Source organism: Hemiscyllium ocellatum, chromosome 26 (assembly GCF_020745735.1).
Source record: "Hemiscyllium ocellatum isolate sHemOce1 chromosome 26, sHemOce1.pat.X.cur, whole genome shotgun sequence".
In the NCBI taxonomy this organism is placed as follows: Eukaryota; Metazoa; Chordata; class Chondrichthyes; order Orectolobiformes; family Hemiscylliidae; genus Hemiscyllium; species Hemiscyllium ocellatum.
This window is the reverse complement of record NC_083426.1, coordinates 28,281,259-28,425,437: the sequence shown is the minus strand read 5'-3', so window position 1 is coordinate 28,425,437 and position 144,179 is coordinate 28,281,259.

The following is a 144,179-nucleotide window of genomic DNA, read 5'->3' as shown; positions in this document are numbered from 1 at the left end:
ATGCATCTATAATGGTCCTAACAAGTCCTGGACTCAACCCCAAGGCTTCTAGTCCAGAAGTAAAGTTGTTCTCATTGTGCCACAAAACCTTTGCATTTGTGACTAATCATAAATGATCAATTCATGTGTCTTTTAGTTGCTGCATAATCTATTATTCTGTTGTTTGAAAAGATGGAAAATCTAAGTTTGTAGGAATCCTGTGGAAAGTAGCAATCCTACTGCCACATAATTGCTGAAGGCATTGGTAACCATGTCCTAATCTTGAAACAGGAACTTACAGCTACACACCACTGTGGAGAGAGTGTAGGTTTACAGTAGTACCTGGTGGTAGTATATTACTGAATTTTTGAGCTGATAACCCTTTCTGAAAAAAACACTGTAAGGTCTGATTTTTAAACATGTTGCTCTCTTCATAGAAAAAGATTTACATGGAAATTATCCTTTAGAATTCCTGAAACTCCCATTTCTGCTAGGATTAAATTCTGACATAATGTAATACGTCTGCTGCTGATATTAATATGAAGTCTTTTGATCAGGAACTAATTTCAAGTGGATAATGTGATCTCACCAGTTGAACATCTTACAGTAATGTCTGCACAATAGTGTTATCTCACAGTTAGTATGCCAGTTTATCTTTAAGAGACACGATATCATTACTATGTCATAAGATGTGACCTGAACATATAACCATCTCAGGTTTCATCTTAGCTGTGACCACTGGAAGCATGATATGTTGATGGGTCTATGCTGCTATATATAACCAAATAGCTTAGCACTAGCCAGACTTTCAAATGACCATGACTACTATTTGTGTATATCAGGAGCTGTGATAAATGCCTGTTGAATCTTTCAATACCATGTTACCCATAACTAGTACTTATCTTGCAAGAGGGAAGCTTTGCTGCATCAAGGACAAATACACAGATGGAGGCAAAGCCCGAACTGCATTTGCAAATCAGGGATAGTTGCAAGATGCACCTAGCACCATTACACTGGTCCGAAATAAGAGCCAGAAATTCTGCATAACTGAGTCTCATTTCACACTTCCCCTCTACCTGTCTAAATTGTGTTGTTATTTTGAGTTTAGAATGGAGGAAGTTTGTAAATGAATGGTCTGCCATTTTTATGTCAGCACCAGACAAAACTATTGCTGTAGCTCTCACCAAATTGTGAATATCGAATGCATTTTAAAACAATGTTAATGCGCAGGCTTTCTTTCGCTTGTGTTTACAATCATGCATTTCATCCTGTTCATAGTGAAAAGGTGATCATCGTTTGGAAATATTTTTCTAACATTCTACTGTATTTTTGACTGCACATCTTACTCAATGTGGCATTAAAAACCTACAGAACAAGATTCTTAGCCACACCTTGATTCTGTTTTTTTAACCATTCTAATTGTCAGTCTGACATGCTTAGCCAATAGTCAGATGTACAACATGCCTCTTTTCCTGCTTAGAACAGAGCAGGATTCCTTACTTTTATTGATTATATTGTATGTCAACAATAAATAGTGGTTTGGAATAATACTGTGGCGCATAGAGTATTATTTAGAATGACTTATTTCTGTCTTAATTTTTCATTTTAAACTTTGGTTTTCTGGGTAAGAGCTTAATTTGCCTCTTTAATATTGATGGAAGCCATTTGTTAGCAAGTTAAGCACAAGAAACACACAGTCTCCTGAGTTTTATTTCAGTCACAGTTTAATGGCCAAAATGAGTGGGCACATTTGGATGGTATTTAATACAAGTAGAGGGTTTTCAATTCAGTGAAAGAAAGCCCTGTAACATTTCCCTCAGTTAAAGCTGTGGCTGTAACAACTGAAAATAAATATCTATTGTGATGATATTGTGCCTTTAAGGATGTGTTCTGTCCTGTTTCACTTGCACGGGGTGTTGTCACAGTGGTATCGAAATGTCTTCTGCAGACAGGCATTTGGTAACAGCTTTGACTTCTCCCTGGGCTTTTTCTTAAAGTAAGACAAAAGAATCATGAGTGGGTAGGTCAGACTCACATAGACCTAGAAAGGATTTTGGTTTTGCTTTCAGTTACTTGGTTGGACAGTGTGTGAGAAAATAGTTGTGTTGCTGAATTGCCTTTGCCAAGGTTATGTTTACAGGATGCTTCCTATATTGGAACAGTTGGTGATGCGTGGTTAAATAATACATTATCTTGTTAAGTATTTCAATAGAGTAAAGTTATGCTAAGTCTTCTTTTGTTATATTTTAACTGTGTTGTAGGATTAAAGTGTGTGTTTGATTAAAGCTTAGTGGTAGATAATTAAATCATATCTGGAACATAGTGCCTTACAGTTGCTTTTAATAACTATAATGCACATTGGGGGGTCTGGTGTGGTCCATAACATTATTGTCATCAGTTTTATAGTCTCAAACTTCTAGCACAAATACATGAACTGCAAAGCCATAAAGACATTTCTACGCAATTCTACACTGTTTAATAGCAAATTCCTGGAACTGAGGCTATTGTGTGTCATTTGTTTCATTTCACGTTCAAAGCTCCACTTCTGCCAAACTTGGTTTCCAAATGGGAATCCTTCAATATGTGAGAAATGTTGGGAAAAACGAGGAGGGAAAGTGAAGAGACTCAGGAGGATCAGAATTCATAAAAGATGTTCTGTACTTAGTTGTCTGAAACCATATGTCCACACTGCAGACAGCTGTCCCAACTCTGTTTTGGCTATTGAGTGAAATATATTGAGATTTCAGATGTCACATAGTTTGTGATATAAGATGGTTGATTGGTGTGACAATGGTACAGTCATACATGGCCACCTTTCTAATCATTACAATGGATGGCTCTTTAACTAATCTCAGTCACAGCCTATCATACTTTACACAGCACTGAAAGAAAATGAACTCAAATAATTTTCATTCAGTGAAGCCTCAGCAGTTGCATCTACCTGAATGCTGTCAACCATACTTTCTGATATCTTCATATCCACCTGTTGTGACGTGATGTACATGTGCCTTTTAAGGAATGTAACTTAAACAAACACCCACCACTATCCACTGCAAGATAGGATTGCTTTATGTTATGCTTTAAATCATTTATATCTGCACATTGAGAAATCCATCTGGTACATCTCTGGGCTGTGGGTGTCTGCACATACTCTATACGTGAGGCTGTTGCTCTGGATTTCTAAGTAAGGCTTTTCCACTCGTGTATTTTAACACTCCTTTATTTATGTCAATAAACTGTATGTTATTAAATACATGTCTAGTGTAGTGTCTTAAGACCTCTCCCTCTCCACATGCTCATTCTAGATTGGACTGTTCTCTGTTACTGATGCCAGAGTCATGTCATTAGTCCCATTATTGTAATTATTATTGTCATTAGTACATCTCATGAAGCCATAAGGAAATTATACTTCATCCAATGAGATTGCAGACTGAATGCAACAGACATCCTGCAGCTCAGACTTGTTCTCTTAGCTTCCCAGTTAGTTATCTATCTTTAAATGGAGAACCCTTATTACCATTGTATGATTGATGTTTTTACAAAATTGTTACACATAGTAATTTAAACCTGCTATACAAATTATAAGTCTGGCCCAACTGAGGCCTCAAACTCCAAAGATGGATCACTTTCCCGTTACTGTTGTCTATCCTTCTTAACCCCTTCTATTTGCAGAAGAAGGTTACTTCTGGATTGAGGTTGTTATTAAGTCTTTCTGAAAGCTTTTGGAATTCATGTTCCTCTGTTATGATACTCCTCTTTAATTGTCCTTGACTTATTAAAGCTAATTTACATACAACGTGATACTTTTACCACTTATGTATTCTTTACATCTGTGTCTATTTTTACCTAAATCTGTAGAAAGAAGATACAACTGAACGGTTTATGAAAATGCATAATATTAGCACTGGTCAGACAATATTAATATCTTTTTGATAATGACTTATTCCATTAAAGGAAAATAGATGTACACAGTTTTAACATTGCAATAAAGGTCACTTTAGAAAGGGGGAAGAAGGTGGGTTCATAAGCCAAGGCTCAATCTCTTTCTACTTTTGATGTTCATCTGCAGCAGAGGTTACGCAGTCAGTTTCCAGTCCTGCCTCAAGAACCTTCCTACATCAGGACATTTTTGTGCTCTCAGCTCAAAGAGCTGCCTCTTCAGTAGTTCCCAAAGGACACAAAAAATCATGGAAACGGGAAGACATCATCCTCATTTCAAGGAACTGGCACAATGATAATTCAAGATAATATTAGATATCTAAATGAGTACAGGTCATAACTTAATAGCAGAGATCCCACTGAATTCTCAATACATAGCAGATGATATTACCAAAATTTTATTACAGGTTTTTCACTATATCAGTCTTCTCTAATCTAACTGTCGATTCCATTATAGTCCTTGATAACATGACCAGTCAATTTGAAAATGCACTTACAAGTCATTCTGCTATAACACACATTTCATCAGTGTGAATTCACTGTAACACAATTGACAAATTGGGAATGCTATTTCTAAAGTGCAAACTTTTAAAACATATGTTGGCTGTAACACAATTACATCACGAACACTTAAAGTGCTGTTTCTAAAATGTGATTTTCTATAACATGAGGTTGCACAAGAATGCAACTAACACAATAAAGAAGAACTGACTGTATTAGTTCCTTTAGCAAAAAATAATCTAAATAAATGTGGACGCTGGAAATGAGAAACAAAATTAGAAATTGCTGGAAAAACTCAGCAAGTCTGACAGCATCAGTGGAAAGAAAGCAGAGTTTATGTTTTGGGTCCTGTGACCCTTCTTCAGTGCCCCTACTACAGTTCCCAAAGTTTATGTGAATAAAATTTAATTTTATATCTATTTTCCAGTTAACTACTTATTAATATTTATTTTCCACTTAACTACTTGTTCATTTTTATTGGACAGTTTGCTTTTTACAGATTAGTTAGTACTTAGTACAGTACGAATAAAACATGAGTAAAATCTTCTATGTAACATGCAGTATATAATTTCTAAATATTTAAAACAAAAGGCAATATATTACAGAGCAAATGCAAAATGCTTTGTTGTGGGACAGCTTTGACTGTATCACTGCTCTCACACACCTATGTAATCATTAATGTATGTCACCATCATGAGAGAAAACAGGTTTTTGATGTTTGTGTTTTTCAAAAGAAAAGTTTGCAGAACTTGCAGCTTTATTCTATTAATTCTGGAATATTGTGCTCAGTTATGGTCACCCAGTTATAGGAAGAATATTATTAAATGAGAGAAGGTTCAGGAGAGACACTTTAAAACGACACGAGGGGCAATTTTTTTTACACAGAAGTTGGTTCACATGTGTGAAATGAACTTCCTAAGGAAGTGTTGAATGTGGGTACAATTACAACATTTAAAAGACATTTGGATAAGTACATGAATAGGAAACGTTTGGAAGGGAATAGTTTAATTTGGGATTATGTTCAGCAAGGACTGGGTGAACTGAAAGGTCTCTTTCCATGCTGTATAACTCAGTAATTCTAAATAACTTCCTGATTTCACAATTCTGTTCCAGCTTGGAAAGCAATCTTGCAATAATATTAGATTTTAGATTTTTACATTATTGACATGGATCAACATAAATTGACTCATTATAAGCTGCTTGCTTCACAACATTCATGTTCAAGAAATGGATTCAGTAATATCATTTCCTGGAAGTTTACAGTCTGGTATGGTTCCCTTTCAGCAGCAACAGACCTCTGTAATGGAATATTAGCAATTAAACCATATGGAGGGAATGTATTAATGACTTCTTAGCAAAGCACTGAAATGTGAAGGACAGTCTGATATGCAAGAACCACCACAGTGCCTAATGGGGTGCAGAATTCAAATTATGCAAAAACAGCCAAATTTGAAATTAACATAAAAACAAAACAAACCTGATAGATGATAGCTTCTAAACCACATGATCCATGTAGGCTGATGCGATAGACAGGAAGGAAAAGAGTACCAATAAAAATTAGTTGACATTTGTACATGAAAAGCTTTTCCAGAAATTTCAACAAATTCCATTACATTATCCTTTAAACAAAATGACACCTTCTAAATTTCACTTAAAAGTTGGAATCTTCAGAATAACAGACATTGACAACATTCAGTGATCACATTTTGTTTTATCAATCATGAAATACAGTCCCTCGAATCAGCCAGTGTTAATTATTGACACCTCAGTGCTTAATAGGTTGCTGTATATTGTTAAGAACCACAGTATTATTCCACTTGATCATGTGAACATTAATTTAAAACAGTAAAGTAAGGTTTAATGACAGTTTTCAACATAAACCACTTCAGAGGTTGAGTAATCTGTAGGTCGTGGTATTTATGCAATTGAAACTCAAATTCCTAGAGTTGGATTCTTCTGTGGCCACAAGGACCCTAATATCAGGGCCAAGTGGAAGTGTCTGTCAGAAGCACAACTGCCTCAGAGCAATATTCCCAGATGAGGCCCGATTGTCCTTGGGCGAGATCCTGATGCTGCGGAATCAGCCAGGATGCTGGTACCTCTCGAGCCTCAGTAATCCTATCAGAAGAGGTGGACACTGGTGAAGCAAGCCCACTGCTGGGGCAAACATTTACAGGAATGTTTCAGATAGGCCGAGCAATAGACACCTCAGAGCAATGAAAATCCCGTCAGGTGATGCTTTTATGATGTGGGTGACGCCTTCTACATTATTGGGCGTGGATCCCTAATCTCATATGTAAGCCACTTCCATGGAGGTGGAAATCTCCTCTTGTGGTGGCATTATACTGCCCACAGAATTGCCCCTAACTTGGTTCTTAATTATGCAAAATGACTGCCCATTTCCTTTCAGTGAGAAACATTGACCCATGGTGAAAAATGTATTGGATCCTTATTTTTCTGGTCACTGCCTCCACACCTGCCACTCCAGCGCCATGGATATCCAGTCCCTATCTTGTACAAAAATTAGGATATTATGGTAAAGAGGTAAAGAAGAGCAGTGGGGGCAACTGTTCCCTTGACCCGCTCAGCTATTAATTATGATCATGGCTGATCTGCCTTAATTCACTGAGTGAGCAGAAATTTGTCTAACTCAGCCTGAGATATATTCAGGGATGGAGAATACACATCTGTCTAGGATAGAGTTTCCAAAGACTTGCAAGAAACTTGTGATGCTCTCAGGAGTTTGAAGTAAGGTGGCCAAGGAGACCTGAAGTCAACTTCCCGACAATGGGAAGATGCCACTGTGTTCATGCATGCTTGACGGTGGATTGAACTTGCTGACTGAGTATCAAGGAATCCTTTTTGAATGCATTTTCATGTCATGCATGTTCATTAAAAAATCAGTCTCACCGGAATTAAGAACTACAAATGCATGCCTTTAGATCTATGACTGCTTATAAGTAGCATGCAGCAGGTGAGCTTAATGGAGTTGGAGTGAATATGAGCTGTTTTATCCTCAGTGGAGAACATTGTTCACTGATATGAAGTAATCACTGAGATTGGTAGTAGCAATCCAATAGAAACAGTAGAAGGTTGATTGAGGGAATGAGGAATAGAGAGAGAGTGGACAGAGCTACATGGTCCTATAGGGTGGATTCAGTCCATCATACCCAGAAAGTGCTTTTCCTCACCAGAATAGAGACGCTATGGCCATGGCGCTTGGTTACATGGTGGGCTGTACCGAGCATATTGGGTAGCAGAGGTGATAGTAGATAATGCAATGGGGATACAGAGTTCAAAGTGAACATTGGGATGCTAATGGGTGTAAGCTTGGGAGAGAGATGGCACATTGTATTATGATTTTAGATTTCAGGGTAGCAGAAATGGTTCAATAGTAAAAGAGACTAGAGGAAAGGTTAAGATGGATGATGGCCTAGTCAAAGATATGGGTTAAAACCTATTGGTGATAGAGGGAAGCTAGAAGGTAGAAGAGTTGAACCTGATAAATTCCTCTTATATATTGTACACATTACTGTCACTGTGTGTTGATGTTGAATCCGGTGAATGTAAAAGTGAGAAAGACTCAGTTATGAAAATATGAAGATCTGATTCTTCCATAGTAATAGAAAGGGTGTAAAAATCATAAAGAAGGGGAAGTCACGTGAGAAACAGGGTTCCTTCATTTGTACAGGAAGTTAACATGTAGTTCTTCATTTTAAAGCATTTCACAATCTTTCAACATGTAAATTACGTTACAGCAAAATTAGAAAAGTAATTATGAAGCTAGAAGTTAAAATTCTTCATCCTAGAGCTTTATTAGCAATTCATCTTCATTATCCAGTAATTAAAGAAATAATGTAAAAAAACTTACTGAAAAAGATTCAACATTTAATAACATAGAGCAATTTGAAACACTGAACAGTAAGATCAATTACATGTGCAAAATGTTACAAAATTCCTGTACAATTTTAAAAGTAAATAATTTAAATAAATATGATAACAACATTTAAAATAACAGAGTAATTACTCTGAATACCAAAATGATTGATCGAAAGACCGCTGGCCCCCATATGTGCAGGGGGACAACTGATGTCAGCTGGTGATGAGAGATACCAGGAATCATCTGCGCTAGTGCTGCTGATGTCATATTATTCTGTGTGCATCAGCACCAGTACATGTGCACATTGCTCCTCCTTCATTTCATAGTAATTGATTTCTAAAGCAATAACCTATTCCCTGTGTTGCCTGAGTCACATACTCTGGCACAATGTGCTGACTCCTTCCACTCATTCAGTTTGGGTGGTTGAGGGGCAGTGGCAATGATAGAGGGAGGTGTGGGAGTGGACACATGGGCCTCAGACCTGATTGGTCCCTTTGCATCTTCTAGTTTGTTTTTCTGTGATGTTGGTTAATCCTTCTTGCTGAATATTTGAGTTAGTTCTTTATCTTCTTGCAGAACTCCAATAAATACCCTCAGCTCTAGTGTTTTTTTGCTAAGTGATTTATGATTGCTAAATTTCTCAATGTCTTCAGAACTTAATCGTCAAGATGATCCCTGAACAATGAGGCAAAAAAAATTCAATGGACCATAAAAATTGTCAGTTTCCCATTTCAGTTGAAAAGGCAAAAGTTTTGATCACTTCCAAATAGCATTGGTTTCCTCTTTGTACATGCATAATCTTTCAACCACTTAAAAGTGAAATCTGAACCATTCCTGAAAATTATGGCAATGGAGAAAGATATTACAAATCCCAACAGGTTTAATATCGTTAGTATTTCAGACAGAGAACTGAGTTGGACTATACAGGCAAAAAAAAAACAATTTGTGAAATCTAGAATTATTTTAGTATTACAGAAGGAATTAGGGAAGGACAAGATAATACATTTCTTTACTCTAAAGGTCCAGTTACAGATCATGTTTCAAATTAACAAAATGTAAGAGAAAGATAGATCCCTTTGAAAATACTAAGAGCATTTGCCAATTATTTTATATCCTGTACCAATTGTACGATGGAAAGAGCAAGCATTATCAGAATAATACAGCTTCATGGAGAAAATGTTGACAATTTTATTGATGATCTTTACACATTATATATTATCATTATCATAAAATTTTGACAATAAGAATTAACTTGAGGCAGAATTATTATTGGAATTTCTGAAATTTCCCTATTTGATATGTTACCATCAAAAAGAGGACCTTTCTTTGGACAGATTTATCCAATTTTCACAGTGGAAGACATCAGCAGCACACCAGAATTTTAAGACAGTTAGAGCTGAAGTGAGGTGCAGTGGCCGTCACTCAGGAGAAGATGTTGAGGAAGCTGAAAGATGGATAAAGCATTCAGACTAGATGGTCTAAACTCCACAGATCTGAAGGCGATAACTAAAGGGATTGTGAAGGCATTAGTGATCTTTCAGGAATCTCTGGAGGCAGGGAGAGTGCCAGGGGACTGGAAAATGGTGAATGAAACACCTCTGTTTAAGAAGGGAGAAAGACAGAAGACGGAAATTATAGGCCAGTTAGGCTGACCTTGGTCAGTGTAAGATTTTAGTGTCTATTATTAAGACTGAGATAGTGGAGTACCTGGAACTGCAAAACAAATTAGGGCTGAGACAGCACATTTCATCAAGTGGAAGACATGCCTGACAAGTCTGTTAAAATTCTTTAAGGAGGTAACAAACAAGTTAGACAAAGGAAAGAGGATGCCATTTTTGTGGATTTCCAGAAGGCCTTTGACAAGGTGCCATACCGGAGGTTGTTAAATCAGATCAGAGACTGTGGTGTTAGTGGCAAAGTACTAGCATGGATAGAGGGCTGGTTGACTGGTAGAAGGCAGAGAGTAGGGCTAAAGCTGTCTTTTTGAGGATGAGAGCCTGAAGTGGAATTCTGCAGGGGACCATGTACATGACACAAATATTCACGTTATACATTAATGACCTGGACAAACAAACTGAAGGTATTGTTGCTAAGTTTGCAGATGATGCAAAGTTAGGTGGAGGGATACATAGTATTGAGGATGCAGGAAGGCTACATAAGGACTTGGACAGGATAGAAGAGTGGACAAAGAAGTGGTAGATGGAATACAACATGATGTTATGCACTTTGGCAGGAAGAATAGACTAAACTGGGAATGACTTCAGAATTCAGAAGGACAAACAGTCTTGGAAGCTCTAGACCAGGATTTTCTTAAGGGTAACATGCAAGTTCATTTGGCAGTTAGGAAGGCAAATGTAATGTTAGCATTCATTTCAAGAAGGCTTCAATACAAGAGCAGAGATGTTATGCTGACTCTCATCAAACTGTATTTGGAATATTGGGAACAGTTTTAGGCCCTGCATTTAAGGAAGGATGTGTTAGCTTTGGAGGGGGTTCAGACGAGGCTCATATGAATGATCTCAGAGTTGAAGAGCTTGTCACATGAAGAGTTGTTGAGGATTCTGGGTCTGTGCTTGATGGAGTTTAGAGGGATGGGGGGATCTCATTGAAACTTACAGAATATTGAGAGGCCTTGATGGAGTGGGCAAGGAGAAGATGTTTCTACCAGTAAGAGAAACTAGGATCCAAGGGCTCAGCCTCAGGGTGTAGAGATGACCTTTAGAACTAAGATGAGGAGGAACTTCTTCAGATGGCAAGTGATTAATCATTTGCCATCTGAATTCATTGCCGCAGAGGGCTGTGGAGACCAAGTCATTGAATGTGTTTAGGATTGAGATAGATAGGTTCTTCATTGGTAAGTGGATCAAGGGTTATGGGGAGAAAGCAGACAAATGGAGTTAAGAAACATGTCAGCCATCATCAAATGGTGGAGTAGACGCTGAATGCCCAAATTCTGCTCCTATTCTGCTCCTATACCTTATGGTCTTATAGGCAGTGGTACAAGGTGAAATTCAAAAGCAGTGCAAAAATACCTAGCCTAAGAAGCACAATAGACTTTGTCAACTTTCTAAGATACAAAAATGCCAAAGTATTACATGAATGATTTGATATAAAACACCATCATTTCCTTTGAACTAAATTAAAAATACCCCAATATACAAAATGAGAGTAACACCTTTAAAACAAGCATTTTTGGAAGAAACACAGACTAATTAAATTTGTCTTCACTAGAACACATCACCATATGATGATATACCAACTTTGGAAAATACACATCTACCTTTTAATCTTCTGAACTGAATAGAACACAGATCTTACAGGGTAATGGTTATTCATTTAATTTCAAATTTGCAAAACTGGGGCAAGTGTTATGATGTTACTTGAAAAAAATTCCTTGATTGAGGAAAATGAAACTTAAACTATCTGCATGGTTCTGACAGAATGCCACTTAATATCAAAGGAATATTGGAAGTACTCTTAAAAGCACAGAGACTAATAATGTCCAGAACATCTAGACAACATCAGAAACCTAATGAGTAGAAATGCATGTTTTGCTCTTAAACTTATTTAACACGTTGAAGAACCTTACCCTACTCAAATACCAATGACCAGTGTAACCATACTCAACAAGAAGTTGACTTCATAAATCTCAGAAGTTTATTTGCTGGATCTAAGGGAACAAATCTACTCCTTGAGACAAATTATGTTTATGTTCGACCACTCATCATGACTGAGAGATTAGAAGATACCTTCAAAGCAGAGGAAGCAGTATCAAAACAGTACAGTCAGCTCCTGTTGTCTATGATTGAACCTGATTAATACGACAATGTTATTCAACAAGAATGCAAGGATCGAAGGACTTCTTGTAAGTGACCCTGTTTGCTGATGCTATTTGTGGAAACTGAAGATCCCTCAAGGGAAGCAAATGTTAAACAATGACATTGATACCTGAAGTTGTCTTCAGCAAAAAGCATCCAGGAAATTAAAGACACACCAATGTTCTCTCATGGCAATGAACTGTACTTGAATATTTCATCCTCGAACAACAGACTTTCAACCCAACAAGTTGTCAGTCTTTTATAAAGACAGAGAGATGGGATAGCGGGAAACCTAGTCTACTAAGATAATTGAAGCAACCTTATGAAGAATTCAATAAACATAAGAAAGCTTGGGGGAGTTGATGTATAAGACACTTCAGACTTGAAAGACTTCACTGAAATCATGAGATGGGCACTGGCCATCAGGATATAACAGATGTTCCTGGGAGGTGGTACAGTTTTGTACTTGTTATTAATGTTATGGGTGAATGTTTTAGTAGCTGTAATGTGAATTTACTCTTAAACTGAGCCTACAATCACAAAAGATTCACTCACATATCTTAGATGTAGTGGAACTAGCTACTGATATGTAATTAACCTAATTACTGTTTGTTAAGATAGACTCAATCTCCTGCTTAAGGCAATGTTCTAGGCATCCTCCCCCACATGGTATCAGTAACCAGAAAGCAGGGATTGGAAGCAGCTAATCTACCTAAGATTTCGCAGAAAACAATGTATTGAAGATCAATGCTCTCAAGCAACAGAGCTGAAAATACAACTTGGATGGATAGCAAAGTTATTAACTGAAATGTCAAATGTGGAGGAGGTGAATGCAATATAAGGGTTGTGGAAATGACAAGAACATTTGTTGTTGTCCCATGGCTGTGTGTATTAGATGAATAGAAACAAAAAAATTGTACTTTATTTGAGTATTTGTTCTCTCATTCTTGCAGTACCATCTGGCTTATAACTTTCCTATGCCCATAAAAGCTCAACATGTGTGTCCTGTAGGTTATTGGTAGAAAACAGTCCACTCTCTCAGTAGTTGTAATAATTAATGCACTGTAAAGCAGCCATGTCCTATACTTGTATATATTGCCATATATAGCCATCTATATGAAAAATATAGACTTTATACATGCCTACCTGTACAAAACACTATGTATATAAAATGTATATAAATCCAGAAATTGTTTTGAATGTAATGAATAATTCTGAAGTTGTTCACAAGGCCATTATTAAACATAAAAGATAAAGAGATTCTTAAAGGAGGAAAGTAAGATAGGGGCATGTAAAGGTGTAAGGAGCATATTCCAAATCTTAAAGGGCCCTTGGTGTCAGAGGCAAGGTGTTAGCAAGGATACAAGCTTGGCTGTCTGGCAGACAGCAGAGAGTGAGGATAAAAGGGTCCTTCTCAGATGGCAGCCGGAGACAAGTGGTGTTCCACAAGGCTCAGTGTTGGGACCACAACTTTTCACTTATACATTAACAATCTAGATGAAGAAACTGAGGGTGTTTTGGCCAAGTTTGCAGACAATAGAAAGATAGGTAGAGGGGCAGGTAGCATTGAGGAGGCGGTGAGGCCGCAGAAGCATTTGGACAGGTTACGAGAGTGGGCAAGAAGTGGCAGATGGAGTATGATGTGAGGAAGGTCAAGCACTTTGGTCAGAAGAGTAGAGGCATGAACTATTTTCAAAATGGGGAGAAAATGCAGAAATCTGAAGTGCAAAGAGACTTGGGGGTTCTAGTTCAGGATTCTCTCAAGGTAAACCTGCGGGTTGATTCAGTAGCTAGAAAGGCAAATGCAATGATGGCATCTATTTACTGAGGGCTGGAATATACAAGCAGAGATGTACTTCTGAGGTTTGATAAGGCTCCGGTCAGTCCATTGGAATATTGTGTGCAGTTTTGGGCACTATATCTCAGGAAGGATGTTCTGGTCCTGGAGCGTGTTCAGAGGGGATTCACAAGAATGGTCCCAGGAATGAAAAGTTTAACTTAAGGAACATTTGAGGGCGCTGGGTTTATATTTGATAAAGTTTAGAAGCATGAGGGGGGGTCTAATTGGATTATATAGAATACTGAATGGCCTGGACAGAGTAAATGTTGGGAAGATGTTTTCATTGGTAGTAGAAAGTGGGTACCCTTAGAGTAAAAGGAATACCTTTTAGAACAGAGATAAGGAGAAGCATCCTCAGCCAGAGAGTGGTGAATCTATGGAATTCATTGCCACAGAGGCTGTGGAGGCCAGGTCATTGAGTATATTTAAGATGGCGATGCCGGTGTTGAACTGGGGTGTACAAAGTTAAAAATCACACAACACCAGGTTATAGTCCAACAGGTTTAATTGGAAGCACACGAGCTTTCAGAGCGACGCTCCTTCATCAGGTGATTGTCATAATCACTTGATGAAGGAGTATATTTAAGATTGAGAGAGATAGGTTCTTGAGTATCAAGGGGATCAAAGGTTACGGGGAGAAATCGGGAGAATGGGGTTGAGAAATGATTCAGCCATGATTGAAAGACAGATGAGCTGAATGGCCCAATTTCTGCTCCTAAGTCTTATGGTCTCATAGTATTCCACCAATGGTCAAGCAACTAAATTTGAAGATGCATGAGAGTCAGCAGTAGACTTAAAGGGAGGGATTAACATATGGAGAGATTTTAGGAAAAACAAAGATGAACATTTTAAAATTAAGGTTGTGGTTAATTGGAAGCCAATGTATATCACTATGCAAATGTGAACTGAGAAAATTAGATTAAAACTTTGGGCCGTAGAGGTGCAATGCCAGATGTTTAAGGCGATATTTCATAACTCTCAGCAAGAATATGTGCTGGTGAAAAAGAAACAGTCTTTGAGAAGGATGCCTCATCCATGGCTGAATACGAAATTTAAGGACTATATTTAATATTGTACATGTAACTTGCCTTTAAGGTAGTTGACCTTTAAGGACTTCATGTGGTGAATGCACACAATGTTAAGACTCTGCCTTCCAATTAGTCTGCAACCATAGGAATCAGATTGTTTGTTGTTATACCTGCTTCATAACTATTTCCTACTTAGAAACTTGCTCACGCTCTTACTGTCTTTACATTAATGGTTAGATTTCTTTCATATGCTTCTTCCTCATGTTTAGTTATTTTATTATTATTATTTGCTGGTTCTTAAAGTCTGACCAATTCCCTGAGTTATTATTAATCTTTGCATAATCATACATTAATATTTTAAATTGTATCATGTTAATGGTATTAATCTGATAATCAAATCATGGATTCAATAACTCCCTGGGATAGTTTATTAAAACATAAAACAAGTTATGAAGCAGGTATAACAGCAAACAAACTGATTCCTATGGTTGCAGACTAATTGGAAGGCAGAGTCTTAACATTGTGTGCATACACCACATGAGGTTCTTAAAGATCAACTACCTTAAAGGCAAGTTACATGTACAATATTAAATATCGTCCTTAAATTTCTTATTCAGCCATGGATGAGGCATCCTTCTCAAAGAACGTTTCTTTTTCACTAGCACGTATTTTTGCTGAGAGTTATGAAATATCACCTTAAACATCTGGCACTGCATCTGTACAGCCCAATGTTTTAATCTGATTTTCTCAGTTCACATTTGTGTAGTGATATACATTGGCTTCCAATCAACCACAACCTCAATTTTAAAATGCTCATCTTTGTTTTTCCTAAAATCTCTCCATATGTTAATCCTTCCCTTTAAGTCTACTGCTGACGCTCATGCATCTTCAAATTCAACTTAAGGTCTGCAGAACAAAATAGTATCACAGGCTCCTAAAATAAGTTATTGTTGAGATAATAAATGCATTAATTATACTCTTCCAAAATTCCTTAGATTCTGAAAGTGTCCCAGTGGATCAGAAAATAGCTAATGCAATACACTTATTCAAGAAATGGGAAAGACAGAATACTGTAAACTATAGACTACTTAGCCTAATAGCTGTCATAGGGAAATTGCTAGAATCCATTACTAATGCTGCTCTGGCAGGTTATGTAGAAAATCACAATGCAATCAGATAGAGTCAATATGCCTTTGTGAAAGAGAAAGCATATTTTACAAATTTGTTAAGGCTTTTGGAAGTATTAACTGAAATGGATAAAGGGAATTTTGTGCATGTGGCCTATTTCAATTTCCAAAACACATTTGATAAGGTGCGACTTCAAAGATAACTACATAAATTAAGAACAATTGGTGCAGAGGGCAACATACGAGCGTGGATAAAGCATTGGTAAGCTACCTTAAAGCACAGAACAGGGATAAATGCATCCCTTTGAGTTAGGAAGTTGAAACTAGTGGAGTTCAACAAGGTTCAGAGCTGAGTCCTCAATATTTATAATCTACAGTATATCAATGAAGGGACTTCAATGACGGGACTATATTGCACGGTAGCTACATTTGGTGATTACATCAGGATAGATCATAAAGTAAGTTGTCATGAAGACAGAGAGAGTCTGGAAAATGATATAGACAGGTTAAATGAATAGGCAAGCAATTTGGCAGCTTAGAAAAACAGTAGACTATTTAAAAAGAGAAAGATTTGCAGAACTTGGTGGTACAGAGGGTTCCAGTCCATGAATCACAGCAAGATAATTTGTAGAGGCAGTAAGTGATCAAGACAAAAGTTAAATATTGGTGTTAATTGGAAGTGCAATGGACTATAATTGTACAGAATTCTTTTTGCACTAGTACAGAGCCTTAGTGAGACCCTATCTGGGCATAGTTTTTATTCTCTTTATTTGAAAAAAATATAATAGTGTGAGGAAGAAGGTTCACCTGATTCATTCCTGAGATATTGGGTAAATTCAATGTAGAAGGGTTGAAAACAGATTGGGCTCACACCCATTGAAGTTTAGAAGGACAGGTGATCTTACTGAAATGTATAGGGTCCTGAGGGGAATTGATAAGGTGAATATTGGGAGGATGGTTCCTTATGTTGGAGAGACAAGAACTATGGCTCATTGTTTAAGTTTGAGAAGTCTCCTTTCTCAAGTGGAGATGAGGATAGAAGGTTGGTAGTATATGGAATTTTCTTCTGCAGAAAATAGTGGAGGCTGAATCATTAATTTTATTTTGGTAGAGAGGGTTAGATTCTTGATAGACAATGGCAACAGGGGTATGGGAACAGTTGGGTAAGTTGAGACTTCAAACAGATCAGCTATGGTTTTATTGAATGGTGAAGCAAACTCAAAGGGTTAAATGGCCTAATTCTGCTTCTGTTCCTAGAAAAGGTGGCAGAGAACAAGAGTGAGTTGGGACACAAGCAGCAGATTTTCAATGTCAGTCAGTAAGATTTGAATATAAGCTACACAGTTTTCAATGGGAAATATGTGACCTAGTTCCTAAAGGAAAAGCAAAGTTATACAATAATGAACAAACTCATTAACATGGGAAAGCTTAAAATACACATTCTTAAATATCCCCAAACTATGACAATAACTTCAGTTTGTTTTTATAAGCCAGTCCAAATAATGAAATCACTGAAGCATATGATTAAAATGTATGAGAATGAGATGAAGTTAAGGAATTTACTTAATATGAAGAAGTAATAATTGCTCAGTTCAAAGATAATATCTCCTTGAAGGATTTATATTGACTGGTATATATGCCCCTCAGCCTAAATTAGCAGCTTCGCTTTTGAGAGAGAATGAGGTCCTTTTTCCCCATTACAATTGAAAGCATCCATTGCAGCACGTTATCAACACATGTTTATGTGCCTGGCCTATTTCGTTCAGTTTAGATTTAATATAATGAATTTTTCTGTAAACTTAATGCACATTTGAAAGTAAAACATGTTTATTAATACCTTCTGTATTCTACTCAAAATTTACATGCAAAAATAATGTTTATAGCTCAAGCAATATACAGAATTCATAAAGATTATTCAATTTTTCTAGCTTTCCATGTTGTGATGGGCATTTGCTTAATATAATAGCCATAAGAAATAGTAATAACCAGTTAAAGGAGCTGTACATGAACATTTCAGCAGCAAATACTCAAGAGAGCTAATGGAATGATGGCCTTTATATCTAGAAGACTAGAGTGCCATAAATACAGAAGCTAAGCTGCAGTTATACAAAATCTGGTTGCACCCTATTTGGAGTATTGTGAGCAGATTTGGGCACCACATCTTTGGAAGGATATGTTGCCCTTGGAAGGAGTACAATGTAGATTTATAAGGATGTTATGTGGACTTCAGGAGTTAATTAATGAGGAGAGAATATACAAATGATGCCTTTTTTCACTAGAATTTAGAAGGTTAAGTGGTGATCTGATTGAAGTCTTGATGATATTGACAGGAAAAGAGAAGGCAGTTAAAGATAAACTATTTCCACAGGTTGGAGATTCAAGAATAGGGGGCATGGTCTGAGAATTAGGATCAGACCGTTCAGGAGGGATGGTAGAGAGCACCTCTACACACAAAGATGGTGGATGTTTCGATGACTCTTCCAGAAATGGCAGTGGACAGTGGATCATTTGTTAATTTTAAACTGGAACAAAATAAATTTTTGATATGCATGGGTACTAAGGGACATGGACCAAAGGCAGGTATTTGGAGGGAGGCCATAGATAAGCTGTGATCTCATTGAATGCCAGAACAGGCTCAAAGGGGTAAAAATCTATTCTTATTCCTATGATGATTCTATTCTGGTGGCTGTCATGGCTACTTTCACTGGGAGCCACTGGGAACCTATGTGAGTCCTCACAATTTTCAAGCCATAAATGTATAAAGTGTGTTACCAATACAATTCGTATCAAGTCACACTGCTTCATCTCATTTCCTTATGACAGGGTCAGTACTATCCCCTGGGCAGTCAGCTTTGCCAACAGAACAAGCTTTCCCCAGGAGCAGGGAATTGTACACACATTGCATTGAGAGGTCACTATAATGATTGTAACAATGTCATCTAGGTGGACCTCAGAGAGTGTGAGTGTCTTGATTGGTGCTGATAATCTGCTCCAATCAGGAAGCCCTATCTGACAGATAAGTACAAGAGTGTCAGGCATCCTGTTCAAGGATATTCCATGTGTAAATAAAGGGTGACTTGTTGATAGGATACCTGCTTTTGTGACAGTTTAAGTCACCTTATAATAGGGCCAACTTCTTCAACAGTGACGAGTTCCATTCCATCAATGCACAGGTCATCTGTGAATATTAATGTCATATCCTAGTAGTTTACGCCTAGTATCCTAGAATCTGCTACGATACCTATATCCTTGAGAAAGCTCATGTTTCTTCTTCACATCAAAAGCCTGATGCCTTATAAGGTTGGACTAGCCTCTACTGTATGGCTGATGGCACTGTTATGAAAACTCCTGATTGAGACAAGTGTAGATACTTTGTAACCCATTCTGTAACCAGGTCCATCATGGGGCAGATGATACATTTACTGACGATGAGGTTCTGATGATTGAATTAGTGTGGGGGAGGTATTGCAGTATATTCTCGACAGAATGTGCCACATAATCCCATCAAGGCGTGCTTTGCACAAATGGAGCAGGCGACAAGGGGGTGTGATAAAATCTGAAGAGTTGGAAGTGTGACAGACATTTTCTGAGGAGGAAGGTGAGGACATTAAACAGGGTGGTGATTACCTTCTGCATGGTAGAGCTCTAAACACACCAATTGACAGGACTTAATTGACAGCCAGTTTCTGTGAGAGTGAGCTAAGTGCAGTGATCATTCATTGATTGTAAACTTATTGCTGTTCAAAAATTGCCTGTTTATTCCCAAAGTCAAAAGCAGCTGTTGTTTGGCTATTGTTTATTTCCATTGTTGCTGAATGAAAGTGAAGACTTTCCAATATGTGCCGATCCTGCATTGAGTAATGAGATGATGTTGGATTACACTGGGCATCAGGAAAATGGTAGCCCTCCCTTTGACAGTGTTCTGAGATGAGATAAGGCTAAGGGCTTAGTGTCATAGAGACATAGAGGTGTACACATGGAAACAGACCCTTCAGTCCAACTTGTCCATGCCAACCAGATATGCTAAATGGGATCAAGATTAGAGTGGTGCTGGAAAGGCACAGCAGGTCAGGCTGCATCAGAGGAACAGGAAAATCGACGTTTCAGGCAAAAACCCTTCACTTAGTGCCTATCAAATGTTGTAATTGTCTCAGTTTCCACCACTTTCTCTGGCAGCTCATTCCATTCATGTACCAGCCTTTGCATGAAAACGGTACCCCTAAGATCCCTTCTGCCTGAAATGTCAATTTTCCTGCTCTTTGGATGCTGCCTGACCTGCTGTGCTTTTCCAGCACCACACTACTCTTGACTCTAATCTCCAGCATCTGCAATATCTACCTCCGCCATCCTAAATGAGATATCTAGTCCCATATGCCAGCACTTGGCCCATATTCCTCCAAACCCTTCCCATTCATGTACCCATCCAGGTGCCTATTAAATGTTGTAATTGTCTCAGCTTCCACCACTTTCTCTGGTAGGTAATTCCACACATGCAGCAGCCTTTGCGTGAAAAAGGTACCTCTTCGGTCCCTTTTAAATCCTTTCCTTCTTGCCCTAAACCTATGTCTTCTAGTTCTGGACTCCCCTACCCCAGGGAAAAGACCTTGTCTATTTACCCAAACTAGGCCCCTCATGATTTTATAAGGTCACCCCTCAGCCTCCGATGCTCCAGGGAAAATAGTCCCTGCCTATTCAGCCTTTCCCTATGGCTCAACCTCTCCAACCCTTGCAACATCCTTCTAAATCTTTTCTGAATCCTTTCAAGTTTCACAACATCCTTCCTATAGTAGGGAGACCAGAGGAGCACACAGTATTCCAAAAGTGACCGAACAAATGTCCTGTAAAGCCACAACATGACCTCCCAACTCCTGTGGCTTATTTCTTAAACAGAATTAGATTTATGGAAGCACTCTAACAATTGCAATGAAATGTCAGGAATGCCACCTACCTGCCCTGAGAAACATTTCTGTTTAATACACCTTCCACTAACTACATCATGGTGGGCACTTACCAGCTACACAGCTGGTTTCACAAATGGCACCAGCACCAGGAATCCTGGAAGGTCCCAGCATTAGCCTGAGACAGAAGATACAGCGAGTGGGATAACCATAAGGGCATGGTGCACCTAATGAAGTGAGTTTCAGAAAACAGCATGAGAAAATCTCATTAGGGCTCACTGAGAAAGATTCTCCACAAAACTCAACAAAATTGACAGGAAACCAATTTGTAGTAAAATTGAACCCATGATGATGATGATGTAGAGTGTAGAGTTGACAGATGTACAACTGATCTAATGCCAGCGGTGCCATTTTGGAGTCCAATGCTCCTAGTCGCAGACTTTGTTAACTTTGCAGAGCTAAACGAATGATTAGCAGCTCACCAGGGCTCTTCAAAGAGATCATTAACAGTTTAAAGCGAGTGATAATTAATTTATTCTGTCTGCTGCTATGATTTCATAAATGTTTGATCATTTCTGTAATGGTTGTAGTAAAGCCAGCCAGATGCATCTCATAGAATATGAGTTCCCTGATTGGGGTTATTAATCTAGTCCAATCAGGGACCTCTGGCTGACAGATATAAACAGGAGTGTCAGAGGTTCTGGTCACTCTGAGAGCTGGCTCTGAGAAAGCTAGATCAGTGTCAATGACGCTCCACGTGTAACTAAATGTTGACTTGGTATCAGGACATTGGGCTCTGTGGAGTTATTTCTGTTTCCATAGTTGTTTCAAGTTGCAATATTCTGTAGGAAAGATGCTAATAGTGTTTTGCTAATGTCATGCTTCTGGACAAATGAGTTGTTCCAAGACATGGCTACACAAGAATGAATTCCCATTAAAAAAACAGTATGTCTTAGAGAATGGACAGGGATCATAAATGGTAGGACAAGCTGAAGAATGACAGAGGAGTCAGTCTTGGAGTAAAGTTCTCAGCCGGAGACCATATCTACGCAGGATATATATTCTCCCTGATCATCAGTAAGGAACAAGGGGTGTAATGTCTTTACTTTGGTAAGAAAGCACTGATTGAAATCTGCCACCAACTGCAGCCACAGCGGTAACCTCAGAGCAGGGTGTGCCATGCTTTGCCAGTGGCTGTGGATGTGATTGTGATGGTGAACCTTTTACATATCTGGCTCTGTTCAGGTTGGAGCTGTAACAGTTTATAGTTTACCTTTAACTGCGGCATAATGGCAGGCACTGAGACTCTTGATTCAGTGAGAGCTGACTGTGTTTCATTTACTCTTGCAGAAAGCAGTTGATGGAATGACCACATTGGCCTGACTGTAAGTATCCTGAAAAACGTACTTCAGGGCATCTTGGAGATCCTGATACATTGGCCTCATGATTGCCCGGGAAGTTTGAAATACCAATAGACAGTTAACAGACTCCTGGAACCCTCCACAAATGCCCCCTAGTTTGAGTCAGAGTCAGAAACCTTAGAGGGTCTGACTTGTCTTTATAGTTAGCTGGAAATGATTAGAGGATTGAGCCCTACCCTAACTCCTGAAAAACTATAAAGCTGGCATCCTAATCATTTACACTGACATCCAATCGCTCTCCTTAAACCCTCCCTATGAATACCCTATCTCCAACCCATCCTTCGGACATCTAGCCACTGCCACCATAGACACCTGACCCTGCCCCACTAGGGAAGCCCAGCTTACCCCTACCCCCAGTGCCTATCTGCCTATAGACACCTGACCTATTCTAGCACTCCAAACCCCCCCCCCCCCCCCCCCCCCCCCCCCCGCTGGCTGAACTCCCCAAATCACTATCCTGTTTGTCACTCTCTCTCCACTTATCTCGCACATGAGTTTTGTCTCAATAGCTGTCAACATGTTTGCTTTCATTTGAAATTTGCTAATTAGAATATGAGTTTGCTTATTAGAAATGATACTGTATCTGTAAAAATAAAGGCATGGCTTCTGCAAACATTCACTGCAATGCTGCTAATATGATTTGTGGAGTCCATCTGTAGTGATAGAGTCTGCATCAGAAGTCCGGCTAGAAAATATCTGAGAAGATAAATAGACAACTTTGTCTAATCTGTGTTGGAAATAGGAATTCTGAGCCGTGTTTGTGCCATAACTTCACTGGGATTGTTGCCTTCTCCATACTGCAGGATTCCATTGATAGCATGTGCAATGTATGTCAATTCTGCCATCTATTGGAACAGATGGAGATTCCATTCCGTTAACATGTAGCTAGTGTGTGCCCATAAGCAAATCAATGCTTGGTCCTACTATCAGCCACGTGCACTCAGTGTGTAGCAGTATCAGTAGTATAACAGCAAATCAAAGGCATTTTCTGAGGCTAGTAGTACTTGGTAGAAATTAACATTTATAAATTCATTCACTGAACTTGGCCACTCATGAGGTTATTAAACCTCTTACGGCCCAGCATCCTAGATTCTTGTGGGTGGCACGGTGGCATAGTGGTTAGCACTGCTGCCTCACAGCGCCAGAGACCTGCGTTCAATTCCTGCCTCAGGTGACTGACTGTGTGGAGTTTGCGCGTTCTCCCTGTGTCTGGATGGGTTTCCTCCCACAGTCCAAAGATGGTGCGGGTCAGGTGAATTGGCTATGCTAAATTGCCCGTAGTGTAAGATAAAGAGTAAATGTATAGGTGAGTTGCGGGTCGGTGTGGACTTGTTGGGCCGAAGGGCCTGTTTCCGCACTGTAAGTAATCTAATTCTTGAAGCTTAACTTTTATCATTGCCCTTGTCTATTATTTGGCTGTGGGTTTTGAGCATTGCTGGCTAGCCAACTGAGTGAATTGCTAGATCATTCAAAGGAGCAGATAAGAGTCAGCCATATTGTTGTGGGTTACATATAGGCCAGACCAGGTAGGGAGAGCAGATTTCTTTCGCTGAAGGACATTAATGAGCTAACTTCATACTGTCTGCTCACATGTAACTGTACAAGCCTGAGCAAGGGCCAAAAATCTAATGTTTACCATCACTTAAACCTAACCAGCACTGCTTAAAACCAGCCTGTAACTCTTAGCATGACTGTCCATTGTGGCTGCAGTAGGTGTCTTTTGGAAGTGTATCTGACCTGCGAAAATCATAAAGATTGGCAGTGTGGAAGTGATTGCTGTACTTCAGGCTTTCAGACTTTTCACTAGAAAGGTGTAGAGAATGTGTTTTTACAACATTTGAAAGTGGTTACATGGTTACCATTAAGCTACTTTTTAATTCAGATTTCATTGAAATCAAATTTCATCAACTGCCAATGCAGATTTGAATCTCTGTCCCTCAAACGTTCTCCTGTCGTTCTGGATTGCTAACCCAGTGATATGACCTACAACATCTCCTCCCAACCACCTCCATAGTTTGAATCCCACTGCCTTTTGAATATCTGCCTCGATGATTTCCTTAAATACAGGACATTTTTTTCCATATTTTCCAGCTTTCTAGTGAAAAGTCTGAAAGCCTGAAGTACAGCAATCACTTCCACACTGCTTTCTTCATGATTTTCGCAGGTCAGATACACTTCCAAAAGACACCTACTGCAGCCACAATGGACAGTCACTTTAAGAGTTGCAGGCTGGTTTTAAGCAGTGCTGGTTAGGTTTAAGCGATGGTGCACTTTATGAATTTTGGCCCCTGCTCAGGTTTGTACAGTTGCATGTGAGCAGACAGCATGAAGTTAGCTTACTGAAGCATTACATCAAACTGCAGAAGTCAATTGCACAATGTGATCCCAGTCCCATTTTTGAGGTCCATTTATCTTAATTCTGGTATGTTCTCCTAATCTATGGACTCCTTACAGCAAGTTTGAAGGTAAGAGTTTTATTTATGAAAAGTAATAGCATTCTATAAAAACTGGAACCTTTCCGAAAGTCATGTTAATTGACAAAACAAGATGCTTTACAAGGGATGTCTAGAGATTGAAGTAATAGTGAACCCATTGCCAGTATAGTAAAGTATCAGATATCAAATGTGCTGTTCCATATAAAATCATAATTGTTCATCGTTGATATCTCTTAAGTGCAACATAGTGTTTCTGATTTCTTTGTGTCTAATCCATCTGAAATATCCTCATTATCTGTATTTTATGATATACATAACAAACAGGTTACTGGATACATTCTGAATCAATATTATTCTTTAGGGAATCATCAGGCAAATGTAGCTGACAACAGCAATCTCCTTGCATCCTCATTTGACACAAAGTAATATAATTAGCAGCTATATCTATAACTAGAAATGTTGGATAATGTACAAACCACTTTCCACCCTTTGATTATCTGATTTAAATTGGATACCTTCCACAATTTTGTTATTGTAACTGAATTATCCATATAGTGGCATGGTGACATTTTTGTCAAGTTTCTTGGGAGATTTTCTCTGCAATGTTGACCACATTTTCTCACACAATTGTGTCTGCCTTATTAACTACCTACAATGTCCTGATGTTGCATGTCTTGTCTAATGCTAGCCTGATTCTCTAACCTGACATTGTCTTAAGTACTTGTCACTGCTTGGATATCCTGGGATCGCTGACACCAGTGCCATCTTTAAAAGGCTTTTGTGAACTGCTGTTGGTCCAGAGCTGCCCTGCACGATTCATGACTTTTGTCCCAGACATGTCAGATAAGAGTCAACTGTTGCCATACTTTGTGGACAAGGGCCTGGAGGACCTGCTGGGGAGAATGGTGCAGAAGAGGAATGTCCTCTCTCAATAGGACCAGCTGAAAAGGGCATGAAACTAGGCCTTGCCAGCCATGTTCAAGGTTGCCATCAGGACAGTGCAAACACAGCCTTCTGAAGGAGCACTTTGCAGTGTAGCAATAATTTCAATGACTTCTCATACTCACTTTATCTCTGTTACTGCGTATACCTCCCACCCAAGACTTATGCTCAACCACTTGCACCATTGCATGCAGCATTTTCCCTCATTCACTCTTAACCACCCCAGATGCCCACATTGTTAACCATGCAAGGAGACTATGTGCCTATTCAAGTACTAAGGGCATCTGATCACTTTCCCCTCTCCCACCTGTACTAGTACAAACATTGTGCCATCCACCTTAGTCTCACCAAACCCCTCCTTTTCTTTCATTCTAGAGTCATAGAGTTGTACAGCACAGAAATAGACCTTTCAGTCCAACTAAAATTAATCTAGTCCCATTTGCCAGCATTTGACCTATATCCATCTAAACACTTCTTATTCATATACCTGTCCAGATGACATTTAAATGTTGCAATTGTACCAGCCTCCACCACTTCTTCTGGGAACTCATTCCATACACGCATCACCCTCTGTGTGAAAAAGTTACCCCTTAGGTGCTTTCAAAATCTTTCCCGTCTCACCTTAAATCTATGCCCTTTAGTTTTGGACTCCCCTCACCCTCGGGAAAATACCTTGTCTATTTACCTAATCCATGCCCCTCATGATTTTATAAATCTTTGTAAGGTCACCTCTCAGCTTCTGATATTCCAGAGAAAATAGCCCTAGCAGCATCTTTGTAAATCTTTTCTAAACATTTTCAAGTTTCACAACATCCTTCTTATAGCAGGGAGACCAGGATTGCATTCAATATTCCAAAAATGGCCTGACCAATATCCTGTATATCGGCAACATGAACTCCCAACTCCTATACTCAATGCACTGACAAATAAAGGCATGAATATGTTCTTCACTTTCCTATCTACCTGGGATTCCACTTTCAAGGAACTATGAACCTGCACTCCAAGGTCTCTTTGTTCAGCAACACCCCCCAGGACCTTATCATTAAGTTCTAATGGATAATAACCCAAAACAGAGCAGAAATAATCATGATGAATGGTAGGGTGCCCAACATATGGCTCTTCATTTTCAAGTGAAGAGGAACCTGAAGCTAATGCTGACTACTCTAGGTGGCTGGATCACCATGCCCCGGGAACAATATCAAAAGCTCTACTTGGCTTACTGTGCCAAATGCCCCTGATTAAAGGTTGTCTCCCTTGACTTTACTGAGGACTTATCCCCTGAGACATGACCTTTTTGCTTGAAGTACATGCAGTGAGTTTGCCATGAATACTGCTGGTACATGGTGTATGTGTGAGATTGATCTGGCAATGTGCCATGCTGCAATGTGTCAAGCATCAACATGTGCAGTTTAGGTGAATTGGCCATGCTAAATTGCCTGTAGTGTTAGGTGTAGGGGAATGGGTTTGGATGGGTTGTTCTTCAGAGAGTCGGTGTGGACTTGTTGGGCCGAAGGGCCTGTTTCCACACTGTAAGTAATCTAAGTAATCTAATCTAATCTAAACAAGCTCCCAAAGAAGAACTATGTGCCTGTTAGCTCTTTTTGAAGGGGTAAGCTGGCTAAAGACAAGGTAAGACAAGGCATAGCAAGGGTGCTGTGAGCATTCAGGTAGGCACTGAGTGAGTGATTTCCAAGAAAACAAGTAATGAACCCTGAGACGAAATCTGGTCCAATTCATGAGCTGGATGCCGCTTGCCATACATAAAGTGTCCTTGAAGCAGCTTTCAACAGAAACTTGTTCTTGAAAGTGCAGCATGGCAGACTGGAAATACACCATGACATTCTGGGAAGTCTCTCACATATTGGATGCCATGATGTGTTGTGGGGCCAGATACGTTGGTGCCAGGTATTCAAGATGGAGGTCAGGAAGAGCAAGCATTGGGCTGGAGTCACCAGGTACCTCCTGAAATGTTCATGTCAAGAATTCTGGGTATCTAGTTTCTCTCTGGTGGTTGGTGCAGAGGAGTTTGAATATTAATGAGGTGAGATTAAATAATAATGAGACTGACATTAAAAAATAATCCCACCTATTGGCCTTTAGCTGTTCACTAGTGAAAATCTCTCAATATCTGGAATTCAGTTGGTAAATGTAACCTGTTTCTCCCAGCTCAACTTCTCACACGATTCTCCCAAATTTCCCAGCATGGAGAAATGCCCTCAGTGGAGAGGTCATGGGAACATTCTGTACTGTCTGTGACAGAGGGGAGGTATAACTTCAATCCTCTGGAAAGTTATGGTCCATGACTGACTTATCCTCAATTTGGTAGCAAGTTTACCCCCGCCCAGAAGAGGATATAGAGTTATTCCTGTTATCCAAACAATCTAAAAATAGTTTGGATGTTTCCAACAATAATAGTGATTTTTCAAAAGATTTCCTTGCTTCTTCTCAAACAAACTCATGTTTATATACTTCTCAATTGGATTGTGTCTTCCTATTTCAATGGTTAAAAGAGATTCTGCAGAAACATTGCAGTTGTATTTTTGCTGTGATAATATATTTTGTGATAATATATCTCGCAGACTCAATTATTTTGTATAGACCTGCAAGAGAACTGTTGAAGGAACTCAGCAATACTTTCCACATCACCCACACTTGCTGCAGTAAGAAGAAATGAATCCTTCTGTAATACTCATGTGAACAACAAGGTATGACTTATTTAGAGTGTTAGGATTAGTGGTCACTCTAATTGTAATTTGTCACTTCTGTTAGTTAACTTGAATGAAGAGTCTTTTCAACTTAGCTTATTAACTTTAACATACCAAACTAGAGTTTCTCACTTTTTAAACATAAAACAATATTTTTAAGTCATGTATCCTATTCCTTTAAAATCATTAGAAACCACTGTAACAGCAACAAAAGAGAGCAGATTATATGTCATATGAATAGAGCAACATGTACTTTTCAGTCTTTTAGTGATTGAACAGCATTGGTGTATCACCGAGTGGTAGAGGAGAATCAGGAAAAGAAGATTTGAAAGTGAAGGTGGTGGATTTTCAGGAATTGCCATTACTTAATGAGATATATTTTGTGGACCTGCCATCATAAGACCATAAGACCATAAGACCATAAGACATAGGAGTGGAAGTAAGGCCATTCGGCCCATCGAGTCCACTCCGCCATTCAATCATGGCTGATGGGCATTTCAACTCCACTTACCCGCATTCTCCCCGTAGCTCGAGACATCAAGAATCTATCAATCTCTGCCTTGAAGACATTTAGCGTCCCGGCCTCCACTGCACTCTGCAGCAATGAATTCCACAGGCCCACCACTCTCTGGCTGAAGAAATTCTCCGCATTTCTGTTCTGAATTGACCCCCTCTAATTTTAAGGCTGTGTCCACAGGTCCTAGTCTCCTCGCCTAACGGAAACAATTTCCTAGCGTCCACCCTTTCCAAGCCATGTATTATCTTGTAAGTAAGATCATCTGGAGACTCTGTGGGGAATAACATGTTGGAAAACCATGCTCTGCATTAATGTGATATATGGTCCATGTCATTTCCTGAATCCTGAACTACATCCAAGCAACAGCACTCCCATGCAAGTAAAAGTGAACAAGACAAAATGTGCTAAATTTAAATATTGCTGAGCCGTCCTCGGTACCAGCAGCACTTCTCAGTTAGGTCTACTAGAATACATTTATATCGCAAAAATATGATGGCCACTTTTCATTCATGTCTAGATATATCCAGTTCAGAAATGGGATGAAAAATCATCTGAAGATTTTCAGCCCTGCAATATTCTTTAAGTAAACATGCTATTGATACAGCTTTACTCGATATTTAGACGTTTTGTAGACAGAGCTTTCCCTTTCTCGGCAGAAAGTGTTCCTTATGCTTTGTGACATTGTGAAATAATTCAATAAATCACTATTTTCCAGAGTGCTCATGAAGCAAACATTTTGAAGAGATATGAATCCCCCCCCCCCATTGTTCCCTGTGGGAAAATAGATAACAATGATAAATCCTGCGTGACATTGCAAATATCATATCTGTGACAGAATCTCCAAGAAGCAAAAGAAAAGTATGATATACATTTGTGATAATGACAAATCCTTATAAAATGGAATATAATTAGTGATCGAAACAACATTCTCCACAGGTGCTTTGCCATCTGTCCCTTGTGAATTGGTATAATAGTAATGTTGTCAATGCATCACAATATTGCAGAAAAAAACATTGATTGAAGAAATGTAAGGGAGGGAGCATGTAAGTCTCTAAGTAAATTTGCCAATGAAACAGCAGATAGCCTAGGCACTGATCAACCATTTTCGTTGAGAATTGCATTCAGCTTTTTCTGTAAGTGAATGCAAAATGCTTTATTACATGTTAACTTAAGTTGTATGGTTAACTTGCACAAAACTAATGCATTTAAAATATTGTTTGTGATATGCTTTAAGTGTACTTTCCACAATATATTTTAAAATTCAAAAATTTAGTGAAATAATCGGATTCTTCAGATATTTCTTTTCCTAAGTATTGGAGTTCCCATGTGCAGTATATTTGCTGTGATTGCTACTTTATTCCAAATTGATGCTGTATTGAGAAATGTAGATTTAGAGTTTTCCTTAGATATTTCTGAAACCTTTCCAGCAATTGTACTTGCTATATATTGCTATATGGTAAAAACTTAAAATGGTCCAGCCTCTTTGGGAAGAAACCTGTTCTCTACCGGCTGCAGAGACCCACATCTCTTCAACTTCTGATCACAATAAAAACAACCTTCCTGATCAACTCCCTGTCTCCTTTAACTTAAGTGAATCTGCTGGATTATCCAGCATTATCCACTTTGCTTGTTACATCTTTGAAGAACTCTAGTAAATTTGTTAAACATGATTTTCCCTTCATAAAACTATGCTGACTATGATGGATAGCGTTTTGACTTTCCAAATGTCCTGATTTTGCTTTCTTGATAACTGATTCTAAGACTTTCCCAACAACAGATGTTAAACTAACTGGTCTGTAATTTCCCACATATTGCCTTCCTCTCTTTTTGATTAAAAGCATTACATTAACATTTTCCCAATCCACTTGAATTGGGATATTCCCTTTCACTTTCCCATGTCCAGGGAATTTTGGAATATTGAAACCAATGGATCTACTATCTCTGCCGCCTCTTCCTTTAAAACCCTAGAATGCAGGTCATCAGACTCAGAGGACTTGTCTGCCCTCAAACCTAATAGCTTGCTGAGTACCTTTTCCCAATTGATGTTGATTGTTCTAAATCCTACCCTTCCTATTGCTTCTGACTTGCTCATTCTAATAGGAATGGAACATTTGTCCTCCACCATGAAAACTGAAGCAAAATATTGACTTAGCATCTCTGCCATTTCAGTGTTCCCACTATTAACTCTCCTGTTTCATCGTCCAAGCTACTAACATTTACCTTAGTGAATCTCTTCCGTATTATATATCTATAGAAGTTTTTGCTATCCTTTTTGATATTTTGTGCTAGTTTTCTTTTGTAATTTACCTTAGCTCTTTTTATTAAGTTTTTAGTATCCCTTCGTTTATGTTTGAAAGTTTCCCAATCTTCCAGCCTACCAATGGCCTTGGAAAATATGGTATACTTTAGTTTTTGACTTTATATTGTCCTTGACTTTCTTGTTCAGCCGTGGATTTTTTTTAACCCCCCACTCCACCATTCTTTCTCATCGGGATATATTTTAGTTGTGAGGAATTGAGTAGCTCCTTAAACATCTACTATGCTCATCCACTGTCTTACCTTTTAGCCTTCCTGCTTAATCTACTCAGGCCAAATCTGTCCTCATGCCCTTTCCTTTGTTTAATTCCAGATCACTACTGTGAGACTCCACTTTCTCACCACAAACTGAATTTTGAATTCTATCAAACCATGATCACTGCTCCCTAACAGATCCTTAACCAAGTTTTCATCAATTAATCTCTCCTCATTACACGATACCAAATCCAGAGTAGCCTGCTCCCTGATTAGTTCCACAACATATTCCTCCAAGAAACAATCTCTAATACATTCAGTAAACTTGGCCTCCAGGCTACCCTTGCAATTTGATTCTTCCAATCGACATGCATGTTCAAATCACCCATGATTGTTGCCATATCTTTCTTGCAACCCTCAAATATTTCCTAGTATGCCCCACTGCAGAACTGTTGTTTGGGACCTAGAGGTTACTCCTACCAAGGTCTTCTTCCTTTTGTTATTTCTTATTTCTACCCAGACTGATTCCATATCTTGATCTCCTATGCTTATGACATTTCTCATTACAGCATTAATCCTGCCCTACATCAGCAAATCTCCATCACCTCCTTTTCCTTTCAGTTTATCTTTCCGAAATGCTAAGTACCCTTGGATATTGAATTCTCAGACCTGGTCTTCTTGTAAGTATGCCTCAGTAACTGCTACCAAATTGTACCCTTTTGTTTCTATATGCACCATTTAACTCATTAATTTTGTTTCGAATGCCTCTTGCATTTAAATACAAAGCTTTTAAATTTGTTCTACTGGTAAATGTTCCTACTGTTTTATAACTCCTCGGTACACAAAGACATTCACCTGTTCTGTACTTCACCATTATTGTCTGGTAACTATCCATCACATTGCTAACCCATACTCTTACCTCCTTTAATTTCAGTTTACTAATTTCTCCTCCAGCTGGACCCTTGCCCCTTCTGCCACTGCCCTTCTCTCCCCACCCCCATATAGAGTGATGGTAGAGATTCATATTTCTTTCCAGAAATATTTTCCAATTTTTGTTGGGGGAAACCACGGTGGCTCAGTTGTTAGAACCTCTGCCTCACAATGCTAAGGACATGCGTATGATTCCAGCCTTGGGTGACAGTGTGGGGTTTGTACATTCTCCTTGTATTTGAGTGGGTTGCCTCCAGACACTCTGCTTTCCTCCCACAGTCCAAAGATGTGCAGGACAGGTGGATTAGCCATGTTAAATGGGGGTTACGGAGTTAGGATGGGGACACTGGATCTAGGGGGATTGCCTCTGGAGGGTCGGTGCAGACTCGATCGGTCAAATGGCCTCTTTCCACACTATGAGGGTTCTATGATTCTTACCAGTGGTGCATGTTGGAAAGATTTGCATGTTAATGCGCAATGTGTTTGGCTGTATTATAAACCGGTCACCAAGTGGAATCGGGCTTGAACTCAGAATCTCTGGCACAGAGGCAGGCACAACTACCACATGATTTTCTCTACCGTGTTTGCCATGTATAATGATGCAAATTTTGTGCTTCAACAAATGTCACTGTATCCTACGGATGGATCATCAAAGGAACTAAAAGCAAAATATATTTTCCACCCATAGAAAATCTGCTCCACGAACAGAAGATAACTCAGAGCTTGACATACTGATCTCAGGTACTTTCAGTTAATTTTCCATTGGGAATACTACCTGACAATAACAATAATTTACCCAAATAGTTAACATATTTTGTAGCTTACCTCATCATTTATCCTTAAATTATTAAAGATAAATTAAATATTTCTTTTGTTATGAAACTACATATAGTCCCATTTTACAGATTTGCCTGTTTTGAAATTATGACCGGAGCTAATGAGGGTCTTAGCTAGATAGCTGCTTGTTGCCTCCTTTGAGAAGATATATCATATATTGTTCTACCTAGGCAGTTAACAGTCCCTTCCTTTAGATTGAGGACCTCATACCCATCAAGAGTTGTTAGTCAATCAGAAGATGTCAGTCCTAATGAATGAAGAGATTGAGAACCTTGCTGGTATGACACCAACCTGATGCCAATCATGGAGTGGAGAGGAGGACAAGGCTCAGCAGGAGGGAGGAGATCACAGGTAGGGGAAGGATGAGTCAGCAGTAAGGGCAGGGATAAGGTGGCTCTCAATAGTATCCCTTCCTGATATTGAGTCTGTCCATCAGTTGCTTTGAATAGGGACTTCTCTGAGACTCTGCAAACAACCTGCAATCTGGTGTGGTGAGTGCTTTCTGTTACCAGCAGCACGCGGATTGGACTCCAAATGTCATAAGGCCATTCCACCACTGACTGAATCAGGGTAAATGTGGGAAGGGCAACAAAGTCCCCACCTTCCATGCAATTGAATTCCCACCTCCCTTCCCCAGCTACTGAACCCAAGATTCTGTCCTATGTTTTAGATAAGATTCCCTACAGTTTGGAAAAGGCCCTTTGGCCCAACAAGTCCATACTGACCCTCCTAAGAGCAACCCACCCAGACCTATTCCCCTACATTTACCCCTGACTAATGCATCTAACACTACGGGCAATTGAGCTTGACCAATTCACCTAACCTGCAGATCTTTGGACTGTGGGAGGAAACAGGAGTACCCAAAGGAAACCCACGCAGACATGGGGAGAATGTGCAAACTCCACACAGGACAGTTGCCTGAGGCTAGAATTGAAGCTGGGGTCCTGGTGCTATGAGGCAGCAGTGCTAACCACTGAGCCACTGTGCTGCCCTTTGGCCCAACAAGTCCACACCAACCCTCTGAAGAGTAACCCACCCAGACCCATTTCCCTCTGACTAATGTACCTAACACTATGGACAATTTTAGCATGGCCAATTCACCTGACCTGCACATCTTTTTGGACTGTGGGAGGAAACCAGAGCACCCAGAGGAAACCCTTGTTCCACAATTCCCTAACGATATTGTCCCAGTATGGATTTAATACATTTTCATTCAGTTGGATGAAGCCTCATCAGCTCTGATGTTAGCATGGATTGTAGATGCTACCACATTAATATTCAATCTGTTATTTAGTAACAGTCATATTTTGGCAAGCTGAGGAATCACTCCCACTGTCATTTTACTCATGTTGGCTGCATTCAAAATATTAATGTTTCACAGGGAAAATCTATTAAAATTTCAGTCAAAAATTATCCAGATTTTTATGCCCTGTGAAATATAAAGAAAATCTCTTTATAGAATATTGTAAAAAATCAATTTCACTGGGTAATGAGTTCATTATTATAATTTGGCTTTCAAGAACCTTTAAACTTTATCATCAGAATTATGACTCCCATATTCTGAATGATTGGCCCATTGATGGATATTATGAGTTGAAAAAGTGAAACAAGAAACCAAGTTGAGACATGTATTGCATGACATAATCAATGGAACAGTTCACTGAAAGCAGAACTGAGGAATGCAAGTTTATCATTTAATCTAAATTAATTTAAGATTACATTGCTAAACTATGTTCCCTTTAGGTCATTTCTTAAAACCCTTGTAATCTCTACTCTTTGCTTTTTAAATCTTTGCAAAATTCGGTCTTTGATCAAGCTTTCAGCCTATTAAATGTTTTTCCGTATTAAGTTGCTGATGTAGTTTAACATGTTTATATCTATAAATCACGGAGACACTTTCATTTTATTTATGCACTTTTTCTTTTTCTATTTAAGATGTATTTGCAATGTTATCAGTGTTTTACTAAGATTAGTCTCTATTTAGATTTATCTTGCAAATTAATCAGACTCAGAAAGCACTATTAGTCATGGCTAAACAGGATAAAATTGCAAAGATGGATCTTTACGATGCATGCCCCATTGACTGCCTCCACTTCACTGCAGGTATGGTAACTGAGTTGTGTCATCTGCTGTGCGCTGAATCACTGACACCCTTAGGCCAATGGAAGAAAGTGTTCAGTACTGCAGTGTGATTTTAGGGGCCACTAATGCTGCATTCCAATAGATGAAGGATCTTAAACTAATCCCTCATCTCTGTACTATATTAATTCTGAAAGGAAGTTGGATTCAGTTTCTAAGGAGTTACTCTCCAGAGTTGCAGCATTATGTTTTTTAACCATTAAACAGACACCGAGAGTGCATTGATAATCTCAATGCATCTCAAACATTATTGTTTGTTTGTGGTTAATTTTAATCCTCATAAACAGGTGAGTTGGGTCATGTCAGATATTAATGTACTTGAAAATTTCAACCTTGACACCAATGAAAACAGGACGAGGAGTGTGAATTCTGCTCTGAGGAGGCAAGCTATAAGTGTTGATAAAGCTGCAGCCTCTCATTTAACCTGCTTTGCAGATTTAATTGTGGTTCTATCTGGGTTTTTCAGAACAGCTGAATTAGATTAGATTAGATTACTTACAGTGTGGAAACAGGCCCTTCGGCCCAACAAGTCCACACCGACCCGCCGAAGCGCACCCACCCATACCCTTACATTTATCCCTTACCTAACCCTACGGGCAATTTAGCATGGCCAATTCACCTGACCGCACATCTTTGGGCTGTGGGAGGAAACCGGAGCACTCGGAGGAAACTCACGCAGACACGGGGAGAACGTGCAAACTCCACACAGTCAGTCGCCTGAGGCAGTAACTGAACCCGAGTCTCTGGCGCTGTGAGGCAGCAGTGCTAAACACTGTGCCACCGTGCCGCCCACAAGTGACATGAAGTGACATGACAATGGTTTTGAGGAAAAGTACGTTTATTTAAAGCCCCAAATGGGGCTCAGGCACAGCAGGATTTCTCCATCGCCTAAGGCTGTTGATCAGACTACCTCGATACAAAGACCCTGATGATTAGTGATTGGACTCCATCCTTTAGATCAAGATACCCCTTCAAATCGGCGATTGAATCACCAAGCCACTTGACACTAAAAGCATCAGCAGGGTCCCTACCTGTTCCTGAGGCTGGGTCCTCCTTCCCTCTATGGAAGTCAAATCTGCCAATCAGGCTGACATCTGTGAGAGCAACATGCTGAGGTTAAAAGTCACAAAACAAGGAAAGAAAACGTAAAGCTTCACAATTCCACAGAAACTTGAACTCTGCATTTCGTAATTGATCCCACCCCACCAAACTCACCAGTTCTGAAGAAGGGTAAATGGATTCAAAATGTCAACTCTGCTTTCTCTCACAGATGATGCCCGACCTGCAGAGCTTCTCCAGCAATTTCTGTTTTTGATTTGCATTTCCAGCATCTACATTTCCTAGGTTTTCTTTGTTCACTGTTAACTCTGTTTGCTTGTAAGAATTCTCCACTGTGCATAAATTTCCATTATCACTCCAGGAACTATTTCTCTTGATTTTTTTAAAGGGTATAGTTCAAGCAAGCCTGAAAAGTTAATCATTCAATTCCATCATGCACACAGCCCAAAACCCCCATGCCACTAGTTCAAAATCCAAACTCTAAAATCTGTTTTACATGTATAATGCATATAGACACACTTTACCTCACAGTCTTCAGAGATTTTTGTGCTGGAGTGGGACTTTAATCCACAACATTTCACTTGAATTATGAGATTGCTACCATGAGTTATGACTGATATCTGTCCTTAGAGAAGGTGTAAAGGAGATTTATAAATTTTCAACTAGGGATGCAGTTATATCAAGAAACCAGAGAAACTGGGATTGTTATCCTTAGGAGAAAAATAGATTAAAGGGACATTTAATAGAGATATTCAAAATCCTGAAGGGTTTGATTGTTGCTCATTATACATTCTCTTTTCAATGTTAGCATCTTGAAGTGGTGACAAAGATGGTGATAAAGGCAGAGTGGTCGACATTGTCAATATGACATTCGACAAGGATTCACATGATAGACTTGTTAGCAAGGTTAGATCATTTGGAATCCAGGAGGAACTAGTCAATTTGATACAAAATTGGCTGAAAGGTAGGAGACACAGATTGGTGTTAGATGGTTGATTTTCATACTGGAGCCTGTGACCAGTGCTGTGCCACAGGATTGGCGCTAGGTTCACTGCCTTTCATCATTTATATATATATGAATTTGAATATTGGAGGTATGGTTGCTAAGTTTGCAGATGACATCAAAATTGATAGTGTAGTGGACAGTAAAGTAGGTTATCTCAGAGTAAACAGAATCTTGATCAAATGAGTCAATGGACCAAGGAGTGGCAGTTGGAGTTTAATTTAGATAAAAATGAGGTCTTGCATTTTGGTATGGCAAACCAGGACAGGACTCATACAGTTAATAGTAGGGCCCTGGGAACTATTGACAAGCAAAGTGACCAAGGGGTTCATGTACATAGTTCCTTGAAAGCGGAGTCACAGGTATACAGGGAGTGAAGAAAGCGTAATGAAGATGCTATGAAACTTGATAATGTTCAGAAAAGATTTACAAAGATGTTGCTGGATTGGAGGGTTTGAGTTATAGGGAGAAGCTGATTAGACTGGGACTTATTTCCCTGGAATGTTGGAGGCTGAGGGATGACCTTATAGAAGTTTGTAAAATCATGAGAGGCATGGATAGGTCTTTTTCCCAGGGCAGGGGAGTCAAAAACTAGAGGGCATAGGTTTAAGGCAAGAGGGTAAAGGTTTAAAAGGGACATGAGGGGCAACTTTTTCACGTTAACGGTGATGCATGTAAGGAAAGAGCTGCCAGAGGACATGGTGGAGTCAAATACAATTACGACATTTAAAAGGCTTCTGAATGGGTACATGTATAGGAAGTGTTTAGAGGGATATGGGCCAAATTCTGGAAAATGGATGTCTGTTAGGCATGGACAAATTGGACTGAAGTGCTGTATGATCCTATGATTCTATGATAGGTTAGAACCGAACTCAAATTTAATGACATTTGGAAAAGAAGCAGAAACAAGCTTGGAGATTTTTTTAAAAACAATGATTTGTTATGATTTGGAATGTATTCTTTGAAAAGTTGGAGAGAGCAGCTGCAATAATAATTTTCAAAAGGCCAAATGGATAAGTTGAAACATAGCAGGGCTATGTGAAAAGAAAAGTTGCATTGATCTAATTGGATAATGCTTTCAAAGAACCAGCACGGGCATAACAGACTAAATCTCCTGTTTGGTTCTACAACTAGTACAGGGTGGCTGTAATTCCATCAAAAATAGTTTGCAAAGCCGAGTTTGAAAGAAGCTTATTTCAACATTGGGCCAGTAGTAACAATTCATTAATAACAGAAGATCTTCCAAAGAGAATGGTATAGCTAACAATTGCTTTCAGCCTAAAAAAAGTCATCTTTACCGAGATATCCTGACTTGGCATTCATTTTAATTCACAGTAAGTCTACTTCATTGCAATTTCTAAGGTTTAAGTATATTTGACTATTTCTGAATGGGATGGACACTTTGAAAATATAGATTATGCACAATGAGTACCTGACATTTATCCAATAGTTATTACTGCTACCTTCATTTTATTTATATCCATGCTAAGTCTGCATAAGTGTGGGGAAATTGAAATGAGCAATAAGGTATGTATTTAATATAATTATTAAGAACAATGTTTGCTAATTGTAAAATTATAGTTTCATCACCATTCATCATCACAAGTACTCAATATTTGAATTTGGAGGGAAAATTTTATGTCTTCTAAATATTAGTTGCAGTACAATAATAGTTACATTAGTGTTAAACTGATCCTAATATAATGCAGCAATTTCCTTCCACATGCAGGCACCATATACCATCAAACATTGCTGCCTTCAACTGGTAATACAATAAGGTTTATGTATTAATGTTTCTACAACTGCTCCAAAGCTAATCTGTTGGGATTAATTTGTAGCAAAAATGGTTTTTTGTTATGTTTTGTTGAAGCCAGTCAAACTGGAAGCAACGACAAATTTCTATGACTCTAATTCAATTGATCAAATACTTATTGATTGCTTTGATTTTCAGTGTAGAATTATAAATTGAATTGAATTGAATCCAGAGTTCAACTCCATAATTGCTTTAATCACAGAGACTACCTACTTCTACTTCCATAATATCTGTCATAATTTCCTTTGCTTCAGCCCATTTGCTTCTGAAACTGTCATCTCTTTCTTTGTTGAATGCAACTATTCAAATACTCTGCTCACTAGGGCCCTACCAAATACCCTCTATATATTCGAGGTGACCTAAAAATTCAGCTACTAATGTTGTTAGTGGTGCAAAGTTCACTCGCCCATTACTCTTCTCTGCCTGCTGACCTATATGGGTTCTCAGATCAGCAACATCTTGATCTTAACATTTCTATTCTTGCCTTTAAATTGTTTCATGATCTTCAACCTCATTATATTTGTAACCTCTTCTATGTTCCTCCAATTCTAGCCCCATGAGCATCTCCAAACTTTATCTTTATTTCTTAAATCTTTCATGGGATTGTGCATTGCTGGCTAGTCCATTTATTGTCCATCCCTAACTTGTGGTGAGCCACAATCTTGAAATGTTCATGAGATATAGGTACACGCATAGTGCTGTTAAGCTTTATCTTGTGTTTTAAACAAATACAGCTGCCTCCACATTCAGATAACAGTTTGGAACATCTCTGGGCTGAGTATTTGAACATGCACTATCCCTGAGGCTGTATGTTCCTCATTTGTAAGTGATGTTCTTCTACTTCGATTTATTCGTCTATATCTGTAGATTACCAAATACATATCTCTAGCTCTGTGTCTATAACCTCTCTCTCTACATGATATTTCAAGTCTGGCACCTTCTTTCTTATTGACTTCGGAGTCATGTCATTGGTTACATCATAATCAGATTGTCTTGACCTTTGAAACTCACTCCTAAATGGAGATGGGGTAGGGGTTATAGATTATGACGACAGTGATAATCATCATAATGTTAATCATGATGTCGATGATTACAGTAAAAACATGTAAACAACTAGTACATTGTAGACCAAGAAAAATCTGGGGTTAGATGTGTTATGATGGAATTCATGTGAACGTTAATGAAGTAACAGTTGGACCAAGGCTATTGAGAAGCTGAGTGGCCCTTGCAGAAGCCAAACTGTTAGACAGCAGATCTCTATCTCTATCATCAAATAAGCGTTACTTGATAGCTATGTCATTGCTGAAAATGTGTTGCTGGTTAAAGCACAGCAGGTCAGGCAGCATCCAAGGAACAGGAAATTCGATGTTTCGGGCCAGAGCCCTTCATCATGACCCATTCAATGAATTAGCTGATGATAATGAGTTGACTGATGAGGTGGTATTCGCAAGGTTGGATTATTCCTGCTTTTCGTAGATAGAACACACCTGGGCAATCTTCCATGTTTCTGAGTTGGAAAACCTAGAGGTGCAGCTAATTCTGATGCACAAGTTTCCAGTAAGATTACTGGATTGTTGGTAAGTCCTATTATCTTGGCAGTATCTCTCCACTATTTATTTCTGAATCTTAACTCTCAGTTCTGGAACTCTCCCTTGAAGCCTTTCCAACTCTCAAAGACTCTTTTTCAAACCCAGCCCATTGTTCAAACTTGTATAGCTAGATATTCTTTCTCCTAATGGAAGTGGGAATGGATCATGAAGACTGAAAAATGGACTTCTTCTCTGGTTCTGACCTATTTTTGTGTGACATTTTTGACTCTGGAATGCTTTGAGTTAAGACCTTGTACTCTTCTGGGTTCGGGATTGCTGTTCATAGTGCCATGGGAAATTTGAAATCTCTATCTCTATCATCAAACCTTCCTCTCAGACCATCTCTGCTGCAATTTTCAGGCATTCATGTGAGTTTTGCAAGTCCTGAAAAAACATTGCTCTGTTGCAAGTGAGAGTTCATGACCACTGGGATAAGGCTGCTGAGGAATCAGGAGTACTCTGACATAAACAGAAGAGAGGTTGAATAGGTTAGGTTTATCTTCACTAGAAAAAAGGAGATTGAGGGGGGATCTGATTGAGGTTTACAAAATCATGAAGGGTACAGGCAGGGTGGATAAAGACAAGCTTTTTCCCAGGGTGAAGGATTCAATAACCAGAGGTCATGCTTTCAAGGTGAGAGGTGGAAAGTTTAAGGGGGATACATGCGGCAAGTACTTCACACAGAGGGTGGTGGGCATTTGGAATGCGTTGCCAGCAGAGATGGTAGAGGCAGGCACAGTAGATTCATTTAAGATGTGTCTCGACAGATGCATGAGTAGGTGGGGAGCAGAGGGATACAAATGCATAGGAATTGACTGACAGGTTTAGACAGTACATTTGGATCGGCTCAGGCTTGAAGGGCCGAAGGGCCTATGCTGGGCTGTAAATTTTCTTTGTTCTTTGTTCTAATATTAAACATTTTAACAACTTCAAGTCTAACCCTTGGATGCTCTGTTTTAATGTGATCTTATTTTTACTGCAACAGTTCATCACAGCGTTCTGTCCTAAAAACATTATTTGACTATTACATTGATCAATATTATTTGAGTGTTGAGACACAAGGGCGGCACGGTGGCACAGTGGTTAGCACTGCTGCCTCACAGCGCCTGAAGACCCGGGTTCAATTCCCGACTCAGGCGACTGACTGTGTGGAGTTTGCACGTTCTCCCCGTGTCTGCGTGGGTTTCCTCCGGGTGCTCCGGTTTCCTCCCACAGTCCAAAGATGTGCGGGTCAGGTGAATTGGCCATGCTAAATTGCCCGTAGTGTTAGGTAAGGGGTAATGTAGGGGTATGGGTGGGTTTCGCTTCGGCGGGTCGGTGTGGACTTGTTGGGCCGAAGGGCCTGTTTCCACACTGTAAGTCTAATCTAAAAAAAAAGAATACTTGCCCCATTGCAGATATTGCCATCATGTTTGCAGCAATGCACAAAAGTGTGGTGGGAAAACCGTCAGTTTCTGAGTTGTGATTTAAATGTCAGAAACTACAAAAGAAATAGTTCAGTGCATTGAAAGAAAAAAATAAATACTGCTGTACCACATTTATTGGCAGGCAGTCTGTTTTGAAATTAAATTGAAATACCACCTGAGTCTTAAAAAAATATCAATTTTGTTCAGTTTCGATAGACTCCATTCCTAAGAATTTCCATCGTTTTGACAGCTGAGTTGGCTGAGTTTCAAAAGGTTCAGAACTACATATCTGAGCAGTGGATTTTGTTCACAGTTTAATTAACAGATTTAAGAGGCTACTTAAGGATTATCTGCACTGATGTGTTTTGTGGCTAACCAACATTTTTTTAACAACAGATTGATCCTTTGAGGAGATATATATTTTTAAAATCTTTTTTATAGCTGAGAGCCTTTCAGTGTGATGTCTTTGAATGGTAGATTCATTACATTGTTAGAAGTTTTTGCAAATACATCTTAATGTCTGGTCTTGGTAGATACTGGCTGAGTGGTTATGTAGGATATATGAGATCATGGAAATCATGGATGATTTTGGCATATGGTGCATGGAGAGTATGAGAGGGCACAGGAGCCATGAGTGGACATGAAGAGTATGATTAAGGGAGCAAAAGAACAAAATTGGGTGCTGAGCTGTCCCTGGTAAACAAGGGAGAGCTAACAAGTCTGCCTTGGCATCAGCTATCATCTCATATTACTCTACAGCTTACAAGGCCTGAGTTCTTCCTGTTTACATCTCTCAGAATCAGAAATCTGCTGCATGGGTCATTTTCAGAGGTTAGCTCAACTTCTGGAAGCTGCAAAAGGGCCCACCTTACATTTCCCAGCCTGAGACAAATATCCAGAGCTTGCTCATTTCACTTACAATGTTTAATGATGATGCTGTGAAATTTTTTTTGACAGATTTTAATAACAGAAGAAATAGAAGCAGAATTAGACTATTTGGGCCTTTGAGCATATGTCACCAATCAATAAGATCATAGCTAAGCTCTCTGTCAAATCTAACTCGTCACATGAACCCAAGACATCTTATTTCCCTTAGTATTGAAAAATCATCAATTCTGAATACATCTAACAACTCAGTATTCATAGCTCTCTGGGGTAGAATATTCCAAAATATTCACAATTCTCTGAGTGAAGAGGCATTTTTTCATCTCAAACCAAATAGACTATCCCCCTACTTTGAGGCTAGTTTAATGATTAGCTTACATTCTTTAAATGTCCAGACAGTATAAGTTGGATTTACTTCCTTATGGGATCATCTCTGAATGTGAATAGACACTGTATGAAAGTCAAAGGATTAATCCTGATCATATGCAATAATGAATTAAAATAGTGGATCCTGGTGTTGACCTTCATTGAGAGATTCAGTTTTGCAAAATGTAATGAGACTATTAACTTGAAGGCCATATCTTTTCATTGCTTCCAAAGACTAAAGAGCATGAAATAAGGTCTGGAAGTAGCAGCCCAGTTGTCACTGAATAGAAGTTTACATGGTACATTTGTTTGAATTCAGAGGGATTTGGTCCAAAGTCTGGGGTTGAATTTGTAAGGATTAATGACTTGGTTTCCATCCATTAACTAAGCTTTATAATGTTCCTGGATCACGAATTGGGAAATTCTATAACAGCATCCATTATTCACTCAAATCTTAGTCAATGTTAACGAAAGCCATTGAATTAGGCAGTTGTATTAAAATTGCAAGCAATTCCGAAGAATGAAAGTGAAAAGTTGTCAAAATAATTTGATCTGTGAAATTGGGATTGATTTGCTTGAACCTAATAACCTTTATTTTCTTTTAAAAGAGATGTTATTATCAGTTTGATTAGTTCCGCACATTTTATTATGGCTCAAGGATATTTCCTTCTAAGTTCTTGCCAGTTATTTTAAGCAAATTTGAAAACAAAATTAACATATTCCCAATGAGTCACAAAAGACGTGGGATAAATTCTGAGCCCTTGCAGCTAACATTGTTGATTTTTCAATAGAAACTCCTAAACAGAACTGGATACGTGCTCAAAAACAGCTGTAAATACATAAGATTAGATCTGAACGGTCAAATGTTACACAGTAAGGATGGTTAATTTCCAATGCTGTATGTGAATATTACATTTGGAATGTAATTAGTCAAATCTGCAATTGTGGGTTATGAACTAATATTAACATCTAGGAGTTGCATTTAGCTGCTCTGGCGGAAGAAGAGAAATGTTAAAGTTTTCTTTGCAAGATTTGCACTAGGATGACCTTCTTCATTCACCTCACTAGGATTGGCAGAGTACAGCGTTAGATGAATGGTATATGATGGGTCCAATAACTTTTTTTTTCCTCATTCCATACTTTTGTACCTTTATGTCTGTTTGATAATTTCTTTTCTGTTTACTGAATAAGTTGAATTTTGTTGAAAATATTTGGACAAGGGATAGTCCTGAATTTGCTCCTCATAAATTGGTAACTCAAAAGCTTACATATTTACATGACATATCTCGAAAAGTTCAAGAAACAAAAATAAAATCAAACTGCATTTAAAACTACACCATATGTAAGCGGGAAAACTTTAGCCAAATTTAAAACTGAAAAAATTACCATTTTAAACAAGGCCCCAATCAATCCTCAAAAATGAACTTGCAACTTCCCTGACGTGTTTACTTTTGTTTACTCCAAGACCAGTGTATTTCTTTTATTTCTGATTGGCGATAGTTTTGTCACATCAAGTCAAAAACTGTATGAGACCCTTATATCCTTAATTACATCCAAATTAGTAAACTTTTATTTAGTTGCCAACCAGACCTCACCACTTTCCTCGTACTCTGTAGCCTGTTTTTTATTATAATCCAGCAAGCATTGAGAACAATTGGTGCTGAAAAAAGTATAGAAAATGTACAGATGTTTAAAGCATTAGATCTGTTCTATAAAGTTGCAAACTTTAATTTTAATCAATGTCGAATTGGTGTATTATTTGATAATTTATTATTGGACTCATAAAGTCATAGACTTTACAACATGAAGAAAGGCACTTTGGCCCAAACTGGTCCATGCCGACCAAAATGTGCATCCACACTAACCCCATTTCTCTGCACTTGGCCCATGTTTTTCTAAACCTTTTCTATCCATGTATTAGGAGAAAGTGAGGACTGCAGATGCTGGAGATAAGAACTGAAAATGTGTTGCTGGAAAAGCGCAGCAGGTCAGGTAGCATCCAAGGAGCAGGAGAGTCGACGTTTCCTGAAGAAGGGCTCTTGCCCGAAACGTCGATTCTCCTGCTCCTTGGATGCTGCCTGACCTATCCATGTATTAGTCTAAATGCCCTTTAAATCTTGTTAATGAACCTACCTCAACCACTTCAGCTGTCAGCTCACTCCATATGTATACCATCCTCTGTGTAAAAGGTTGCCCCTCAGTTTCCCTTTTATTCTTTCCCCCCGAACCATAAACTGATGCCCTTTAGTCCTCAATTCCACAATCCTGGGAAAAAGACTGAGTGCATTCACTCTATCCATGCCTCTCATGATCTTACACACTTCTGTAAGATCCCCCTCTCAAGTAGCAAGCAGATGGAAATTTGCTCTGTCTTCGAACACAAACTGAGAATCTATGATATTGCCTATTGTTAGCTTTCGTAATGACTATGATTAAATGACTCAAGTTCTGAAATTAACCAAAATTTTGTGCATGGTATTGACTGCAAAGCAATTAAAATAAACAGAACTGGTATGAGATTTGAGCAATCAAAATTTATAGAATTGAACATGATCACTTAATGTTCATTTTTCTTTCTTTCCTTTGCAAGAGCTATTGTTCATATTGCCACGATTGTGCTGTAGCAGAGTACCACAACTTAGTGCAATATGAGGCTGCACTGCTTATTTCATTCTCACCACCCATCACATTACATTTCTGATGGTCTGCCCTGAAATACTAGCTCCAGTGACTCATTTATGTTCCCAATATGGACCAAGTGTCAATCTCTGATGTTAAAACTATGATGCTGAATTCTACTTATGGTCAGAATGTGCTATTCTATTGTTTGCTTGAAGGATCAAGTGAAGAAAGATATATTTTTGGATTACAACATGTGGTCTCCAAAGCCAAAGAATAAAACTCATTGTAATATATTCCAATGGGCAAGATTATGTTTAAATGAAACTAAAAACCTGCATGGAGTTGCCAATGTGTTCCAATTATTGTTAGACAAATGCAGGCTCTGATGAAAGTTGAATGTTGCAATTCTAAAAGAAATTTACAATTAATTGAGTGAAACTTAGGAACAAGTTTAAATGTGAAAAATCAAATTTATAGCAAAAAGGTATGAAAGTAAAGGGGATTATTTTCAAAATAAGAAAAAAATTTAACATAGTAGAATATTAACATTTTACAAATACCAAATCAAATCCAATCTATCTTTAGAACACCCACCTACAGTTTGAACAAAGATGGCATGGGAGACAGGCGACCAACTCAGTCTCAGGAAGGGGAGTAGGGATAGCCCTAGTAACTATAGGCCAGTGAGTCTCACTTCTGTTGTGGGCAAAGTCTTAGAGAGAATTGTAAGGGATAGGATTTATGAACATCTGGATAGGAATAATGTGATCAAGGATAGTCAGCATGGTTTTGTGAAGGGCAGGTCGTGCCTCACAAACCTTATTGAGTTCTTTGAGAAGGTGACCAAGGAAGTGGACGAGGGTAAAGCAGTAGATGTGGTGTATATGGATTTTAGCAAGGCGTTCGATAAGGTACCCCATGGTAGGCGAATGCAAAAACTACGGCGGTATGGCACTGAGGGTGCATTAGAGGTTTGGATTAGGAATTGGCTGGCTGGAAGGAGACAGAGGGTAGTAGTTGATGGTATAGGTTCATCTTGGGGTGCAGTTACTAGCGGTGTTCCACAAGGATCTGTTTTGGGACCATTGCTGTTTGTCATTTTTATAAATGACCTAGAGGAGGGGCTTGAAAGCTGGGTGAGCAAGTTTGTGGATGACACGAAAGTCGGTGGAGTTGTGGACAGTGAAGAAGGATGTGGCAGGTTACAGCGGGATATAGATAAGTTGCAGAGCTGGGCAGAAAGGTGGCAAATGGAGTTCAATGTAGCTAAGTGTGAAGTCATTCACTTTGGTAGGAGAAACAAGAAGATGGATTACTGGGCTAATGGTAGGCTACTTGGTAGTGTGGATGAGCAGAGGGATCTTGGTGTCCATGTACACAGATCTCTGAAAGTTGCCACCCAGGTAAATAGTGCTGTGAAGAAGGCATATGGTGTACTGGGCTTTATTGGTAGAGGAATTGAGTTCCGGAGTCCTGAGGTCATGTTGCAGTTGTAGAAGACTCTGGTGCGGCCTCATCTGGAGTATTGTGTGTAGTTTTGGTTGCCATACTATAGGAAGGATGTGGAGGCATTGGAACAAGTGCAGAGGAGGTGTACCAGGAAGATCGTATGAAGAAAGGCTGAGGCACTTGGGGCTGTTCTCATTGGAGAAAAGAAGGTTTAGGGGAGATTTGATAGAGGTGTACAAGATGATCAGGGGTTTAGATAGGGTTGACAGTGAGAACCTTTTTCCGCTAATGGAGTCAGCTGTTACTAGGGGACACAGCTTTAAATTAAGGGGTGGTAGGTATAGAACAGACGTTAGGGGTAGATTCTTTACTCAGCGGGTTGTGAGTTCATGGAATGCCCTGCCAGTAGCAGTGGTGGATTCTCCCTCTTTATGGTCATTTAAGCGGGCATTGGATAAGCATATGGAGGTTATTGGGCTAGTGTAGGTTAGGTAGGCTTCGGACGGCGCAACATCGAGGGCCGAAGGGCCTGTACTGCGCTGTATTTTTCTATGTTCTATGTTCTATGTAGGACGTGGATTTCTATAAAATTTATACTGTAACTGCAGCCTAATACTTCAACAGCTTCCAGGGTTAGCCTGGCAATGAAAGGACCCCTTCATGAAAGATTAATACCCTTTGTAATCCATCAAACTAAACTTCTTCCCTGTCAGGAGTTCAAATTTCTAACGGTCAAATTCAAGGGCCATCTTCTTGCACTAAATCCAAAGAACCCCTTCATACCCCACAGTGATTCAAAAACTCTGGATTAAAGATTAAAGACCCACACTCGGATTAAAGATCTACACCCAGATTAAAGATCTACACTAGGATTAAAGACCTACACCAGGATTAAAGAGACACACCCGGATAAAAGAGACACACCCAGATTAAAGATCTACACTAGAATTAAAGACCTACACCAGGATTAAAGACCTACACCAGGTTTAAAGAGACACACTCGGATTAAAGCAACACACCCAGATTAAAGATCTACACTAGGATTAAAGACCTACACCAGGATTAAAGACTCACACTTGGATTAAAGAGACACACCTAGATTAAAGATCTACACTAGGATTAAAGATCTACACTAGGATTAAAGAGCCGCACCTGGATAGAAGACCCACACCAGGATAAAAGACCCACACCAGATTAAAGACCTACACCCAGACTAAAGACCCACACCCAGATTAAAGACCTACACTAGGATTAAAGACTCACACCCGGATTAAAGACCCACACTAGGATTAAAGACCCACACCCGGATTAAAGATTAAGACCAGTCTTAAAGACTTACACCAGTATTAAAGGCTGGACTCCACTGTTGACACTCTCTACCTAAATCAGGATTGGGAATTGGAAAGTTGGGTTCATCATTTGGATAAATGTGAACTTTACCTTCTATACAACCTGTGATAAACTTGATCCGGGAGTATGTCATGACATTTCACAGGGAATAGCACAAATGTTTTAAGGCCCAAAAAGTGATAATTCTCATATTTACAATAACCACATTCAAATAAAGTTTTATAATAGCCACAGTCAAAAAAACTGCAAAATAGATGAAACTTAAATTCTTTAACTCAGAACATTTTCTATATTCCACATATTCTTGACACAAACTGGGCTTTGTTTAATTGTCTTAATGCCATTGTTTATGATCATGAAGAATGGAAAGTTAGGCTGAAGGAATTCATTAGATGTTCGAAAGTGAAACATAGCGATGGTACCATGTGATGTGCAGCCTGAATGGTTGAGTGGAGCAAAGATGCAATTACAGGCTTATAAATTATGTTTTCTGATAGTGCTGAGGTGCATCATCTGTGCAAATCATAAAGTGAAAAGAAATCTGGTTTTAAATAATTTGTAATTAAGTATTTTCCTGTGTCGCTCAAATATATAATAATGAGACTTGTTTATATTAAAGTTTGAGCTCGTTTTTCTCATAAACCTTTCTCAAATTGTCAGTTGAAGAAAAATGCTGTCTCTGGTTCTCAGACCACTGCATTTCCAAGTCTTGTGTCAAGCACTGAAGGTGGAATGGTAATGATGCACAACTGATTTTCTCTACCTCTGCAAGAGACGCTTGGTTTCATCTTGGCACCTGTCCACAAGAACATGGCAGAGATTCATGGCAACTCAATGAAGTGGGTGAAAAAGGGGAGGTCAAGGTTATTTGGTTCTGCTGTGTGACTGCCTGCCTCTTCACGCTCCAGTCGACTCATTTTAACTAATATGATTTTTAAAGATTTATTTCTGTGGTTCTATTTATTTCTATGGTCTGTGTACAGATCTCTTGCTTCAAGAGTTCTGGTGAGTCCAATAGAAGATTTTGTCATGAGTACATTACATTTGGTAGAGAAAATTAAAAAAAAAGTTAGGAACATTCAACAGTTCAGGCAGTTTGACTCAATATAGATAAGAGAAAACAGAAAACTCTGGAGAAATTCAGCAGGTCTGGCAGCATCAGTGAAGAGAAAAACAAAGTTTGTGAATTGAGTTCAACAACTAAAAGTGATGCCAGACTTTCTCCAGCACCTTGTTTCTATTTCACATGTTCAACATCCACAGTATTTTACTTTAATTTGAAGGCAAGGTTAAAGTTTGTGTTTTGTGATAGAAGCAGTTCAGAGATCAGTTTTAATATGATAATTTCTATGCATGTGGATAAAACTTCAGTTTTATTGTGCCTTTTGTGAGGGTTTCTTAATGCTGTAGCCATGTCTTTGGAAGAAATGGAACATTATATTATTAAATGGAAACTATAACACAGGTCCAGACCAATCAGATCTATTTTGGTGCTTTAGTACTGTTGACTTGAGGTTTCTAGTCACTTAAATGTGCTGTGACAACAAAGTCACTTAACAGAATAATTTTGTTCACTTCATTATTCAGTTTATACACTTTGTTGTGGTTCTGTTCGCCGAGCTGGGAGTTTTGTTGCAAACGTTTCGTCCCTTTCTAGGTGACATCCTCAGTGCTTGGGAGCCTCCTGTGAAGTGCTTCTGTGATGTTTCCTCTGGCATTTATAGTGGCTTGTCTCTGCTGCTTCTGGTTGTCAGTTGCTGTCCGCTGCAGTGGCCGGTATATTGGGTCCAGGTCGATGTGTTTGTTGATAGAATCTGTGGATGAGTGCCATGCCTCTAGGAATTCCCTGGCTGTTCTCTGTTTGGCTTGCCCTATAAAAGTAGTGTTGTCCCAGTCGAATTCATGTTGTTTGTCATCTGCGTGTGTGGCTACTAAGGATAGCTGGTCGTGTCGTTTCGTGGCTAGTTGGTATTCATGGATGCGGGTTGTTAGCTGTCTTCCTGTTTGTCCTATGTAGTGTTTTGTGCAGTCCTTGCTTGAGATTTTGTACACTACGTTGGTTTTGCTCATGCTGGGTAACGGGTGCTTTGTCCTGGTGAGTTGTTGTCTGAGAGTGGCTGTTGGTTTGTGTGCTGTTATGAGTCCTAGTGGTCATAGCAGTCTGGCTGTCAGTTCAGAAATTCTCCTGATGTATGGTAGTGTGGCTAGTCCTTTGGGTTGCGGCATGTCCTCGTTCCGTTGTCTTTCCCTTAGACATCTGTTGATGAAATTGCGCGGTATCCGTTTTTGGTGAATACCTTGTATAATGAATTTGACTGGGACAACACTACTATTACAGGGCAAGCCAAACAGAGAACAGCCAGGGAATTCCTAGAGGCATGGCACTCATCCACAGATTCTATCAACAAACACATCGACCTGGACCCAATATAACGGCCACTGCAGCGGTCAGCAACTGACAACCGGAAGCAGCAGAGACAAGCCACTATAAATGCCAGAGGAAACATCACAGAAGTGCTTCACAGGAGGCTCCCAAGCACTGAGGATGTTACCTATTAAGGGGACAAAACGTTTGCAACAAAAACTCCCAGCTCGGCGAACAGAACCACAACAACAAGCACCCGAGCTACAAATCTTCTCCCAAACTTTTTCTACACACTTTGGGCTGAATTTCACTGTGGGGTTTGATACCACATCACTGACAAGGAAAGTCCCAAGCTTGTCCAAGAGCCTTCAAGTGCAGAGCTGTCTGCAAATCAACTGCCTGCCTTCTTAGACTGCAAGCCAATAGACTTGCAGACTGCCACTGGGAAAATGTCTCCGTGACAGATTTCTTGATATAGAAACCACAGTGAGGAAGCAGGCCACTCAGCCCATCAAGACTACATCAACCCTTTAAAATGGAGCATCTCACCCAGACACATCCCCTAACCTATCTCCATAATTCTGCATTTCCCTCGGTTAGGTGCATGGCTAATCCACCTAACCTGTACATCCCTGGATACAACGGGCAATTTTGCATGGCCAATCCACCTAATCCGCATATCTTTCGACTCTGGAAGGAAAGCAAGAATGTGCAAACGCCGCACAGACAAGGGTGGAATCAAACCGGGTCCCTGGTCCTGTGAGACAGCAGTGCTAATCACTGAGTCACTGTGCTGACTTACTTGAAGCCTTGTCTTGCAGAATTAAGAGAGCAGCACAATGATGTTTGTACAAGAGACAGATATTTCACATCCTTTTCTCTTAAAGGGCTGAGCTTTGATTAACATCCACTACCTTTAGACCAATCAAACAAATGTGTTTGTAAGTCATATTGTTTTCTGTGTCGATGCAACTATTCTTTAAGCAGATAATTTAGTATATAGTATCAAATAAAAATATTCTTTTTAAAATTGCAGACTAAATTTACAGCCAAATTGTAGCAATAATCTGTAATAACAAATATGTCTTCAAATTTGATGTTTTTAGCAGTGTCTGTTCCTCCTCCTCCAGATTAAAACTGCAGATCTTTCCTTGTCACTTCTCTTGATCCCTATCCCCAGTCTCAATCTGACAGTAGCAAATCCTGCACCAAAATGACCTTCTCCTTTTTGCAACTGTATTGTCTTTGGGCGGTGAATGCATAGGGATTGCATATTGATGTCACGCAGATGTCCATTTGGTGTGATCTTTTTACTTATGTGTTTTGTATGGCAGCTTATATATGCTGTTGGGTTTACTCTGATTTCTGTACCTTTATCTCAGCCTGCCTTGTTCCATCTAAGTTGTCCATCAGAAGCTATTGTGAAAATGAATAGACCTAACTCTCTGGATGGGTTTTCCTTCTTTTTTTTCTTTCTATGCCTCATGACACGAGAGACAGACAAAACAGGTTCTTATGCCTGTTTCCATAGTTAGGTTCTGCAGAAGGGTAGCAAGTTAAGATATTGGGATATTCTGCCAACTTTGCTTTGAATTAAACTTTAGGGCAAGCTGATAACTTCTATAAATTTGAATAGCATTATCCAATATATTCACTAATAGTTACACATGGTTAACAGAATTCTATTTCTTACTAATTGCATTTTTGATCATGAAAGAATAGTAAAATACACCATCACTGGGCATGTTATAGTATAGATGCATTGTTCTTACAAATGCACTTTTTATGCATTTGTAGAGACAAACCGTGTGTTTTTTTTAAACATTGCTGTTTAATTTCTCTCACAGTTACTGTTTTTTGGCGAGTTCATCTAAAATCTAGTGTAAGTCTAGCAAAAATGCTACAGTTCAGCACTTTGGAAGTACCAGAAATATTGGATAGAGAGCGGAATTATGATAATGGTTGACATTATGTGATGTTACTGGTGGTTCATGCTAAAATTAAGGCATGTGGATGAAATAATGGCGCTGCAGCTACATGTGATTCTTTTGGAAAGTTTATTGGTGATTAATGCACTTGCAAGGTTCCAGCTTAATCCAAAATTTAGAAAATATTTAATCTATCCCCTAGTTAAGGAATAACTGGTGATGGATTGCAATACTTCATGAGCAAATACAATAATAAGAGTTTCCTGTTCATTCCTGGCTTTGCTACAAAATCTATAGCTTTGGAAAGATGAAAACATAATCCAGAGAAATGTCTTATCAATGGGTCAATTGGAATTTTGAAAATAATAAGAAAATAATTTAGATCAACATAATAAGCAATTTAACCCTGAACACACCCTAGTATTCAAATCAACTAGAAGTTCCAAACTTAAAATGATGTAGCTCAGTTTAGCAGCGGAACTTATCACTATGCATCTCAAAGTGTATTTCCATCCACGTCTCAAAAACAATGGCGATAAACTTTGTAGGAGCAAATGACTCCAGATGCTGGAATCTGCACTGAAAAGAACAAATGCTGGAGATCACAGCAGGTCAGACAGCATCCATGGAAGCAGAGCAAGCTAATGCTTCAAGTCGAGATGATTCTTCATCAAAACTGAAGTGAAGTTTGGAGGGAGCAGCATTTATACTATAGTTTGAGGGGCTGCAGGGGGCAGAGGGGTGGGCGGGGGGGGGTGGTGGGGTGTAGAGTGCTGGTGGATAATAGACGTTGATAGTTCAGATTAAGTGATCAGAATGTGAGAATGCCAGAACAATGGGAATGCTAAAACAAAGGGAGGAAATTGGAATTAGTTCATAATTTGAAGGTGTTGAATTCAGTATTAAGCCCAGAAGACTGTAAAGTGCCTACAGTGAAGATGAGATGTTGTCCCTCCAGTTTGCGCTGTGATTCACTGGAACATTGCAGCATACTGAGGACAGATAAAAGGGCATGCTAGCAGGACACTGTGTTGAAATGACTGACTACAGGAAGGTCAGGGTCATTTTGCATTTCCTCTTTCTTCCCCTTCTTTTATCTTTAGTTGTTACATTCTCTGTCACCATGTCCTCTCTGCCCTTCCTTCAGCCTAGTGGGACTATCTTCTCTTTCATTTCTGGCAGTTTGACACATCATTGTTCTGCCATTCTCACGTTCCAATCATTTAATCTGAACTAACAACATCTTTTGTCCATCAGCACTCTACACCCACCACCCCACACCTCACCCCCACCCAACTATAGCGTAAATGCTGCCCCTTCCACGTTTCACTTCAGCTTTGATGAAGAGTCATGTAGACTCGAAATGTTAGCTTGCTCTCTCTCCATGGATGCTGTTTGACCTGCTGTCATGTCTAACATTTATTGTGTCCATAAACCACAGCAGTCCTTGTGACATAGGAACACCCATAGTCTTATTAGGAAGGATTTCCAGGGTTTTTAAACTAGTGACAATGAAGGAATAATAAAATTCCAAGCCCAAATGGGACAGATAATGGGATTGTGGTAATGTCAATGGACCAGTAATCTGTAACCCCAGGCTCATTTACTGAGGGAATACACTTATATCCCAAACTAGCAGATGGTGAAATTTAGATGCAATTTAAAAGAGAAGCCTTGAAGCAAAGCCGTCCTAATGGTGGCCATGAAACCCATTGTCGATTTTATTAAAAACTCATCTGATTCACTGAAAATTTTAAGGGAAGGAGATCTGCTGTCATACTTAGTCTGGCCTCCAGACACGCATCAATGTGATTGATTCTTAACTATTCTCACATCCCATGAAAGAATAGTTAAAAAAAACTATCAAGATGGAATGTGGATTGAAAAGGAATTTGCAGATGTGAATGTTCTCATGCCCTTGTCCTTCACAGTGGCTGAGCTTATCTGTTTGGAAGGTGTTGTCAAAGAAGCCTTGGTGAGTTAATGCCGTACATCTTGTGTGTAGAACACACTGCTGCCACTGCATATCACTGGTTAAGGGGGTGAATGTTGAAAGTGGTGACTTGCGTACCAATCAAGCAGGCTACTTTGTCCTGGATGGTGTTGAGCTTCTTGAATGTCATAGAAGCTTCAGTCATCCAGACAAGTTGAGAGTATTTCTGAACATTCTTGAGTTGTGCCTTGTAGAACATGGGCAGGGAGACCTTTTGGGAGACAGTAGCCAACTCAGAATTCCTAGCCTCTGACCTGCTTTTGTAGCTGAAATATTATATACCGGTCCAGTTCACATTCTCATCAACAGTGGACTCCACCTCCCAGTTCGTGATAATGGGGGTTTTGACAACGGTAATGCCCTTGAATATCAAGTGATGATGGTTAGACTGTCTCTTGTTGGAGATTATTATTGCCTGGCATTTAGGTGCTGCAAGTGTACTTGCCATTTACGAGCCCAAACCCAGATGTTGTCTGGGTCCTCTGAATTGGAACACAGACTGCTTCAATATTTGATAAGTCACAAATGGTGCTGAACATTGTGCAATCATCATGGAAATTCCCTCTATCTGACCTTGTTGAAAACGAAGCTAAGAATGATTGGACCTATGATTCTTCTCGAGGAACCCAATGGGGCTCTTGTGGTGCAGTTGTAATGTCCCTTCTTTGGACAAAGAGACCAAAGTTCAAGTTCCTACCTGTACTAGAGATGTGTACGAACATGTTAATTATGAAATATCCATCCTAAGGAATTCCTGTAGTAATGTCCTGGGGCTAAGCAGATTAATCTCTAATGACCACACCATGTTCCTTTATTTTTGGTGTGATATTCCCCCTCAAGAGAGCCTCCCCTGCTTTCCATTGCTTCCAGTTTTGTGAGGGCTTCTTGAGGCTGCACAGAGCCAAATGATGTTAAGAGCTGTCACTCTCATTTCACCTCTGGAGTTAAGCACTTTTGTCCTGATTTGGACTAAGATTATAATGATATCAGGAGCTGAGTGACCATGGTGGAATCCAAGGGTTTTTGCCCAACATTTGACCCTTCTATTGCCTGACCTGCTGTGCTTTTCCAACACCACAGTTTTTGACTCTGGTGGAATCAAAGTTGAGTAAAAGTGGGGAGGTTATAAGCTTATCTGAGGTCAGTTAGATCAGTTGGCTGATTGGCTGATTATGATGCAGAATGTTATCAACAGTTTTGGTTCAATTCCTGAACTGGCTGAGGTCATCATGAAGATTCCAACTTCTCAACCTAACACTTGCCTGAGATGTGGTGACCCTCAGGTTAAACTCACAACTAGTTGTCTCTCCCTATCTTATGAATGAAGTTGGACCTGTATTTATAATAGCCACCCATACCTTTCTCTTTAACCTCCTGAACAGTCTTCACTTGCAAGTTGGCCCAGCAATTTAAACTTCCTGAACTACAATGCCAGAATAGAAAAAGCTCCTTCATTTACTGGATTCTAAAAGATAATTAAATTGCTATCTACTCAATTTAATATTAATACTTGTTGATGCATGCTACCTTTAATAATTGTACCTTTTTTGGTGTTTCATATGTGATTGATGTAGTGCTTGGGAATACATATATTAAACTTGTCAAAAATTAATTATTTAACTGATTATTGTCAGAAGGAAAGTGGAATTGTGGGTTTCAGTTTATCTGTCTTCTCTGTCTATAGTGTTATATTTTAATTTATTCAGACTTATATTCCTCCATTTTATGCAGAGAAAATGGTGCATTTGCACTTGTAGACTAAAGGCATTTAAATTTGCACCTCTTTCGTTACATAATGCTCTGTTTAGCTGATGCTTATCCCCTCTCCAGTCCCTGCCAAGTATTTAACAAGCATTAATAATCTGTCGAGACCACAAACACTGAGGGATGTCTAAACTGTTTTACTAACATCACTGTTATGCACCAGATGCTTTAAAACGATGCATGTGGTGCTGTTCAATGGATGTGTACTCATTCATACTTCAAACGCTTTGCATATTAATAGCATTCCTGTTTCATGCCGCTGCAAGAACATTATATTTTATATTACATTTTTTCAGTTGCATTGGAAATGGCCTTATTGTAAAAGGATTAATACCCTTGAAACATTACAACAATATTGCTTTGTTAGTAAGTAACAACCAAAAGAACTGCTGATGCTGGAAATCAGAAACAAAAACTGAACTTGCTCGAAAAGCTTAGCAGGTCTGGCAACATCTGTGGAGAGAAATCAGATTTAACGTTTCGGGTCCAGTGATCCTTCCTCAGAACGTCCAAGGAAGGGTCACTGGATCCGAAACATTAAAGCTGATTTCTCTCCACAGATGATGCCAGACCCGCTGAGCTTTTGCAGCAATTTCGGCATTTGTTACTTTGATAGTGATGTATTAGCATTATATCTAGAAGTTCTTATTAACTATCAATTACACACTATCAATTTACATGGCATAGCTTTCATGATGCCAAGAACTAAAGGAGATGAGGAAGATTTTGAGCAGCAGTCATGAATTGCTGAAACGCACTTAACATACAACAGATCCATGTACAAAATCACTATGTATCATCCATTATATCTGGGCAGTCAATTTGAAAAAAAACAAGGAATGAAATTTCCCTCGGGTCTGTAATCTGAAAGTCAGACTTGTATATTTGTCCATTTCTGTGAGTGCTTTTCCAATGTCTATTCATTACTTGTATATCCTATGATAATGTTTGTATATATAAGAATATATGAAAGCCACAAATAAGCTGCATTTGGCTTACTGTTCTAATGTTACCTCAAAGATTTAAAATCTGAACTTTGTTTCCTTCCACACAGACATTGCTAGACCTTCTGAACTTATTGACCACTATTTTAGATCTCTAGCATCCATACCACCATAGTTTTAATTAAGTAGTTCTTTGTGGGAGAAGAGAGAGTTAACAAGACACAGAGACTCGGGGTGGTGGGGTTGGGGGGGGTGGTGGTGGAGGACTTTGGGAATGTGGAGCTTGCAAAGAAGAAAACTCAACTAAAAATGAGGGGGAAAAGGTTGTGGCATTCACAGGTAAGTTGGGTTTGATGGACTCATAATAATGTCAGTGGGCTAGTAATTCAAATGTCAAGGCCAACATTTTCTGGGGATGTGTTCAATTCCTACCATAGTAGCTTGTGAAGTTTAAATTTACGTAATAAATCAAAAGGTTATCTCAGTAATGGTACCATGAAACCATCATCAATAGTTGTTAAAAATTCATCTGATTATAATATTGGTGGAGATTATAGTCATGTAAAGGTGCAGAGATATTTAAACCCAGTGAGAGTTTTCCTTCAGTTCTTTGGAAGAGGGGCTGGATTTTCAGATGGTCATGAGGATGAGTACAGGAATGAATCTATTTGAAAGTAACATTCTCAGATGATACTGTTGTATCCCAGTGTCTTTGGAATGTGATACTATTTTTAAAAGGATAATGGGAATTGTCAATGCACAAGCCCACAATTAACTGAATGTTGGACATGCTGTGAAGCTCATCACAGACCCTGGAGCAGCAGGTTTGGATCTTCAGTTTGGGAGAGCACAGGGAAAACAGAAGGACCGGGACACACTGGGGGAAAGAAATTCTCCCTTCCTCATTTCAGTTCTAAATAGTCTACCACTTCTTTGGAGCTTATGTCACCTTGATCCAAATTCACCAACCAGGAAAACAGTCGAAAAGTGTGTTGTTGGAAAAGCACAGCTGGTCAGTTAGCGTCTGAGGAATAGGAGAGTTGATGTTTTGAGCATAAGCTCTTCATCAGGACACCCTACCTATACTCAACCTGCCACGCTCTGTAAGAAATTTGTAAGTTTCAGTAAGATCACCTCCCATTTTTGAGAATGCAGTCTCAATATCTTCAATCTCTCTTCATAAAACAATCCCACAATCCAAAGGATTAATATGATAAACTCCATTGCATTCCTTCTTTGGCAAGTATATCCTTCCTCAGATAAACATTCCATAACTACACAATATTCTAGGCATATGGTGTAATGAATGAGGATAATTGCAGCACAACTACACGATTGCAGCAAGACAACTTCACTCCAGTAATCTCATCTCTTTGAACTGATGGCCAACATTTGCACCTGCTTTCCTTATTATTATGTCACTTGAATGTCAGCTTTTGGTGACTTATGAACCAGGTCATCCAGATCTTTTTGGACAAAACAATTCCCAAGCTCTCAGCACTTAAAAATAATCTGCCTTTCTGCATTTTCTACCAAAGTGGATAACTTCACACTTATTCATGTTCCATCCCATGGACCATGCTATTGCCCATTCATATGGCTAGTCCAAGTCCATTTGAAGCTTCTTTTCATCTCTTCACAATTTATATTCCCATATCGTTTTGTGCCATGAACAAACTTGGAGTCAATACAATCCACACATCCAAATCATTTGTCTCGGCCCCCCAACTATTTCCCTCATATGGATCCTTATGTTTCCTCACTCATAACTGCCTATCATCCTTAGCATAACCTGTTTATTCTTGATCTCTGTTGGCTGTCAATCAATTCTCAATCTATTCTAGTACATAGCCTCCAAGCCCATACACCATAATTTTGTTATCTAACCTGCTGTGTGGGAACTTATTTGAATACATCATATTCACTGGTCCTCTTTTATCTATGTTACAAGTTACACCCTCAAAAACTCCCTCAGGTTTGTCAAACATGATTTACCTTTCATTGATCCATGTTAACTCTGCCCAACTGTGCCATTAATTTCTTTGCATTCAGTTATCAGATCCTTTATAATAGATCTTATTATTTCCTCTGCTACTAATGTCGGCAAAAGTCTTTCCCGAATCTATAAAATTTTGATAGATAACTACCAATGCATCCATTATGCACATCCTTCAACTTTCTGGAAATCAGAAAGATCTAGTGAATTTATCAACTTTCAACTCAGTTAACTTTTCAAGTGATATCTCTTTGTTAACACTAATTTCTTTTGGTTCCTCAGGTTTAAAAGTTGCTCGATTTCTTCATATTTCTAGAAGAGTTTCTTCATCTTCTTCCATGAAGACAAATTTAGAGATTCCCAACATTCAGGAACTTGGATATCTCTGATGCTCTGGAATGATCCTGCTTTTGTGAGTCATCTGAGATGAGCATTGGCACCCAGAGGAGCATCGCTGTGCCTGTCCTCCATCTTTGGAGATGGATTGGCCACAGCTGAATCTATTTCAAGCTGTTCTGCCTCAGCAGTGATCTAACATTAGTCCAATTCAAAAGAAAGAATGGAGGTTGATGTTTCCATGTTCAACTCAAACGTGGAGTTCTGCGTATTCCCTTATCCCCATTCCTTTAGGTAAACACATAAATTCTCTTGTACATTTCAGAGTAAAATCACTCCTCGAGTGCATTCTTCTTGCACCTAGTCAGTTACCATTTATTGCCCCTACCTCCCTTAGTGGAAGCCACATGGCTCTTCTGTAATAACATCCAACAGATGTCCAAGTGTAATGAGCACATTTGTCCTGGTGGAACATGCAGTCTCAGCTGTTTCTTTGATTCAGTGAATGTCAAGCCAAGTCTTGGCTGCCTTTTGCCTTTTCTGAGGGCTCTCTGTTATTGAGTCCCAGCTCTGGATAATTCCTGGTGGTGCTGGTTGAGCACTGATCTCACTCCAAGAAAAATTATGCCCCTCTTATTTTGAAATTGGTAGGCAATAGTGAGTTGAGACATCTTGGGGGTTGGTTTGCTGACCTTGGATTGAAAATCAAGCAGGGTCTACATAGATTTGTGAAGACAGAAGTGAGAAACAAGCAGGATTTTTTACAGATCATGCTATTTTGAGAAATATCCATTTTATTGTACAGCATGTACTCTTTTTCAGCTAATCGTGTTTCCGCCTCATCACTGCCTTCAAAAACATGGACGAACCATTGCAACAATTATTTTATGTAACTATTTAAGAAATGCTTTTTAAAAATCCAAATATATATTACATATCACATCCACTGAATTGTCTTTGTCAATATTCCTAATAATTTCCTTGATGAATCAATTAGTCAAGCATGACATGTCTTTCACAAATCTGTGCTGATATCCTTAATTAGCCCTTGACCTTTCTAAATGTCCATTGATGTTATCATTTATTCTGATAGCTAACAGTTTTCCGATGACTGATGCAAAGCTAACTAATCTATAGCTGCCTTTTGTTGTTATTTGAACAGGAGTACAACCTCTAACAGCCTCCAGTCCTTTGGAACAATTTTCATAAATAAAGAATTCTAGAAAATTATGATGACATTTTCCTTTTAATCATTAACCTCTTCCAGTATTCTGTAGTGTGCAGTCTATTCCTCTTAATTTAAAGTTGCTTAATTATCTGTTGGTTTAATGTTTCTCCCCAGCTAAATAGAGCATTCTCTGCAATGTTATTTGAATAACTTAATTATAATCACTAAATAATTAGATTTTTTGTTCCAAGTAATACAAGTCTTCAAATCAACTGGAATAGATTTTGAACTATCCAGGCCTGGTGAGTCATTAAAGTTCAGTTTCATTAAACATTTTTAATATTTATATAGATCAACTAATTTTCCTTCTGTTTTCCTGTCTGAAGCATCTACAATCTTCTCGCTGACATTTTATCTGGAATTTATCCAATATAAGAGCGCGGATTGCTTCGTTGAATTTCAAATGAAGCTCAGCAGAACAATTATAAGCAAACAATTTTTGACCTTATGATAGAGGGAAGGTTATTGATGTTAGTTGAGGCCAGTGCATTGCCCTGAGTAACTTTTGCAATAATGTTGAGGAGTGGAAATTAATGGCCTCCAACAACTACAACAAAGCCCTTTTGTGCTAGGTATGACTAATCTGCAAGTGCTCCAGTCAAACCCAAGCTTAAACATGCAGAGTTGAACAAGTGTCAAGAAGCAAGAGCATCCATCATGTCACTAGCAGCCTGATTTACAAAGATTGTAAACTACTTCCAGGTTATTTCCTGGTTGGTTTTTTTTTGTCTCTTAGTATAATTCTGCAAGTGTTTGGTACTTTTCATTGTTTCAAATGATAGAAAACTATGTACGTGGTATACCAGGTGCTGAAGTAATTTATGCTAAATTGAAGAATTTGGCATGTTGCTCCCCGACATAAATGTAAGAATGGGATACAGCATAACTGGAAGAAGTGGCATAATTTGCGCAAAACTGGACAAGAGAGTAGGCAATGTAATTTTAGGAGGCCTTTTAACTGGAGATCATATCCACATAAGATGTTGAGAGAGTAATTCTCTTCCCACTGAACATGTGCACTGCTAAGAAAATTAGGAATGTCATATGAGATTGGGAGTGATGAGATTCTCGACATTGAGAGCAATAGGTCTAATTTTCCAGAATCTGTGCCTCCTTAACCAGAGCTTAACTGCTCAGAGTCCTTCTGTCCTGATGTCTTTTAGCACAGACAGAAAGCCAGACAGCTTGTCACAGTTGTCAACAATCATCACTCAAGGGTGTGGACATGTTGCTGAATGTTACTGTGCTACATCAATCTCATACCTTTACTGTGTCAGCAGATTATGTGGTGAACATACTGCATGTGCAGAAATCAAATGGCCATGTCTCAAAGCCTCAGGGGAGTAATCTTCAGTCAAATTCATGGAGACATTCTATAGTTAGTAGGTTCTGCATCTGTCAGTCAAGGGCAGCCTCTGATATCAGTCCAGGGGTTTAGGCATGGATGGTTAATTGCTTGAGGGATTGGGAGTCAGAATCATGGGATCAGCACCTCTAAACTCCAAGAAGTAGGCCAAAGTCAACTCTGTGTGTCCAGTGCAACCATTTTTGAGAATTGCGGAAAGTGAGCCAGAGAGCTGCACTAAATGTATGAGGGCTCTGGTCCCCACCAGTCAGGCTGTCCATCCAAATCTTTCCAGAAAGTGGGCCACAGTGACTCCCGGGAGTTGGCAAAGTGCCTGTTGGGGAAGTGGGTGCCAATTTCCCACAATCTAACAGGTCTGCAGCATTTGACAGGGAGCATGGAGGGGAGCTGCAGATTGACAGAGATTGACCTGGTGCACAACTGCCTTTTAAACATGGTGTTGGTGTTGTAAGCCAAGAAGTCCCTGCAGTGTCAAATACTTCTGCCTGTAGTGAGTGGGAGGGTATGACGAACACTCACAGGGCACAAAGCAATCGTGAGTCTGTGAGACTGTTAGGACTTACTGAGAAAAACTCGTTGTGAAAATTGACACTTAGCCAATTTTCTAGCAAAATCCATTCCATAGATTGAAAACTTTCAAAGCATCCACAATTGCAAATAGAGTAAATCAGACATCAACAAAATGAGTTGGTTCAATTGCCATGATATTGAAGATAAAGGTGGCGTTTGGAAAATTGAATGGCTGTAACTATCATAAGTCTCTGATATTTTTATATTCCATCAACTCCAAAGACGAGAATGGCATAAATTGGTAAATGAGATAATCAGTACCACAATTATTGCATTAAGGTTTTCTGTTTGATTCTTGGGATGGACAATTTATTATGTTCTTTGAGCAAATCACTCTGGGCCATAACTAGCGGAGTCTGAGATCAGGAATGCACTGATTATATGACAAAATGATAAATTCAGTTAGAGAGCTGTGAATGTTTCTTCAGTGTTGTATTATCCCTGGCCCACCTTTTTGCATGAGAGCCCCTGCCCTGTTGGTAAAAAGAATTAACCCCTGTTAAAGATACTGAACCTAGCAAACATATCTAGCACAAACATGCCAACATGTCACTGCAAGTAACAAAGATTCCCCTGAGATGAATCACAGGAAGTAAAAATGAAAATAGAATTCTGTGCTTTCGACAGAAAATAGTGGACTTTACAAAATGAACAGGAAAACAATCTAGTGAAGCTGCTGCTGTAAAAAATGGAAAGAAAATCTTATGACACTATTTTAAAAAAATTTATAATTATTCCAGTTCTGTAATTTAGCAACTTGTTACTAATACTGACTCAGATGTTCAGAAGTGCATCAGAGTTAGTTCTAACTTACAATGTATATCATTTTTTATATTACGTTAATTCTCACACTTGCACATCTGGTTGTTGAGCCAGTTTAATAATTCCATTCCATGCAAGATAATATCCATGCAAGTTAATTAGAACTGAAGATTTTACTTTAATGATATCATTATTTAATTATTTGGCCTCTTTACAAGTTACTTTTGAAATCTGTTTTCCAAAACAGCCTTGTCTATGTTCATTGCTGCTACGTTGCAGGTCTGCAGTATTTTTATTGTCTATAGATCATGACTGAATTTTACATTATGAGCAGATATTAAAGAGGTAGCACATCAGTTTATGATTGGTTTATGATTCCAGCTTATGCTATTACTGGGCAGGTCAGATTCCAAAGTGGTTGATGTGGGGAGTTTTCCATCAATGGGATATTTTACCTGATGTGGCATTGCTTTTTTTTATCTCCTATAACATAAGGAAGTGAGCATAGTTTACACAATCTTGATATTTCTTACAACTAGGTATTAAATGCAAAATAGCACATTTCTCTGACCCCAAAGTGCCTGGGCCGGCGTTGTGTTATTATTTACAGCAGATCATCATGTTTACAAAGCTTGTTATGTTTCAACTGATCAGAATGAAGATGGAGTATGAGATTTTTATATTCCTGTGTCAAATGCTATGATACAGCGATGATGTAAGTTCAGTGTGGTTGCCTCCACATAAGAGGGGTGGATGTGTGGAAATGGGCTGTTGTGACACATGGAGTCTCTGGCAGGTATTTAGCAACTAAGGGACCCAGTGACGGCAGTGTTGAAGGTCAGCTGCACTCCCTGTCATCATTTGCCATTCTCTCGATGTTAAGTGAAACGAAAATGGCTGGGGAAATGCCCAGGGTGGACAGTGTCAGTGTCAGTGTCAGTTTGATGGGCAAAAGTGCAGGACGTTGTGGGATTGACTGGGCAAGTACATAAAACAGGCGTTTGCAAATTACACCTACATCCTACATGCAATTTTCAATTAATTCTTCACCCATTTGCATTGCATGCAGAGTGAACATACTTGGAGTTCAAATGCTGGTCAAAATTGAATTGTACCAGGTTATTGGTGCTTGTAAATTTAACATTGACATCTTAATAAAGCAGAAGTCAGCAGCAATGACTTAACAAAAAGCCTGGCAAACGTGTGACCATCACTTGTAAAACTTCGAAAGGAAGTTGCTGTGGAAGAAGGGAAACATTGTTTCATCATATCTCATGTGAGCATAACACCGGATTCTACTGAATTCAGTAAGTTTAAGGTTGCTGTGGCTCAGGGATGGCAATGGGTTGAAAGTGCAACCAGCACTCCTTTTTGATGTAATATGTTGATCTTTCAGCCAGTGTGACACTTTCACCAGGTTAGTATACATGCTGCTACATGGGTCAGGGTGGAGTAGATGATAGGGCAGTTTGACATTTGGTTTTGCTGCTTGGACTCGTACTGTGGGGGTGGGGGACTCTCGAGTATAAATTGAAGAGAGTGTGCCACATCATCTTGGCATGCTGAGCTCTGCACAGTTATAGCCAGCAATATGGCAGCGTACTGGGTGTTGAGAAGTCAGAAGAATGGGAGCAGCCTTCCAAGAAGGAAGGACAAGGACCCTGAGGAGAAGCAAGCTCTCCTTGTGGACAATTGTGTGCAGCTGCTATGAACCTTTCTGATACTTGGCTCCGGTGGCTGAGGATTGGGTCAGCAGACCATCATGAAATATAAAACAGTTATTGGTCAGAATGCCAGTTTTTGGTTTGTATTGTGGGGGTGGGGGTGACATGCAGCCTATATTCATTTCATCTCTATACTGTTTGACTGGATATAAATTTAAAAAAAAGATAATGTTTGAAATTGTCTTAATGACTGTCTGTATGTTATGTTCCTTTATTTGATAATGACAAACTGTACTCTTCACACAGATTAGCAATGACTTAGAGAGGATGTTTGCATGAAATATCTCTCAGGACAGGTAAACTGTTGCCTGGTGTGAAAAAGAATACCAATCACCTGAAAGCATTTGCATCAGTGATAACGACTCAAGTTGATTTAGAAAACTATTACATTTTTAGCCTATTAAGTAGCCAAGCATTACACTAATACAATGTTTACTTACAATAGCCATTTGTATGCCCACCATTATGCCAATTATTGAAATGTTTGTGAATGCATGTATTTCTTTCTCAACTTGTTGTCACAATTTTTGTTCATATTTTCTTACCAACATTTTACATTTATAATGGAGACCTTGTATGAAAATTGTTATAAAGCAGTTGCAATTCCTAGGCAATAAACTGCATTGTGGAATAAGTTTCTGAATTCTTCCAATTCTGCTGATATTTTGTACTTACAAAACCCGTATATGTATCAACTGACCGTGGGCATAAGAAATTTATTGCCATCGGTGAAGATTAGAGATTTTACATGTGCTTAGGTTCATCATTGGAATAGTTATTTTAGCTTTTAAGACCATAAGACATAGGAGTGGAAGTAAGGCCATTCGGCCCATCGAGTCCACTCCGCCATTCAATCATGGCTGAGGGTATCTCAACTCCACTTACCCACATTCTCCCCGTATATCTTAATTCCTCATGACATCAAGTCCTCACCCTCTTTTACACATTTACAATATAGATTTCACTATGTAATTGAATCTGTTAACAGTGAGCAGAGAAACAAAAACAAATGCTGAGTTTTTTAATGTTGTATCTGTCTATTTGAGGTGACAGGTTAGTATTTTACTCTCATTTACTAGAGGCAATATTCTTTTCCACTATAAAATGACTGATGTGATATGGAGTTGGATTTTCAATTAGCCTGCACCACCATTTACAAAGAGGGTTTGTGTGAGGGAGGAAGTTAATGGGGTGGGAGGAGTTGGCAACTCACCTGCCTCCCAGTAACTTGCTAACAATCTCCATGAAGAACTTGTTAACAGACTGAAGTTGGCTAGAGTCAAAGTTTCAAAGGTAAGAATGGGAAATATAAATGGTTTAGTGTACATTATTGCATAGTTGAGTAATATTTTTGCATAAATATACTTATTACACACAAGATTTGGTAAAACAGTTCTCTCTATATTTGAAGCTAAGACTATATATATATATATACATATATATATGATAATAATTGACAGGCTGGGTATGTAAATATGATTTCAGCTGATATATTTCATGAGACTCCATATGACATATCCTGTTTAAAGTAGCAATGCTTGACAGGTATATTTTCTTAAAAGTACACATAATTGTATCACAATATGTTGTCTAGAGCACAATGGAAAGCCATTATTTATTGTAGCTGCTGATTTGAAATTCTGGGGGAGAAAGAAAGCCAAACTGAGGTGCTTACAGAATGCCACAAAGGTATATTTACTGGAACAGTGTCCTGGAGCATTCATTTGGATTGTGAAGCTGCTGTTCCTCAGCTCCCCTGCCTGCCCCAATCCACTAGGCAATGGTAAATCCAGTCATGCCCTCACTGGCCATTGAAAATCACCCTACAGAACTAGTTTCTGCCTCCAGCCAATACCTAGTAGTACTGCTTGCATTCCAAACTCATTGCTTGCTCAATTAGGTGCCTTACAAAGAAAAGCCTATTCTGTCACTGACAATGATGCAGCTTGGACCCAGAAATTGTCTGGGTGTAAGGATCCTGAATCCCAGACTGAAACTTGCACACTTGCTCTAACTAATATTATCTCGATATCTTATACAAAGATACGCGGTGAGTGTTCCAATGACATTCAGTTGTAAATATAGGCAGTTTGCAACTGCCATGATAATGGAAATCACGTTTCAAATTCTGAAATGCACTCTTGTCAGTTGCAATGGCTTTGAAAAGGTAGATGTGCATCATTAGCATTCTTCCTGGGGTTTGCAATACATTTCTTGTGGAGTCTCACAAAAACTAGAAATTGAAAATGCCAGATATGCACCGACATCAATTTGATTGTCTTCAAAGTTGACTTATATCAAGCTTAAAGCAGTTTTAAATGTCTGGTTTCAAATTTTTGATGCAGAGTTTCATAGCAATGTGTATAGGTATTCAATTATGACTAAAAAAAAGCATGTAGAACAGTAACCTAAGTATGAATGCTTTTGGAAGAATAAATTTTATTAAAGGTAGCTTCCTGAAAAAGCTTCTCTTATCATGTTCTATAATTACTAAAACTTAAATTTTAAGTTTTGGAATGTTGAAGTCTCTAGAACATTCTTTTTTTGAAAAAAAACTGCAGTCCCACATATTTATCCATTGAAAATCATTAACTCAAAATCAGTTAACTATAAACCATTATCTAAATATTAAACTCTTGCTACACTCTTTGTTGACAGTGATTATAGGGTTTGTGACTGATAAACATTTACTTGTTCAGGAGAAAATGAAATGCATTACTTACAGTGGGAAATACATTGGAAATCAATTTAAGAAATTTCACTAGAAACTGACAAGGGATTTTTCTTTCAAAACCTGCTGTGAATTAATTTGCTTGTGCCATCTGGCTGGAGAAGGGAAGCTTCTGTAATTATTCATAGTGATTTTTTCCAGGATACAGCTTAATGCCTTATGCGCAAATGGAATAGGTATCTAGGGAGATGGCAAAAACATTCAGTGCTGACTATAAATTTAGCTTTTACTGTTTAGGTTGGCACTTATTTCTCTGTTGCTTTCTCAGTCTCCTTATCTGGAACGTGAGAAGCATGTGTATCAATTTGGTGAAATATCCTAGTCACCAGGCATTAGAAAACAACACGCTAAGCTGTCAAAATGTCAATCAAGCGGTTATGTGGAAAAATAACAGCCAGCAAGCTGCATTTGTAGATCCTATTTGCCCAGGATCATTACAGTGTAAATTTTGGAAACAATTGCATTGTTTCAATTACATAATAAATGTGTAAATATTGCTAAACCATGAAAAGGTATGATATTGCAGAAACATGTTAGACATCACTGTGGTTCAACTGTTTGCTGCCTCATCCTTCCATTGAACATATTACAGTGTTTAAGGTATGCTATTGTGATGGGATATACAAAAAAATCCTAACTGCAATCATGTAAATTAATGAATATATAGAAGAACAATTGTAGAAGATATTTGTAGCAAAGTTTCTTAATCAAATATTAAAAGAACACTTGAATTTTGCAGCTTCTGGATTACTTATAACATTTCAGTTCTAATTTGTTAGAAAATCATTGGGCACTTGAATTTTCAAGTCACATTTTATGCTTTGCTTAGACATTCATTGTAGTTTATACAGGTCAGAACTTTTGGGCTTGAAAAGACCTTGGAATGATAATAATACATATCATTGTGGTTAAGATTCTACTATTAAAAAAATCTATGTAAATATCAAAGCTCCATAATTGGAAACCACTTTTTGAATTGGAAAAAAAATACACTTCAATGAATAAATTTTCTTTCAGCGGACTGAGTCATCCTGGATTAAAGAAATTTGGATTTTCTTAGTACAGTTCCATCAGAATTAAAGTGGTCTAAGCTTGGAGTTTGTATAAATGCTTAATGTACTGGTGTCAAATTGCTGTCACCACCATTTTAAATGAGGGTTTAGCATTGTGAAAATAAACAGAGTAAAGCATCTATTAAAATGTGGATAAATGAATAAGATGCCTGTTTGTCCAATGTAGTGTTTGTTACAGTCCTTGCAGTATTTTGTAAATGATGTTAGTTTTGCTCATTGTCTGTATAGGGTCTTTCAACTTCATTAGCTGCTGTTTTAGTGTGTTGGTGGGTTTGTGGGCTACCATGATGCTCAGGGGCCTGAGTAGTCTGGCAGTCATTTCCTCACATGGAGTTCCAAGCGGAACTCTATCAACAAACACACCGAGTTAGAGCCCCATCTACCACCTCCTGAGAAAAGGAAAAGGAAGTGACTTCACCACAAGAAATAACATCACCACAGGAAATGACTTCACCAGCCCAAAGAAACCCAAACATATAAATAGAAAGCAGGAATTTTCAGCATTGCTTTGCATGAGGTCAACTGAAGATGTTACCTAGTAAGGTAATAAAACATCTGGATATGAACCTTTTAGCTCAGTGAGTAAACCTGCATCAAAAATCTCAACCTGGGCTACAAGTCTTTTCAAAACTCACTAAAACCTATGGACACAAAACGCTAAAACTGGCCCAAAAATGGGAAACGAATGCCATCTGACAGAATGCCACCTGCGAACAACTGTACTTCCTGCACGAATGCCTAAGGAAACAGGTACTACCTAAATGTCTTCAATACAAACCTCCCCTTAACACCCCACTAACTATAAGAATAGTAAAGCAAAACAGCCACAGAATGCTTAGAGAAATGATTAACGATGCCCACAACAGAGTCCATCAATACAACCGTGAAATTTTGCATCAAAAATCTTTAATCAGTCATGCAACAGACCATGAATGGACAGACACAGTACAACAAGCCATAGATATGCGAAAGCGACAAACACAGAAAATGAAAAAACTAGACGTGCAGTAAAAGAACTAGACAAACTTACTCAAAGTAACAACAATGACAATGCAGAAGCATGGATAAAAAACTTATCTGACCGACCCCTAACAGACACTGAAAAAGCCATCTTAGTAAGAGGATTAAATTACAATTGCCAGGATGCGGACAAGAAAGATTTCTTAGCAGCAATAGAAACATCACTAAAAGACAACCAACTCACAGAAGAAACCCAACAATCCATCAGTCAAGTAGTCGCACCAACATTTAGCAGAAAAAAGGAAGGAAACACACTCAATACACAAGAAAGGAAAGCACTGGAAAGATTAAAAAAAGATAAAAACATTGTTATCCTATCTGCAAACAAAGGATGCTTGACAGTCATTCTAAATCGAAGAGACTATATTGAAAAAGCAAATGCACTACTTACAGGTACCGACCCGACCCCACAACTAGAGAACCGAATCACAGCCCTACTCAAAAAAACTTCAGAAATCTGGACAAATAAATAAGACCGACTTCCAAAAAATGAAACCAGATGGATCCAACACATCACGCTTCTACGGATTATCCAAAATTCACAATACAGGAGCCCCCCCTCACACCCATAGTCTCGCTACCTGGAACACCAATTACAGATTGGCCAAGGAGCTACAAGAAAGGCTTGTAGAAGACTCACGTCACTCCATCCACTCCACCCAAGAATTCCTGAAGACCATCTAAGACACTAAGATAGAGGATGAAATAATGGTGTCCTTTGATGCAACAGCCCTGTTTACTTCAATCAACATTAACCTGTCCAAGGAAACACTGACTACACTATTAGAAGACCCAAAGACACATACACCAAACACGACCAACTTCATCAACAAGGAGAATATCATCAAGCTAATGGACCTATGCCTTACCACCCACTTGATCATCAACAACAAAACTTACAGACAAACCAATGGAACACCATGGGACCTCCGATATCAGGGTTCCTAGCAGAGGCAGTAATGCAGAGACTTGAGCAAACGGCTCTGTCAACCATCCAACTCAAACTCTGGGTCCACTACGTGGATGACACCTTTGTCATCACTAAATGAAACAATTTAGAGGAAGCCTTCAAGACCATCAATAATACCCTTCCTGGTATAAAATTCACTAAAAAGGAGGAAAACAACAACAAACTGCCATTCCTAGATGTCACAATAGAGCGAACAGCCAATGGGGAACTTCAAACCAGCGACTAAAGATAAACAACACATACAGACTAAATATTGAACTACAGAAGCAATCATCCCAACACCTAGAAACGAAGCTGCATCAGAACATTATTTCATTGAGCCGACACAGTACAGAGGAACTACGCACAGCAGAGGAAAATCATCTATATTTTGTATCCAAAGAGAATGGGTACCCAATGAACACAGTCTGCCGATTTCTCAGCAACAAACCCAAACAAGCAGACAAAACACATCCAGAAACTCTAGCCACTCTCCCCTACATCAAAGACATCTCAGAAATGACTGCCAGACTACTCAGACCCCTTGGCATCATGGTAGCCCACAAACCCATCAACACACTAAACCTGTGAAAGACCCTATACAGACAATAATCAAAACTAACATCATTTACAAAATACCGTGCAAGGACTGTAACGAACACTACAATGAACAAATAGACAGTAAACTAGCCACTAGGATACATAAACACCAACTAGGCACAAACATGACCCTCTCTCACTTGTATACTCACATATGGATAAGGAAGTACACCACTTCGACTGGGCCAATACATCCATCCTAGGACAAGCCAAACAGAGTCACGCAGGAGAATTCCTAGAAGCATGGCATTCCAATCGGAACATGATCAACAAACACATCAAGTTAGACCCCATCAATACCCCCCGAGAAAAGGAACAGGACGTGACTTCACCACAGGAAATAACATCACCAACCCAAAGAAATCCAAACATATAAATAGATAGCAGGAATTTTCAGCATTGCTTCGCCTGAGATCCACTGAAAATGTTACCTACTAAAGTAATGAAACATGTTGAAATGAACCTGTCAGCCTAGTGAGCAAACCTACATCTGAAAACATTGTCCCTTAGGTCCCTTCTAAATTTTTCCCCTCTCACTCTAAACCTATTCCCTCTATTTCTGGACTCCTCTACCCCAGGGAAAATGCCCCTCATGATTTTATAAACCTCAAATGGTCACTCCCTCAACTTCCCAAGCTCCAGAGAAAACAGCCCCAGCCTTTTCAGCCTTTCCTAATAGCTCAAACTGTCCAACCCTGGCAACATCCTTGTAAATATTTTCTGAACTCTTTCAAATTTCTCACCATCCTTCCTATAGGAAGGAGATCAGAATTCCATACAATATACCAAAAGTGGCCTAACTAATGCCCTGTACAGCTGCAACATGATCTGCTAACTCTGATACTTAATGGCTCTGACCAATAAAGGAAAGCATACCAAACACCTTCTTCACTATCCTATCTACCTGCAACTCCACCTTCAAGGAATTATGAACCTGCCCTCCAAGGTCTCTTTGTTCAGCAACACTCCTTATGACCTTGCCATTAAGTGAATAAGTCTTGCTCTGATTTGCCTTTCCAAAATTACGAAAGTAATTCTGACTATCAGCAGTTTGTATTATCTGATGTTCTTAATGAAATTGGCTTTACAACAGCTTGGCAAATTTAAAAGAATATTTTTAGTTTGATTTATAACTTAGTTGACAGTGTTATGGAATTGACTAGGAGAAAGTAAGGACTGCAGATGCTGGAGATCAGAGTCGAGAAGTGTGGCGCAAGAAAAGCACAGCAGGTCAGGCAGCATATTGATAACAATGCAGTGGTGTCAATAGGTAATCTGGGATCTTGTTGGCCATAGAGGGACAATAATCCATTTTGAAGCAAAGAAAAAATAAACATGAACAATGTGGAAGAAAATAGATCAAATAAAATATAGAAAGTTAGTTAAATAAGGGCAAAGGGGAGAACAGTCCCTCCATAGACCTGTGCTAGGTTTATCAAACAAAATAGATTAGAGTGGTGCTGGAAAAGCACAGATTAGATTACTTACAGTGTGGAAACAGGCCCTTTGGCCCAACAAGTCCACACCGACCCGCCGAAGTGTATACCACCCAGACCCATACTCCTACAACACTTTAACTCCCCCTCCCACTCCACCGAGGACATGCAGGTCCTTGGACTCCTCCACCGGCAGAACACAACTACACGACGGCTGGAGGAGGAGCGCCTCATCTTCCGCCTGGGAACCCTCCAACCACAAGGTATGAATTCAGATTTCTCCAGCTTCCTCATTTCCCCTCCCCCCACCTTGTCTCAGTCCGTTCCCTCAACTCAGCACCGCCCTCCTAACCTGCAATCCTCTTCCTGACCTCTCCGCCCCCACCCCACTCCGGCCTATCACCCTCACCTTGACCTCCTTCCACCTATCCCACCTCCATCGCCCCTCCCCCTAGTCCCTCCTCCCTACCTTTTATCTCAGCCGGCTTGGCTCTCTCTCTCTTATTCCTGATGAAGGGCTTATGCTCGAAACGTCGAATTCTCTATTCCTGAGATGCTGCCTAACCTGCTGTGCTTTGACCAGCAACACATTTGCAGCTGTGATCTCCAGCATCTGCAGACCTCATTTTTTACTCCTACATTTACCCCTTCACCTAACACTATGGGCAATTTAGCATGGCCAATTCACCTAACCTGCACATTTTTTTTTGGATTGTGGGAGGAAACCGGAGCACCCGGAGGAAACCCACGCAGACACGGGGAGAATGTGCAAACTCCACACAGAAAGTCGCCTGGGTCTCTGGCGCTGTGAAGCAGCAGTGCTAACCACTGTGCCACTGTGCCGCCAACGGTGGTTATATCTCCACTCTGCAGGCACCTTGCCTCTATTCCTGTGAAGGGCTTTTGCCCGAAACGTCGATTTTCCTGCACCTCGGATACTGCCTGACCTGCTATGCTTTTCAAGCACCACTTTAATCTAGACTCTGGTTTCCAACATCTGCAGTCCTTGTTTTTACCCTGTTTTTATCAAACGAAATATTCAATCATTCCTACTTTTTGTCTTTCTAATACCTTCTGCAACTAAACAACTCGGTGACTTTTACTTTAGTGATGGAGAGGGATAAGTGTGCGCCGCAGGGCAAGAGTTATAGCTGGGGGCAGGGAAATTATGATGCAGTGAGGCATGACTTAGGATGTGTGGATTGGAAAAACAGGCTTCAAGAGAAGAACACTAATGAGATGTGGGGATTGTTCAAGGAGCAGCTACTACGTGTCCTCGATAAGTATGTACCAGTCAGGCATGGTGTAAAGGGCCTTGTGAGGCAGCCGTGGTTTAGTAAGGAATTGGAATCCCTTGTGAAAGGGAAGAAGGCGGCATATGTAAAGATGAGGCGTGAAGGTTCAGTTCGGGCGATAGAGAGTTATAAGGTAGCCAGGAAGGATCTAAAGAGAGAGCTAAGAGAAGCGAGAAGGGGACATGAAAAGTCTTTAGCTGGTAGGATTAGGGAAAACCCAAAGGCTTTCTATAGGTATGTCAAGAATAAAAGGATGACTAGGGTAGGTATCGGTCCAGTTAAGGATAGTAGTGAGAAGTTGTGTGTGGAGGCGGAGGAGATTGGAGAGACACTAAATCAATACTTTTCATCAGTATTCACTCAGGAACAGGACACTGTTGCTGATGTGAATATGGAGTCACAAATGATTAGAATGGATGGCCTGGAAATATGCAGGGAAGAGGTTCTGGGAATATTGGAGAGGATGAAAATAGATAAGTCTCCTGGGCCTGATGGCATTTACCCTAGGATCCTATGGGAAGCTAGGGAGGAGATAGCAGAGCCATTGGCCTGGATTTTTATGTCGTCATTGTCAACGGGAATAGTACCAGAGGACTGGAGGATAGCGAATGTGGTCCCCTTGTTCAAGAAAGGGAGTAGGGATAGCCCTAGTAACTATAGGCCAGTGAGTCTGACTTCAGTGGTGGGCAAAGTCTTAGAGAGAATGGTAAGGGATAAGATTTATGAACATCTGGATAGGAATAACGTGATCAAGGATAGCCAGCATGGATTTGTGAAGGGCAGGTCGTGCCTCACAAACCTTATTGAGTTCTTTGAGAAGGTGACTAAGGAAGTGGATGAGGGTAAAGCAGTAGATGTTGTGTATATGGATTTTAGTAAGGCGTTCGATAAGGTTCCCCATGGTAGGCTAATGCTAAAACTACGGAGGTATGGCATTGAGGATACATTAGAGGTTTGGATTAGGAATTGGCTGGCTGGAAGGAGACAGAGGGTAGTAGTTGATGGACTATGTTCATCTTGGAGTGCAGTTACTAGCGGTGTACCACAAGGATCTGTTTTGGGACCATTGCTTTTTGTTATCTTTATAAATGATCTAGAGGAAGGACTTGAAAGCTGGGTAAGCAAGTTTGCGGATGACACAAAAGTCGGTGGAGTTGTGGATAGTGAGGAAGGAAGTGGTAGGTTACAGCGGGATATAGATAAGTTGCAGAGCTGGGCAGAAATGTGGCAAATGGAATTCAATGTAGCTAAGTGTGAAGTCATTCACTTTGGTAGGAGTAACAAGAAGATGGATTACTGAGCTAATGGTAGGCTACTTGGTAGTGTGGATGAGCAGAGGGATCTTGGTGTCCATGTACACAGATCTCTGAAAGTTGCCACCCAGGTAAATAGTGCTGTGAGAAAGGCATATGGTGTACTGGGCTTTATTGGTAGTGGAATTGAGTTCCGGAGTCCTGAGGTCATGTTGCAACTGTATAAGACTCTGGTGCAGCCTCATCTGGAGTATTGTGTGCAGTTTTGGTCGCCATACTATAGGAAGGATGTGGAGGCATTGGAACGAGTGCAGAGGAGGTTTACCAGGATGTTGCCTGGAATGGTAGGAAAATCTTATGAGGAAAGGCTGAGGCACTTGGGGCTGTTCTCATTGGAGAAGAGAAGGTTTAGGGGAGATTTGATAGAGGTGTATAAGATGATTAGGGGTTTAGATAGGGTCGACACTGAGAACCTTTTACCGCTAATGGAGTCAGGTGTTACTAGGGGACACAGCTTTAAATTAAGGGGTGGTAGGTATAGGACAGATGTTAGGGGTAGATTCTTTACACAGCGGGTTGTGAGTTCATGGAATGCCCTGCCAGTAGCAGTGGTGAACTCTCCTTCTTTATGGTCATTTAAGCGGGCATTGGATAGGCATTTGGAAGTTATTGGGCTAGTGTAGGTTAGGTAGGATTCGGTCGGCGCAACATCGAGGGCCGAAGGGCCTGTACTGCGCTGTATCTTTCTATGTTCTATGTTCTATAAATTGAGTTACGATCATCCTGAAAGCCTGAAAGAGTCAATGACTACATGAAGAGGAACTGCTAGTTAATACAATGTTTGAAATTATTACAATTATTAAGATTCTTGCAATAATTGGATTGGAGATGGTGTCAGTGGAGAAGAGAAAGTTGAGATGATACTTGATTGAGCTCTTCAAAAAGATGAGGGAGAGAGTGGAGAGGAAATTTATAAGGATGCTGCCTGGGCTAGAGAATTTCTGTTACGAAGGAAGGTCGAATAGACTGCGATTGTTATCTTTGGAGCAAATTAGATTGAGACAGGGTAGAATTGTGATGTATAGAATTATTACAATAGACAGGAAGAAGCTTTTTCCTTTGATGTAAGGATCAACAACCAGGAGGCAGAGATTTAAGATAAAAATCGGGAAGGTGTAGAAGAGATGTGAAGAAAAGCTTTTATCCCCTGAGGGAACTGGGAATCTGGAACTCACTGCCAGTAAGGATTGTACAGGTAAAAACCCTCACAACATTTAAAAACTATTTAGATGTACACTTGCAATGTCAAAGCATGCAATGCTGTGGGCCAAGTGCTGGAAAATGGAATTTGAATAGTCATGTAGTTGTTTTTGACCAGCATACACTTGATGGGCTAAAGGGCCTTTTTCTGGAGACCTCTATGACTCCATGAGAAGGAAAGAAAGGCAAAGAAAGATGTGATGAAAAGAAAGGAAAAGAGTTTCAAATTTTCAAATGATGTTGCAGGATTTGAGCACAAATTGTCCAACATAAGGAAGTAGGAGTATACTTAAGAGGGAAATCAGGAGGGCAAAAAGGGGACATGAGATAGCTTTGGCAAATAGAATTAAGGAGTATCCAAAAGGTTTTTACAAAGACATTAAGGACAAAAGGGTAAGAAGGGAGAGAATAGGGCCCCTCAAAGATCAACAAGGTGGTCTTTGTGTGGAGCCGCAGAAAATAGGGGAGATACTAAATGAGCATTTTGCATCAGTATTTACTGTGGAAAAGGATTTGGAAGATATAGACTGTAGGAAAATAGATGGTGACATCTTGCAAATTGTCTATATTACAGAGGAGAAAGTGCTGGATATCTTGAAACAGGTAAAGGTGGATAAATACCCAGGACTTGATCAGGTGTACCCAAGAATTCTGTGAGAAACTCGAGAAGTGATTGTTGGGCCTCTTGCTGAGATATTTGTATCATCAATAGTCACAGGTGAGGTGCCAAAAGACTGGAAGTTGATTAATGTAATACCACTGTTTAAGAAGGGTGGTAAGGACAAGCCAGAGAACTATAGACCAGTGAGCCTGATGTCAGTGGTGGGTAAGTTGTTGGAGGGAATCCTGAGGGACAGGTCGTACATGTATTTAGAAAGGCAAGGACTGATTAGGGATAGTCAACATGGCTTTGTGCATGGGAAATCATGTCTCACAAACTTGATTGAGTTTTTTTGGAGAAGTAACAAAGAGAATTGATGAGGGAAGAGCAGTAGATGTGATCTTTATGGACTTCAGTAATGCGTTAGACAAGGTTGCCCATAGGAGACTGGTTAGCAAGGTTAGATCTCATGGAATACAGGGAGAACTAGCCATTTGGATACAGAACTGGCTCAAAGGTAGAAAGCAGAGTGTGGTGGTCGAGGGTTGTTTTTCAGACTGGAGGCCTGTGACCAGTGGAGTGCCACAAGGATCGGTGTTGGGTCCTCTATGTTTTGTCATTTATATAAATGATTTGGGTGCGAGCATAAGAGGCACAGTTAGGAAGTTTGCAGATGACACTGAAATTGGAGGTGCAGTGAACAGCGAAGAAGGCTACCTCAGATTACAACAGGACCTTGACCAGATGGACCAATGGGCAGAGAAGTCGCAGATGGAGTTTAATTCAGATAAATGCGAGGTGCTACATTTTGGTAAAGTAAATCTTAGCAGGACTTATACACTTAATGGTAAGGTCCTAGGGAGTGTTGCTGAACAAAGACACCTATGAGTGTAGGTTCATAGCTCCTAGAAAGTAGAGTGGCAGGCAGATAGGATAGTGAAAAAGGCATTTGGTATGCTTTCTCTTATTGGTCAGTGTATTGAGTACAGGAGTTGGAAGGTCATTTGTGACTATACAGGACATTGGTTAGGCCACTGTTGGAATACTGCATGCAATTCTGGTCTCCTTCCTATTGGAAAGATGTTGTGAAACTTGAAAAGGTTCAGAAAAGATTTACAAGGATGTTGCCAGGGTTGGAGGATCTGAGCAATATGGATAGGCTGAACAGGCTGGGGCTGTTTTCCCTGGAGCGTCAGAGGCTGAGGGGTGACCTTATAGAGGTTTACAAAATTATGAAGGGCAAGGATAGGATAAAGAGACAAAGTCTTTTCCCTGGGGTCGAGGAGTCCAGAACTAGAGGGCATAGGTTTAGGGTGAGAAGGGAAAGATATAAAAGAGACTTAAGGAGCAATGTTTTCACACAGAGGGTACGTACATGGAATGAGTTGCCAGAGGAAGTGGTGGAGGCTGGTACAATTGCAACATTTAAGAGGCATTTGGATGGGTATATGAATAGGAAGAGTTTGGAGGGATATGGGCTGGGTGCTGGCAGGTGGGACTAGCTTGGGTTGGGATATCTGGTTGGCATGGATGGGTTGGACCGAAGGGTCTGTTTCCATGCTGTACATCTCTATGACTCTATAATTTATGGTTATTCAAAACTTGTGGCATATTTCTTCTTCAACACAGATTGCTGGTGGTTTCTGTTGAAAACTAGCAATGGCTTTCACAATTATCTTGTCGCTATTTCTCCCAGCAATTCCTGGACCATAATCTGTGTAAATGACCTAACTGAAATGTTTAAGGTGAAGAAAGGTTGTTTCGTATAGAGTGGGTTGAGAAAATCAACTTTGTTCTGGTGATGGAGTCTAGAATAAGCCAGCCTAACCTTAATATTGGAGCAAAGTCAGTGATGATGTCCAGAAGCGGTTCTTTACCCAAAGAACCATTAGAATCTTAAACTGTCATAAACTGTTGAGATTAGGTCAATTGATGAGTCCAGAAGAATGAGAATTGGTCAGGCAAAAGTATTAATAGATTTGGAACCAAGGTGGCGAAATGGATACAGATATAAGACCATAAGACCATAATACGTAGGAGTGGAAGAAAGGCCATTCGGCCCATCGAGTCCACTCTGCCATTTAATCATGGCTGATGGGCATTTCAATTCCACTTACCTGGATTCTCCCCACAGCCCTTAATTCCTTGTGACATCAAGAATTTATCAATCTCTGCCTTGAAGATATTTAGCGTTCCGGCCTCCACTGCACTCTGCGGCAATGAATTCCACAGGCCCACCACTCTCTGGCTGAAGAAATATCTCCGCATTTCTGTTCTGAATTGACTCCCTCTAATTCTAAGGCTGTGCCCAAGGGTCCTAGTGTCCTCGCCTAACGGAAACAATTTCTTAGCGTCCACCCTTTCCAAGCCATGTATTATCTTGTATGTTTCTATTAGATCTCCCCTTAACCTTCTAAACTCCAATGAGTACAATTCCAGGATCCTCAGCCATTCCTCATGTGTTAGACCTACCATTCCAGGGATCATCCGTGTGAATGTCCGCTGGACACGCTCCAGTGCCAGTATGTCCCTCCTGAGGTGTGGGGCCCAAAACCGACACAGTACTCCAAATGGGGCCTAACTAGAGCTTTATAAAGTCTCAGTAGCACATCGCTGCTTCTATATTCCAACCCTCTTGAGATAAATGACAACATTGCATTCGCTTTCTTAATCACGGATTCAACCTGCATGTTTACCTTTAGAGAATCCTCGACTAACACTCCCAGATCCCTTTGTACTTTGGCTTTATGAATTTTCTCACCTTTTAGAAATTAGTCCTGCTTGTATTCTTTTTTCCAAAGTGCAAGATCTCGCATTTGCTCACATTGAACTTCATCAGCCATTTCCTGGACCACTCTCCCAAACTGTCTAGATCCTTCTGCAGCCTCCCCACTTCCTCAGTACTACCTGCCTGTCCGCCTAACTTTGTATCATCGGCAAACTTCGCTAGAATGCCCCCAGTCCCTTCATCCAGATCATTAATATATAATGTGAACAGCTGCGGCCCCAATACTGAACCCTGTGGGACACCGCTTGTCACTGGCTGCCATTCCGAAAAAGAACCTCTTATCCCAACTCTCTGCCTCTGTCAGACAGCCAATCCTCAATCCATGCCAGTAGCTCACCTCGAACACCATGGGCCCTCACCTTACTCAGCAGGCTCCCGTGTGGCACCTTATCAAAAGCCTTTTGGAAGTCTAGGTAGACCACATCCACTGGGTTTCCCTGGTCTAATCTGCTTGTCACCTCTTCAAAGAATATAGATCAGCCTAGATCTGACTGAGTAGCACAACTGTCTCAAGGACTTGACTGACTTGCACAATGTAAAATTTAATATATTTTATTGTTTAATCTTCTATTATATTTTAGTTTTTTGACATTGTAGGATATTTGTTCCCTTATTGTTATTGACATATATGTATTCTGGATAAAAGAAACCTACGTGGGTACAAATGCTGTTTTCAAATATTAATTTTTAGACTGGTCTTTTAGGCTTCTGTATCAATTGTTTCTCCAGTATAAATTTTGATTTTCGTAATTATTACAGAAACTGTTTACGTAGACTTAGCCTTCTGTGATTGCATGTTTTAACCATTAATGGTGCTTTTTCCCATCAAGTCCTCAACTCCTACATCTTATTGCGTATTAATGAATAATAACAGTGCTGTATCCATGCCTACTTCTCAGCTTGTAACGTATATTAATGTGTATAAACATTGCTCAGACTTTTAGGGTTTTGACGGTAAGCTATCAGGGCAGAATGTTCTCATTTTCAGTTTGTGTTTTGTGAGGAGGCCATGGCATCCCATTAGCCACACCTTGGAGTGACTTTTCTCATACAACTTCCAATTCTGCAGCTCATTAATAATGCAACTGGGCTTTCGGGCACCTTGTGGGAGTTGAGTCAGGAAGTGAAAGGAGGAAAAGGTTTTGACAGCAAGGCCAAAGGATGATTCATGGTAAGCCTGTCCCCTTCCCAGTGCAGATATCTTTGATCAGTGCCTGTGGCTTTGTAAAAGCAATCCCGGGAGACCAAAAGGATTTGCTTGCATTACGTCCTGAACATTGAGCGTCTCCACAGCATTCACTGCTACGTTAATTGCCCACTTAGGGTTTTCAACTGGCAGCAGGACAGAAAGGTCGGATTTAATCAGGGTGAAGGCTGAAAAGCAGCAGTGACCAAAGCTGCCATCAGCAAAGGTATACAATTCTGTCCATATCCTGCACTATACTTTTGTATGATAGAGAGGAAAAGCCGATCATAAAAATGCAGACATTAATTTTACCAAAGAAGGCTGCCTTCTGGGAATAAGATACTTTCATTTGACAAAGAAGTGTTTCAGATGATTCATGCAGTTCTCTTCCCATGTGTCTAGCCATGATTCAGCAATAACCCCACCCACCCCATCCCACCACTCAACCCAAACCTCAGAATCTGATCATGTAAAAGCAATTTTATCATTTTAAAATTTAAATCAGAAATGTTCTCATGATTCTTGGTTCATCTAAATTGTTTTATAATTGGACCTTGAAGTATGAAGACATTTTTTGGTCAAATTGTAACATGAGTTGCAAGTCTGAGAAATATTGTAAATAGCCTGATTACTGGAACCACTGAACCTTTTGATAGAAAAGTTGAGTGAACATGAATGAACAAGGAAAATGGATTTATATTTCAATTCACTGCAATTTTTCTCCCAAACCAAAGCACAGAGTGCCAGGAATAAATACTGAAATGAATCTCCTACCATGCATGTTGTTCCTGGCAAACTGATGTTCTAGTAAGAAGAAATTCCATCTGGAAAGAAATTATTTAGCAAGCTCATTTAAACATTTCAATGAAACATCACAAGAAAATATCTTTTACACTGGGTAGCAAGACATTGATAAATTTAACATTTTATTCTGCTGAACAGAAAGATTGATCAGCAGTTTATCTCAAAAAGACTACAAGCACCAAGCTGTGTCTGAAAAAAACAACTTTGTAATGCACAGGTTTCTCGGTTCAGAGAGTAGCCAATGTATCTGTAATCCTGAAAAAAACCCATTGATAAAGCTCATGATCCGCCTATTAAATATTACCATGAAGTTCTGACTTCCTTCAAGTTCTTGGGTATAATTTTAACAATGGCAGCAATACAGACATTGGTAGTGACCTCAGTGCCTCTCCGTTACAAAGGTGGTAACATGGCTTAATGTGGCAATTGTTTTGTCCAGGATTGTAAGAAACTACAGACAGTTGTGGACATAGCTCAGTCTATCACACAAGCCAACCTTCCATCCACTGACTCCATTTATATATTCTATGGCCTTGGAAAAGAAACCAACTTAATCAATAACCCCTTCCACCCCGGTTATAATCTCTTCCATCCTCTTCATTTGGGCAGAAGGTGCAAATGTTTAAACACATGGACCAACAGATTCAAGAACAGCTTCTTCCCCACTGTGATTAGACTTCTAAATGGACCTTTCAAATTTCAAATTTTATGCTGACCTAGCTCTTTGTGCATATTCTCTGCAGCCATAACATTGTATTCCTTGCTCTGTTTTATTACCCTAAAGCATTTTATATGTTTTGGTCTGCCTGTACTGCATACAAACCAAAACTGTTGACTGTACCTATGTACATCTGACAATAATAAATCAAATCAAGTCAAGTTGGAGGTCTTGTCTAGTGACCACTTCTTAAAATATCATCATTACTGAGCTCAGGATGGGGAGCTGGGTGAGCTGATAAAGCCTAAAGCTCAGAGGCCTACACCGAAGTTCACATAGTTAGCTGACACTCAGTGGGGTCATGTGTGATGAATACTCCATTTTGCTTTCTTAGTGCGCAGGTCTTTCCAACTTGGTTACAGTCTGCCAGCATCTGTGGCTTGCACTTTTGTGCAGAGTAGGAGGCAAATAGTTTGTGACCTTGAGAACAACAGAACAGTTGATCTCCATTTTCACTCAAAAGTTGTAAATTTGAAATGATGTGTGCAGGCCAGGCCTGGGTACAATCCCTCCACATTGTGTGAAGCTGCATCTTAGTCTATATGAAAGTGCAACACCTTGTCTGCAATCTCCAATGTCATGGTTCAAGGATCCCTGACACCTGATGCAGATCTGACATCTGCAGCCAAGGAGTTAACTGCTTGCTCAAGATGAGCGATACCTGGTCATTACAACTTCTTTCAAGCCTTGAAATATTTGAAGAAGCTATTTATACTTCACATGGGTGTGAATTAACCAGATTTGACAATGAAAAGTATGCTCTGACAGTGTAAATAAATATGTATTTACAGAAGTGAAAGGATATTTTCAATGCTGTCACACCCATGCCATCTGCCTGCTCTCAGTAAGTTTTCTTTTTCATCTGTCTCCCATTGTGCCTAAGTACAGCCTCCGTGTCTGCAGTCAGTCTGGAGCCATCTAACTCTATGTTCGGCTCTATTAGCTTGGAAGATTCCAATATTGTGACCTGGTGTCTTTGAGCCTAAAGAGCCATTGTCTGCTCAGACTCTCCTGCCCAGATGCAGGCCCACCCTCCTTGACCTGAGCTATTGCAGGCATTAGGATCACTGGCTAGGAAGGGGGCAGGGGGGGATGGGGGGGAGGGTGAGGGGTGTGGGGAGGTGGTGGGGGTGGGTGGGAAGGAGGATCTGTCCACCTCTGGAATACCCTGAGAAGAAGCTTCAGTGAATTCAGTGAGTGGCTCTTCATCTGTCTGGGTGCCTGTTAGCACCATCCAGTCATTTTGAGAGTAAGAGCCATCTGTAGTGAGGTTAAAGTTTCTCGTTTCCCTTTTACCATTTCACTGATGTTGAGAACTTCTCACTAGGTGATACAGTGTAAGTCTGTGCATATATTGACAGATAGTGCGCTGGATAAGGGTTTCCATGATAGTCACCATGGAGGTAGCAACACACTCCAAAACAGGGCCAGCATGTTGGTGGTCTCTATCCTTCCATGCAGTTTACCCACTGCCTCTGTCTCTGCGGTTTGAAAAAAATCTGAAAAGGCTGTGAACCAGGGGGTCAGCTTCTGCCTATAGCTCAGCCTGACCTCTAGCACTCCACTGAGTGTCAATGACCTGGAGTGCTTCTTCCTCAGTCAGCTGTGTCAGTGATCTGCTTGATGAATAACACTGCCATATCTCATCTACAAAAAATATCCACCAAGGTGAAGGCCTCTGAGCTGGTGGATGATGTGTTCGAGCTCACTGGCTTCTCCTACAACACCCTCTCTTCTGAGTCATTGAGATCACTAGAGCCAGCATAAGGCCAGAGAAGGAGGTAGTGGTAGAAGATAGCTAAAAGCTTGTGCAGGTTAAGAATGAGGTGGAAGTTGTGACAGCCACACAACCAGTGCAACTTACCAGATTGGTTGCCCCCGAAATCTCATCATTCCAAAACGAGTGGTTAGGCCATCCTCTGGCTAAAACAGAATTTGCTCCTTTCAATGAATGAGCAGTCTGTTATCTTCCAACCTTGATGCCTATCTTGAAGAATTCTCCTCCTCTCTCTACAAAGATTTCAGTGAGTCCCTCTTTCACTATACACCCCAAATCCTCTCCTCCACCCTGAAGCTCTTCCTCATTTCCCCTCCCCCAACTTACCCCAGTTCCAAACTTCGAGCTCAGCACTACCCTCATGACCTGTCCCACCTGTCAATCTTCCTTCCCACCTATCCTCTCCACCCTCCTCTCTGACCTATCACCTTTATCCCTACCTCATCCATCTATGGCACTCTAAGCTACCTTCTCCCCAGCCCCACCCTCTCCCATTTATCTCTCAACCCTTGAGGCTCCCAGACTTATTCCTGATGAAGGGCACCAGCCTGAAACATTGATTTTCCTGCTCCTTGGATGCTGCCTGACCTGCTGTGCTTTTCCAACAACACACTCTCAACTGTCATCTTCCAACCCCCAATCCCCACCGCTCTTGGACCTTTCGCCCTGTTTAAGCCAATTTTTACCACAACGAGACAACAGAGGGATTGAGTCTGAGAAGAAGTTACTTCGTAGTGATGCTTGAGCAAGACAGGTGGTGATGTGACCCCAGTGAACGAGTAGGAATTTCAACACAGAGGAAGGGTGAATAGTTTGCGAGGGTGAGGTGAGTGAGAGCTATCGAGCATTCATGATGTGTGCAATAGTGAGAGTTACCGTCTATGAACCTTGGTAAGATATGTGTGCAGTGACAGAATTACAAGTAGTCCAGATTGCTTGTGGCCAGGATTTGTATCTCACAAAGTTGCCCCCTTGCAGAATTCTATGATTGAAGGTTCTTCAACCTGTAATATGTAACTACCTGTTTAATGTAGTTGCCTTTGATGGGCCTCAACAGAAAGAAAACCCCTACCCCCATTCTGGATGCAGTGGCAGGTATTTTTCATTTCCATTGTGCATTTACAAGTTGGATGAAGCTTGAAGATCACTCTTTGAAGGGTGAGTTATAGGATTAGCCTGTTTATCTCTGGGATTCTCAGATGTATTGAGATTGCACATGTTCCCACTCAACACTTCCATTCAAGTAGTCCTTCAGCCCCAGGCTTACAGCTTAACCATGCCAGCCATTTTGCTGCATAGTCCCCTCATCAAAATCAGAATGATGGTATCTGTCAATGGCCCTGTCGTGTAGTAATCATGCCTTCTAACACACTATTGTCTCCCACCTTTATATGCTGAGTTGCCCCTGTCTCATAGAATCCCGACAGTGTGGAAGCAGGCAATTTGGCCCATTGAGTCCTCATTGATCCTTTAACCCACTCAGCCCCACCCCATTCCATATCCCTATAATGCTGAATTCCCCATTCGTAATCCACCTAGGCTGCATATCTCTGGACACTATTTAGCTTGGCCAATGTACCTAACATGCACATCATTTTACTATGGGAGGAAACTGGAGCATCCCAAGAAAACTCACACAGATACAGGGAGAATGTACAACATCCAGACCGGCAAACACCCGAAGATGGGATTGAACCAGGGTCCCTAGCTTTGCGGGGCAGCAGAGCTAACCATCAAGCTACTGTGCTGCCTCCAATCCCCCCAACTGTTTTCCCCAATTCCCTACTTCAATGGTTGCTCCTGATGACTACCTTGATCTATATGAATAGATACCCAGAAATGAACGTAAACCATATTTCAGGACCAACTTGGCATCAAAAGTGTAGTCAGGTCAAGATTCAGTTCAGAGAATAGAAGAGAATTAGAGGTGGAAGGATAGCAATGTCTTGCTGGAATCAGGCAGGAGTGTAAGGTTGGAGATGAGTTTAATTAATGTAAATGAAGAGCAATGTTGATAAGCAATGTTGGGTTACCATTGAAGTAACCAATTGACTGAGCTTTGTGGATAAAGTGGTCACCTACAAATGATTCTCCTTCTATCCAAGTCCCTGAATGGTCACATAAAGTTCTTCCATTGTCAAGGGTTGGTCTTTCATGCTTTGGATATTCTAAATTTGTATATCAACGCATCCCATTTACTGTTTAACAGCGAGCCATATGCTGTGGATTATCTTCAAGAAGATGAAGTTCTTCTTTCGAGTGATAACTTGACAATCAGAAGAACCATGATGCATACAGAGTGTGAAGAAGAAGCTGCTAGAGCTCATTGTTTGACAAAAAACATATCAATGGCTACCAAGTATGTCTATGCAGTTGTATATTGGGTTTCTCAAGAACTACATTAATGTATAAGGTTCCTTTGTAATAGGGAAGGGCAGATCTCCATATAATCCATTGACAATGTGACTAATCTAGTTTATACATCAGTCACCTCACTGAAGAGTCAAGATATCACAACTGATGGCAGCATCACTTGAGCCAACAGTTCATGAGGTGGAATAGTGTCCTGTGTTACTTGATTCATTCCAGAGGAATTTATCAGAATGTTGAAAATGTGATGGGAGGAAAAACTAATGTCCAATTAAGCTTTACTGAAAAGTGAAAGATGTCTCAACAAAATGTGAAATATTGATATTCATGTTCTATTTCCCGACAATAAGATTATATACAAGTCTCCATCAAACTGGGTCTGACAAATTGCGAGTTGTTAAGTGTATGTGTTTTTGACTAACTCATTTTGAATGTACCACTAAAATGGGTCAAGCTGGGGTTAATAATGAGATAATTTGACTTAGCTCTTGAACATTTGCATGGCTTCTCTGACAGCCTTTATTGGAAACAGCCCAATACACCATGTTTAAATCAGTTTTGCCAACAATTTCCTTTGGGAAATGGCTGGCTCCGCATAAAATCATGGCAAACTCACTGCTGGCTTGTAACTGTTTATGTAAACAAACTTCCCAAGGGAGGTAAAGTAAAAATGAAACCACAGTAACTGAAAATGCTATCTGTGACATCGCAGAAGACAGAGCAGGGTATGCCCAAGTCAATTGAAGAGCAAATATCTTGTTCCTTTTCCAAAAACGAAACAAGGATTGCAGAATCAACCAGGGCTCAGGACAGGCATAGGTGGAGGGGTCACATCCAGGCCCAATAGCCAGATGCTGTAGGGTGCCTGCTGTCCTTGGCTTGTGATGGGACTGGTGTGCAGTTTTGGCGATCAGGGACCCAGGCTGAGGCACCACTGAGGCCTGTGATCTCTGTCCTTGGCCCTGGTATCAACTACCAGATCTATGTTAGCAGAGTTTCTCTTTATTTTACAGTAGGCCATTTGTATGTATGTAACAAAATAAAGAGTGTATTTGTGAAGGACCTTATTGTTGCGCAATCACTTGTGCAAGGCATGTCCATAAAGACTGTCACCAATTTTTATACGCCAAAGCATTTCATCCGGATGCATCACGGCTTGATATGGTAACTGCTCCGTCCAGGAATGTAAGAAACTACAAAAAATTGTGAACACAGCCTAGTCCATCATGCAAGCCAACTTCCCATTCATTGACTCCATCTCTACTTTTCACTGCCTCAGGAAGGCAGCATCAGCGATCCTTCCAATTCCAGTTATAGTCTCTTCAAAACACTTCTGTCAGGCAGAAGATAAAAGAAGTTTAAACACACGTATAGACAGATTCAAGAACAGCTTCTTCTCTGCTATTATTAGACTTCTGAATGCATCTTTCAAGTTTTAAATTTAATGTTGAACCCTCTGATTATGTATCTTCTCTGCAGCTATAATATTGTATTCCTCACTCGGTTCTATTATCCTAATGCACTTTGTACGGTACGATCAGCCTGCATTCCATGCAAAACAAAACTTTTCACTGTAACTAGGTACATGCGACAATAATAAATCAAAACTTCAGGATCCTGAAGCAACCTTGCGTTGATCCCTTACAACTGCACATCACTGAGCGTATATGGCAGAACAGGCAGAGTCAGAGCAGCATAGAACTTCAGTCTGGAAGAGACACCAGACCAGACCAGACCGCAACATTGGTCTGGACTTAGAAAGAGGATAGCTTAATGTAGTGTGATGATGCTGCTCCTTTAACAAGGTTATGTTGTCCTTGGCTTTTCTTTCAGAGAGGTTGTAAAAGCAGTGATTCTGAAAAGTTTAGGATTGAAGGGTTTTAGGGCCAATTTGATTATACCTCAGAGATAATGTTAGGCAACAGGCTTTCAAGTTTTAAAAAGAAATACTTGTACAATGGAAGGAAAGTAGCCAGTTCGTCCAGCTCAGCTTTTCTCTGGATTAGTTTGGTTTGGTTTGGTTTTAGCAGTCTGCCTATTCACTGAAAGCAGGCAGTCAGTGTGGCTGCTGATCCAAGGAAAAAGGTATTCCATGCTGAATCTCTCTCTCTCTCTCTCCTGTAAGACCCTGTATTTGATTTTACCTTTTTTTCCAAGGGGTTTTATGGGGATTGCTGCAGGAACTGGAAAGGCATCATTAAGTTGGGACAGTCTGTTGAGTTTTTGGATAGGTTAAGTTATTCTATATTCTGTTCTCTTTTGTTTGTGCTTCATTTGATAATCTTGTAATAGATTCTGTTTTTTTTAAAACTAAGTGGTTGGGCTAGCTGCATCACTCCTGGAATATCCACTTTACACCTGCTTGAAACAACTAGCAAAGTTAGGGCATGGGCTACTTTCTTGAAATGTTTTGTGGGGCTCTGGCCTGGTCCGTAATAGTAGTCCTTACCTAATAAAACAATATACTCCAGAGCTTGGTACATCTATAATTACTATGTGCAGCAGCTTTTAATATTAGTGTACAATAATGAGTTTTACTTGCAAGTCCAAAGCTGAACTCAATTTTTGACTCTGTCTTCTTGATCAGTCTGTCTTGAGTCCAAATGCAGTGTGACCTCAAACCAAACAACAAAAGGCTGATAACATCAAACATCATCTAATCTAATTTTAAAGTAATCTAATCTAATCTAATCTAATTTCTCGTGCTTTAAACAATAGTTTACCTTTAAAAGATACTGGTATTTATATAATCCTATCTGACTCCCAGCAAAGTCTTGGAAGCAATAGTGAGACAGATGAAAAGAAAGCTTGCTGTTTGCTCTCTTGCTTCAATAACCCTTAAGCCACCAGAATAGCTCTCAGTTTAATATCTTATTAGTTGGCCTAAACCTCTGCAGTATTACTTCAGTGTGGAGTGGAAAGTCAGCATCAGTAATTGACTCAAGCAATAGTTATAGACCTTGAATTCACAGCAATCTGACTCAAAGCCCAGATATTTTAAAATAAACTTTCTTCTGGGATGTGTGCATCACTGGCTGGACAGCATTTAATATCCTTGAGAGAGTGGAGGTGAACTGCCTTCCTGAAATGCTGTAGTCCAGATGGAGTAGGTTGACTCTCAATGCCATTAAGGGAGGGAATTCCAGAATGTTGACCCACCAATATATAACAATATATTTCGAGGTCAGGATCTTGAATGACTTGGAGGAGAACTTGCAGGCAGTGATGTTCAATGGAAGTGAAAGTCAAGTCGTTTTCTTAATAGGCAGTGGATCCACAATTCCAGCATTACAGCCAGATAGCAAGTTGAAAACCTACATTTCATTTTATGAAGTTAGATAGTTCAACTTTTTACATCCTGAAGAGGATTTGCGTAAATGATCATTCTAAACTCTTCTAATTATAATTTTTAAAAATAAAATCTTCTCTTGGTGCCAAAGCCTTCTGTAGCCATGACAATGTATAATTGAGCCCAATAAAGATTATTAATGGTGTCCAATTTCCTTCTCTTTCAGTGTGGGTATTCCCTTCTGAGTGATTCAGTAAAATGATTGAATCAAATTCGCATTGCCTTGTTATCTCAATTTCAAATAGAAACTTGTGACTATGTTGTGCACAAACCTCTGATAATATGATGTTCATTTCTGCATTAAAACTTTGAATTATTTAAAGTGAATAATGCAACTACACTGCAAAGTAGGTATATTATGCTAGAAGTGTGGATTTTTAGAACAACTGAACCAAAATGATTTGAATTAAGAGGAATAGGCTTTACATGACCAAATATTACAAAGGTAACAGGAACATGACAAAGCATTTGCAATGTCTGGTTTATTTACTAAATAGAGATTACCAAGAGAATAGCTTCAGATTTTGTTAATGGATAAAAATAATTAGACAACAATTTCTTTTGCTCATTGTTAATGGTTTCTGCTAGAATATCTTGTGTCATATATTTTGTTCGGTGCCATTTCTGAAGGCTATGATTAGGAGTAAAGATTGGTGATAACAGTGAGTAATAGCTGTAAAATGTTAAACAACATATCTTTATATGCTTTTTAAAGACACATTTTAAAAAGAAAATAGCTTTTGGGAATGTAGTTATTCTGAGGGGAGATGTTGGTGCAGTGGTGATGTCAATAGATTAGTCATCTAATGACCTAGGTAACATTGAGGTCAATAGATGCTGGAGATCAGAGTTGAGAGTGTGTTGCAGGAAAAGCACAGCAGGCCAGACAGCATCTGAGGAGCAGGAAAATCAACGTTTTGGTCCTTCCTGATGAAGGGCTCTGGCCCGAAACATTGATTTTCCAAGTCCTCAGACGTTGCCTGACCTGCTGTGCTTATCTAACAGCCGAGCCTTATTGCTCTAGATTATGAGTTCAACTCCAACCATGGCAGCTAGTTTAAAGTTATATACTGTTAATAAATCTTTAGAACATAATGGTGACAATCACAATTTATGTCGTAAATTGTCGACTTAGGGAAACAAATCTGCTATCCATACCTGGTGTGACTTATATATGACTTCAGGCCACAGCAATGTGGTGGATTATTAACAGTCCCTGAAATGGCTTAATAAATCACTCCATGCTAGGGCATGAAATATTGACCTTACCAGCAATGTCTATATTCCTTAGCATAAAATTATTCACACCCCTCCTGCAAAGTCTCTACCTTATTCCTCATTATTTAATTGGCTCTTCTGAATCCCAGGGCCAAATTGTATCAGAAATCAACTAAGTGACAATTTTAGCAAGTTTCATGGAAGTTTCCTCTCCATATTCCTTGCGAGATTTTCTCCAAAATCTATCTTGCTTCCAATACCTCTGTTTATATGGCGCCCTCTTTATGCTATATTCCCTCTTGCCATAGGCAGAAGTATTCAACACCATCGGGACTTCCCTCGATTTCTTTCACCAGCAGCATTGTTAAAGCCCAACTGTGCATTAGATCCTGTGGTATCAGTACGGAGCAGCCCTCCACTGTGCACACTATGGGAAGGGAATCAAAAACAATTGCTTCTAGGGGAACGTAGGTGGCACAACTAACACTTCACTGCAAATACAAGTATCCATTCATAAATATATTATTATTTTAGGAACAAGGGATTCTATGATTCAAAGATACATAAGTAAACCATCTTTAGCATCATCCCATCTGAGAATCATCTGAGGGAGGGCTACTCCTTTCTCAATGCCCAGTGTAGCACAGCATTGTTCCATATGGGCTCATCACATGCTGGAAAGGCTTCAAATGGTTGAAAACATTCATTATTATTCAGCCACAGCAAAAGTGAAGAGAAACAAAGAGGAGCTACGATTTACTCAGGGTAATAGAGGGCCTGCTTTCCTTTAGAGCAGCAACAATTAATGAGTGATCATTATAGAACATAGAACATAGAACATAGAAGGATACAGCGCAGTACAGGCCCTTCGGCCCTCGATGTTGCGCCGACCGAATCCTACCTAACCTATACTAGCCCAATAACTTCCAAATGCCTATCCAATGCCCGCTTAAATGACCATAAAGAAGGAGAGTTCACCACTGATACGGGCAGGGCATTCCATGAACTCACAACCCGCTGTGTGAAGAATCTACCCCTAACATCTGTCCTATACCTACCACCCCTTAATTTAAAGCTATGTCCCCTAGTAACACCTGACTCCATTAGCGGTAAAAAATTATGCCTTCCTCTTGTCTACTGGAAGTGCATGTGAATTAAATTCTGATTGGGTTGTTCTGCATGATGCTGCTGCTCTCTATCATGCTGAAGGTGATGTTCCTCCTGCTCAATGTTCTCCTCTTCTTCCGTGAAAGACTGCAACTCTTCTTTCAGCTCTTCAGTGTACATCACATCATTTATTTTCCATCTGATGTGGCAACATGAGAGTTCTCAAGGATACAGGCATCATGGCAGCTGCCAGGGCACTTGGCACAGACTTCTAAGTTATGGTACCGATGATCACAGACAACTTGCACTTTGATGGAATAGATTCCTTTTCTGTTCATTGTGTCAGCTGCATGATGATATGGTATTCTTAACATGACATGTGCAGATTCTATAGTATACTACACCCGCGGAAGCCAGCTATGTTGATAAAATTGACTGCCCAGGCTGTAGCACTGATCTCTTCACAGGGAAATTAGATAAAGTGGCGTGGCTTGGTATGAATTGCATCAATGATATGTTTGTGGATGGAAGGTTATGAAGCTCAATAGATCTCCAGTGGATCTATGCAAGTAGCCAGTTGTATAAAAGGTTAACTCAGCTGTCCCCTTGATGTCTGCTAGGACAGGGTGACTATCCATTCCTTCACATTGCAAGACTTGATCCAACAGATGGCCAAGTTGTGACAGTAACATTGTGCCTCGCTCAGTTGGAGGAAATGATATCAAAGTTGATTTACTCTGGGTGTCCTTTAGATTCTGCACAACCTGAGGCCCTTCAACTGCAGTGCCTGAGGTGATGAGGTATGCTGATAGAAGGTGAGGTTGTGATCGAAGGGGTGGTAGGAGAAGTTGGCATCTGCAGAGCGATGTAGAGGTCTGTGCGCCAAACAACCACTATGCCCCTTCATTGTCTGCTGGTTTAAAGGTGAGGATGGGGCTGGAGTGGAGAGAATGGAGGGCTATACTTTGAGAGGTAGAGAGTTGGACTGAGTGAGACAGGTGGACAGGTTGAGGCTGTCAATGTTACAGTGGAAGTTGGAGATAAAGAGGTCAAAGGCGGGTTACAGACCAGCGCGGAGAATCTAAGTGGATGGAGTTTGTTGGAGGTGGGAGAAGGGGTCCTTGGAGGGTGGGCGGATAACCTGATGGAAAAACTTAGCACAAAGGGTGGAGGTGGCAGAAGAAAAGATCAATGTTGCAATGCATATGTAATTCATTGATCCTGGAGTGTAATGGGATGCAGGTGAGGGGAGGTCCGGAGGAATGGTAAAAATGTGCAAAGGCTGGGGGTTAGGACCTAGTGTAGAGCTGGAGTTGGGAATGGAGTGGAAACTGTCTCCGCAGTGAGTGTGGTCATGGGATTATTGGCGACATCATGGGTGAAGTCATCAGTTGAAGTGATGTTAACAGTGATGGTCAGAGGGCTGGAAGTGGTGCATTCTGTGGCACCCACGGCAGCAGAAGTGACATTCTGGGTGGTGGTGGTGAAAGCTGTGTCTTCAACGGCAGTGTTCTTCGTGGTGGCTGGGGTGAGTGACATCAGCGGGGAAGAAAATGGCATATTAGGCGGCAACCATGGGGGCAAGTGAAAGCGCTACTTTCGATAGCGTGTGTGGGGGTGGTGTGGTCGTTGGTGGTACTCTGGTGAGTGATGTTGGTGGGGGAAGAAGCATCATAGGCGACGGCAACCACGCGGGCAGTGACATTGTTGGCAGTGCTCGTGAAGGTTTCGGCAGCAGGAGTTATAGCACCGACTGCAGAGGCGGTAGTTTTTGGGGTGATTGGGGAGGTGGTGGGTGGGGGGGCGCGATTGGGGAGCTGGTAGTTCTAGCGGCAATTGCGGAGGTGGTAATCCTGATAGTGATTGTGGGGGTGGTAGTCCTGGTGGTGGTTCATGGGGGTGGTAGCCCTGACAGTGATCATGGATGCAGTGGTTCTGGGGGCGATCGCAGGGGTGCTAGTAGTGGGGGTGATCATGGTAGTCCTGGCGGTGACCACAGAGGAGGTATGGTCAGTGGGGGTTGCTGTCCTTGGGGCAGCAGAGGTGAAAGTGACATCATTATTCGTAGTGATTGCTTTTTCCATTTCCGCCTGCTACAGTCAGACCCCACTACTAGAGATATATATCCCTCTCTACCCCTATCTGCATTCCACAGACATGACTTTCTCCGTAAATCCCACGTTAGGTCCACAACCCCCAAAGATCCACCTTCCACCCAGCACCTTCCCTTGTCACTGCAGGAGATGTAAAATCCGCTGCCTCACCTCCCCTATCACCTTTATCCAAGGAGCCAAATGATCCGTCCACATCAGGCAGAGATTTTCTTGCACATCCAAACAACCCCTCTACTGTGTTCATTGCTCTCAATGTGGTCTCTACATCGGGGAGGCTGGACACCAACTCATCAAATGATTCAGTGAACATCTCTGTGACACATGCACCAAACAACCCCATCATCCTGTGGTTAACAACTTCAACACCCCACCTACTCCGCCAGGGACATGCAGATCCTAGGCCTCCTCCACCACCAAATCCAATCCAACTGACAACTGGAGGAAGAACGCCTCATCTTTCACCTTGGGACCCTTCAACCATATAGCATCAACATTGACTTCATTGGTTCCATCATCTCCCTTCCCTCCTACCTCATCCCAGATCCAACCCTCCAACTTGGCATCGCCCTCTTGACCTGTCCTACCAGTCAATCTTCCTTCTCACCTATCCGCTCCACCCTCCCCTCTGACCGATCACACTCACACCCCACCTACATCTATATCATGCCTTCTCAGCTACCTTGTCCACCTCCACCCCAACTCTCCTATTTTTCTCTCAGCCACCTTCCCCGCCCCACATTCCTGATGAAGGGCTTATGCCCAAAACAGCTTTCCTGTTCCTCGGATGCTGCCTGATCTGTTGAGCTTTTCCAGTAGCACACTTTTTGACTCTCATCTCCAGCATCTGCAGTCCTCACTTTTTCCCTGACTACTTACTGAGTCAAACACAGGGCTAGGGCTCACACAAACTCTCAGACTAAGCCTGGTGGCAGAAGCTGGTAAAAGCGGTTCCTGGGAACAAAATACAGGTGGTCCACCAAAGTGCATTGGTTGGCTACAAAAGTTTTGAATGAATTAGTGATCTGTCCTGACAGGTGCTACTCTGGGCTTTGCTATAATTTGACCAGAAACTTACAAATGGACCAAATTTAAGCAGCAAGCTTGGAGAATTTAAGAACTACATTGTTAATGAGAAGAGATGCTTTCAAACTTCCTGCTGTGAAAAATGCTGAAACGAAACCTTGCCTTTTCTAAACATGTAGACCAGTTGTGGTGTTTGAAGGGGCTTTACTGCTGCTGAACTGCAAAAACTGTGTTAAGCCTTTTATGTTTGCTAGCTGATAAGAAACAAATCCAGATAGCAATTCTGAACAGCTCTTGAGTATAACAGGCTGATAACAGGCAATACAAATAATGAGGATAGCGTGAAAACTGGAAGTGTCTGTTATAGGGAGCTGTAAAAAATGGCCAGGGAAGCAGAATGATGTGGTAAAAGGCAGTCAGATTGTTACACCTGTGTAAATATTTCTTGGAAGCTCTGATAAGGGAAACCAGGACTAGAACAAATCGAAGGAATGTCAGTTCAGCTAACTTAATTGACATGAAATAAAGAGAATGCCTCCAGGCAATTTACCACAGCGGTGGAAATGTCTAGAAGCAAATTTGAGAAAGACAGTCCATGTCAAGGTGGTCTTTCGTAATATAAGAGATAGGAGCAAGAATACAGGCAATTTGGCTTGAGTGTACTTTACCATGTGACTTGATGATGACCGATCATCCAGCTCATTGTCATTTCCTGCATTATCTCTAATTTCTTTAATATCTGGAAATCTATCACACTCTGTTATGAACAGGCTCAATGATGGAGCTTCGCAGCTTCTGGAATAGAGAATTCCAAATATTTTCCACCCTCTCTGTGAAGAAATTCATCTTTATCTCAATCCTAAATGGCTTGCCTATTAAACTAAATCTTTAAGGATTCCTTGGTTCTAGTCCCTGGCTGCCTGGGGAGACTCTTTCCTTCATCTATCTTATTGAGTCCTGTGAGAATTTTGTGTTTCAATCAGATCACCTCTCATTCTTCAAAAATAAAGGGAATACAGGCCCAATCTCCTCAATCTTTGTTCTTAGAGTATTTCCAACAATCCAGGAAGATGTCTGGTGAACCTCCATTGCATGTATATCTCCTCTGCCACATGTATCCTTCCTTTAGCAAGGAGATCAAAAATGTACATGATACTCCAAGTACAGCCTCATCAATGTTCAATATGATTGGAGCAAGAGATCTTTCCTTCTGTCATCAAAGTATCTTGCAATAAAGACCAACATACTTTTTCCTTCCTAAGTAATGCTGCATGATGTTTTATCTTTCAGTGACTCATGTCCAAGGCTGCCCAGGTCCCTTTGGACATTAACGTTTTCTAATCTCTCACTATTTAATAAAAATCTGCATTTCTATTTTTCCTACCAAAAAGTGGATAACCATGTATGCCATGTTTATGCCCATTCACTTGCTGTCTAAATCCCTTCGAAATCTCCTCCTGAGAAGACATTTCCATCTACTTGTTTTTCATCAGCAAACTTGGAAATATTAGATTTGATCCCACATCCATATTCCCACATTGATAGAAGTTATGAATACTTGGTGTCCACACTGAGCCTTGCAGTTCCACACTAGGTACAGCCTGCGAACCTGAGAACAACCAGTTAGTCATACTCTTGCATGCTTATTTGTTAACTAATTCTCAATTCATGCTAATACATTACCCCCATGGGCTGTAATTTACTTGACTAATCTCTTGTGTGGGACCTTACTAAAAGCCTTCTAAATATCCAAATGCATTTGGTGGTTCTATCAGGTATCTTCTGTTAGTTACCTCCTGAAAAACAGCAACAGGTTTATCAAACATGGTTTCCCTTTTACAAATCTATATAGACTCTGCTCAATCCAATCATTGTTTTGTAAGCACCCAGTTGTAGCATTCTTTACAGAGTCAATCATTTTCCTTAGACCTATGGTTCTCCTTTATTTCTCTGTCGCTCCTTTCTCAAAAACTGGGGTTAAAATTGCAACCCTCCCATGTTCTGGAATTTTTCAAGAACCTATATAATTTTGGAAGATGACCACTAATGCATCCCTTACTGCTACAGTCACCTCCTTCAACAATCTGGGATGTAGGTCATCAGGACCAAGTGAGTTGCTTCCAGATCCATTAAGGCCCATCAGTTTCTTGTGAGGATCTTGACGAACTGGACAATTTCGTTTTGTACCTCCATCTGTAAAGACAGACACAAAGTGCTGACTCTTCCCAATCCCAGGCCATAGTAGAAATTTGGGAAAATTGGGTGAGATGGCCAATGAGGATCTTCTCAGCATTAAGATTAAACAGTCCCATTTTCCTAACAAATGTTTGATGGCAAGGTGAGATTCTCACTAATGAACGCAACTAGTTGCATGGGTTATTGCTTATCACCTCATCAGTATGGAGTTTCCCATTCTCCCACCCACTGGATAGAAACTACAAGCTGAAAATTCCTCAGATGACGACAGGAGGCTTGACTTCAGAATTTTCAATTTCTGATTTATTCTCAAATCTTTCTGATATATTTGTTTCTTTCTCGATTTCTTTCAGCACTGTATTATATTTCTGTCCTGACTATCCTTTCTGACATAGTATCTAAACTAACTACTCAACTTATTCAGAGATGTTATGATATACCTCTGGAGTAGGTGAGACTTGAACCTGGGTCTTCTTACTCATAGGTAAGAGCACTACCATTGCTCCACTATGCAAGGCATCCTCAGAGGAGCCCTCCCTTTTGCATTGGCTTTTTCTTCTTAGAATTCCTACAATGCAGAAAGAGGCCATTCAGCCCATCAAGTCACCAACAACTCTCTGACTAGCATCCCACCCAGATCCCACCCTATTCCAATAACCCCACATTTACCTTGGCTAATCCACCTAGCTCCACACTATGGACAATTTAGTATCACTTTGCCCTTCTTTGGACTGTGGGAGGAAACTGAGGTATCTCGTAGAGATCCATGCAGACACAAGGAAAACATACAAGGCTGAAATTGAACCTAAATCCTTCCTGCTGTGAGGCAGCAGTGCTAACTCCTGTATTACCCTTTTTCTCTTGCTGACTAATTCTATAGGTGTAAAACCTCAGGTAGAGTTTTCAACTTCCTCAAATATTGTGTGCCATGGGAGAATTGTAGGAGAAGATGGCAAACATGAAAAAATTCAGAAGATTGTAGTGGAACAATATTTTCTGATTTTTGCCTTAAGATTCAGAATTATGGTAATGAACATAGATTATTTCCATGCATTTGCACTTCATATATAGCTCATTTCTATCTAGCCTCCAATTCTCCTCTCCTTCTTCAACAAACTATACGGGAGCCATACCTGACATTTATGAAAGACAGAGGGATAACCCAACAGCAGCAGCTAGTCGCTTGCTTTTCTAGTTGTTCATCCAACTCTCTTTTTATCACAATACACCTGCATGCTGCATGGGCACAGCCCCCCTCCAAGTAAATCAACAGCAACAAACCACCAGCCTCATCAGATCATCGTAACTGTTCTCAAACACTAAACAGATTTACAAGAAATTGCCAACGTATCATTAATAAAGGAATATGAGTTTAATGTACATGAAAAAACATAAGCTTAATGTTTACAAGGACAATTCAAAATAGTCTTATTACAAATGTCAGAAAGAAATATTCAACTGGCAAATGGGATTGGACTTATACAAGTTATCTGGTCAGCATGGACATGTTGGACCGAAGTAACTGTTTCCAAAGTGTATATCTCTATGACTCTACCCTTTTTAATACCACCCCCCCCTCAACAACCTTATCGATAACCAAACTTCAGTGAATGTTCACCCTGTCCAGATGTTTCAGTTTCTTGCTCAATTGGCACAGCTGCAATTGGTCTCTTTTGGACAATTTCAGCATTGACTTGATGACTGTTTTCTTTAATTAACTGTTCTGATTGTGAAAGGAGGAATGCCCTGATAATCACTTCCCACGACTCTATTAGTCACATTAGTGAACATTTGTTGGTTCAATTGCCAACATGCCCATTTGCTTCTCTTTCGTACTGTTATCAAAAATAAAAGAAATATCATCAGGCACCTTTTACAAACAGAAAATCATGAATTTATTTTGAACAAAACTTATTCTTAAAGCAAGTGATAAGATTTAGTGAACACATATATTATAATCTAGGATTAAAATGACCTTCCTTTAATCCCACATGTAGACACACTCACAACAATAAACAGACAAGTTTCTGCAGAGTTGAACTTTTGTTTTAGAGGGGAAAACAACGCCTGTGGTCCAAAGGTAGGAAATATGGATGAAATGTGATAACTTTTCACTGCTGAATTTCCTGTTAACTGAATTGTGAAATCTGTAAATCGATAATTAATATTTAATTCAGATTCCAATTAACTTGGATTTAAATTTTTAAGATTTAGTCACAGGCTACTGCTCAGGTTTTACCAGGTTGACAGAAATATTGGTATTTGGAAAATATATTGAATTCCCAGGGATTTCTTTGAAGAAACAGGATTTCAGGGGAAAACTGGAGTTTCTGGAGTGTCTTCTTTATTCTCTGACTTTTGGTTCTGGAAAACAGAACATTAAATCCAGAGACAATTCCTGGGAAACAATTGGCATAGAGACTTCCTGTCCCCTCAAAGCTAGATTTTATTAGTAATTAAAGCAATAAACCCAATTTCATAATACCCTCAACTTTACTCAACAGCTACTTCAAAGTCATTTTATTTCCAGTAAAATAAACGGCAGTTAGCTCACGTAGATTCTAAATTGTTAGTATCATTTGAGGAAATCATATGGTTGCTGTTATCACTCCAGAGAATATCCAGAGTCTAAAATCTTCCAGTATTTCTCAGGTAGAACTTAAATATAAATATTTATTCTGAATATAATGTTTCTATTTTAAGTAGTTTCCAGTGGCACAGTGGTTAGCACTGCTGCCTCACAGCGCCTGTAGACCTGGGTTCAATTCCCGACTCAGGCGACTGACTGTGTGGAGTTTGCACGTTCTCCCCGTGTCTGCGTGGGTTTCCTCCGGGTGCTCCGGTTTCCTCCCACAGTCCAAAGATGTGCGGGTTAGGTGAATTGGCCAAGCTAAATTGCCCGTAGTGATAGGTAAGGGGTAAATGTAGGGGCATGGGTGGGTTGCGCTTCGGCGGGTCGGTGTGGACTTGTTGGGCCGAAGGGCCTGTTTCCACACTGTAAGTCTAAGAATAAATCTTTCATGCAAATGTATGCAGTCAAAAAAACAAATTTTTGGACACTTTCAACTTGAAACTATGTATTCCTCTTTTTGACTCATACAAATTACAAATACAATCAAACTTAAAGCAACACATCATTCACTCACTTTAGAATCCAAGCTCTCAAACAATAATCCTCTATGAAAGTTTATTGTAAGGTACGTAAAAATGAAATGAGAATGAGAATGTTGCAGAATAGTGAGGTTGTGATAAATAAATAGCTGTGATCTTATAAAATGGCAGAGTACACTTGAAGGATCAATAGCCTTCTCCTACTTCTATTTTTACATTCTTAGATCGATTGGTTTCCTCTGCTTAATTTTCAATACATTTCAACTGATTAGAACTAAATTAATCTGGCTCATTAACGAAATAGCTGTTCTTTTATTTAAGCACATTAAATGATCATTTACATAACACGTCCTGATTCTGTTGAGAAAACTAATTACATTCTACAGAACAAACTCAACCAATGAAATTAACAGGGATGATCTTCAAAATCTTCTCCTGTACAGTAATCTGACAGAAAAAAGTCGTGGGATCAGTTTTTTACCTGGTAGATGAGCCAACAGCTCCTTCAAGTTACCTCACAGCAGCAATGGTAAAAATTACCCCACATGCTTCTCTATTTTGCCAAAAAATTATAAGAAGTGGCAGGACTAACTTCAGAATTACAAATAAAAACTGTTATAATAATGCTAGCTGTGCTGTAACTGTGTGCAAACATTGAACCAATCTTTGCAGGTTCAGGCCACAGTTAGCTTTTATTCCAATCTAAAAGGCAATTAAAGTAATCTTGCTGGTATAGGCGATACATTTGTTTGGCTTGATGCTATGTGAGAGAAATCTCCTTGTGCAACATGAAGTTGCTGCTTAGAAGTTCAAGAGAGCAGATGGACAGGTTATTTTACATGTTTACCTGCAGAGTTCTTTTCATATATGGGAAAGAGGATACTCTCATCTGCAATCATTTTAAAAACTGGAACAGAACAGTATGCTTGCATGTTCATATGTTTGTATAGAGCTCTGTACTGCAGCAAACGTGAGTGATTAATAGTTCATACTACAGCTCGTAGGTAATGATCACTATCTCTGGCACTTTACAGTTACCAATCTCCGACTACTAATATAGTGCAACTCCAAACTAAAAACATGAAGATTATCACATTCTGAACTCGAGGCACAGTTTTATAACAAACTTGTGCATTTTCAAGCATTTTGCATCCAAAAGACATTCCTGGATGCAGAAGTAATATCTGAAAGTGATAGAATTTAGAGACAAACTGACAGCCAATATTATGTTTACTTGTGTTGGAACTAGTCAAGACTGAAAACACAAACAAAGCATCAAGGTTCATTCATATCTAATGGATTATGATTCTAAATCACCAAAGTAACGCTGGATCTGCATACAACGAGAAGGATACACACTTGGTATGCTGTGCATACTCCATGTTGGTGGAGTGTGAAGAAATGCTAGCTTACCTTTCTGGGGGTCCTCATTAAGAGGTTTAGCGTGGCATTGCTAAGGTGATTGAGAACTCCAATTCCCAGCATGCCCTAACAGGCCTGGAGCATGGCTAACACGCCATGCATGCTCCAATTAGTTTTTTTTTGTACTGCTTAAAGACCTGGCCATTTTAAGGGCTAATGGGTGTGCCAAGAATATGGAGACAAGCATAAAAGGGAGATTACAGGACCAGCGAGAGTGCAGCAAGGAGACCACCGATCTCAGTCCGGTAAGTAATTGAAGCTGAAGGTTACTACTTTTCTGAATGTTAGAAACAGAAAGAAGAGGCTCCATGCAGGAGAGATGCTGGGTTAGCAGTCACAAACCAGTCAGGAGAACTCCTAAAGGGATAAGAAGGTGGCGGAATGTGTTGGAGAAAACAAGGTGTCAGAAGAAGTCCTTGGATCCATTGATGATTCGGTGCACTAGAGAGTGGGATTGCATTAAGCCCACAGGCAGCTAAAACATCTCAGATCATGGGAGAAGCCCTGGGGCAGTTCTTAGTGAAGCTCCTGAAGATCGTTCCCCTGAGTAGGTACTAGAGTGCAATGGAACACAGTATTGTGAAGTGATTAAGTACCAGAGCATGTGCAATCAGTGAGAGAGTATGTGAAGGCCTAACTTCTGAGGGTTTCAAAGACTAAATTTCTGAAACAGAAGAATTGGAATGATGAACCGTTTCACTTACATCCAGGTAGGTTGCTGAGAAATCAGTGGAGTCTGTCTTCACTGCATTTGTTATTTAATGTTCTCTATGAGTTGTTTGGTTTATTTGTTAACTCCTACTTGCCTCATATTAGTATTGAATGTCACCATCTTTGAAGCCCAGCCATACATCTGGTTAAGATTGGGCAGCCCACAGATGCCTTGCGTGGTCCCTATCAAATGCTGCCCATGGACTATAACCTGAGATATTAGTACTTGCTGTTCAAGATGGAGGACTGAAGGAGCAAGTGGGGAGCTGGAATTGTGAGGTACTCACTCTGACATTTATATTAAGATTTGCTGCATCTAGTTTCTATCCAGCAAGTGGGAGAATGGAAAATGGCATATCAATGAGAAAAGATAATGTCAAAATAAGGAAGCTACAACATGCAAATATGCCTTTTGCTGCTCATCTTTCAACTTTTGGTTGGAAAATGGGACACTTTACTCCTGATATTGGGAATTTCCTTACTGCTGCTCTCAAGTAATCTTCCCAACTTTTTCATTGATGCCCACATTGTTCAGTAACTGGAAAGATTCCTCCCAATGACACAGACACCAGAAACCACAAAGAAACAATACATCAACTGTCAACATCAACAGCGAACCTTTGAGCAAAAAGGGAGAGAAAGCAACGAAGGTTGGTTTCAGAAAGGATACCGAAAGCTCTTTTGTCTGTCTGTCTCTCTTCCAATCTCACACAAGCTCAGAACCTTACTGGTGAAAAGTAACTTGGAACCTACAACAACAATGGCTCACTGAGAATTCCAGGGTCCTTGGAACTTGGTCATTGTAGAAGAAACAAGACAGCAACCACATAGCTGGACTCAGGCCTTTTGATTCTCACAACCCAAGGGTCTCAAGATCTCTAACTACATTTGCCTTCGCCTTTCCCTCTATATTATAGACACCCCTCCCTACTCCTCTTTTTGTAAGTGCATTGCCTGCATTTATTTGTGCATTTGACATTGTGTTTTATTATTTTTGTGATGTAGTAATTAATAAAAGTTCATCCTTTCACTAAAGAAAAACTTGGAATTTTGCTCTCTCTGATTTTTGTTTTGCATAATGAGGTATAATTGAAATGTGACAGTTTTGTGCTCAAAAGGAAAGAATTTTAAAAATGATTGTGACTGATCAAGGGGATGCTGAAAAACAGCAGAGTTAGAATCCACACCCACTTGTTTGTGACAATGATAATACAACTTAAATTTTGCTCAGAATCAATTTTTTTTTAAAAGTTGATTTACAAGGATATGAATAATTAATAAAACCAAATTATTAAAATTGTGAGTTAATAATTGCCACATCTTGTTGCTTCAGTGTTTGACTGTAAGGAATGACAGGGAGTTGTGAACACTGCCCAGCCCATCACACAAGCCAACCTTCTAATAAATTGACTTCATCTACACTTCCCATTGCCTCAGGAAGGCAGTCAACATCATCAAAGACCCCCCCAGCCTGATTATAATCTCTTTCAACCTCTTTTATCAGGCAGAAGATATAAAAGCTTAATCATACATACCAACAAATACAAGAACAACTCTTTCCTTGCTTTTGTTAGACTGTTGAATGGACCTCTCACATTTTAAATTTAATGTTAATAGCCCACTTCGTGCACTTTCTCTGCAGTCATAACATTATATTCTTCATTCTTTTCTATTATCTTAATATACTTTGTATGATTTGCCTGTACCGCATGAAAAACAAAACTTTTCACAGTACCTAGGTACATGTGACAATAATAAATCAAATCAAATCAAATCAAATCAAATCTAAATCAAGTAATAAAGATTCATGCAGGCTAAACACAAATATAAGCTGCATCATTAAATGAAGTGTTTGATTTCCTGCCAGAGAAATAATGAGCTAAAGTTTTGGGTTACTGGGGTCAGGAATGGGGGACTGTGGTTGGCAACAATCATGGCATTGTTTAGAATGCAATGTTTTGAGATTTGATTCCTGGCATCAGTAATATTCACCAAGACAGAGTACGGGTGGGATACTGATCTCTCCACCTCCCTGTTGAGAGCAAAAGAAGTACTTGAAATTTATTAGAAGGGTAGATTCAGGTTTTCAATGGATAATTTACAGATTTTACCTACTGCCTGTTGTAGATCAACTGAAGGAGGTGGGGGAGTGAATTGGCAACAAGTCATGGAAATACTCTGGCCTTATTCGAAGGTCACCATGACAAACCCTTAAAGTGTGTGGATAGATTCGGAGGAACAAGGAATATCTCTTGATATAAACCATTGAGCAGGCTATTCAGCTTCATACAATTTTGGTGCCTGAGCTGGTCAGGTGTTATCCTCCACTGACTCCCGGGTATTGGTGATTGATCTGACCTGTTGTGTTCTCTATAAGATCACACCCCCATTAGTCACTAACTGCTGCAATGTGGCGGCTTTCTATAGCCACCATTCAGGCAGAAGACACCCAATCTCTTTCTCATGGCCTCCAAAATTAGATCCAGGTCAGCATTAATGGAGTGAACATTGGTCCCGCCCTATGTGCCAGATCTCTTGCTCTCCAACGACAACTCACTTCTCTCTGATGTTATAAAAGTGTTGGCACAGAGAACAGATTCTTTCATAGACAATTGGCAGCCTCAATGATGATTGCCAGAGGGGGTCTAAAGCAGTCCTCCCCTTTATCTGACCCTCTCTGCTCCTGACACAACTGACTCTAACTGGATGGCAAATCAGTCTCCATATCAATTACCGTATGACCACAGTCAAAATCAGAATTTTAACAATTTTCCCTTCAGAGGCCTTTACTCAAAAACAATCATGACTCCTGCTCCCTGCCTCTGTATGAAAGCTTTGCACAATACATGTGACAATTTGAAATAAGGTTCTCAAATTATGTTTCAAAAGCCATAAATATTTCATTATCTGCATTTCTGACATTTCTATGATTGAACACTTCAACCAGACTGACCAAAACAAATTGAAAGGGACTTCATGCACTGTGAATCAAATGTCAAAACCATTAAATTAGGTATCAAAGAGATTTGATCTGAACAGCATTAACTATTTATAACAGTGCTGAAACCTCTTTTCAGTGTCTTGTAAATATAGCTGTAAAAATGTCCAAAATAAACTTCAGATTCCCTTGCTGATTGTGATAAAACAAAATTAAATGTATGTGAAGGATTTCACCTGTAAGCATATTCATTTCTCTTTGAATAAACAGCACGTCTCAACCTAATTGTGATATATAATTTAGAAATGCTCTCTGTTTTTGAAAGTTTCATAATTTAATAAATAACAACCCTTCATCTTTACATTTTACTCTCCCTGACGTTTGATCCAAGGACATAACGGTTTTTCTTCACTAACATTTTATTTCTAAGTTAAAAATCACATGACACCAGTTTATAATCCAACAGGTTTAATTGGAAGCACTAGCTTTCGGAGCGCCGCTCCTTCATCAGGTGGTTGTTGTCCACCAAATCATGACTTTTATTTCAAGGCTTTTCAATTCACATAGCAGGATGGTAAACCAAAATACAATGTTACATGAATGAAATTAAACAAATGACAAGAGTATAGGCTTCTGTAAATGATTAAAATCAATGAAAATAAACTTTTCATGATGTTTCTACCTTATCTTGATAAAACAACATCTACTTTAAAAATTGTAAATCTTTTCTTTATGGACAAAAATAATGGGATGTAATAATGAAGTTATTATAATGGGAATAACTTCCTTGTAGTTTTCTTCTCTTATTCTCTCCCAATTATATGTTATTCTTTGAAACTACTTTCACCACTTCTCCAATGAACACATGTTGCCATTCAAAATGTTGTCTTGGAAAGAGGTTAATTTTATCTACTTAAAACAGTGAGATTTGGGGCAGATGGAAAGTTGAAAAATTTCAAATCCAAATCCAACTCACTTTTGAACCTGGTAAATTCTGGATTAGTGGTGCTGGAAGAGCACAGCAGTTCAGGCAGCAGAACCTGTCACTTCTTGCTAAATGGTCAGGGAGGCATGGACAACAAATCTATTGTCATGGTATGGGTCTTTTAAAAAAGCTGTAAAGTTATTGACTCGGGTCTGCTGTGAAAAGAATTATGTTTGTAACCATGTTGACTTGGTTTCTGGTGCCCTGGGGAAAAAACATACGTAAAAGTAGAGAGGACTAGATCCATTAGGTAAGTGGCTTTAAAGTGCTACTTGTGGACCAGGAAAAGCAACTTCAGGACCCAAGGAGTGAGGACCCATACTTAGATCAGTTGCATGTTTGGTGCTGGGGATGTTGATGAGAGTTGTTGTCATTAAAAATTCTACAAGAGTACAGATATTTGTTAAGACAAAATCTTTGACAAAGTTATTGGAGAATTTTTGGGAAATACCACAAGTTTCTAAGTAAAGCAGAGGGAGATTGAGATAATTTCATGAAGCTTGCAATATAATGTCACAACTTCTAAAGTACATTTTGGATATTCTGTCCAACTTCAACTTGCACTCTTCACAAACTGAAGTGATCTCTAAATCTGCTATTGCCTCTATGCCTGGATATGAAACTCAATTTTAAAATAGTTATCCTAGCTTCCAGCTGTCTCACTGGTCTGGCTCTTCCATGTCTCTGAAATCTCCTCATTGCCCTCAAAACTCTCAAAACTATGCTTTTCCATGTAATACCTTGTCAGCACACTCAATTTTAACTGCATCTCCATTGACAACTGTGATTTTAATTAGCGAGGTCCTTACCTCTGAACTTTGATTCTGAAATTGCTCTGCCTCTCTGCCTTTGGGCTACTCCTTAAAAAAACAATTATCTCTTTGACAAAGCTTTTGGCAATATGCTTTAAAACACCTTATGTGATATAGTTTCCATTTGTATTGGTTCCCATGATGCACCTTGGGCAGTTTATAGATACTATAATTGTATGCAACTGCACTTTGGCTCCTCAATGGCAATCGCTGTGACATTTGTCCATAAATAACAACAAATGCAATAGCCTTACCATTATTCTGGCTCTTAGATTGGAAAAACCTCCATCCTATGGGGTGACCCAACAAATCATATTATCTGAAGGCTGAGGCATTAGTATATTTTTGGATGTTTTGTTGTTTTCAATGCTCCAGAGGCCTCAGTGAGGCTTAGTGAATCTCAGGGAAAGTGAGGACGGCAGATTCTGGAGATCAGAGTTGAGAGTGGGGTGCTGAAAGAGCACAGCCAGTCAGGTAGGATCCGAGGAGCTGGAGAATTGATGTTTCGGGCAAGAGCCCTTTAGCGAATCTCACTCATATCACTATAGCTTTTCGCTACACTATGCACAAGGCAAAAAGTACAAAAGCAAAAAGGTATCATAATTTCAAATTTGCTGTCATCAATCAATTACCTTCGAGTACCAGCATTTTAAAAGATAGAAGGCCCTAGTTCTTCCCAAATCAGTCCTTTGGTTGCAATGGAAATTGAACTGGCAGGGATTCCAACAGAAGCTTGTCTCTGCTCGTGGCCCCCGCAGGGAAAAGATTCAACAAAGGAAATTATTCAATTCCCCTACCAGTGGGATTTTGTAAGATAAGACAGTGCTGCAGCTGGGGCTGAGTCCAGTCTGCACAATTTTCTGACCTTCAGAAATAGGGAATTCAGGCAAAATGTTACAGTGCAGAAGGATGCTCTCATTTCATTCTAGTCTTGAATTTATATCCATTGCATCATCAAGAAATACAATTCCAAATCACACATCGGGTAACCATGTTTTTCATTGTACCGTTTCCAGGTTTTGAATGGTGCTGAAAAAATAAATATTTTGTTGAAGCTTTTCATCTTGCACTCATCCGGATAATTTGTGAGAAATGCCAGTGTAAAGACAAATTAACATTTAAACTGGATGATAGAATGGTTCTTATACCATCAGGAGCAACCTGCCAACCCACCTGACTCTTGGACAGTAAAAATGCTGTGTTTTTTTCATTTATATTTTGTTTATATTGTATAAGAATATATTGTATATGGAGAACTAGGAAGAAAGTTGAACCGGAGGACCTCACAGGTAGTTAGCTCAGGATTACTACCAGTGCTATGAGCCAGTCAGAGTAGAAACAGCAGGATATATAGGATGAAGCCATGGCTGAAAAGATTGTTGGGGGTGGGGGGGGGGGGGGGGGGGGGGGGGGTTGAGTTTCAGTTTCATAGCACATTGGGACCAGTGCTGGGAGAGGTGGGACCTATGCGAACTGACTGAATGGGTTACACCTGGGCAGGATCAGGACTGATGTCTTTGTGGGGGCGGGGGGGAGGGATACTTGGTAGAGTGGTCAGGGAGGGTTTTAAACTAGTGTGGCAGGGAGATGAGAATCGGAGTAGGGCAGTAGATGCAGAAATTGAGGGAGAGTAGAAACCAGAGCAAACATGAGTACGAGTAGGCAGGAAAATGCTGCCTGAAAAGAGTAGGGGAGTGTTCCGAAATGGATGCCTTTGAATGCAAAAAGTATAATTGGCATGGCAGATGAACTCAGAGCATTGCTTTACACTTGGAACTATGACATTCTTGCAATTATGGAGACTTGGCTGAAAGAGGGACAGGCCTGGCAACTGAATGTCCTGGGATTGAGATGTTTCAGGTGTGATGGAAAGGCATGTAAAAGGGTGAGGAATTGCATGACTGCTAAAGGAGGATTTCACAGCTGTGCTGAAGAAGGATACATCAGAGGACTTATGCAATGAGGTAATATGGGTAGAACTTAGTAATAAGAAAGGTGAAATCACAATGCTGGGGATGTACTACAGGCCTCGCAAAAGCCACTGGGATAAGGAGGAGAGAATATGCAGACAGATATCAGAAAGGTATAAAAAAAGCAAGGTTGTTGTGGTAGGTTATTTTAACTTCCCCTATATTATCTGGGACTCACTTCATGCTTGAGACTTGGATGGAGAGTTCAGGACGGTTTCTTGACACAGTCCAACCAGGGGTGGGGTTATACAGCATCTAGTTTTGGGGAATGAGCCCAGGCAGGTGAGTGAAATTTCAGTTGAGGGGGACGGGGGGACGGGGGTGGGGGTGCGGGGTGCGGTATGTGTGGAGGGGGTGCATTTCAGGAGTAGTGACCATAATACCATTAGTTTAAAGTTACACATGAATAAGGATAACAACAGTCCTCAGGTGAAGGTGTCGAATTGGGGGAAGGTGAACTCCAACAATTTTAGGCAAGAGCTGGAGAATGTTGATTAAAAATGGCTGTTTGAGGGTAAATCCACATTGAATACATGAGAGAATTTCAAATGGCAATTGATAAAAATTCAGGGGTGGCATGTTCCTGCAAGAATGAAGGATAAGTATGGCAAGTTGCATGAACCTTTGATGACCAGAGATTTTTCACCTTGGTCAAAAAGGAAAAGGAAGCACATATAAGATTAAGGAGAATGGCAACTGACAAAGCCTTTGAAGTATATAAGGAAGGTAGGAACAAACTTAAGCAAGGAATTAGAAAGGCTAAAAGCGGTCGTGAAAAGTCATTAGGAAACATGATTAAGGAGAATCCCAAGGCTTTTTATACATATGTAAAAAACAAGAAGGTACCCAGGGAAAGGGTTGGCCCACTCAATGACAAAGGAGGGCATCTATGTGTGGAGCCAGAAGAGGTAAGTGAGTTCTTTAACAAATACTTTGTATTGTTATTAACCAAGGAAAAACAATTGGTGGAGGATGGTCTCAGGGAAGGGAGTGTTGAATTTCGATGCCAAGTTGCTATTAAAAAGGAAGAGGTGTTGTGCATCTTAATAAAGAATTAAGATAGATAAGTCACCAAGTCCTGATAGGATCTCAACCCAGAATATTGTGGGAGGAAAGAGAACAAATTGCTGGAGCATTTACAGACATCTTTGCATCCTTTTTGGTGACAGGTAACTTCCCAGATGACTGCAGAATATCTATTGTTGTCCCATTGTTTAAAAAAAGGTAATAAGGATAATCCAGGAAAATACAGGCTTGTGAGCTTCATATCAGTGGTAGGGAAATTATTGGAAAAGATTTTCAGATACAAGATCTATAAGCATTTAGAAACAAATGGACTAATTAGTGAGAAACCGTATGGTTTGTACAGGGAAGGTGTGCCTCATTAATGTGATGGGGGAGGTGATGAAGATGATTAATGAGGGATAAGCAGCTGAGGTTGTTCACATGGACTTTGGTAAAGCCTTTGACAAGGTCCCTCATGGCAGATTGGCACAAAATGTGAAGTCACATGTTATCAGGGTGAGCTGGCAAGATGGATACAGAACTACTTAGTCACAGGAGACAGAGGGTAGTGGTGGAAGGATACTTTTCGGAATGGAGGGTTGTGACTGGTGATGTTCCACAGGGATCAGTGCTGGTTTCTCTGCAGTTTGTAGTCTACATTGGTGATTTGGAGGAAGACATACATGGTCTAATTAGTAAGTTTGTGGTCGATACAAAGATTGGTGGAGTTATGGATAGTGAGAAGGTTTGATCAGTTGGAGGCATGGGCAGAAAAATGGCAGATGGAGTTTAATCTGGGCAAATGTGATATGATGCATTTTAGAAGGTTATGTAGAGGTGTAAATTATACAGTGAATGGCAGAACCCTTCGGAATATTGATATGCAGAGGGATCTGGTGTACAGGCCCACAGATCACTAAAGGTGGCAGCACAGGTAGATAAGGTAGTAAAAAAAGCTTGCCTTCATTGGAAGGGGCATTGTGTATAAGGATAGGCAAGTTATGCAGCAGCTTGATATAACTTCAGTTAGGCCGCACATTGATACATTGTGTACGGTTCTGGTCACCACACTGCCAGAAGGATGGGGATGCTTTGGAGAGGGTACAGAACAGGTTTACCAGGATGTTGCCTGTTATGGGGGATTTTACCTCTGAGGAAAGTTAGAATAGACTGAGTTTGTTTTCACTGGAACACAGGAGGTTGAGTGGCGACCTAATAGAGGTTTACAAGAGTGTGAATGACATGAATAGAGTGGAAAGTATAAGGCTTTTTCTCAGGGTGGAGGGGTCAATTACTAGGGGATGCAGGTTCAAGGTGCGGGGGGGGGTGTAGTTTAAGAGAGATGTGCCAGGCAAGTTTTTCACACAAATTGTGGTGAGTGTCTGGAATGTGCTGCCAGAGGAAGTGGTGCAAGTAGACACAATAGCACCTTTCAAGAAGCCACTGGATGAATACCTGAATAAGAAGGGAATAGAGGGATATGGATTCTGTAAGTGAAGAAAGTTTTAATATGGAAGTGCAAAACATGTCGGCTCAGGCTTGGAGAGGTGAAGGGCCTGTTCCTGTGTTGTATTGTTCTTCTTTGTTCTTTGAGGGTGGTTGGTTGGCAATGGACTCTAGTGGGAGAGATGCTATCCTGTCATAATGTATAATTCCTTTTACATTGACATTTCTTGAGATGACCTGTTAAGTAAAAGATGAAAGGCTTAAAAACATTTCTTTCAGCAATATACAGATGATTATATATTTGTATCTAGTTCTTTTGCCAGTCATCTTAAATCTAGGCCTTCTGTTTCTTGAGCTACTAGTCAGAGGAAATTGTTTCTTTTTATCTCAACCCTTTATGATTTTAACCATCTCCATCAAGTTTCCTTTACCCTTCTGTGCTGAAAAGAGAACAACCCTAGCTTCTCCAATCCACCAAACTAACTGTAATCCCTCATTTCTATAACCATTTGAACATATCTCTGAAATCTTCATATCTCAGAATTAGACACAGATGGACTGAATTTTTCTGGGTAGATTGTGATCCTGACGTCGGGATGAATTCTGTGCTGGGAAACTCGAGGTAACTGTGGCAGGATGATTAAAGCATCTTTTTGGGAGATAACCAAATAAGGTTACCTCAGAATATAACGGGATCTTGATCAGATGGGCCAATGGGTTGAGGAGTAGCGGTTGGAAATTAATTTAGATAAATGTAAGGTGCTGCATTTTGGAAAGGCAAGTCAGAGCAGGACTTATACACTGTTTGGTAAGGTCCTAGGAGTGTTGCTGAACAAAGAGACCTTGGAGTAAAGCTTTATAGTTCCTTGAAAGTGGAGTCACAGATAGTTCGGATAGTGAAAAAGGCGTTTAGTCTGCTTTTTTTTATTGGTCAGAGCATTGAGCATAGGAGTTGGGAGGTCATGTTGCTGCTGTACAGGACATTGGTTAGGCTACTTTTGGAATGCTGTGTGCAACTCTGGTCTCTCTCCTATTGGAAGGATGTTGTGAAACTTCAAAGGATTCAGAAAAGATTTACAAGGATGTTGCCAATGTTGGAGGATTTGAGCTATAGGGAGAGGCTGAATAGGCTGAAACTGTTTTCCCTGGAACGTTGGAGGCTAAGGGGTAACGTTATAGAGGTTTATAAAATCATGAGGGCCATGAATAGAATAAATAGACAAAGTCTTTTTCTTGGTGTTGGGGGAGTCCAGAACTAGAGGGCATAGGTTTATGTTGAGAGGGGAATAATTTAAAAGGGACCTAAAAGGGATCTTTTTCAAGCAGAGAGTGGTGCGTGTATGGAATGAGCAACCAGAGGATATGGTGGAGGCTGGTACAATTGAAAAACATTGGATAGTATATGCATAGGAAGTGTTCGAAGGATACGGGCCAAGTGCTGACAAATGGGACTGGATTAATTTAGGATATCTGGTCGGCATGGACAGGTTGGACTGAAGGGTTTGTTTCCATGCTGTACATCTGTATGACTCTATGACACTAATTGATAAGGTGCCTTCAAAAGCCCTTTCTAATTAGAGATGTTGGCTGAGTTCCAGTGTTGGAGGTACAATGAAGGTTGCCCATGAGGATCGTTGCCAACCAAAATATGTCAAGTGGCAATGCTTGGCCATCAATAAGAATGGAAACAGCACCATAGAGGTTCCTTCAGTGGGTCTGGTAGAGAAGCATTAGTGGAAGTATCCACTATGTAGTAAATGCGTAGTGGATAGATCCTTTTTGAGAATTACTCCTAGTAAATACATGTAAAACCTCAAATGAGGCACAGCTTGCCTGTCTCACTACAAAGCTGGAGAAAGTGAGGACTGCAGATGCTGGAGATCAGAGCTGAAAATGTGTTGCTGGAAAAGTGCAGCAGGTCAGGCAGCATCCAAGGAGAAGGAGAATCGACATTTCGAGCCAGAGAATCTGAAGATTCCTGAAGAAGGGTTCATGCCCAAAACGTCGATTCTCCTTCTCCTTGGATGCTGCCTGACCTGCTGCGCTTTTCCAGCAACACATTTTCAGCTCGCTACAAAGTTGGCTTTGTTCAATTTTGGACTTCTGTCACAGCAGATGATATGTGCACTCTTGAGAAAGTCTCTTACAATGTGGAAAACGTCTTATAACCTGCAGTTGGACATGTTGTCAAGAATCTAGCTAGCCCACCACTGGATAAAGCACTTAGTGGCCGGAAAGCATTGAGGAACCAAACTGACAGCCATCTTTACAAATTTCCTCAAATTGCCATGCTCAAAGCTGCTGCTGCTAGCCCAGGATAATTCAGCCCATTATTCAAACAGGAGGTGCTGTGCTGTTTATAGAGGTTCAGCAGAATTTCTCACTCTTGTAGTCAATGTCTCCATTTATAAAACCCAAGATCTTGCATATTTTATTAACTGCCTTGTTAACTAACCTGCCACTAACCAAGAATTCTGTAATATAACGAAAGGCTTACAAAAGAGTAACTATATTTACCTTTTCTAAAAATTGTGCTTTTTTTGTCTTTGCTATTGAAAGTTGTTAATGCTACCCTTGTTGCATTCTATATTTTAACAGTCATTTATCATAAGATTCTTTTTGCCTGTGTGACTAATATACCCATTTCACTCTTTAATATATTATCAGAAAGTAACAGCTTTCACTCCTGTGACAAATTGCTTAATTTTAATTAAGATGGCACAATTAATCCTCGGACATCTCCACAAGATGACAATTTTGCTTTCAAGATAAACGTACTGCTCAAAGAATGCATTGTTAAACAATTGTAGATTGATCTGTTCATTGTACCTTTTAAGTAAAATAGAATAAATTCACCACAGTGAAATACAATTATTAAACATTTCCTTCGATTATGCTTAAGTTTAATAGATGGAACAATGTAATTATTAAAAATTTATAGAAATATTTTTGCAATTGACAAATTGAAGAAGAACCTGTGAAATCTTTGATAAATGCAATGAATTGTGCTCATTTCCATTGACTTATCAATGGATGATTGAACTCATGCCATGGTGAAAATATCAACTTCCAAAGAAGAGGCTGAAGTAACACAATTAACATACAGATTTTGTTTAATAGGTTAGTCAACTTCTGCACAGTGTAAATAAAAAAAGAACTGCTGAAAGACTGCATCGATAAAGGAGATATAGGCAGTGGAAGAATACTCATAAATCCATTCAATTTCTATTTGTGGTTTCAAATTATATGACTGCAGGAGTACAAATAAACTTTCTTGTCTGATCCCTGCAACTCTTTTAATTTATCTGCATTTGTAATCATTTCAGAGGGGATTAGAAGAATATATTTTGAAGAGTTGGTATATTCTGTTGCGTTTACTTTCCCTGTGACTGATGTTCCAAGTGTTGACACTTATGGGCTGTGCATGGTTTCTCTTCCCAAATGTTCCCATTTACAGCTCATACTTTAAAAAATATTTTAAGGATATTGGTCTTATAAACAATGTGCTGGATTCTACCATTTTGATTGTTCCCAAGAAGATGATAATGCAGTGAAGTAGCTTCCATTCACTGTTGAATGTTCTGGTTATTGGGGTTCCTGGAATCACAGAAGTGTTACAGTGCAGAGGGAGGCCATGTGGTCGATCATGCCTGCACCAGCTCATTAATTAAACATCATTACCTAGTGTCAATCTCTTGTTTGCCCAAGTTTGGAGGCACATTATACTTAATATAATTAGCAATTAAACTCCAAGTTGGTAGGAGCTATTCTGATTTATAAAAGTCAATTGTGATGGTCAGATACACGCAGAGTTAACTTCACCCTCCTGCATAGAATTGGTAATAATGCCAATCCTACCACCAATCTCTCATGGAGAATACATGGCAGCATGTTGGTGGCACGGTGGCTCAGTGGTTAGCAGTACTGCTTCACAGCACCAGGGATCCAGATTCAGTGCCAGCCTTGGGCAACTGTCTGTGTGGAGTTTACACATTCTCCCTATATTTGCATGTGTTTCCTTCAGGTGTTCCACTTTCCTCCCACAATCCAAAGCTGTGCAGGTCAGGTGAATTGGCCATGTTAAATTGCCCATAGTGTTAGGTGCATTAGTCAGGGGTAAATGTAGGGGAATGGGTTTGGGTGGGTTACTCTTTGAAGGATCGGTGTGAACTTACCGGGTCAATGGCCTGTTTCCACACTGTAGGGAATTTAAACTAAGCACAAACATACAATAGATCCATGATAACTTTGCAACGACTGAACAGAACTAATGCTGTTATACTATATTAATTGTCCATGCCATCTGCGCACTTTGATGACTTTCTAAAGGAACCTTTTATGGAATAGGATTTGATGATGGCCCCAGGATGTATTCATTGAGAAAGTCATATTTTGCCTTTTCTCGGTTTGTTCTTGGAAATATGTGACAAGGGACTGCATTATAGGAAAAGCGAGTATATCTAAGTTTTGAAACTATTGTCAGAGAGTCATAGAGATGTACAACATGGAAACAGAGCCTTCAGTCCAACTCGTCCATACCGGCCAGATATCCTAAATTAATCTAGACCTATTTGCCAGCACTTGAGCCCATATCCCTCTAAACGCTTTCTATACATGTATCCATCCAGATGCCTTTCAACTGCTGCAATTGTACCAGTGTCCACCACTTCTACTGGCAACTCATTCCATAGATGCACCACCCTTTGTGTGAAAAAATGTTATCCCTTAAGTCCCTTTTAAATATTACTCATCACACCCTAACTTTATGCCCTCTAGTTCTGGACTCCCCCAAATGAGGGAAAAGACCTTGTTTATTTACCCTATCCATGACCCTCATGATTTAATAAGCCTTTATAAAGTCACCCCTCAGCCTCTGATCCTCCAGCCTATTCAGCCTGTCCCTACAGCTCAAACCCTCCAACCCTGGCAACATCCTTGTAAATCTTTTCTGAACCCTTTCAAGTTTCACAACATCCTTCCTAAAGGAGGGAGACTAGAACTGCACATAATATTCCAAAAGTGACCTTTCCAATGTTCTGTACAACTGCAACATGACCTCCCAACTCCTGTACTCAATACTCTGACCAATAAAGAAAAGCATATTAAATACCTTCTTCACTATCCTATCTACCTGTGACTCTAGTTTCCAAAGCAACTAACTGATTTGAAGGATATGCAGGCTTTTCATGAAAAATATATCAGCATTTATCATTCATATTTATAAATTTATACCTGATGCCTAAACAATTAGCTACCCTAAAAGGATATTGATTAAACCAAAACTATTAGCAGCAATTCAAACTTTGCCCCTAGAAATTAAGGATTAAGCCAGACACAGTTTTGATCTTAACATTCCAACAGCAGCTCCAACAACATTCAAGCAACCTAACACCATCCAGGACAAAACAGCCTGCTTGATTTGCAACACAGTCACAATCATCCTGTCCATCCAAAAACAAAATTTAGTAGCAGCAGTGTGTCTCACCTACAAGATGCATTGCAGAAATTCACCAACAATCCTTAGAGAGCATTTTCCAAATCCACGACCGTAAGGTTATAAAGTCATACGGTGTGGAAACAGACCCTTCAGTCCAACTTGTGTGTGCCAGACATCCCAATCTGACCTAATCCCATATGCCAGTACCTGGTCCATAGCCGCCTAAGCCCTTCCTATTCATATACCCACCCAGATGCCTTTAAATGATGTAATTGTACCGGCCTCCACCATTTCCTCTGAGAGCTTGTTCCACATACACACGCCACCCTCTAGGTGCAAATGTTACCCTGAGGTGCTTTTTATTTCTTTCCCCGCTCACCTTAAACTGCTGCCCTCTAGCTTTGGACTCACCCACCCTTGGAAAATAACTTTGGCTAATCACCCTATCCATGCCCCTCACAATTTATAAACCTCTACAAGGTCATCCTTCATCCTCTAACGCCTCCGGGAAAAAAAGCCCCAGTCTCTTCAGCCTCTCCCTTTAAATCAAACCCTCCAGTCCGAGCAACATCCTTGAATCTAGAAGGATAAGGGCAGCAGATACATAAGAATACTAGCACTTGCAAGTTCCCTTCGAAGCCCTTCACCATCCTGATTTGGAAATATGTCACCATTCTACATATTATATTCCCCCACAGTGTGAATGGACTTAAGAAACTGTTCCCCAAGTTGTCACCATTGACAATCAGGTCTACACTGCAACTTCTCAAGGATTGGATATTATATCTGTCTTGCATTGCGTAAATCTGGTGCTGATATTGTTAAAAAAAGGACAAAGCATTCTGCAGTACTAGAGCTCTTAACAATCACAATGAATTAAATTTTCACTGCTATGGAAAAATCATCTTGATATGCAAAAGAACAAAGATTTTAGGGTAGCATATTTGCAAATATTGTATAAACTATTTTTACAAAAAGGAATATTTTTGCATGATGGTTGTTGATCATCTGCAAATCTCTCATTGTGAAACATACAGAGCATCAGTGTCAATATTTTTTCAGCACCATTAAAACATTCAGAGTACTATGTAAAAAAATGTCAGTTTATTTTAGTTGCTTATTGTATACTAAGTAGGATGTATTTTCAGTTAAAAAGATAGATTTAATTAGTGTTCAAACAACATTATCTTCTTTGTAAGATTAGAGCTGTGTCAGTACAAGTGACTCTTTACCACGTTATTCTAATTCCATGGTTATATTGACCTTGTATTTCACTTAATAGTACCCAGTTTCAATTTTAATTGCCCTTTTAGTAATTTCCTATGGAACTCCAAATAGAGAAGAGAAAGTCTTCCTAGCAGCACGACAAAACAATTTTCTATGCATAATAAGCTGAAAAAATCAATCTTCACAAATATCACACAAAAGGAAAGTAATAAGAAATTTCAGATTGAGCACAGCTGCTCATTCAAACTCTGTTTCCTATGTGTTGATCTACATGAGCTGTATATCATGTTCAAAAAGATCAATATCCATAATAAAAAAAGTATTTTTTGCAAACAAAACTGCTTGCATTTTGTATTAAAGGTGACATTGATTACCTCCAAATGCAGAAACTTGGACAGCTATTTATATGTGCCTGTCTGAATGATAAGAACATCTTTGTGTTGAGGAGAATTGCAAGGTGTGGGGCAAGTCTGAAATGCATCTTAGAAGACTAAAGGGATCATATCACCCATCTGTTCTTTTACTAGATTTCAAATTCTTGCATTAGCCTGGCTAGGAGCAATTCATTTTATTTTACTCAAGTTCCCCTGTAATTTTGAAGAAATTTTAGTTTTTATTCTAAATCGGTGATTAACTTTTTTAGTGATCATGGAGATGATCATGAAATAGGTGTTTATATTCACAGAGAGGCAGGTTACAGTGACAGAATGATGCAACCTGAGATCACATTGATTTTTGGCCTTTTGCCTCATGTCCATCAAAGCAGCAAGGCATAAAGACTCAGTGATTGAAGACTGATTTGTGTTTGGATGTCCCCAGGTAGTTGGATCTGGGTTGGGGCTTTGGCTGCGACTGGGGTGGGAGGGGTGGATCCAAAATTGGGATGCTAGGTCGAGAAGGGCAGACCATGTTCATTCACTGTGAGATGTGGAGTACCATTCTCTGTAAAGGTCTGGGGACTTGGTTTCAAAACAACCATGGCAGATGATGACATTTGAATTGAATTTGAACATAACTTATGAAATCACTATCAATTGCCATAAAAACTATCCGGCTCAATGATGTACTTTAGAAAGGAATGTCTGCTATATGTATCTGGTTTGACCTGCATGTGATGCCAGACCCAGAACTGTGTGGTTGGTACTTTACTGCCCTCTCAAGTGAACCATCAAGCATTCAACTCAAGGCAACTAAGGACAGGCAACAAATGCTAACCTTGACATTGATACTCACAACACAGAACAGATAAGTAAATAGATAATGCCAGTTTTCGGTGTCAGTCAATTCTCTTTGAGTATTCCTAACATGGTGAGTGGGACACTTCCAGACATAGATCTGTGCACACATCCTGCTGTCTTGAAATATTAGCTTGCTCTCTCTTCGTAGATGTGCCTGAACAGCTGTGATCTCCAGCAATTTTTTTTGTTTTCAGTCCTGCTAAATATATTAAGAGTTTAAAACATAGATTAACCTTTCCTGCATAAAGTAATGACAGCTAATTTTGTTTTACAATAAATTTACAAAAGCATTTGTGTTACCTACAAAAAATATGTTTCTCATCTAGTTCAAGAACAACAAACATTACCAAGCTACATTTAATGCTATTAAAAACTGGATGCATATTTTTTTTCTCTCTTGCAAGGAAAATATGTTATAGCTTTCAACTTTGTCAAAAATGAAAATATGTTTTCCTTTAGGATATATGCATAGTGCAACAAATATGAAGGAGGAAAATGACTGGATGTTTTAATGCCTGAATACTCAGCAGTACAGTTGCAATTAATCTTGATGACATTTTAACCATATGTCGCAACATCTTAGATAAATAATAACAAAAATCGAGCCATTAGTAGTGATGGATTTCTTTCTTGAATTCAAAGGAACTTCCCTTGCTAGGACATAAATTTGCTTTTGATTTATGTGATATATTTGTATAAAATATTCATGTTCAGAAAATATAAACATCCAACAACTCTTAGTTGCATAGTTTTGTTTATTCTAACCTACAAAGTGTGTGCTGATTAATAGTCATTTTTAAATTATTTGCTGAGTCTGGGACAAATGAAACAAATTAAGTAATTTCTATTACATAAAATGCATTTCAATTCATGAATCGGTATTCCATTTTCAATTAATTATCTGAAAATATTCAATATATTAAACAGAGTATATTGCAGGTGAAAAATGTCCAATCATTGGCTTCTTAATATAAAATAACATTTTTCAGCACTCATTTGAAAGCTTAATTTCTGTCTTGTCCTCACTTTACACAAGCTGCTTTTCTGCACTATGTTCACTCCATTTATCTTTTTCTCATTTGATCTCGTCGTTTTGATCACTAGTTTTGTTGCTCTCCCTTATATTTTATCCTTGTTTTCTCTCCCTATGTTCCTTCAGCTGCCACATCACAGTCAAACATCAATTTGAAGCATCATTTATTGCACACCCGGTGCAAAAACTGAGTGATAAACTAGAATTCCCTGTAGTTGAAACAAATCTAGATAGAATTTGATTTGCTTTGCATTCATTTTACACCTGGAAGGTCATGGTCATGGAATGCCTGATCCTGATTATTTACATCACCCTGGTAGGAAAAATGAGCAGGTTTATTTCCAGATACAACCTAATCCATTTAACTTTTCCAATGTAAGCTGTGTCTGCATGTGGATCTAAGAAAGTCTCTCATTTTCTCTTTGCTAGGCGATGATCACTTTAGTTTTTCAGGATTTTTTAAAATGACCTTCCAGTGGAGATTACTGCTTCCATTCATTATTTCCTCTGTAAAGGAATAAAAGTAGAAGACAAAACCTAACAAGGGATGGATAAAAGGCAAAATCACAGGACTTTCATAATACAAAGTAGTACTGTTCATTCAACGATTAATTACTAATACGCAGATCAAAAATAGAGAAATATTCATTTCAGCCCAAGTATTCACAGTCTCATAATCTTTACATTTCTATTAATGTTCTGTTTGTCCTATTGACACATCACTGCATATGCTTCCAGAGAACTGTTACAGTGGCATTCTGTTTCGAACACTGCCATTGCATTACAATTCAAAGTTTGACCTGAAAGTGAAATAAAATTCTGACTGCACTGCACAAGAATGCACGAATCTATGGGGCATGATTTTCTGCTGTCAGAGATGACAAGAATAATGACAGGCATAGGTGACTTAATGGCTTAAATGGGTGAGAGTACAACATTCAGATTCTCATCGCCAAGATATAGCAGATCAATTAAGTCCTCACTTCTCAGAACACGTGTCAACCTTTGTACCATTAGTTGGTGAGGAACCAGTACACATGCACTTGTATTTCATTCATGGCACATCTGCTAGAATTACCTTCACCTTCCCAATTTACTTCTGCCCAATTGAAATCCCCAGTGCTTCAAACACTTGATTGCATAAAGTAACTGTCATTTGGTGTTTGGCCTCCAGCAAAATATTGTACGTGTTCTTCGCGTTATCTCTATATTTATGGACAACATGGAGAACTGGAAGAATTGAACTGTTTGAACACTCTGGTTCAAAAAGGGTTTATAAAGAGGAGAAGGGAAAATATGGTTTCTTGCAAATGAGGTTGATAGTTTAGGTAGGCTGATTACAGAGAGTTGAGTGATTTTGAAAAAAAAAACCTCCTGTTAGGGAAAGGAGACATGGAGTTATAACTCTTCATTACTGGAAAATATGCCAAAGAGATAATTGGGCTCCTGATCTGATGGTTACTTAACAACCCTTTCTGAACTTGGACTCATTTATTAAAATTAGGGGACAAAGTAGAAGGAAAAGAAAGTCTCAGAAGTAGTAGTATGGTCACATCTCCATCTCTCAGTTGAAGTCCTTGGGAGTCTGATAGAGTTTTTACATTTCAATATTTATTTGGTTGTAAACCGTGACAAGCTGAACTGATGTCCAGAGATTTAGGTGTAGACTGATTTCTATTGAACTGAAATTTTGTTGAAGAGATTTCAGTAGTCAATGGCTGTCAGCTATTCAATTCTTCAACAAGAAACCCAATAGGCTATGGGGATTCATTCAGTTCTATTCTTTGTTTTTCAAATCATGAGTCAATAGGAGTGTCTCTTTCATAAAATATCATCCCTGCAGAATATTTTATCTTTTGTGTGAGTGTGCATGCTTTGGAATTAAATGGAGATAAAGTTCAAAATGGTGAGTTTTGATTAAATATTAAAATGATTACTTTGAGTTCATTAAAAAAACGTCTGGTGAATGTCTCTTTTATTCTGAATAGCAGTATGAAAGGGAAACATTTGACCATTTTGATAACTGAATCAAAACACTTAAACTAATGATGGGACTAGTGAAATAGTGGGGCTTGATTATCAGTGCACTCCTCCCATTGCCCTTATGATATGGAAGCATAGAATACAGAAAATAGGAGCAGGAACAGGCTATTCAGCTGTTTGAGCCTGCTCTGTCTATCAACATGATCATGACTGATTATCCAACTCAGTACAGTGTTCCTGCTTTCTCCCTGTATGTTATGAACCCTTTAACTCTAAGAACTGAGATGATCCACCTCCTTCTTGAAAGCATTCAATGGTTTAGCCTTAACTGCTTCTTATGATGGAGAATTCCACAGGCTCACCATTCTTTTTGTGAAGGAGTTTTGTCTCTGTTTAGTCCTAAATGACCTAGCCCATGTCAATGGATTGTGGCCGTTGGTTCTGGACTCCTCTGTCATTGAGAACATCTTGCCTGTGTTTACCCTGTCTAGTCCTATTAGAATTTGAGACATATCTATACAATCCCCTTTCATTCTTCTCAATTTCAACCATGCCTGATCCAGACTCGCTTTATACATCAGTCCTGCCATCCAAAAAATCAGTCTGGTAAACCTTCATTGCACTAACTCCACATCCAGATCATCCTTCCTCAGATAAGAAGGCCAAAACTACACACAGTACTAAAGGTGTGGTCTCACCAATGCCCGCAGTTGCAGCAAGACATCTCTGCTCCAACATTTGAATCTTCTCACTATGAAGGCCAACATACAATTTGCCTTCTTCACCACCTGCTGCAACTATATGCTTACTGTTAGTAACAGATGGGCACCCAGGGTTTACAAGCAAGTAAATATTGGAATGTATAAACACCAACAGATTCCCAAGTACTTCAACCAAGACATAGAGAGAGATACTTTTGTAGTTATACTACTACTCTTGATGGCTTTTTTCCCTTCTTCTCTGCCACCCTCTAATTTTGTGCATTAAATCCAAGCACCTTTTCTGTTTTGCTACTAAAATGGATCACCTCATATTTATCCACATTATACTTCATCTACCATGCATTTGGCAACTCACTCAACTTATCCAAATCATATTGAAACATCTCAGCATCCTCCTCACACCTTCCCCTCCCATCAACTTTGTGTCACTTGCAAACTTGGAGATGTTCCATTTAGTTCCTCTTCTAAATCATTAACATATATTGTGAATAACTGAGGTCCAAATACTGTGCACCAATAGTCACTGCCTGCCATTTGGAAAATTACTCATTTATTCCTATTTTTAATCTCCTGTCTGACAACCAGTTCTTTGTTCATGTCGGTACACCATCCCAATTCAATGCATTCCAATTTGAAATGCTAGTGTCTTACGTGAGATCTTATTAAAACCCTTCTGAAAGTCTAACTAGACCACATCCACTGACTTCCCCTTATTAACTGTATAGGTTACAGCCTAAAAACAATTCCAGCAAATTTATCAAACATGATTTTCCTTTTGCATTGACACTGTCCATTCCTGTCCATGTTTCTAAATGCTTGTCTATTAAATTTTTTATTAAGGACTCGAGCATGTTCCCTACAACTGACACCAGACTCTACACTTTCCTGCTTTTTCTACACCTCCTTTTACAAATAGTGGGGTTATATTAACTACTGTTCAATTACAGGAACTGTTCCAGAGCCTATAGAACTTTGTAGGATGACTACGAAAGCATTCACAATTTCTAGGACTAATAAGTTAAAAATCACACAACACCAGGTTATAGCCCGACAGGTTTATTTGGAAACACTAACTTTCAAAGCACTGTTTCTTCCTTGGATTATAACCTAGAGTTAGGGCTATTAGCATAGTTTGTGTGCTCAGACTTGAGAGATTGGATGTAAATTAATGAAAATTGGTAAAGTATCAAAGAACTGCCTCTGAAGGACATGGGCAATGCTGAGTCATTTGGGAAAATAAAACAGATTTATAAAAATGAGTTTTGTTGATAAAAAAAAAATCAGTTTTCCAACCACATTTTGAAAGGTGTGATGAGAATCTCACTCGTGAGCAGCGTGAGGCCTACACTCACCCATTAACATGCCAATAGTGCTTAATCTCACTTTTTTTTTCTGTATAGTAATAATTTCTAACATGCAAATTTGAACAGGTTCTTGGTAGTCCAGCTCACCATTTGCTCCTTTGGGGACTCTACCTTGGGACTCCACAACATCTCAGTGTATGCTACATGGGCACTGTCTGCCTGGACGTCAGCCCATGAATGTTGGTATCAGGCATGCATTAGCCTTACCACATCCAGATTGCACGTTTTCAACTCACTTAGAATATACTTCTCCACTTCATTAGTGAACACTGGTGCAGACTGGCATCTTTCATTGTAAAGCTGCAGAGAAAGTGGAGAATGCAGATGCTGGAGATCAGAGTCAAAAAAGGGTGGTGCTGGAAAAACACAGCCTGATGAAGAGCTTACGTCTGAAATGTCGACTCTCCTGCTCCTCCGATGCTGCCTGATTGGCTGTGCTTTTCCAGCACCACACTAATTTTAAAGCTGCAGCCAAAACACATGGGACAAGCACCAATGCAGGGTGCACCTCAGAGCAGATTGATTGCTCTCTTAGTGCTCACTCATTGTTCACCTATTTGGCTGTTCACAGCATTTCTGCCATACTTCTCCTTGCTTAACATTACTGTGGCTTTTTTGCCTCATTCACAATGTAAAGTCTCAAAATATTTCTGTCTCACCTTGCCGTTTAACGCAGATACAAAGCCAGTCAGCTTGACATGGCTGTCAGCAGTGATCAGTCAAGGGGATGGACATGTTGATATATGGCACTGTGCTATTTCAATGTCATAGTTATACAATGCTACAGCAACTTCAGCAGCAGGCACACTGAATGTGTTCCAGCAAAGTGTTAGTTCTCAAAATGTTAAGAGAGTCATCCTTGGTCAAGTCAAGGAGGACTCTCATGGGGCACCAGTGCAGTCAGTTAAGGCCAGTGAGTTAAACTGGACACAGTTCATGCAGACTAAGTTGATAGGCCAAGATCTTAACTTGCAGGATTTACTGCTGTAAAAAGCCTCTTCTACTTCTACAAATATTTGTTCTTGAAGTAAACATCCAAAAGATTTGAAACGGAAGGAAACAGTATAAGTTTGAAAGGGCAAAGCAAAATAATTCGGCCATTGCATATAAGTATTAGGAGTAAATGCTACATATAAGGTTCTCAGAGACATTATAGCTGAGAATTCTCAGGGAAAAATGAAATATTTCAAAATTCACTTTCTCCAATAATTAGAACTCATGTTGACTACCGGAGCATTGCAAGAGGAAGTCAAGCAAGGAGATGGCTAGTGATTACAAGCTCATACATAAGATTAAAGACTTTCTCCATCAGTTCCACAATTCAAAAAAGGATATAAAGTGGGAGGGCGAGAGTAAGGCAATTAACCAGGGTAATGAGGGGACGGATAGAAATTGCCAGGGAACTGTTTCTCAGATTGGAAAGGAAGGTTGAGTGTGGAAGTGAAAGTCTAAAGATTAGACATTTGCATTGTAATAAAATGGGACAGCTTTGTTCAAAATCCTGGAAGATGTGTGGAAAAATATGTGGCTTAATGGGTTCATCAGAATGATTCCAAGTAAAGGAGCCCAGAGTGAAAACAGAAATCAATATGTAGTTTTAACTGCAAATGTGAGACCTGAGATGAACACAGCTGTGAGTGCAGGACAGGTGACTAAGGTAGATCAGAGATATGAAGGCTTTGGTCAAGAGGAAAAGTCACCCTGTATTACTCAAATGATGCAGGTAAACTTGTTACTATATTAGTAGGAACAGGAGCCACTTTGCATGGAAAGACATAACATCTTCTTTAGAGAGTGCATTGACAGCTAAAATTTTCAAGAACGAATAATATATACAACTCCTTGAAACAGAGTGCACTTGGAACATGATTTAATGTCCCAACCGTATGTGCTCAGAATTTGGAGGGTAACTTGCAGACGGTGATGTTACCACATATCCACTATTGTTGTCCTCTTAGATGGCAATGGTCATGTTTAAAAGGTTTTTTTTTAAGCAATCTTGGTGAATTTCTGCAGTGCATCTTCTAGATAGTACACACTGCTGCTACTGAGCATTAAGGTGAGAGGGTGAATATTTGTGAATGTGATGCCAATCAAGTGGGCTGCTTTATTCTGGATAGTGTCAAGATTTGCCCTGGATGGCGAATCATTTTGGGGAGCCACTAGAGACCCGTACGGCATTTAATTGATGTCAACGTGTAAGTGCATCTAGGAAGTCACTATTGTATACTCGAGAGTGCACTAAAATAATCTCTTTCCTCCTTGATGAGTCAGATAGTGCCAAAGAGTCATAGAGATGTACAGCACAGAAATAGACCCTTCAGTCCAACTCGTCCATCTTATATAAATCGACTCCCATTTAAAAGCAGTTGGCCCATATCTCTCTAAATACTTCCTATTCATGTACCCATCCAGATATCTTATAAATGTTGTAATCTTACCAGCGTCTACCTCTTCCTCTGGCAGCTCATTCCATATATACACCACCCTGTGCATGAACAAGTTACCCCTTATGTCTCTTTTATATCTTTCCCCTCTCACCTTAACCCTATGCCCCACCCCAAGGAAAAAAACCTTGTCCATTTACACTATCCATGCCCTTCACAATTTTATAAACCTCTATAGGGTCATCCTCAGCCTCCAAGACTCTAGGGAAATCAGGCCTAGCCTATTCAGCCTTTCTCTGTAGCTCGAACCTGCCAACCCTGGGAAACATCTTGGTAAATCCTTTCAAGTTTTGCAACATCCTTTTGTTAAGAGGAAGACCAGAATTGCACACAGTATTCTAAAAGTGATCTCACCAATGTCCTGTACAACCACAACATAATCTCCTATACTCATTGCACTAGCCAATAAAGAATGATCAAACACAGAAAGAGGCCAGTTCATCCTTGGTGCTTGTTGTAGTGTCATTGCTTTACACTGTCAAGATTTGAAACCATCACAAACTTTCCTGGGAGTACAGTTATATTTTTGACCAACATGCAGAATTGGAAGTTACTGCACTAGTTTGGACACTCTGCTTTTTACCAAGGGAAGTGGAAACTCTTGTAATTTCAGGGAAATGAGTCCAACAGTTTTAATCTGACTGTGACTCACTGGCTAATTACAAATAGTGAGGCTATTAGGATTGTCAGCCATCAGTACCTTCCCATAAGTTCAGGATGCAAGCAATGCACTTCAAAACAATCTTAGTGCATTGTCATTAATCAGCAGTCCTTGCCAACAGTAAAGTTTTCCATCATTTAATGTACAATTTTTTGTAACCACAACAGCCATTTAATGCAGTTTTGCGTTAGATATCCAAGGAACTTCCATGACTCTTACATCTGGATCACTCACAGGTGTTCAGCCTTTTAAAAAAGCCTTTGGTCCATACAAGGCTGATTGTTGGGTGATAAGGGACACTCCATCCACAACCAGTCAATGACACTTCTAAAAAATCCTTAAGCTGACTCCGAGGTGCTGCTGATGCTTCAACAACGGCCATTGTAGAACAGACCACAGACCTCCTGAAGATGAAAATCTGATGTCTGGGCTATTTAGGCAGTGTCATATGGTATACCCAGGCAGAGATTCCTGCATCTTAGTGATTCATTCTTGCCTGCACAATCTCACTTGCCAAAGAGGGGGAATGTGTTGGTGGAAGAGGAGCCACAGAAACAGGAGGAAACATCTCAGGAGGAAGATGAATGTGGAGATCGTCAAATGAGCAAGGAAAACCATCAAAGAGTTGAAGGAGGCAAGGCAATATTTCACTGAGACATCGAGGCCAAAAACAAATTTGTAATGACCCATTTTCAGGATACATGAGCTGTCTAGATACATTTTTTGTTTATGCTTTAATTTCTACAGTTGGTTGTCAGTACTCTCCTTGCTGTATGCAAAACTCTTCACGAACTGAGCTGGATATCACTTACGTCATTTGAAATAATGATTTTTACTTTCTATTCTGGTTCTAATATCCTCAACTAAACCACATTTATCATCAAAGCTAAACCACCTGTGCAAACCTTATACAGGACCAACATTAGCACTAAAACAGTTGTATTGCATTGACCAGTTCTGTGATCTTCTATGATGGTTAGACTGAGGTGGTCCTTGTTTCAAAGGCATACAAATCACATTAGCAATTGCCCTCCCAGGTGAATGCCACAAAGTTGCTCTATACTATGAGATTGCTTCTTGTATACCTTACACTATCTCTGCAGTGCTGCACAATGCAATGATATATCACAGCACTTTTGACTTTTCCTTCCTGGAGTCTATAGTTGCATGACAGGTCCTCCATTGACCTGATAACGTGTATGTCCAGGTTCCATTTATTGGACATCCCAAACCCTGGTTCCTCTCTTAATTAACCTTTATTGTTAGCACCAGTGTCCTTGAGAATAATCTGAAGCATCTTGACCATCAGCCCCAACTAATAGATGTACGGTTCTGTGATGGATGAGGTGATCTCTACACACTCACTTTGCTGAGTAGCAGAGTGATACCAAGGCCTGGTGATTGTAAAGGATCCCATCTTTCACCGCTGAGAACTTTCTCAGCTTCAGTTGTTATAATAATGCTAGAATCGTGCAGTAAATATATATTTACAAACCTGTAATGTTGTAGTAGGCAAAGGTTCTCAAAGCGATAATGCTGAAGATAGCTGTAAGACCCCCAGTAGATTTACAGAGCAAGTACCTGATCCAGTTGGAAAGAATTCCTTAGTGAAAGAATTTCAGGAGATTAAGGTTCTACCAGGTAAAGTAATAGATCAAGTTTAGTAGGAATGAGGTCCTCAGTGAAGAATCTCGAAGGCCTGGGCCTACTGATTGTGTTCTGCACAAATGCAGATGCATCCTCCTTGGCCTCAGCTGCAGAGGGCAATGGGATCACTGGGAGAGAGCAGAGGGAAAGGGAGAGGGGAAGGACACCTCTGGAGAGTCCAGAGTAGAAGCTGGTGAAGTATCTCTCTATTGCCCTCCTTGTAGCTGTTGGCATCAAGCTGTCCCCAGGAAAAGAAGGGACACCTGGAGTGAGGTCAAGATGCTTGGAACCATTTTTCCCCTTACCTTTGATGCCACAGCAGCCACAGCTAAAGCAGGCCCAAGTGCATGTGCGACAGGCACTGAATATCCTCCAGCTTGCCCACCATTCTTTCCATGGAGACAGCCAAGTGCCACATCCGGAGAGACCAAGTAGTGAGAATATGGAAGGACATCCTTCATCTTTCAGTCCACTGAGGGCCTTTACACACCTGCTGGATGTTCCCTTCTCCTTATCTACAGGTTGACCATTTCACATATGGCTGAATACAGAGACCCCAGGTATTTTGTCCACCACTGGCTGTAGACCTATGTCAGTGATGTACTCACCACCTTGTGCTCCTAGGTCTAATTTAGCCAAAATATTCAATAAAGTGACTGTCTCTGTGTTGGTTGAGGATGCAGGTAAACACTATGCTGTTGAATCATAGAACAAAGAAAGGGCATAGAAAGGTACAGCACAGAACAGGTCCTTTGGCCCACGATGTTGTGCCGAGGATTAATCCTAATGTAAAATAAAATAACTTAACCTACACACCCCTCAACTCACTGCTGTCCATATGCACGTCCAGCAGTCAATTAAATGTCCCCAATGATTCTGCTTCCACCGCCACCGCTGGCAACACATTCCATGCATTCACAACTCTCTGTGTAAACAACTTTCCTCTGATGTCCCCTCTATACCTTTCACCTAATATCTTAAAACAATGACCCCTTGTGCCAGTTAATCCTGCCCTGGGGAAAGTCTCTGGCTGTTGACTCTATCCATGCCTCTCATTATCTTGCATACCTCGATCAGGTCACTTCTCTTCCTCCTTCTCTCCAGAGAGAAAAGTCCGAGCTTAGTCAACATCTTTTCATAAGGCACGCCCTCCAGTCCAGGCAGCATCCTGGTAAACCTTCTTTGCAACTCTCTAAAACCTCTGTATCTTTCCTATAGTAGGGCAACCAGAACTGGACACAATATTCCAAGTGTGGTCACACCAGGGCCTTGTCGAACTGTAGCAAAACCTCATGGCTCTTAAACTCGATCCCCCTGTTAATGAAAGCCAAAGTACCATATGCTTTCTTAACAAACTTATCCACTTGGGTGACAACTCAAGGAATCCTCTAAGGTTCATAGGCTTTATCCTCAGAGTCCCTTTTTCTGTGTTGTATCCTAGGTGCCTTCAGACAATAGTTCACACCAGGCCATGTGAAAGTGGTCATATTTTACTCGCTTGGCATCATACCTTAACTCCCAAGTTGCAAGTTCCAGCCTATGTGTCCAACAGTATAACAAAATAATGGTGAGACTTTTATTATAAATCCCAATTCCCATTCTTAACAGGTCTAAAAAACACCAAATAGCTAAAATGATTGCTGAAAGCGATAAATAACAGTTTATGTTTTCCTATCCAGTCATTCTAATTGGGTCAAAGTAGATTATTTTTTGAAAATTATGTTGAACACAGTGGCAATGAAGTAATCGGTCATCCAAACAAACAAAAAAAAATTACTGGAGTGATTCAGTATGCTGTAATCTCATTCTAGAAATTCCTTTAGTATGCTGTTCTTTCTTTGATATAGTTTGAAAACAGAAGTTTTGTGCTATTTCTACTTTCACTTAGATTGATTATTATGCCAAAAAGACCTGTGATTTGCAAGAAAATAAAATAATGGCTATTCAGAAGGAATTTTATTTCTCACTTCACAGTATTGACAGATTTGAGGAATTTATTGTATACAGATATCATGTAATTTTCTGCAAGTTTTTTTTATACAACTTGATTAATGGAAGGTAAAATATGGCTAGCAATCAACAGCCAGAGAAATAATTTTTGTAGTGTTTCATTGCACATCTCGTGATGGTATACAACATGTTATTTTCTGTAACTATTACCTATAATGTATTTCAGCTTATGTTATGTCATGGGCAGTGTGATGACACACTAATAAGAAAATAAGTCTTTGCTGTTTAGGAGAGGCATTTCAGTCCTTGGGAAAAAGATGATATTTCTTTCTATTTCTTGCACCCAATGTCAACATTAAGCATTCTCACGTCTTGTGTCCAATAGTTAAATGAAGAGTACATTTCACTCAATGTTGGAACAACAATATGTCTCAATCAAAGCCTCAGAAGAACATTCCCTACTGCAACCATTTGACAGTTCCATTTCCCATGTCTGCCATTCTTGTGACCTGTTTGAATTAGTCTGAATTTCAATTGGTGCTAAATGATTGACAATTTTGGTCTTGTCCTGCTTGCAACTAGATTCCCACTGTCCAGACAATTTATGTTGAAGATTCCACATTAGCTTGTAGAGAGAGAAATTCTAATCTTGTCAGTCTGAGTTGTATTGAAAACCAAGGTCCTACAGGTCAAAGACAGCTTGCAATTTTCCTCCCTGAGATGGCTGTAATGGAATTTGTGTACAGAATAAATTGAGGAGGACAGCTCCAGGGTAGTGCTAATTATGTGATGATTTCTATAGTTTTTCACTCAATGAAATGAAAGTGAGAGGGATTCAAGTTAATCAAGCATGATATGCATAACAAACATAGAGCATTATGAAGTTTGGACTAATGGACATACAGTCCAAGACTATCAGAGGCAGCCACCAGTACCATAGAAGCCAATTGCAAAGCCACTTATACTATTTTAAGCATTCTGGCTATTTCATGCAGTTAAACAGGATCATTGCACCTCTGCAATGGTCTGCATTTACCAATACAGTAAACTTTCTGTTTTTCTTTGTGTTACATTTAAAGATGTCACATATTGTTGATGTGATGATGGAACAGGTTTGTACAGGCACTTAATTCGGTTAGTAATTTAAATTACTCTAGTGATGTGGGCTGTATAAACTTTAAATTGACCAGCTTATACTGTTGGATTCATAGTAATGAATATGCACAGCTCATATGAAATAAAAGAGAGGACATTTGATTTATAATCAAAGCACTTTGATATGTTCATATGTGATGTTTATGTTGTTTATTCATTTTGCAGTTTATGCTCTAATTCAAAATGGACATTTAGTTCACATTTTACTATATAAACTTTAATACATGACAAAGGACTATTTCAATTTTAGCTTCTGAAGATGCTGGAGAATGAAGTTACAAACTACACTAGAAGGCACAATTATGTTTGAATTTACTAGATTATTGCAGTTTGTGTGATGGTTTTACCACTCATTGCTGAATTACATTATAACCAATACATTTGCTTTAAGTAGTGGAAACAACATCTCGCAAGAATGGATCTGGAAATACTGCTCAGCAAAGATCAAAATACAAGAACTGGAAGTGAAAAAAATAAGAGTTTAATTAGTTCAACAAGAGCTGATCAGCCAAAACAACAATATCCAAATCTCCAAAATCTTGAAATTCACAATAAAATGTTTCAGTCACTTAAAATCTTTTCACAGGATTCTGTGCAACACAATGTCACGCAGATAACTTGAGCAAAATAATGGTCTACTTTAGAGTACTCCTGAACAAATTAAGTTCCTTTTGCAGTAAAGAGTGATTCATGATAAAATATATACTGGTTGAGATGAAATTTATTCACTGAGATATGTGAAAGAATTGTAATCCCCTCCTGTGAAGATCAGGAAAGGGTTTGAGAAAGGGGTTAGATTGCTACATTCATGAAAGGTTCCACATTTCTGTTTTAAGCTCAGTAAATATTGCAACATTTAAATAAGCCACTCTGGAGTGCAGGGTTCATCATTGTTAATATTTAAATGAGACCTGAACTCCAGAAAGTTTGGCAGTGATTTAAAATTAAAATCTACTGCCTGTGTTTGGATTCACAGTAGCTAAGGAAGATGGAAATAACTATGTGCAGCATGCAAGCTTTTCTTGTAGCACAGCCTGTGGGCTAACAGGAGCAGAGTGTACTTTGTGCTGAATCTTACATGTTATGACACACCTCTGGAGCAGGTTGAAACTGAACTTGGGCTTTCTGCCTCAGAGGTAGGGACACCACCACTGCACCATGCGATCCCTGGGAGCAGAGTAGTTTGTTTTTATGCCCAGAATTGCTATCACACACAACTGAGTGACTTTCCCAACACCAAGTCACTGTGACAGTATTTTTTAAACTGCTAACCAACATCACCAGTAAAACATCCATGTAGACAGTTAGATATTTACAAGCAAAGCCCATTAACAGCAATGCAACCCATCAAAGTGAAGGAGGGGGTTAGGGAGTGTGGGAAAGGGACAAGTACACTGTTGAAGTGCATTGTTAACAGTCTCCATTCCTGAAGAAGGGCTTATGCCCGAAACGTCGAATCTCCTGTTCCTTGGATGCTGACTGACCTGCTGCACTTTTCCAGCAACACATTTTCAGCTCTGATCTCCAGCATCTGCAGACCTCACTTTCTCCTCCTAACAGTCTCCACTGTCAACTATTATTAACTTTGACACTCAGCAATCAGCAGGTCTGTCAAATGGCCAGTAGTTGGGTGCGAAAGTAGGATAAGAGTAATTTCAAGGTTGCTTTGCTAAGTCTGAAGAGATCTGTTTGCTCCCTTTTCCTCCAACAAACATTCTCCTCTCCCTCCCTCGGTCCCCATAAATATCATTGCCATTGTGCTTGTACAATGGTATATATTTGTTCCAGTTTATCTAAAACAATATTCTTGTTGGTGAGGACTGATTATACTTTCCTCGAATATATGAATGTATCTGTTGTGACTTACTAAAAATGTTGACATTTCCAATGGTTGAACAGCCTTCAGTTATGGATATATAAATATGAGCTGAATATATAGCCAAAGAAACATGAAATAATATAATACTGGTGGGACACTTGGCCCATCATGCACATTCCTTCTCTTGGTTGTTGTTTTCAAATATTCCCACTTAAAAACTCTTTTTCCCATGACAATCTTAGTTCATTTCATATCAGTAAGGTTTTTAAGACAAGAAAGAAAGTAACAAAAAATATTATGTTAGTAAACATTGTTATCCATGTAATTTTTCATATGAACAAATCATAACCTTAAATTAGTAATAGATTAGATTAGATTACTTACAGTGTGGAAACAGGCCCTTCAGCCGAACAAGTCCACACCGACCCGCCGAAGCACAACCCACCCATACCCCTACATTTACCCCTTACCTAACACTACGGGCAATTTAGCATGGCCAATTCACCTGACTCGCACATCTTTGGACTGTGGGAGAAAACCGGAGCACCCGGAGGAAACCCACGCAGACACGGGGAGAACGTACAAACTCCACACAGTCAGTCGCCTGAGTCGGGATATATTACAACTTTTGAACTTCTGTGTGCTAGAGTGCTGGCATGTCAGTGTGCTAGCCTGGGGTTCAGGGTCCACTGAAAAGGCACAGCTGAGTACTTGCAATGCATTTACAGTTAAAAAGAGATAAAGTGTCTCTCTTTTTGATTGCTAAAAATGTGTTAAGCCAACAAGGCCACAATTGGAAGAAGCTCCCTTGAGTGAACTGCCGAACTAAGAATCTCTACACATTTACTCAACCACCAAAGTCAGCTCAACAGGAATGAACTACTTTAACAGCTGCAATATTTTATTCTCTCAACATCATGGACAAGATTTTTTTTGACCTTTTCTTTTGGGAGTATGCTATTACTATTAGTATGACTTTGCATTAGTGGTAAGATAACCTTTGATGAGTAATGAAATGGTTTTTAAATATATATTTTCATATTTCTTTGGGGCAGTGATGTGATATCAAATGGTATATATTAATATCATTTTAATTTAAGTTTGAGTTTGGAATTTTGAGTTAGGGACATAGGGGTTTTCTGTGTGTCTCAGAACTTGCAAATATTAACTTGCAAATATTTCTCTAGCCATTGTGATTTATTTTAAAACTGTTTGTGAGGACTACTTTAATAGCCTATCAGGTTTTTATCCTTCTGGATTTTATGATTTAGCGCAGTAGACAACTATACTTCAAAGTATCTGTTAGAAATTTCTGGATTGTGCGATTGCTTTTAAACTTAAAGATTATAGCTGTAGCTTAAAGGGAGATATTTTTGGTTAAGTTTTACAATCCTGTAAAATCCTTTCATGTAGGTGCCTAGATAATGAAGCACTGCTGAGAAAGGGAGAAGACAGCAAAACTACATTACTTTAGACTCGGGAGGTAGTGATAGTCCAAAACTTGAAATGTCTGAGTAAAACCCTGAAGAGATTATTTAAATCTGAGTATGTTTAGATTCAGGGAGTAAGCTATCAGGAATTCTGTCCTAAGAGTTAAAGTCACAGTTACCTTAAACCCATTGAGGTGTTAGGAAAAGGAATTCTGGTGTGCTGTTTGGCATGGTATGAGGAATTTTCTTTCTTTTGAAAGTGTCAATGAAATGTTTTGGGATTAGTAAGATTACATTTTTACAGTGTATAAAAACTTTGAATTTGTACCATAAGTAAAGAGATTGGTTTATTCTATTTTATCTTCACTGTTTTTGCTCAATAAATTTATTTTTATTATTAAAATAAAGTCTGCAAAGCCTATGCCTATGTTACATGCCTATGTTTCAGTGGGAGTCTGCCTTGTTAAAACCAAACCAAAACAAAATATAATCCATCAAGGTAGATTTCAGTCTGGGAAATGACTTGTCCAGTAATGCTATCATCTGGGATTATAAGAATCTCAGGACTTGGGAACTGAAGCAGTAACGGTTTCTAAACCCACATTCTTAGGGCGTTAAATTAGGTGACCTTAATTAACTTGGAGGTAGGTACCTTGTCCAATCAAAGGTGATAAATGAGCCCTTGAAGATGGAAAACTATAGGTTTACTGACAGTTAGAATTTTTTAGGCCTCACAGCTTTCACAAATTTAGTGAGGCTTGAAAATTCTGCTTGTTGTTTTACCCTTATCCAACTTTCCATCCAACTTAACAAAAAAAAACAAACAAATGTTTCAAATATGATTTCCCTCTTTACACATTCCAATATAGGCCACCAACCTGAGGTTTTGGGGCAGAATTTTGCCATTGAATTGGGAAGCTCAGGTTGTGAAATATCCTTGTTCAGCAGACATATCTCCATAGCAATGACCTTTGTCCACATGGTTTTCACTTCCACTGTAGTGTAGACAAGTTTGCGTTTGACTTTGAGGCAGATGAGTGCCAAACTGAGCTGATTAGAAGGCCTAGTGTGTTTCTGTAAGAATGACCCAATTCTATAATTTACCTTAAGGGCTTCTATTCCTCATCTCTCTCAACCCCTGTTCCACCTCCATGTGACCTATTTTTCTACATTTTATCCATATACCATCACTTTAGCCACTCAGTCAATATCCACTATAGGCAGAATGTAAAACTAAAAAAAATCTAACATTTCTCACTCTTGACGTGTAAAAAAAAGACTCTTATTCATAATTATTGAATGATTTTACATCTCCCCAAGGACTCAATCTATTATGAAAACAAAAAACCTAATTTTTCAGCAATTACATCAATGACAGCTGATATTTTAATAATCTTTCAAACCAGTCAATTAAAGTGTTAAAAAGTGTGGCGCTGGAAAAGCACAGCTGGTCAGGCAGCATCTGAGAAGCAGGAGAGTTGCCGTTTCGAACGTGGCTGATCCACGTTCCTGATGAAGAGCTTTTGCTCAAAATATCGACTCTCCTGCTCCTCGGATGCCACTTGACCTGCTGTGCTTTTCCAATGCCAAGCGTTTTGACTCTGATCTCCAGCAACTGCAATCCTCACTTTCTCCTAGTCAATTAAAGTAGGAAGTAAGCCCTGCCTGTTCATATAACTAGCTTTGGAACTGCTGAAACTCAGCCAATAATTCATAATGGACTCGACTGTAGTAACATTCAATGGGAAATGCCACCAATGAAATTTAACAGTAATATATTTTTTTCTGAACTTCTTCAGTCGATCTGTCAAGTAGTACATCCAGCACTGCGTGTTTGTTTTGTTCACCTACCTGACAGCTGATTCTGTTTTTGTCTTGTATGTTTAAATGACAGGGAACTAAAGTACTTAATATTTTGATACATAATCAGACCTCATTCAACCTTCAAGAGTAGAAATATCTCTACCATTGATTTGTGATTGCCCCACTGTGGGTTCATTATCTTTGGGATACTAATTTCAAATGTACCTGCAAAGTTCGTTTTATGGGATCCAAAACCTGTCCCCTTCTACTGCCTGTAAAATGGGATCTGTCAGAATCGGGTCAGGCTGTCTGCATCTGTGTCCCACACATCTTTTTAAAGACCTCCAGAATGGGTGTAGCTCTATAGAAATCCAACCCTTTATCTCCCTTTTTCTCTTCACAGCTACTCCTGAAATACTAAGTATTTCTTGTATTATGTTTGTTTGGTGCCTCCATTGACATTGCACAAGTAGGTGCATGGCTTCTTGCAATTGATAAAATGCTACAGAATCTCTGTAATAATTTACGTATCATTTAATTTTGAGACATAAAATAATGTTTGAAGAAAGAAAAAGAAACTGAAACATTTATTATCTAATTTGCTAAACACACCTTGCATATTCAATCGACATGCTGATACTTTTCATAGATAATTTATACACCAAGCACTCCTGATGCTCTCTTCACTCAAAATCAAATTGATAAATGAATTAACATCAATACTGAAATTATGTTTAATTCAATAAGCTGTGTTTATTGGTGTGTTAGTTTTGGACTTAAGGCATGGGAAATAGTGTAAAAGGCAGAACATTGATCCAAGCTCCCGACATTGTTCAGATGGTGTTACTGACCTCATTGTGGAGACAAAAGGAAGGCTTTCATTTGTTGTCAGGAAATACAACAGATGGGACTTTATCTCTGGCATGCTATTCACAACAGCAGAACTGAAGGTTGGAAACTGGTTCCTATGCAATTCTGATTAAAACATTAAGCACCAGCAGCAGGCAAAAGAGACACTTATTATCAAGTGATGGGAGACACCTTTCAATGATGAAACCCACAATGCAATGATAAGGCCTGGGTCGGCTGGAAAGCAGCTTCCAGGACAAATAGGAATGCTCTGCAAGATAGCAGCAACTTTCCTGCTTAACACAATTGTCTCAGTTACGTTATTGTTCAACAGGCCAATGTCTCTACCTTGCTCCATCCCAGCTATCCCCCTTACCAATCACTTCCATTTGGGCAGTGGCTGAACTCAAGACACTACCCATGTAGTGTTGCCCACCTGCCATCCTCCTCTAACCAAAATAGAGGACTTTGTGGTGTGCTGATAGGGTAAGGATTTTGGTAAGTTTCCTTTTTCTTTCCTTTTCATAATTTTAGTCCCAATTTAGGTGAGGCTTAAGATTATAAATGGCAGGAGATCTCAGACCTGTGTTATGCTCCTCTTGCTCAGTGTAGGAGCTCAGGGACACAGCTGGTGGCCCTGGTTCCTTCACATGCAAGATGTCTGTCCAGTTGCAGCTCTTGTTAGCTCGCATGATGGCTCTGGAGCGTGGATGGACTCACTTTGGAGCATACGCAATGCTCAGCGTGCCATGGATAGCACGTTTAGTGAACCGGTCACGCATTAGGATTGCTGAGGGAAAAAGGGAATGGGTGACCAAAAGGTAGAGAAAGAGTAGGAAGGCAGTGCAAGTGTCCTCTGTGGTCACCTCCCTCCAAAACAGATATATCATTTTGGATACTGTTGGGGGAGATGGTTCACTTGGGGAAGGAAGCAGTGGCCAAGTTTATGGCACCATGGCTGGCTCTGCTGTACAGAAGGGTGGGAGAAAGAATGGAAGGGCTATAGTCATTGGGGATTCAATTCTAATGGGAGTAGATACGCGTTTCTGTGGTTGAAAACAAAATTCCCAAATGGTATGTTGCCTCCCAGATGCACGGGTCAGGGATGTTTCGGATCAACTACAGTAAATTCTCAGTAGGGAGGGTGAACAGTTGTCATGGTGCATGTAGGCACCAATGATATAGGTAAAAAATGGATGAGGTCCTAAGAGAAGCATTTGGCAAGTTAGGAACCAAGTTAAAAAAATAAGACTTCAGAGGTAGTAATCTCAGGATTGCTACCAGTGCCACATGTGAGTCAGAGGAGGAATGATAGAATATTTGGGATGAATGCATGGCTTGACAGATGGTGCAGGAGGGAGGGGTTCAGATTTTTGGGACACTGGGACCGGTTCTGGGGGAGGTGGATGGTCTACACCTGGGCTGGACTGGACCCAGTGTCCTTGGGGGTGCTTTTGCTAGTTTAAACTTATATGACAGGAAGTTGGGAACCCAATGAGGAGGTTAGTGGACAGTAAAGAGGTAGTAACTAAAGCCTGTAAGGAAGTAGGTAATGAAGTCAGCATGACTAAGGGGAGGAGTAGGCAAGAAGCAGCCGATGAACGCAGAGGGACTGGTGGTCTGAGGTGTATTTGTTTTAATGCAGAAACTATAGTAGGTAAGACAGATGAACTTTGAGCTTAGATTAGTACCTGGGAGTACGATGTTACTGCTATTCCCTTGGGTGAGGAATGATTGGCAACTAAATATTCCAGGATATCGATGCTTCAAGCAGGATAGAGAGGGAGGTAAACGGGGTGGAGGAGTTGTATTACAGGTCAAAGAAGATATCACAGCTGTGCTGAAGGAGAGCACTTTGGGGATCTTGAGCAGTGAGGCAATTTAGGCAGTGCTCAGAAATAGGAAAGGTGTGGTAATAATGTTGGAGCTGTACTACAGGCCTCCCAACAGTGAACATGAGCTAGAGGTATAAATATGTAGAGAGATTTTAGAAAGATGTAGGAACAAGAGGGAGGTAGTGATGGGAGATTTTAATTTTCCCAATATTGATGGGATTTACTTAGTGTTAAAGGACTGGATGGAGCAGAATTTGTAAGGAACATCCAGGAGGGTTTTCTAGAGCAGTATGTAAGTAGTCCAACTCATGAAGGAGCCATATTGGACCTGGTGTTAGAAATGAATCCAGCCAGGCGGTTGAAGTTTTAGTGGGGGACTACTTTGGGAATAATTATCAGAACCCCAAAAGTTTTAGGATGCTCATGGACAAAGACGAGAATGGTCCTAAAGGAAAAGTGCTAAATTAGGAGAAGGCCAACTATACCAAAATTCAACAGGAGCTGGGGAATGTAGATTGGGAGCAGCTGTTTAAAGGGGTATCCACATTCAATATGTGGGAGACCTTTAAAGAGAGATTGATTAGACTTCAGGACAGACATGTCCCTGTGAAAATGAGGGAAAGAAATGGCAAGATTGGGGAGCTATGGATGACAAGTAAAATTGTGAGACTAGCTAAGAGGAAAAAGGATACATACATAACATCTAAGCATCTGAAGTCAGATGAAGCTTTGGAAGAATATCGGGAATGTAGGATCAATCTGAAATGAGGAATTAGGAGGGCTAAAAGAGGTCATGAGATATCCTTAGTGAGCAGATTTAAGGAAAACCCAAAAGCCTTTTATTCAGATATGAGGAGCAAGAGAGTGACAAGAAAAAGGGTTGGCATACTCAAGGACAAAGGAGGAAAGATATGCATGGACTTAGAGAGAATGGGGGAGATTCTTAATGAATACTTTGCATCGGTATTCACCGAGGAGAGGGATATAGCGGATGTTGAGATTAGGGATAGATCTTTGATTACTCTTGATCAAGCTAGCATAAGGTGGGAGGAAGTGTTGTGTGTTCTAAAAAGCATTAAAGTGAACAAGTCCCCAGGGCCAAATGGGATCTATCCCAGGTTGCTGAAGGAAGCGAGAGAGGAAACAGCTGGGGCCTTAACAGATATCTTTGCAGCATTCTTGAAAACAGGGGACTGGTGAATTGCTAATGTTGTCCCCTTGCTTAAGAAGGGTAGCAGGGATAATCCAGGTAATTACCCCGACGTCAATGGTAGGGAAGCTACTGGAGAAGGTACTAAAGGATAGAATACAAACTCATTTGGAAGAAAATGGGCTCATCAGTGATAGGCAGCATGGTTTTGTGCAGGGAATGTCATGTCTTACAAACCGAATAGAATTCTTTGAAGAAATGACAAAGCTGATTGATGAGGGAAGCGATGTAGATGTCATATACATAGACTTTAGTAAGACATTTGATAAAGTTCCCTGTGGTAGGCTGATGAAAAAGGTGAAGTTGCATGGGATCTAGGATGTTCTAGCTACATGGATAGAGAACTGGCTGGGCAACAGGAGACAGAGAGTAGTAGTGGTAGGAAGCTTCTCAAAATGGAGACATGAGACCAATGGTATCCCACAGGGTACAAGAGTTTGCAGATCATGTTACAATTGTATAAGACTTTGGTTTGACCACATTTGGTCGTCACATTACCAAAAGGACTTAGATGCTTTGAAGATGGTACAGAGAAGATTCACCAGGCTGTTGCCAGGTTTGGAGGCCACTAAATATGAGGAGAAATTAAGTAGATTAGAAAGAAGGCAGTTGAGGGAGAACCTTATTGAAGTCTACAAAATCATGGGATGTGTAGGCAGGGTGGATAGCAAGAACATTTTCTCCAGAGTGAAGGACTCAATTGCTAGGGGCGATGAGTTCAAAGTGAGAGTGGAAACATTTACATGGAAAGTTCTTCACGCAGAGGGTGGTGGGTGCCTGGAAAGTGTAGCCAGCCAAGTGGTAGGGGCTGGAATAATAGCATCATTTAAGATATATCTAGACAGATACATGAATGGTCAGAGAGGGAAAGGATACAGATCCTTATAAAATTGACGGCAGGTTCAGATAGAGGATCTGGATCTGTACAGGCTTGGAGGGCTGAAGGGCCTGTTCCTGCATTGTAATGTAATTTGTTCTCTTTGTTCTTTGTTTCTATCATTTTGTTTGCTGCCACTCAGCAACACCCCCAAGAAAAGATATGTGGACACCAGTTCCTTCCCATGCCATTCTTCTTACCCTTGCCCCAAAGCTGTTCTTCTATGCATCTCTTACCACTCCTCCATGCCCCCAAACCT